The sequence below is a fragment of the Dermacentor variabilis genome, chromosome 1 (genome assembly GCF_050947875.1).
Source record: "Dermacentor variabilis isolate Ectoservices chromosome 1, ASM5094787v1, whole genome shotgun sequence".
In the NCBI taxonomy this organism is placed as follows: Eukaryota; Metazoa; Arthropoda; class Arachnida; order Ixodida; family Ixodidae; genus Dermacentor; species Dermacentor variabilis.
Window position 1 is genome coordinate 198976986 of NC_134568.1, and position 144179 is coordinate 199121164.

The 144179-nt window shown below is 43.2% G+C and overlaps 4 protein-coding genes across 6 annotated transcripts; 2 read left to right on the forward strand and 2 right to left on the reverse strand.

The window, feature by feature from the left end:
• Positions 1 to 335: 335 nt before the first annotated feature.
• On the reverse strand, positions 336 to 16513 carry LOC142590684 (peptidyl-prolyl cis-trans isomerase B-like). Its single transcript, XM_075703102.1, has 4 exons — positions 16326 to 16513; positions 5718 to 5925; positions 5178 to 5297; positions 336 to 1792 (listed from the first exon to the last, which is right to left on the reverse strand). Exons 1-4 carry the CDS (start codon positions 16383 to 16385, stop codon positions 1590 to 1592), a joined length of 591 nt encoding a protein of 196 aa, XP_075559217.1. The 5' UTR covers positions 16386 to 16513; the 3' UTR covers positions 336 to 1589.
• Positions 16514 to 16788: 275 nt separating this feature from the next.
• LOC142590691 (solute carrier family 35 member C2-like) lies at positions 16789 to 76370 on the forward strand. Of its 2 annotated transcripts, XM_075703117.1 has the most exons (9): positions 16789 to 17292; positions 25204 to 25418; positions 31883 to 31955; positions 33862 to 34030; positions 41004 to 41087; positions 42853 to 43032; positions 66886 to 67011; positions 67653 to 67732; positions 73848 to 76370. In XM_075703117.1, exons 1-9 carry the CDS (start codon positions 17065 to 17067, stop codon positions 73896 to 73898), a joined length of 1206 nt encoding a protein of 401 aa, XP_075559232.1. In that variant the 5' UTR covers positions 16789 to 17064; the 3' UTR covers positions 73899 to 76370. The 2 variants fall into 2 exon arrangements, with proteins under 2 accessions (XP_075559232.1, XP_075559228.1); XM_075703113.1 differs by lacking the exon at positions 67653 to 67732.
• Positions 76371 to 78124: 1754 nt separating this feature from the next.
• Positions 78125 to 103268, forward strand: LOC142590705 (uncharacterized). Of its 2 annotated transcripts, XM_075703126.1 has the most exons (5): positions 78125 to 78575; positions 86181 to 86384; positions 93312 to 93423; positions 95834 to 95974; positions 99424 to 103268. In XM_075703126.1, the coding sequence occupies exons 2-5, from the start codon at positions 86245 to 86247 to the stop codon at positions 99757 to 99759; spliced, it is 729 nt and encodes a 242-aa protein (XP_075559241.1). In that variant the 5' UTR covers positions 78125 to 78575; positions 86181 to 86244; the 3' UTR covers positions 99760 to 103268. The 2 variants fall into 2 exon arrangements, with proteins under 2 accessions (XP_075559241.1, XP_075559246.1); XM_075703131.1 differs by lacking the exon at positions 78125 to 78575 and having other exon boundaries at positions 85966 to 86384; positions 95834 to 95914.
• A 6117-nt stretch (positions 103269 to 109385) lies between these two features.
• CycE (cyclin E) lies at positions 109386 to 127848 on the reverse strand. Its single transcript, XM_075703145.1, has 8 exons — positions 127747 to 127848; positions 126418 to 126753; positions 125277 to 125423; positions 122750 to 122845; positions 120424 to 120573; positions 117353 to 117464; positions 113559 to 113704; positions 109386 to 111404 (listed from the first exon to the last, which is right to left on the reverse strand). Exons 1-8 carry the CDS (start codon positions 127846 to 127848, stop codon positions 111288 to 111290), a joined length of 1206 nt encoding a protein of 401 aa, XP_075559260.1. The 3' UTR covers positions 109386 to 111287.
• Positions 127849 to 144179: the final 16331 nt, after the last annotated feature.

The window sequence follows — 144179 nt, forward strand, 5'->3', positions numbered from 1 at the left end:
CCCCTGACATTGGAATCTTTACTCATGAAACTCCGTTATTTTTCAACTAACGAAATGTTTAGTCTCGTCCAAGTAATACGGGTGTCACACGGCGCACTTTTGATCGCGATCGAGCCCGATCCGGATCGAATCTCTCGGTCGCAATTGGCTCCTTCGCGTAAGCTGCAGGAGGGAGCCAATAGCGGCTGACAATTTTGATCCTGATTGGGCTCGATCGCGATCGAAAGTGGCCGAGGGGCACCGATATAAGGAAAGCTTACCTGTGGGAACCACGTCGCTGTTCGAAGTGCCGCAATGACGACCGCAACGTGACAAAAAGAAGCAGACGCCACGCGTGATTTTTTGCAACAATTTATTTTGAAGGTACAGAACATAGAGCCTTATATATAAAGGTTGTATAAGCAGACAGTGTATAAAATATGAAAAAATTTGGCAGGTTGAGGCTAGTGTAAACATTGACATATGTGGGCGTTTTGTTCGAAGCTTGTGCGGATCCAGTACTTCGTTCGTCATAATTTGAAGTGAGTATTTGTACTGGACAGAATCGATGACACAGGTTCACTGAAAAGGAGACGCTTGAAATTGCACATCCCCGTCGTAAATCTCTGCACCAGATATCCAAAAGTTTCATACAAAACGTTGGTCGAACGCGCTTACACTAAGCACATCTAAAGTGGTACAAACAGTGGTCCAGTAAAGAAAGTGCGCGCGCCATCGCGAAATGTCGCTCAGATTTTTCATCTGAGAAGTGTTTGCACGTGAAGTGTGCTGACTGCGTAGGCCGGTATAACGACACCTCTATACCCTGCAAATCTACCTTGTTCCAACAGACGACACAGCTGCCATGTTTTACAAAGTTACAGCGCGCGAAGCCTACTAGCTGCCATGTGCATTAGGCGAGCATAATACGTCGCTCACGTGGGGAAAGGGTGGCGCCCAAGAATGTTCACTCCTACCGTGTTAAAGGTGGTAGTACGTCCATCGTTTGGCGTTTTGCAGTTCTGTGGGCTTAATTTTAACATATTTATTTATATGATAAATAAATAAATATATGGTATTTGTACGATAAACTTGTGATGCTACAGTTGAAGACGAACTTGTCACTGCCGAACACTTAGGGGTGGCGTGCAGACCGAGCGCACCAACGGCTACTGCTAGATGATGCATGCGAGCACACACCGGTGAACGGAATGTCGCTTGCACTATAAACGCGGCACTTTCAATATTTCCGATGGGAAGAAGACAGAGCGTGAGAGGGCGCTCGCGAAGCAAACCTCGCTGACGGAAGGAATATAGTACTCGCGATCGCACACAAGGCAGCCGGGGAGCTCAGCAGGTCAGTAAGGCTATCGTGTTACTAAGCAGCTGCTTTCTTTCGTTTACCAGCACACTAAGGCAAATTTCCTTCCAGAGACCAAAAAAAGAGAGAAAAAAGTACGAGCCCAGAGCTGAGCGTCGAGCCAATTGGCCGCCGCGGTGACAAGTTTTGCGAACACGGGAAGTAACGTAGCCTTCTCGAACGCTCTTCGAACGCTGAAATGGACCTACTGCCAATCGGCCTGCAACGGACGGCACGCGGGCCCTGCAGCTCAGATGCCCACCAGGGTCTCCACCGAGGATCGCTTGATGAGGACCGGGTCGACGGGCGCGTCGTTACGCGTGGTCTTCGTGTTCTCCACCTTGCGAATCACGTCCAGGCCGTCGATCACCTTGCCAAAGACCACGTGGTGGCCGTCCAGCCACGGAGTGGCTACGGTCGTGATGAAGAACTGCGCGCCGTTCGTGTTCTTTCCTGCACACGGGAAAGAAACAACGCAGCAGAGTGGCCACCATCAGACGCTGAAGGCTCGCAACAGTTTCAAAGGAGAGAACTCTTGAAACAGCGCAAACAGGGGAAAAAAATAAGCCTACACTTACGCTGTCTTGTTGTCTGAACTATTTCTAAATACGACTAGGCAGGCTTCGCCCCGTTGTTCCTGTCACACCTTAATAACGCGTTTAACATCGTGTTTAACACATAGTACAGTTTGTAACACGATGCCCGGGGTCGTGGCTCCGGTAAATTTTACTCCGTTCTATGTTGCCTTTAGACCTTATTAAAAAGTAACAAAAACATCAAAACCAGCGTGGTCTTCGCAGTTAAAACAGGGTTGTTACCTTTAAGTGTGAAAAAGTGCACCTCTGCAAACGTCACTATAAGAGCGTAGACTGTCGCTCGCTCCTATATAGCGTAGAAAAGAAAAAAAAAAGAAAAAAAACATTCGGGTACGTAGCAGGTCAGGTAACAGCTTCCAGTATTTAACTTCTTTCTCTAAGTTACTGGTTTACGACTATCTCGCGCATCGTGGCACACGGATTGTACTACAGTTTCTTTTTTAATCTGATTGTATACCATTCTTAGCCCACTTTGCGGTTAGTATCTTGTTTCTAGTCTGTTTACTCCGGCGATATTTCCAATAAAGACTTTGAAACCAGTATAGGTCGGTACCGTGCATGAGTCCCGAGCACAACTGCTAGATGATGTATTCGCTTGGCAACGATCCCGGGCTGAGCAACAGGGGATTGATCCTCAGCGTTAGTATGCACCGGTGAGCCACCGGTGAAATCTCGGAGGCCATTGATTGATTGAAATCTTTATTCGAAATGATGACCTGTTGCCTAACTGGGGGTAGGGGATTCACTATAGATGGTATCGCGCCTCAGCACGCGTTCTTCACGGCGGCGAGTCGCAGAATACGAGCTAGGTACGTGGCAGGGGATTTCGAGGCAAGGGCAAAGTGCACTGTAAAAACAACACGCTCCCACGGTCCCGACACAGCATCAACGGTGACACCATTCCTGTCGAATACGGCAAGCCAGCGAAAGCGCGCGACCTCGACGTGCAGCCGAGACTCAACGCCACCGCATAGCGCTCGTTGGGACTTTGCTTCCTCGTGCCAAAGTGTCTTGATGAGCACACCGCGCATGTACCTTGCAAGCTGTTGGTCCGCTATGAGCACTGAATAATAATCGGAGTAAAATTGTGCACACAATTTGTTTTCAATTGTGACAATGAAAGTCGAAAACCTCGCGTGCCACGTCGGTGCTTCGAGGATATGTATCAACGTTCTTTGGGCATTGGTTCACGATTGAGCTTGCTTGTATTAGTACCATTCGCTCAGACATAACTACGAACTTATTCACATGCACAACGTTTAACAGTTTCCGGACAGCAAAAAATAAATAAATAAATAAATAAATAAATAAATAAAAAACTCGAATGCACCCGTAAGCGCCCGCGTGTTCCACTATGCGCAATACGCTGATGCACTCAGTGCCCTCCGCGTCTCATTTAACATTTCTGCCGAAAGTGAACCAGTCTCTGCTAAATCAGCTGTGTACATTAGTTCTTTCAGGATAGTTTTCGTTCTATCAAAGTTTCCTGCGGCTTGTTAAGACACACTGCAGGAGGCGCCGGCTTTTAGACATCATAAAAAGACATTCCTGAAGAATCCACGCATGTGTCCGATGGTGGTGGTCGCGGGGCAAAGGGAACTTTTTTCCCCGCTATAAATAACCGACACGAGGCAACCAATGAGCGCAGCGGCGCTACACACAGTGAACATGCTGCTGTGCATCTTGTCCTCTGCGAACGCGCACTCATTGCAGCATTGCTACACCTATAGTACATACGAGAGACTGAAAGTGTTCTCTCCTTGCTAGGCTCACCATCAGACACTCTGCTCCGTAGCTGTCGCGCCGGAAGAGTGTTCGAGCAATGAGCATCGTCTTCACTGAAACGTAGCAACCACAAGGCCGAACACTGGAAAGGTGAGTAGCCAGGTAAAGAAGTGTTACGCACAGCTAGTACACTCATCTACTGCGCCTGTCCATTGTGCTCGTAATGTTTCCACTGGTTAAAAACAAAAATAAATCAGCATTTTGTCCGAATCAAACTAAAGAAGGAACATGGCTACACCATATAGCATGACTCTGGTTCAGGCGCAGTTCTACGCCACCTAAAGTGCATCCCCGTCATCATCCTGCCCAAGAATGATGACGGGTTCTCTTACTCTTAATTTCAGCAATCATATAATCTATTTGTGATCGTTCTCAATTGCTAAATTTATTTCCACTTGCTCGCTACGAACTCCTCGTACTCCTCGAACACCATCACCTTTCTAACGACACTTAAACCTATATCCCATAGGTTAGTATGCGTTTCAAAGAATGCGCCATCATGTTACCAGTACTAGCGACTGCATTTTCACGGAAGAAAATTCGAAAACGCCATGCGTACTGACATTCTGGCATTCCTCCAAGTTAGTTGGACTCACATCAGGGCTTAATTTTTTTTTAATTTTACGTGGACTGAGCCATCGCGTGACTCATTTATCCCGTTTATCTGCATATTCCTCCACATAGGCCCAGCTTCCACGAGAGGGACGCCACTACACGGACTATCTCTGCGAACTCGCTCGCCCATTGGACACACTGCATCGCCGAAAATGCTCCTGTTTCGAGTCGCTCCTCATTATGCAGCAAGTAAAAAAAAAACTTGTGTCAGAAAGTCGAAAGCGTATATTCCCTACAATTGCCTGGAGTAAAATTGGCGCAACAAGTGGTAGAAAAGCAATGTTTAGACCTCGCTGCTCCACTCACCGGTATCGCACTAAGCCAACGCAATTCCACCGCTAAAGAGCGCGGAGGATTCCTATAGGTACTGTCGAATTCAGCTTTGTTTACTTCTTGAGACAATCCCAAAGAAGGGCAACGTCTACGCCAATTGCAGCACATCATCCTAACCGCGGGAATTAAAATACCATCCAGATAATGCAGTCTGCGGCAGAAAAAGAAAAAATCAAGGGGGGAATGAAGGGCACCACAAAGTGCTTGTTCAGCGTATTGTCCCGTTCCGTCACCTGCACTGCAATTAACGGCGTATCGTGCGTTGAGATGGATAATTCCACCTGATACCTAGTCTTTACATGCAGAGCTCACTTGTTCACCCGTGTGAATCGAGCTTGATACGGATTTCCGAAAGATCCACGGTGCTCACAGTAAACGTAAAAGTCTGCGTAACTGAGCAACTCGGTTACGACTGGATCGGAGTGAAAATTTTTAAATGCGCCAAGGGCACGGACATTGGAGATCGGCGTACAAGCGGTGTCGCCTTGAAGTTGGTCCGTATAGCTTACCGGCATTGGCCATGCTGAGCGTGCCAGGTCCGTCGTGCGTCAGGGCGAAAGTCTCGTCGTCGAAGTACCGGCCATAGAGACTGATAGAGCCACGGCCTTCCTGCTTCTGCACGTCACCGCCTACACAAAGCGTCGGCAGAGCACCGGATGAACCAAAGAACACAAAGCGTGGGCATAGAACCGGGTGAACAAAAAAAAATAATACTGGTGTGAGCCATTTGCTATTATACGGTGTCATAGCTCACGGCCCAAAAAGACAACGAACATTTTCAAGAATGAAGGTGGAGGATCGTGCCAGATAATTTCACTAAAAATTCAAGCGCTAACACCGTATTCGTGAAGGTACGAAGCACACAGAGCTTATCGAGTGAACTTTCGGCCGCATGAATTTCACCATCACCTTTCTAACGACACTTAAACCTATATCCGTTCACGTTGAGACACTCATCTCGCTTTTATTCTTTTGGCCATTAATCGAGACAGGAATTAAGCCACGGCAGGAAACTTCATTATTAGGCATCTTAACGCACATGCACGTACCTTGAATCATAAACTCCTTAATGACCCTGTGGAAGACGGTGCCCTCGTACTTCAAGCCCTCGTAGCCCTCTCCCGCGAAAGCGACGAAATTGCGGACAGTCTTTGGCGCCACTTTCCCGTATAGGCCGATGACAACGCGGCCGGCGTCTTTATCCCCGATGGCGATGTCAAAGTTCACCTTGTGGGTAATCGTCTTGTCCGGGTCCGCCTGGTCAGAAGAAAAGGTGCCGTTGGTCGGTAAACGAAACATTCATATTTTTTTTTTTTCTAACAATAGACGCTCTTGGGAATTCGTTTAACCCTTCTTGGGTGTCTTTTAAACATTTCCGCAATAGGCGAGACGTGCACATGAAGCAATAAGAGAAGGAAGCCAGAACAACTAAAACATTTCAAGTATGCCCTCCTTGACGTTGAATCAAAATCAGATGGAGTTAGGCTCACAGCCAGGGACGGGGTAGCATCAAAGGGAAGAGGAGGGAAGCTTGCCCTCATTGCATAAACGTCTGTAAAGAGTTGGTACAGCCGGGTCGGTCGGTCCACACTGATGGCTGGTCTTTTTTTTGCTTTCGATTAACTCAACTTTGTGTCTCCAAGCTACACCGAGAGTGTAAGAGACACCGTAGATGGGGGCTAGTTTTAATTATTAGAACCCGTGGTTGTTTAGTGTAGAGCGATGACTATACGCGTGCAGTCGTTTTTGCATTCGTGTTCCCTCTGAATGCGGCCGGGAATCAAACACGCGGCCTCGTGCACTATGGCTGCCAAAGGAGCTCACGGTGTCGTTATTCATTTCCCTCAATCTACACAATTGAGGGAAAATTTTACTCTTTACAGTTTGCGAATAGTTATTTTTCGGTTCTGAAAATTCGAAAATGAATGAAACCGTAACTAGGCTAGCTTCAGAAGCAGAAACTGAAGTGGGAGGTAAGGCACCAAGGCAACCAGTAGGTAACGTCTCCCAAGTAACAAAGGACCCAATAAAGAAAAAGAATGAAAATGTCCAACTGAAGAGATAAGATAGAATTCGCGGAACTGTCAAAACTAATCAAATAGGAGAAGATAAGGGATATTCGAAATTGTAACGTGAGGATGACTGAGGAAGCAGTAAAATATGTACGCAGCCTGAAAACAGTGAGAAGGAAACTATAGGCATCGGACAAACCAAGATGTATGCACTGAAAGATAGGCAGGGTAATATCATCAGCAATCTCGAAGATATAGTAAAAGCAGCGGAAAAATTCTATACTGACCTGTACAGAACCCAAAGCAGCCACGATACCTCCATTCCAAGTAGTAATGAACAGGTTACACAGGCTCCTTCTATAACTAGCGATGAAGTTAAAAGGGCCTTGCAAGACATGAAACGGGGAAAAGCGGCAGGAGAAGATGGCCTACCGATTTAATCAAAGATGGAGTAGACGTAATGCTTGAAAAACTAGTGACCCTTTATACGAACTGTCTATCGACTCCAAGGGTCCCAGAGAACTGGAAGAATGCCAACATTATACTAATCCACGAAAAGGAAGACGTTACAGAATTGAAAATTATAGGCCCATTAGCTTACTTCCAATATTATATAAAATATTCACCAAGATAATGTCCAATAGAATAAGGGCAACACTGGACTTTGGACTTTAGTCAACCAAGGGAACACGCAGGTTTCAGGAAGGGATACTCTACAATGAATCACATCCATGTGATCAATCAGGTAATCGAGAAATTTGCACAGTACAATCAGTCTCTATATATGGCTTTCAGATACGAAAAAGCTTTTGATTCAGTCGAGATACGAGCAGTCATAGAGGCATTACGTAATCAAGGAGTACAGGACGCTTGCGTAAATATCTTGGAAAGTATCTATATACAGAGATTCCACAGCTATACCTTAATTTCCCACAAGAAAAGCAGGAAGGTACCTATAAAGAAAGGGGTCAGACAAGAAGACAATCTCTCCAATGCTATTCACTGCGTGCTGGGAAGAAGTACTCAAGCTATTAAGAGGAAGCTTTAGCTCGGGGGCTCCTATCTAAATACAAGTAAAAGGAGAATTCGTTTTTCTCAGCAACCACCGCACCAAATTTGACGAGGTTTGTTGCATTTACAAGAAAAACTCAAAATCTAGTGACTGTTGGTTTCGAATTTTTGAGTTAGGTCGTCAATCTTTTATTAAAAATTGGCGAAAATCAAAAATTTTCAAAAAACGAAACTATCACGTTTACAGCTCTGTAACTCAACCACTAAGAATGATAATACAATTCTGTGAATTGAATCTAAAAGTACATCCATAGCGGACAAAATTGATATGTTACACATGAATATAAAAAAAATTAATCATAGGGAAATACAACTTTTGTAAAACCGTTGTAACCAACGTAACAAATTCATGTAAGATGTAATATGACATATTGAATTTGTCCGTTTTGAATGATCTAATGGATGCCGTTTACAGAACCGCGATATCAGTTCTTGATGCATAGCTATCAACTTGTAAACTTCGTGCTTCTATTTTTTTCAAACGGTCAAATATTTGAAAATCGTTTTAAGAAAATTCAAGCCCTAAATCGAAATTCCGCTTCCAACAGTCACTAGAATTTAACTTTCTCTTTCAAATGCAACAAATTTCATCAAAATCGGTCCTGGGGTTATCTCATAAAAACATTTTTTGCGTTTTACATGTATTTGAATAGGCCGCGTTGGAGTTGGGCCCGAGCTAAAGCTTCCTCTTAAACTAGGAAGGCTTAGAAGTAGGGATTAACGGCGAATATCTCAGCAACCTTCGATTTGCAGACGACATTGTCCTGTTCAGCAACACTGGGGACGAGTTACAACAAATGATTGAGGACCTTAAATGGGAGTGTAGGAGTGGGGTTGAAGATTTATATGCAGAAGACAAAGATAATGATCAATAGTCGGGCAAGAGAACAAGAGTTCAGGATCGCCAGTCAGCCTCTAGAGTCTGTGACTGAGTACGTTAATTTTACCTAGGTCACTTACTCACAGGGGACCCTGATCATGAGAAGTAAATTTACAGAACAATAAAAATGGGTTGGATTGCATATGGCTGACATTGCCAGCTCTTGACTAGAAGCTTACCATTATCATTGAAAAGGAAGGTGTACAATCAGTGCATTTTACCGGTGCTGACATATTTGGCAGAGACTTGGATTCTGACAAAGAAGCTTGAGAACAAGTTAAGGGCCGCGCAAAGAGTGATGGAATGAAGAATGTTACGCATCACGTTAAGAGACAGGAAGAGAGCGGTGTGGATCAGAGAGTAAACAGGGATAGCCGATATTTTAATTGACATTAAGATAAAGAAATGGAGCTGGGCAGGTCACGTATTGCGTAGGTTAGATAACCGGTGGACCATTAAGGTTACAGAATGGGTGCCAAGAGAAGGGAAGCGCAGTTGAGGACGGCAGAAGACTAGGTGGAGTTATGAAACTCGAAAATTCGCAGGCGCCAGCTGTAATCGGTTGGCGCAGGACAGGGGTAATTGGAGGTCACAGGGAGAGGCCTTCGTCCTGCAGTGGACATAAAATAGGCTGATGATGATTATGATGATGATTAAAATTTAGGCCAAGAAACGGCTCCCTTTTTGTTTCGTCGGCTTAACCCTGCCCCGAGGCCGACACAGGTAGAGGGCTATGCGCTATTTTGTTCCTAGATTATTTAAGGCCCAGCGCAATGACAAAGATTCAGAAATGCCGTGGGCGACGCTCGCCAGAAATGTGTTGAACCATGGTTGAACGCCACATTACGTGCTCCACTGCAAGCGGGAAATGGGGACCCGCTTGAACTCACGTCCGAGCTGTCGCTGTCGGAAGTGTCGTCATCACCATATTCCATAGGACGCAACGCCGCGGTTGCGCAAAACTCCGCGAGTCACATTACTCTCGCAAACGATAGTGCACTTGGCAGAATTGGGTGCGAGCGGGCCAAAGCGCCTGGGGCCGGTGCTGACTAGCCGCAACTTGAAAAGCAACCGTAAGCAAGTTGCTATTTTTAACTTGGGACTGATGTAAGCATGCCCGCGAGGCGCGAAGAACGTGCTCCCGGGTCAGTTTCTTTATCTTTCATCACCTCGAGAAAATAACCAAACCCCTCTTGATGACGCGAGATAATGGAGGCCCGAGTAACACGCGCTGTTCTAGCGGACCGGTCACGGCTTGGTACAGCGGATGAGTTAACTGGAAGCCCTCCTCCTCTAAATAAAGACGGTAAAGAACGCATCCTGCGCAGACGCCACGTGGCCATTGCCTACTCGTTGTTTTGCAGCGAGAGCTGCATGAGGTGCCGTATGAATGTGTTCTGTGTGCGCGCACGCAAACATGTCCAGGAATTTTTGGCATTGCCCCTTCGACTATCAGTCCAACTTCGCCGCAGTGCCTCAGCGAAACTCAATGGGCAGCATTTTCAAACAATGATAGTTCAGAAGGCCGCCCGAATTTCAAACGCTTTCATTTAGCAACGTCGAGAGGGTACGCCCTTTCATTGACATGCGTATTTACAGCACTTATTCTTAACGTGTTTGCTGCGTTGTTGAATAATTTTGGTCATGATTAAAACACTGCTATAGCGCAGCAGGAAAGTTACGCATAGGAGTCGTAATTACATGCGCATCCTATTAGAAGGGCGTACCATCGACGTTGCTAGCTGAAATAACTGAAAGTTGCTGACATTCTGGCGGCCTTCTGAAATATCTTAAATGCTGCCCATGGCTGCCCCACGAGTGTATCTTGTGCTCCCTTTATTTGCCCCAGTCTTCTAGCGCAAAAAAAAAGAAGAAGTAATTTTGCCCATTGAAGTTACGCTGGTGCATTGTGGTGAAGTTCGACGGATGGCCGCAGAGGCAATGTCCGAAATTCCTGAGTATGCATGCGCGCTTGCATACATATCGTATTTTGCGATTTGCAATGCTTGTAATGTTACACACAGTTCTACTCATAAAGTAGATGACTCGAAGAGGCGAACGCTACGCACGAGAAATCGAAATTCATATTAAACTAATCGATAAATTTTACTAACAAACTGTTATCACTGCAGGGCGCATAATGCAATCTGCGAAATTGACGTGCCTTGGGAACCCACCGACATAAATTTATCAGTTGCAAATATCAGTTGCCTAAACTGTTTAGTTAAAAAGAACAGTATTTTATTTTATGATTATTGAATCGGGTGCATTTCGATTGTTCGTGCAACTAAGTAGACCCTTCATGCTTACATCTGCGCTCGATTACCGGAGAGCCAGCATTTCTTGATGTTGAAAAGTTGGACAGAGGCTGGTCAACAAACTGTCGCAGCACTAAAATAACTTAATACCCGCCGGTCCCAGTAATCCATATCAGGGAGTAAAGTGGTGCCATCTGCCGCAGGCGTGTTTTTTAAATTCTGTCATGATTTTAAATAGAAAAAAAAAACAACTTGTGGTATAATGGTTTTGTACGTGCGCACGAATTACCTCCCTGGCGTTTTGTACAGTATAGCAGACCGCCACTCTCACTCTAGTCCTCATGAGTGCGGCTCAGACCTCGCACTGCAGGGTACTTTTATTATTTTCTTCCTTTTTTATTTCAAGCAGGCAATTTGATGATCAACGTTATTCCCGGTCAATATCGTAGCACCGTGAATCCCGCACAATGTCTTTCATAAAGCTATATATCGTTTCACTAGTGGATTCCAACAGAGCCGTGTGGATTGAAAGGTGATCGCCTCGAACCCTTGACCACACCACCAACATGCGCAACAATACGAGTACCAGGTATTTGCATTCTGTACAACGGAACTATAGAGGCGGTACGTCGCTTTATGAAATTTTAAAATCTTGACAAAAAAAGAGAAGGAAAACATTTTTGTGAGGTGATGTGACAAGACTATTTTGGATGACTACTTAGGTAGGGGACAACGGAGGAGGAGTAATAAGACCGCAGCGGCGGGTGATGGCACCCTTTATAAAGGGGGGAGCCTTAATCCGGCACCACCAGCGCCTCTCGAATGTGTTCTCGAAGGGCGATGTGTTACCACAGCGTCGAAAAAGAAAAGTAAAAAGTTTCGTTCCCTATTTGGGAACGAAACTGAACGCTAACACGGAGGTTCTATCCGTTCGCTCAAATGCTCAACAAACTGCCACAGCAAAGGCGACTATATAGCCGCACTGCACAGATCGTAACAGTGTGCTTCTACCGACGGCCGTAGGTTGTGTACAAGGAGGCTTAAATGAAAAATTGCTGGAATTTAGATAATGTCAAAAGTGAAGCCGGACCGCCATCATCTTAACATAGGCCCGAAAAAACGTTAGCGAATATATGGGAGAACATACAACGCATTCTCTTCCTCCCTCTGCGCAGGTTTAAGGGGGGGAATTTTTTCGCTTAGATATTCATATCTCTGTCACTGGCTTGAGATTGAAGCCTAAATGTCATGTGAAATTTTATAAACGAGAAGAAAGGGCGTTAACCGAGGGGCCCGATTTTTATTATTCATATCATGAGAAGCCAACAAACACTGACACCAAGGACAGCGCAGGGGAAATTACTTGTGCTGAATAAAGGAAATAAAGAAACGATCAATTAGTCGAAATTAAAGTGGATGAAAAAACTTGCCGCAGGTGGGAGCCGAACCCACAACCTTCGCATTTCGCGTGCGATGCTCTACCAATTGAGCTACCGCGGCGGCGTTTCCCCATCCACTTTCTTGGGTATTTATGTGTACTAGTAGAACCCTGTTGGATAGGCTAGCCGACGGCGCTCTTTCGACTCTCTGGTAATGGGAGGAGTCTGAAACTGCTGCGTAGAGCTGAGCGGAAATGCGATATATATAAGAGATGGCTAACCAGCGTTGCTCCTTAGATAACAGAGCTCAAAGCGGGAAAGGCGATCGGACGTTGAAATCTTCACAAAACGAAAAAGCGCGAAGGACTTGAGAAAGGAAATTGACCTGCATGTCCTCGCAAAACGTCACTAAACGACAGAAAAAAAAAAGGCTGATACTGTGGAGGCTCGTTTTCCAAGATAAGCATGCGCACTGGCATGCTAGTGGCGAGTTCCGTTCACGATGGAAAGGCGCGCTATGTTAAGCGAATAAGGGCATATGCGAAATTCTGTAAGCAGGCTTCGGCACGCATGTCAGCGGACGACCCACGCAATATGGCCGACGTCTCGCTCGCAGCCCTGCACGGAGTAAGCGCTGTTAAAGCAGAGGGTCGCGTGCAAGGGATAGCAGAGATGGCAGCAACAAATAGCGTGGCTCTTCTATTGCAAGGTCCACCGTCTTATGTTGGACAAACGAGACGTGTGGAAAAGCACACTTGTGGGATTTCGTATATCCCAGAGGCTTACGCCAGCCTATTGGTGGCGCTGCGCTGCTTTTTCATCCACTTTAATTTCCACAAATTGATCGTTTCTTTATTTCCTTTATTCAGCACAAGTAATTTCCCCTATGTTGTCCTTGGCGTCAGTGTTTGTTGGCTTCTCATGATATGTGAAATTTTATGGCACATCATGATATCAGTACCCAGCGAAAGGCAATATTTTAGCAAGAAACCACGAGCTTTTATTCACCAATAGGCCTAGCATTTACAATAAGTCACTAAATGCAATTCAGCTGTGAGCGGACTTCAGCTGTCGCGGCCGTCTTTCAGAGGTGAAGGATGGACAAGCTCTGGCTTCACCTCTGATGACAAGAAACTGCGGGCGCTGCCACTCCAGCAAATTAAAACGAAAAACATCCTTGGTTATGCAGATGCCGCGTTGATCTTCTCGCTCAGAGTTTCGAAATGCCGTAGGTAACGTCATCAACACTACGCGATTTTTTTTTAATTCTTGGATTCTACGGCGCCAAAACTTGGATCTGATTATGGGGCACGCCGTAGTGGAGGTCACGGAATTATATTTGACTGCCTCGGGTTCTTTAACATGCACCAAATCCAAGTACGCAAGCATTTTTTGCATTCCGCCCCCATCGACCGGGATTGGGGCGGAATGCTGTAGTGAAGGGCCGCGGCCAGGATCGAACCCGCGACCACGAACTGAGCAGCGCAGCGCCACCAATAAGCTGGCGTAAGCCTCTGGGATATACGAAATCCCGCAAGTGTGCTTTTCCACACGTCTCGTTTGTCCAACATAAGACGGTGGACCTTGCAATAGAAGAGCCACGCTATCTGTTGCTGCCATCTCTGCTATCCCTTGCACGCGACCCTCTGCTTTAACAGCGCTTACTCCATGCAGGGCTGCGAGCGAGACGTCGGCCATATTGCGTGGGTCGTCCGCTGACATGCGTGCCGAAGCCTGCTTACAGAATTTCGCATATGCCCTTATTCGCTTAACATAGCGCGCCTTTCCATCGTGAATGGAACTCGCCACTAGCCCGCCAGTGCGCATGCTTATCTTGGAAAACGAGCCTCCACAGTATCAGCCTTTTTTTTTTTTCTGTCGTTTAGTGACGTTTTGCGAGGGCATGCAGGTCAATTTCCTTTCTCAAGTCCTTCGCGCTTTTTCGTTTTCTGACGATTTCAACGTCCGATCGCCTTTCCCGCTTTGAGCTCTGTTATCTAAGGAGCAACGCTGGTTAGCCATCTCTTATATATATCGCATTTCCGCTCAGCTCTACGCAGCAGTTTCAGACTCCTCCCATTACCAGAGAGTCGAAAGAGCGCCGTCGGCTAGCCTATCCAACATCATCCGGGGCCAAGGCGCTCCAAGACGAAACATACGACAAGGTGGTTTCGCCACACCTATGCTCAGCGCAAACTGCAGTCCCCTTGCGAAGTCCTCGCCGCGGTGGCGTAGTGGCTTTGGCATTGCGCTGCGCCGCCCGAGGTCGCGGGATTGAATCCAAGCCGCGGCGGCCGTGTGTCGATAGGGGCGAAATGCAAAAGCGCCCGTGTACCGGGCGTTGGGGGCACGTTGAAGAACCGCAGATGGCCAAAATTAATCCGGAGTCCCCCATACGGCGTGCTTCATAATAACATGGTTTTGGCGCGTAAAACCCCAGAATTTATTTATAATACTGAAAGTGACAAATACTAGGTCACACAGACCGATAAATTCGTCACACTCGAAGTGACTAAAACCGAAAACACTGACTAAATGCTCCAATGGGACAAAGAGAACCGGGAACTCAAGATCAACTACGGCGCACATGCAAGTGTGCATATATAGTCATGCAACCGGCAAGAATTTTTTCGACTACACTGTGTAAAAAGGACTTGACTATGCAATAGATTATTAATGCAGCGCATTTAAACCAATAATTTGAACATTAGCACGAGATAGGAGCTTGTGATTACAATTCACCAAGGGCGGCCAAACCCTCCAAAATTTCCTTCTGCCCCCCGATCTTTGTGCACTTTCTTCAGTGTGCGAATTAACAGTTGAATGAAGTGGCAACCACTGCTGCGGCGGATCAGTGGCGTTCTGCTGCTGGGCACGAGGTCGCGGGTTCAATTCCCGGCCACAGCGGCAACTATCCAATGGGAGGCGGAATGCAAAAAAAAAAAAAAAAACGCCCCTGTACGTGCTTTGGGTGCACGTTAAAGAATCCCAGCTGGTCGATCTACTGTGGTGTGTGTCATAACCTGCGACTTGCTTCGGGACTTCAAACGCAATTAATTTAAATGGTAGTCATTCTGGGCAAGGACGTTCATCATACTGCGCCTGTAGAAAGGTTTCTTTTTTTTTTTTTTTTTTTCCCTATCGCGGATGGATGGATTCGCAGTTACGAGCGTGGATGCCACGCCGACTCTGAGAAAGTGGCAGAGTGGTGGTGCCGGGAGGAGAAGGAAGAGCGGCCGAGGCGAGGGAGGCGGCCACGCGCGAACCCACCCTCGACAACGGGGCGAAGATCCGCCCGCGCTTCCGTCTTCGGGGCGGCGCTCGGCCTTGGGCTCGCTGTCTGAAAACGGAGCCGATGAGCAAGGCTGGTGCGAGCAGAGGCCGTGCAACATGGCGGGACAGCACTGCTCGAAGCCTCCGGGCGAAGGGAGAGGAGGAAAGGGGTGCAAGCTGCCTTTCGCTCAGGCGGCCATTGGTGGACGAAAGAAGTGAAATGCCACGTCTTGCAGTCAAATAACAAGCTTAGACTCTACGAACAAACCTCGTAATTCCCATATTGGCCTTAATAATTACACGTGTTCTTGCTGCGTTGTTACAAGCATGTATAATGTACTTGTCTTATCATTACTCCGCGAGTGCGAATAAAGAAAAAACGAACGCACGGGGTTGCGGCTGCGCGCCCGCCCTAGCGAAGCACTGGAGACATATATAATCTGGCAAGACGATCCTAGCAATCGGGACAATTGAGACATCCTGTTTTCTGTCCCCAAAACCTAAGAGCCTATTTGCAAAAACCGGTTCGTAGATCGAGGGCTGCGCTTATTGCGGCGAACCGATTGTACGAGCCACACACATCTTACTATACATTCAACGCGTTGCTTCAAAAAGAAAGAAAGAAACAAGAATTAACAATTAAACTAGAAATAAAAGCATTAAATGAATATAGAAGGTCAACGCTACGAGTCAGTTTAGCTTAAGGACGGTGTTTCTCGTTAATTAACAGATAGTGAACGCTGCTAGCAGGCCTTGATGAAGAAAAAGTGAAATGAATACTCACGCATGCTGCATTTCCCAGTAGTGCCACCAGCACGACAATAACGCAAATGGTTCCAGACATGACTGTTAAGAGCTATGGCACTGTCGAAAAACTTTTGTTAATTCTGATTTGAACCGCAACACTCTATACGTCAGGACAGCACGCTTGTCACCCTTCAACTCCTGAAGCAGACGCCCAGACCAGACGCTATGATGGCGAGCGCGATGAACTAACCGGATCCTCTTTTTGTGTTTTGTTGCTCGTAGTTTTCAAAAACTTAAGACAAGATTAACTGAAACAAGTAAATCAGTTTTATACCAACATATAAAAATAATTTATTAAGTAAATTAAAAATAATATACTATAAAACGTCTTTGGAAAGAAAACGTTTTTCTTATGCAGCAAGCAACAAACGTTCGCTGGCAACCATGCGCGTTTTTGTTTTGTTTTTGTTTTGCTTTCAAAAAAGAGAGCGAGAGAAAGAGAAAGAGAGCGTGCAGCAAAGAGAGAAATGCGTGTGCGTCTGCCGAATTCTGTGTGTATTCCGTTGATCAGTGTCCAGCCTGTTTCCAGAGGAATTGGTCTCGTTATCTCGCGTAGCAGTTTTAAAGTAGCGGCCGCGTCGCAGTGGGGACAACATCGTCGACACATAGCCTAATGTTACGCTTGTGTGGCGCATTACTCTCAGGATCGTGCCGTCGTGTCTCAAGTCCGCGGTGTCGGAGCGCAGGGACCGAACGAGCAGTGCTATTCACGTGAGATGTCAGCGCCCGCCAGCAATGTGCAGTCCAACGACGGATCGAAGAACTACATCCATTTCAGCGGCTACCAACGTTTGCATGGTGCCGCGAACCATTCCTTACAGCCTGCCAGGTACAGGATGCACGCTCTGCGCTACAGTGCTACTGCCTTGCGGACTGTTGGCCTCGTGTTACTGTACTACTGCTTCTCCATCGGTATAACTTTCTACCAGAAATGGTTTATCAAGGTAATTTATTTTCAAAGTCCTCGTTGTTCCACACAGTAAAGTCGTGTATGTCTGCTTTCACATGGTAAAGCCTTGCGGCAATGTTGGTGGTTTGGTGGTATGCTACAACAGCTGACGCCGTTGCAACGTCTGGTCAGAATTTTTTCTTGACAGTTATTGCGACAAAACACAGACGGCAGAGTTGCGAGCTAAATTTTATTTACAAAATTTGTTCGCGATGTTGGTTAAAAGAACGCATGCGCGTGTCATGCGACGTGTGCACTGGAACATTGCGGACATAAATAACTGTGAGAGAAGCAATCTGTTCGTGAAATTATCGAAGCTGCCATGCATGGCCGATCTCCGAGGTGACCCTGGTCTTTCTTTATAGAAGGATAAATAGTAATGTTGTACCAATCCAAATGTTTAGTACGATATTGAAAGTGGCGAGCAATTAGTGCCGGCTTCACTCTACTGCGGAAGTAGAGGCGCCCGATGGTGCGGAGATCGTTCGCTGGCGTGGCACAGCGTGTGAACGCCAGGCACAGGACGCCAGCACCCTTTATAAAAGCCTTGTTGCCCGTGGGGATAATCAAATCAAAGCAGTTTGATGCAGACGTTGAAATAGGCGAACAAGGTTACCTCGGTGTTTCATTTTCACACAAGCACTTCGTGTCAGTGATCGTACTACGTATCGACGCCTTTCGTTGACCGCTTGTGTTATTTCTCTCTTGTTTTCATTTGTACTCGTGAAATTGCAGTTATGCTATTTATCACAGGATTGCGGCCTGTGCGTTGTCAGAAAGGCGAAGTACCGGGTCACGAAAATCTCGTCACTATTAAAACCAAGAAAGCAAAGGAAGGAGAAAAAAAAAAAAAAACATGGTATCAATGCGCTCTTGTTGCTGTCCGAAAAAAAGAAGTAAATTTCTTTTTCTTCCATTCCCATGTCCCAGCCATATGGCTATATTGAAAGCTCCTCGGCGCGGAGACGTAACATTTGAAAAGAAAAAAAAAAGAGAAACGAAAGCCTTCACAACTGCATTGAACCCTTTAGTTCTCAAGCTTGAGCTTCACTCATCCTGCAAATCTGACCCATATTGTCGAATAAAAGTCCTTTTTGTGTAGGTTGTAGCTTCTGTAGTGCCCCCTGATCAAACCTGGTTTGTCAAAACTTATTTCAGTCCGTACAGTTTGGTAATGATACTAAAACATTTCTTAAAATTAATTTACATTCCTTTCATTGTCATTTGTTCAGAGGTTTATATTTGTCTTCTAGAACAGTTGGACAGATGTCCCACTTTTCCACACTAACATACTTAAATGCAGATGCAAAACTGATGCTCGAATGGCTGCCAACCTGCTTATAAAACTGCGGAACATTAGGATTAACCTAGTGTGTTTTTCTTTACCGCCTTACACAAACTGCTAGGACATGTCAATATCTTGGGAGAAAAGCGTTGTCCATTTTTGTATTGTGGTTTGTTTACTGTGAGTAAATTCTGATGCACGTTCAAGCAGTAATGACTCTCAGTGGTTATTTCTTGCACAGCAGTCTTTAAAGATGTATGATGTTGCATCATTTTACATCTAGCTTATGCTCTTTCCTGGGAAAATTGTACATTGGGTAATACAGGATGGCACAGTTATATTTCTCAAAGAACTGTTGCACCTAAAGGCCTAAAGTTAAGCTCCAGGGGGATCCGTAAGAGCATGAAAGGAAGTCTATGTGAAAAAAAAAAAATCCATCATGTATGTTCGACTTTTACCAAAGCCGCAGTTAAGAGCTCAGGACTATGTTTGCAATGTGTGTCCATTCACCTTTTTCTCTACATTGCCGCTGCATAACCTTCAAGCTTGACAGTGTATGCGGGGCTCTTTAGCACCATGTAGAAGACCCCGCAGTGGTGGCATATGCATGTGTTTTAGAGGCCACCACAGCCATTACTGCAACAGACAAAGCTGACAATGTGCACATTGCAAAGAAATTGATCGTGGCATTTGCTCTGCAAGCCTGCTGCTGCAGTGAATAAGTTTCGAGCTGGAGGAAGGAAGTCTACTGGCTTTTTCTACTGTGTGTGTAACCGGTATATTAGACAAAGTGGTGGTACGCATCAAAACAACAACCCTGGCACCCGCCGTGGTTGCTCAGTGGCTATGGTGTTGGGCTGCTGAGCACGAGGTCGCGGGATCGAATCCCGGCCACGGCGGTCGCATTTCGATGGGGGCGAAATGCGAAAACACCCGTGTGCTTAGATTTAGGTGCACGTTAAAGAACCCCAGGTGGTCAAAATTTCCAGAGTCCTCCACTACGGCGTGCCTCATAATCAGAAAGTGGTTTTGGCACGTAAAACCCCAAATATTAAAAAAACAACCCTGGCAAGTATGATGGGAGTTTTGCGTGAGAAAAAATATATAAATTCTGCAGCAGGTGGGATTCCTTGCAGTTCAAGATGACATGTATGTCCTACTTTTCTTACTTAGTGTGCATATAGAGTGTTCAAATTTCCTACTTTACATATGGATGCAATTGACATCAAGTGGATATCAGTTAAATGCGTGGGACCTTTATTGTAACATTATGTCCTGCTTCAGGTTAAAACTTTCATGTGTGTTGAAGGAATGGTGCTTCTTTTTTCTTTTTTTAGAACAAGTGTCTTATTCTTCTGTGGGGGATAAGAGTTAAGTTGTGATTAGTGTTATGAATCGTATTGTGTTACAACTATATGAAGAAAACGGTCAATGAAGCCATGGAAAGCACAGATGACATTGGTTCTTCTTTTAAATAGAAATGTAGAAATATTTAAGGAAAAGGGAAATGAAGGTGGACATGAAAGAGCGTAGGTTAGGGCGTGTTGGTATTCCATAACTGAGGTTTTTTAGCGCACGAGAAGGGACGAAAGACAGTGGCGAGACGAGGACACAGCGCTAACTTCCAACAATGGTTTTATTCCACAAAGCGGTACACACATATATATAGGTAACACACACAACAGTACGCATGCGCATATGTACTGATTTCTAGTCAAATGAGACTGCAACGAGACATGTGTTATGAAAAGCGCTGTGTCCTCGTCTCGCCACTGTCTTTCGTCCCTTCTCGTGCGCTAAAAAACCTCAGTGAAGGTGGACAGAAAGACAACTTGCCCCAGGTGGGAGCTGAACCCATATCCTGAGCATTATGCATGCAAGGCTTTACCATTAAGCTTCTGGGAGCAGCCATCCTTATGTGAACTTTCTTGGGTATTTGTGAATATATATGTAAGATGAGCCCTGCGAGCCCTAATGTCCATAGTGGCAAATGTGGAGCATCATTTTAACAACAGGTGTTGTGTAGTTTGCGAACTTAGGCCTTGTATTTATTTTTTTAATTTTATTGTATGTACTTGGTATTTTTTTAATTGGCATACAATATAAAAATTAATATAGTGGAAATTCGGGCTTGTTGGTTCATGATCATCGGGTTGTTTAATGCAGAGGGAACGACCACAAAAAGGACAAGAGGACATACAGAGTGCAATCTGTGTGTCTTCTTGTCCTTATTTTTATGGTCATTCCCTCTACACTATACAACCTGATGATAAAAATTAAGTTGGCACAAACAATAAACTGTTGGTAAATTTTGTTATTTATTCCAAAAGAAATAGGTAGATAAAGGGTATAAGGCAAAGTATTATATTTTGGGCTTCTATAGTCTCACAGCAGTAATTTGTCTACTAAGTTCCTATGAGATCAGATTAGATTGTGGGGTTTCTCGTGTGAAAGCTGATGAACAGTGGGCTATGAGAGATGCTGTAGTGGAGGGCTCTTAGTTAATTTTGACCGCATGGACTTTTTTACCCATACACACAAAACACAGTCAATGAGCATTTTTGCATTCCTCCCCCGGCAGAATGTGGCCGGGAATCAAACCCGTGACTTTAGCCACTGCAGCAGGCATTTCTAGTGAACCTTGGAACATCAATTTTTTTTATTACTATTGTGTGTCCATGTGTGTGTGTGGGGGGGGGGGGGGAGGCTGGCCTATAATTTTTATGTTAGTACAAGTCATTCATGGTGTCCTGGTTTTGCTTTTGTGTTCCTATACTTCATGCAGACTGACTTTGGAAGTTCTTGCTCAAATAACTTGTGCAATAACCATCCATGGCATGTGGATAATGCATGTTTTATGTGTTTCTTGCATTTTAAAAATTTCCGAAGATCTCTTCTTCTAAACTTGAGGTGTATGGTTCTTGGTAAAAAAAACACCTTATATAGTGTTAGCCTTGTTATATTGTGATTGTCACATTTCATTACATTTAGTTTGACCATATTTACAGGGCTTGAGCTTTGTGCCACTGATTTGAGTCCGTATGAGAGATGGAGTTTTGATCTGCCAGACAGGCAGCTGTGGCCTGCTTGAAAATGTTTTCGGTATTGTTTCAGAGCTTGGTTTCATTAGTGCGTCAGACCAGTGACAAAAGAAAAATTACCTTTGCATCATGGGGCACTGCTGAAGCCAGCATGAACTTGGTTGATTATTTTATGCCATACATTCACAGTGACCTTGATTTAGGCCACTTGTTTTTATTTCCAATAATTTAAAGCATTTTCTGTGCAACGAAAACTACGTTTTCTATACCTGCAATGACCAGCAAAAGCCTCTCTTGCACTGTTGTTTAGGCAACACACTAGCGCTTCCTCTTCGTTGGTTTTATTACTAACAGCTGTGTACTGATGCTCCTCACTCCAATCTGTCTCTCAGTTCAATGCTGCTAACCTGCTTTCTCCATCTCTGGCGAGCCACAGCTTGTGCTTTTTCTTCCTTTTCCTTTGCTTTGCATCATGTCCTCAGCATTGCTTCCTTGTCCACTGTGCTTGTCTATGGATTGCTTCCACGTTGCAGTGCCCACAGCAACAGTTGCTTCTCAAGAGTTTGATTCTCTTGACACATGATTTTTGCCAACATCCTAATATGGTAGTTCATTGAAGCATCAATTTACCGAATTATAGGCCCCAGCTTTCAAACTGGCTGAAGTGCCTTTTTTTTAGATAAATTATTTGTTGTATTTATTTATTACAATACATTAATGCCATAACAACACGATGATGATAATACTTTCGTGTTAAACCGGTGGCTTTCAACAGCATAGGGAGCCATGAGTGTACGACATGTTGCTGGCTTTCAGCGATACAATTTCATCATAGACAACATTCGAAAGATCCCACCCACCCTCATCTATGCAAGCCTCTGTTGGATTGCATCCAGTAATTGAGCCAGGTTGGACTGATCAAATTTCGTAGACCAGTGTTTGAAATGCAGAGACGTCTTGACTGTGTTTGATTACATTATTTCAGAGAAAAGCAGATGAGATACCATCACCATGACGAAACCACTGAACTCAGTAGAGAGCAACATGTTGATATTTTGCATGAAATGTTTAAAGTCCTACTGCAAGTCTGCAACCATTGTAACAGGACATTTCCTTTGTTCTCTTCTTTTAAAACAGTCTAGACACACACAGACAAAAATTATACTCATTTCTGAAGCCTTAAAATGTTTTTCTCAATTTGCTGAACTTTAGGCACATATTGCTTAAGCTACAGTTGACTGCAGTAAGAATGTGATAATCTCTCCTCGGAGTTCTAGGTCATGTAATTCAGGCATCATTTCATTGTCACATATATTGAAAAAAGAAAAACACTAATTTCTTGTGTATGCTTGAAAAATTGCAAAAGTGCAGTTGTCACATGAACCTTCCATCCTTGAAACTTCTATTTGTTTAATGCGTTCAATGTAACAAGAATATTTCACATTAGTAGCAGGGATTACCAAAAGGTGCAATTTTTGTGGCTGTGTAACAAAAACATGGGGAAAATTTTTCGCTTTACTGTACAAAACACAACCGCTTTGGAACAGCCAAGCCAAACTAACATTGTGCTATTTTCCTACTGCATGGGTGTATGTAGAGAGATTTTCTTCTGTAGGATGAATCCAGAAATATTTGTTTTTGAGGGTCTTTTTTTGTTATTTATTTCACTGATTCAGAAGAATGTAAATCAAATTTCCTTCTTTGACATAGCAAATTTTGAAGAACTGCTTGAACTCCAAGAATCTGATGAATATAAATCTACTTATGGCAATGTTCACAAAATTGTAAAACCCATTTGTTGTAATTGGTTATTATTTTATCTAGGCTAGCATGAAAGCTGCCACAAGGTAATATTTGCATGTTCAGAATTGTGGGAAGTTTTTTTCCCTAGCCATTATCAGTTACAGTGTCAGAAAAGTGCACCTTTAGTTTAATACAGCTTAATCATGTGGCTACTTGGTCAGGCCTTTACTTCAGGTTTAATAATGCATTATGTATAAGTTAATGTGTGTGAAAAAAAGGAGGTATTTTAGCTTATAATTAAAGAGAAAGGTTTCTTTAATGTGTTGGGTTATCAAAGCATCTTAAGTCTCAAAATGTGTGCTAGTTCCTTTGACAAATAGAGCGTGGCAATTGTGTTGTGTCACATCCAGCTGCTTTATGTATCCTGATGGCAGTTGTTTGCACTGCATCAAATATTCAGCTAACAGGCAAATTGTGAAGCATATTTAGGAGTCTAAACATGGTTACCACTGCTTTATTGTGTTTGTATGCTTTTCCTTATTATTATTATTAGGAAACTGCTATTTGAAAGCTCAGATTGGACATACCAGAAGGTTTTGCCTAAGCAGTACTTTTTTAATACTATTATATTTAGTTCCCGTCCATGTTTGCTTGTGGCTATGCGGCTAGGCGGACATTACCAGCAGGAAAATGTTCCACAATAATTTTGCTAATTATCTAAAATTGACTGATTAAGTTCTTAATTGCTCACTTTAGGGCACATGTTACAGTTTAAAAATTCAAGCAGAGCACTAGTGAAGTCATGTCTGCTTAGCAGAAAGCTAATACTATAGCACCACTTCTCAGACATGCAAACTTAAGGTGTGCCTTAAAATATGTTGATGTTGCTGCAGAGCTACCAAAAACCATGCCCCTAACTGTTTGGGGCGGTCTTAACTGGAATGCCAAGGCATTTTAAGTAGATTTTAGGGGAGGGATATCTCGAAAGTAGTGCTACTATTCGGATTTCTGTAAGCAGACATGACTTTGCTACTTGTCAGCATCAATTTCATAATTACATTTGCCATAAAGTGAGCAATTAAAAACTGAATTAGCCCATTTTAGGCAATTAGTGAAATTTGCATTGATGATTTTCTTACTGCTAATGTCATGCCTATCCCTGTAGCCTATGTGTGAAAATGGCTGAGGCCTAGATATTATGATTTTCTTTTTAATTTAGTGTTGCACACAAGAAAGAACATGTATGTATTCAGTACATGATAGATGGTTTATTATGGATTGTTTTATTTCTATATATAGCCAATGGGAGAGATCGTAGTTCTAAAGGGATTAGTATAATAAACCAACATATTATGTGGCATCATTAAGGGTGTGTTTCACTGCACTTGAGCGTTTTCAGAGAAGTTTGTAATGTTCACCTGTATTGTATTTTCTTGTTTGATATGTAGCTGCCATAATGTAATTTTGAAGGCTCTCTTTGTTTCTTTGTTCATATAGCTTGGGTGGTATATTACACTGGTTTCTTGCACAGACTTATAGGCTGGACTTCACTCTTATTTTGCATGAATAGTATATTGAATCATACTAGCTACAGTTAGCTGCTGCTGTTATGATTGCAGCTGCTGATAGAAATGTAATGTGCTAATTGGAATAGTTTTCGCTGGCTGCTCTTCAAGAGCTTCTTCTACATTTGCAATACAACGGCCTCTTATCTATTCTTTGTCTCATTAACAGGGTGTGTGTTTCACTATACTGTGTTCAGGTATGATTGAGGAGTCATGGCCTCATTTCCTGTAAGCATGGTTCATTATTCACTTTCCCTTGCTGTGCTCTGCAGGAGTTCCGGTTCCCCCTGACTGTGGTCATCTGCCACCTGGTGGTGAAGTTTGTGCTGTCAGGGTTGTTACGGTTGGCATACCAGGTTTTCACTGGGCAGCCACGCATTCTGCTCAGCTGGGTAGTCTATATCAAGCAGCTGGCCATTACAGGAGTGGCCAGTGCACTGGACATTGGCTTCTCTAACTGGAGCTTCGAATTTATCACTGTGTCACTGTAAGTGTCCATCCATGTCATAGCTATGTTACTCACTTCACTACAGCTGTTGATGATGGTTGCTTTGTGAAGCAGGCTTCTCATTTTTATAGATAACTTGGTTCTTTTGCCTGTGACTTATCATGCACTCTTTGTCTTGATCACTTTTCTAAATGTTTTTTGGAACATTAAACCACTAGTGAAATATTGAGAAGTTGGGAAATTAACCACAAGAATGAACAATTCTGTGTCTGACAGAAGAAAGTGTGGCATCATTCAATGAAAGCAAACTAGAGCAATGTATGTTACAGAAGACAGTGACTTGTTCACAAAATATGAGAGTGGTCCTTGCAAAAGAAGTCAAGGCCCACTTATTTTATGAGTACCTGCTTCTGTGGCCTAATGTATGGTGTTCTGCAGCTGAGCACACAGTCATGACCAGAGACCAGATGCTTATGCACTAAAGCTGTCATTTAAGGCATATTTAGGCACTAAATACTGTCATTTAGGCATGTATAGGCACAAATAATAAGTACTTCCACTGTGCATCTGAAAATAATTTAATATTTTTCCAGGGACCTAACCCACCGAACCCCTGTTTTGTGAAATTCACTTTATTTTTTCGATAAAACAGAATGGAGGCAAGTTGCCTAGGCTGCAAGATTTATCTGAAATTTAGTGTGACTAGACACCACTGGAAAAGTTCTGAAAGCAGTGACAAACAAGCAACTTAATCCTCCAGATTTCTTAGTTTCATGTTGTGCCTTTTATCACCGAGTATACCCGCCGTGGTTGCTCAGTGGCTATGGTGTTGGGCTGCTGAGCACGAGGTCGCGGGATCGAATCCCGGCCACGGCGGCCGTATTTCGATGGGGGCGAAATGCGAAAACACCCGTGTGCTTAGATTTAGGTGCACGTTAAAAAACCCCAGGTGGTCAAAATTTCCGGAGTCCTCCACTACGGCATGCCTCATAATCAGAAAGTGGTTTTGGCACGTAAAACCCCAAATATTATTATTATCACCGAGTAGTTGTGTCTATGCAGAAAAGGAATGCTCAGCATCCACTGAAGTTAGGGGCACATATTTGTACTTCAGAACATTAGTGATCCAACACCCTCTGAAATTTCAGAATGTTTGCCAGTGAGCCCTTGACAGTTCTTTTAGTAGCGAGAACCCCGGATTTTTGTCTGACAGAGATTGAAGTTTCACATTATAGCCCCATCAGTAAGAGGTCCATTGGGGATGGGTGCCGAACCTTGCCTGAACATCCCAAGGGAGCCCCACATTCCAGATTAGAGTTGCACCCAAGTATTCTAGTTTCTTGATAATGTTGGATAAAAATACAAAGTGAGCGCACAGATACGCCAAGTCACCTTCAAGTGTATCGTTGCATAGAGCAGTTTGAGCCTTTCTTACAATGATGCTCTTGTCTGCTGAAAAGCTATTAATAACAGCCTTTATGCCAACAGAATGTTTGTGGTAGTAATCGGATGTCTTCAGCCAAGTTCCCCAGCATGTTATAGCATTATAAACAAAATGAGGATAGGACAAAACATGTAAAACAGCATATTTAGGCCCTGAAAATATCATATAGGCACAAAAATCGAAATAGGCATTTATACGCACAAGAAAAGTTCCACTAAAATGTTTCTAAACCCATAGTTCATGCTTGTACGTTAAGTAGGCACAATAAGGACATAAGAAAAAAGTAGGCATATTACCTAAAGTTTCAGTCTCTAGTCATGACAGTGGCCAGTCCTTATGGGGCCAGATATAGGTTTTAAAGAACACCAGTTGGTCGGAATTAAACCATAGCCCTCCAGTGCAGTGTTCCTCATGGACTACAGTGCAGTGGGTTGAACTTAAACCTCATCAATTATTTTCATGTGTAACATACAGTCACTACTTAGATTACGCAAATTCGTGTAATCACAAGCTTTTGATTCTACTTTGAGGCTGCACACTACACAAGCCTGTAACAGTTCATAAAAACACCATCCATTGTCGAGCACACTTGGAGCTGAGCTTTTAAAATGGTACTTTTTTCACACTACATCTCAGCAACTATACCAATTTTGCACTTGCATATTTAGGGCAACTAAATTAAGTTATATTCTACATTATTAGTTTCTATGTTTTCAGACATTCTAGCTTATTTGGTCTCCTAAAATAATGGCTTTCTCCTGAGATGGCCATGTACACTTAATATTCCGACCTGCGGTGGTGGCTCAGTGGCTATGACATTGCGCTGCTAAGCATGAGGTCGTGGGTTTGGTCCTGGCCATAGCAGCTGCATTGCAAGGAGGATGGAGTGTAAAATGTTCGTGAATAGTCAAGTGTTCTACGAAAGCTCGTCTGGCGAGAAAACATATTGTTGCTAAAAAACGTGCACTCGCCAAGAATAAAATAAAGATAAAGAACAGACGTTTCGGGGGCCGTACGGGTCCATTGATCACAATGAAGATGTAAGCATGGGCGCGCGGCTATTTATGGGTGAGGTGGCGCATCGTTCGGGTGTATATCTCGGGAAGATTATCCCACGTCCTGTTTATTGTGTGTATAGTTGATTGGATGTAAAATGATTCTAAAAGCAAACGGGCTGATAAGTGTATCTCTCTTGCGGTGATGGCTGCCGAGTCCCAGTCAATGATGTGTCTGGTTAGTTCGTGATGTTCTGCCAGGGCATTCGCGGCTGTGTGGCCCTTCGCGACGTCATTCATGTGTGGCGACGTCATTCATTTGGCGACGTCATTAATTTAAACGGTGCTTGAAACAACACATGCATGACGTCGCCAAGGGCCACACAGCCGCGAATGCCCTGGCGGAACATCACGAACTAACCGGACACATCATTGACTGGGACTCGGCAGCCATCACCGCAAAAGAGAAACACTTATCTGCCTGTTTGCTTTTAGAATCATTTTACATCCAATCAACTGTACACACAATAAAAAGGACGCGGGATAATCTTCCCGAGATATACACCCGAACGATGCGCCACCTCACCCATAAATAGCCGCGCGCCCATGCTTACATCTTCATTGTGATCAATGGACCCGTACGGCCCCCGAAACGTCTGTTCTTTATTTTTATTTTATTCTTGGCGAGTGCACGTTTTTTATCACCGAAATGCTCATGAAACATGCTTTGGGTGCAAGTTAAAGAACCCCAGGTGGTCAGTTAATCTGCAGCCTCCCACTACAGCATCCCTCATAAGCTACTGTTCAGTTTCAGGAAATTAAACCACACAATTTAATTAATTAGCCTAGTTTTTTTCTGCTTGAGAATTGCAATAACATTTTAATAATTTTTCAGACTAACTTCAGGTTACTTGACAGGATGTATAATCAAATTATTTATTGTCAGAAAGACATAATTCAGCACTTTAAAACAGACTTTTGCATTCTAAAAGAGCATGCTGTACTATGTTCACTGACATGACAAGAATGCAGGATAGGCTTCTCTCAATACAGTGTGTGGCACAACTGTTCTTTGTGTTTTCATACCTCAAAAAGTAGCCTTTTTGAGATGCCACTAGCACAAGAAAAGAGGTTCCCAGTTCTGCAATGAGCACACTTGTGCAGCACCCACACACACAAACAACCAAAATTGCTAGGTTTGGGGATGAAGAACGCAGCTCACGGCACAAACGGGTTGTGTGAAAGAAACTATGAGAGGGGCTTTTTGACCTCCCATTGAAAGTAACTCCCAGCACCTCTCCTTTCTGTGTGGGAGTGCATAATCTCCGATATGATGCACCATGATTAATGAAAAACTGAATGGCCTACTTATCAACTCTTCCAAGGCATGGGTACCATTCACACTTTGTGAAAAAAAGCTCCTCGACACTACCGGGTGGAGCTTTTCCACTTTCTTTCTTTCCTTTCTTTCTTTGTTAATTATAGACATGTAGATACAATGAAATAGATAATACCACTTAGATATAGCATCACGAATTGACAACAAGGACTCACCACTGGCTTGGTAGGCAATAGGTTAATTGCCACCAGTGGAACTTGTGGTGGCAGGGTTGACCTCCCTTGATTAAGGAGTAAGGTTCAGGGCACTGAACCACAGGCCACTGACTTGTTCACAACAATAAAGCATCTGAGCATAGCAAAGGCAGGCACGTAGCTTCAAAGAATAAGGAAGGAAAAGGTGTCTAAGACAAAGTAATTTGCATGTGTGCATGTTCCTTTTGAGGGGCACTTGCTGCATTATTCTTGATCCATAAATGGCTACAGGTATTTGCAGGGAAAGATGACTGGGAATGTTAGATTGTTTATTGGAGCAGTTTGCAGTTCTTTCATTTAGAAAAGACAAACTGCAGATCTCACTTATTCTGATAAAGGGTTTGTGCCAGAAACCATGCTGAACATAATTTGGCAAGGAATTTCCTGCAAAATAATAAATCTACTAGGAGAACAGTCACCACCTTCTGGCAGCCAGCCACAAATATGGTGACAATGGTTGTATGCATAAACCTGTTTAGGACGAGAATGGTCAGTGCTACCAGGTATCTAGTGAATCAGAAGCAAAACTGTACTCCTATAAAGGCATTTCCATTTGGGGAAAAAAAAGAAGACAGGAACAAGAACGGAAGTACATATTTTTATCACTTACCATCCAAAATAGACGTTTCTGGCTGCTATAAAATTGGTGCTAAACTGTTCGTCAGCCGTCACTTCATACTCGCATGCCTAAAAGGTATGGCCAAGATGCATAAAGAAGTATACACCTACCTAGAATCATGTCCATAGTAATTAGTAATAATAATGATGATGATGATCCAGTTGAGGTAACACAGAAACAGGAAAATGCCTTACTGTGTTAAAAAGCCTGGTTATTGTTATCATTTTATGAGAAATGAATTAAGTGTAACTGAGGCACTGTCTGATGGGTTTTCATCGACCAAGGAGGTTTAGGACAGTTGCATCTAATTGTAGTGCTATGATCTGTGTTGTGAAGTCTTCATGAAACATTGTTGCTAGGACTTGTCACATTCTTTTTAAATTGGCACATGTTACAGCAGGGCAATTGATCAGTTAACTTTAAAATAACCTAGCGCTTTAATTACTCACATTTCTTTTCTGTTCAATATAGCTCTATTCAATAAGCTATGCATGTGTACCTAAAATTTTAGTTGCAGTTGTCAGCAGATAGTTCCCCTGTTCAGGTAAACCTGGTCTTGTGTGATCAGGGATTTTCTGATGTTAGTCAGCATCAGTAGTTTGCATTTGCATTTCCATACCATGATGGTCTAGTAGCAGAGCATTCACCTCATATGCATGAGATATCACAACTGGAAGCCCACTAGTTTTTCCAACAGGTAGAAATTACCCTCAGTGTTGTCATTGGCTGCTTGGTAAGATTTGCATCTTGGAAGTGAGCCTTATAAAGATTTTCCTGTGTTGCTTTCTGCACATGCTTTTAACAACCAACCTGCCACTGTGGCTTAGTGGCTGTGGCATTGCACTGCTAAGCATGAGGTCGCTGGTTTGATTCCCGGCCATGGTAGCAGCATTCCAATGGGAGCAGAATGAAAAAAAACTCGTGTACCATGCACTGGGTGCTGGGCATGGTGGCAGCGTTCCAGTGGGAGCGGAATGAAAAAATACTCGTGTACCATGCACTGGGTGCACGTTAAAGAACACGAGTTGGTCAAGCTTCACCTGGAGTCCCCTGCTATGTCATTCATTATAATCAGATCATTGTTTTGGCACATAAAACCCAAGCATTTTTCTTTTCCTTTACAACCCCAGAGGGCCTTGTAGTAGAGCCTCTGTCATGAATGTTGGAGACAGCCTAGAGCTGCAGCTAGAAACATACCAGTAAAATTGCATATGTGCATGCCCCAAGCCAAATGCTTGGCTGAGATGTAACATGGAAACTTTCTGACATGTCTTTCGTGTTTTATCTGCCTATCATTACAGTGGTGTTTGGTATAAAAGCAGTACCTAGGGATATATGGCTAATGCATATTTCAAACAGCCTATTTCACAGAGTTGTCCAATTGTAATGGTTGTTCTCTATTAGTTGTTTGTGAAAATAAATATAATACATAATTCAATTGATTGATTAAAGGCTGGCAGATAATTTAGGATTTAATGATGCCCAGCCCTGGCATGTGTGATAGATGTACATCTGCACATTGTATATGCTAGGAGCAAGGCATATATGTATGTAGCTTCAAGTCACTGTCACAATATGAATGAATGTCACTGCTCATGTGCTAGTGTTGCTGGCACTCTTTTTTGCTTTTTCTCACCTGCCATATTGAGAACTATTAGCTATTCCTTGTGTCATAGAAATCTCAAGACCTAATTTTCTAAAATGTGAGTTGCATCCTAATTCTGCCTCTTACCTCTAGTATAAGCAGCCTTGTTTGCTAGTGGTTAACTTGTTACATAATGGTGTTCTGCCGTAAGATAACTATAAGCAGTCATGCAGCATGCTGCTGACTTGATGTCAATAAATCTTGCAGGTACACAATGACGAAATCTACCTGCATTATATTTATCTTAGGCTTCTCCCTGGTTTTTGGACTTGAGCGCAGGGTAAGTGGGACCTCGTTTTCCTTGTGAGCTTTTTTTATGTTATTTTTTTTCTATCAACAATAGTCTAGACAAGAGAAATTGTATCACCTCTGTAAATGAACAATGGCTTGTGAAATTGTGAAATGAGAAACTACATGCATTGGGTGGATACATTTGAATGCTAAACAAAAAGCTAAAGAGATGTTGCAGACAGCATCTACTCTACTCTACTGCATCTACTCTACTCTAGCAGCACTCTACTGCTGCTAGATACCAGAATTTTGGGGCGCTAACGACAAACCAACTTCATGGGCACGCGAGTGAACAATATTGTAACTGCATAACCACATGTTGGGTGTTTGTTATGTGAGCAGCTTTTAGGAAAAATTACCCGTTTTTCTTAAGACGAATCAATGTAGATAACTATGCACTTTTCAAAATTGTCATTAGGGGCATCAGACAATAGTAAGCGTATGATTATTACTAAGTATATTAACTAATTATATACACATTGGGGGGTCCACCAACTTTGTATTTAGTTCATTTGGGGTGCATATCATAATTGAAGAATTGAGGTTGTTCAATGGGCTATACTCATGGACAGCTTTCTGTGGCTGTGAAGGGAACGCTACGGGGACGGAGGTTCTGCACATGTGTTACCGTGCCAAGTAGTCTGCCAGCATGTGACAGTGTTTTTGGTTGCTTGGAACAGATGCTGAATCAACGCAGCTTCCGCATGTGACAGTTTCTCATTTGCCCAGACGCAGAAAAGAAAAGCCACAAAATAAGTAAACATTTGCATTCGGTGGTGTGTTTTGTCTTATTTGACTTGCTAATAAGGTGTTTGTTTTTTCTTCCCCAGCTTAAACTAACATGGATGAAAATACGGGACTCTCTTCAGAAGCGCTCTCACTTTCCATGCGTTGCCTCTGTAGCTTTCTCTTCATAGCCACAGAAAGTTGTCCACAAGTATAGGCATGTCCATCTATAGAGCTCCGTGAGAAAGTTGAAAGACAAAGTTCATCAAATTTTGCTATGATGCCTTCAGTCTTTGCTGCTTTGCCGCTATGGTTAGGCTCAAGGCAATATTGAGCATGGAGGTCAGGCACTGTGTTTTTTTCCAACAAGTTATTTTGATGGTAATCTAATACACCTACTATACACTTCAAAAGACAAGTTTTTTTGTGTTGCAAGGAACAGATAAGCAAAAGGAGACAGCTTCGGGTCTGTAGTACAACAAATTAATGAAAGAAAAAATTGTCGTACATCTGACTGTAGCACGAAACTACAAAGAAAACCCATATGGGTTCTCAAAAACAAAAGCTTTGCAGTTAAGGAAAAATCCATCCTGGCCTGGGGAATCTTTTCTCAAAGCTTTTATTTCTGAGAAACTCATGTGGGTTTCCTTTGTAGCTTCATGCTACAATCGGGTAGATGACAATTTTTGCTTTCGTGAACCTGTCTTATACTTACTGTTCTATGACGTGATTTGCCTATAAAGAAAGAAAGAGGCTCACTGCTCCCGACGATAGCTGCCATTCGCTACATTAAGAGCTATCAGCATCTTTTGCTGCTATGGTAGCATTTTTAAATTGTAGTGAGATGAGTCTATTTGTTTAGGCATAGGTATGCAGCCAGGTAAAAATCATTTCAGCTGCAACCACATGTTGCACATCATGTCATGTACAGACTGTATGCCTAGGATGTGAGTAGACATTCTTTTTTGCAGCACCTGTGGTCTGTAAACTTTTGTCTCTGAGTTTGCATGTGTTCAGCCAAATTCTTTAAAATGCAATGAGCCTGTAGCTGGGCCTCCCTCATAGTACTCAAGCTATGGTTTCAAATTCACCTTAGAAATTGTTGCACCTTGTTTTTACTACAACAGATTGAATACTGAAAGAGTGCCTTGGCTCTCTGTTTCTTGCAGCGATGTTCCCTTGTGTTCATTGTACTTCTAATAGCACTCGGACTTTTCATGTTCACCTACCAGTCAACACAGTTCAACACGGAAGGCTTCTTGCTTGTTCTTAGTGCCTCATTTCTTGCTGGGCTCCGTTGGACCCTTGCTCAACTTGTGATGCAACGCAAAGAAGTCGGTGAGTTGATAAAGGTTTTTATATCAGCACGGATGATCTGCTTAATGGTATGTGTTTGTCTACAATGTGCTAGGTGAGGTGGGTTACCAAGGATCCTGCACCTTGAAGGCTCCACAATGGTGACCAGCTCACTGGTAGTGATTTAGGTTTCAATAACAGATGGTGCACTGTTAAGTGATTTCAACCATTATAAAGCTCTTGTGTGGAGGATAATGCCTTTACCTGAACAATATAATTGTCAGAACATACTGCAGAGGGCGGCAGCACATAAAGGGCTAGGTAATGTGAGTCGGACTTTTTTTTAAATACTAGTGCAATTAAAAAATTTTTTAAATGTGGGAGTTTTTAACTCTTTGCTTCCGCCCTTTCGGCGCTTCACCGTGCCTGGTGTCCCCACGTTGTAAGAAAGTTGCTCTAAAATATGCTGCAGATTTAAATTTTTTTTAATAAAATGTCTGATTTATTTGATTCCCAAAAGGCCTCCGTGTCCGATGGGGTAAAAAACTAGAAAGTGAGCATAATAAAAGTTTGAAACGAGCAAGAATGCAGAGTGCACTTTTACTTGTTTTTACACACAGAACACCTTTTAAGCTTTTTAACGTGGCCCTAAAAAACTAAGCACAGCATCGAATGGTTCTGCTTTACAGTTTTCGGTGGTATATGCTGAAAAAAATGAGCCCACTTGGAAGCCTGTACGGTTTTTTCGTGTCTGGTACCCTGGTTGGCAATGGCTACAACAACAGAGCGGAATCTGATGAGCGGGAACCTTTCCATTGTTTTACAAGCAACTTATACTGAAAATGTAGACAAATATATCCATCTAGTGTCCGAAACCCAAAACAACTAGAAAATAGCCCGCAGTATGCTGCCATCTATGAAACATAGCCAGAAACGGCCGTTCGTTGAGCAGACAGCGACTCGCCAGCTGTGGAAGCGAATGGGTTAACTGTCACAACCATGATCTTATTATGAGGCATGCTGTAGTGGGGAACTCTGGATAATGACCACCTGGGGTTCTTTATCGTGCACCCAGTGCATGGTACATGAGTATTTTGGCATTTTGCCCCCCATCGGAATGTGACCGCCGCAGTCGGGGCCGAACTCGTGACCTAGTGCTCTGCAGCGCAACACCCTGGCCACTGGCCTACCGCGGTGGGTACTATAAGTGCATTCTATGACAAATCAATTCTGCTGAATCCCACAAAGTGGAGGAAGTTTCATGAAAGTGTAATTAGTCACCCACCCAAGAGTAACACAAACTTACCACGTACCCGAGCACACGAGGGTTGGACCCTCCCATGTGTAGCCGTGCGCGGCTTAGCCGTGTCTGGGGAAAAGGGGATCCTGGAGGTTGAGCCGATGCTGGGTGTTTGGACCTTTAAGACCCCCCGGCGGAGGCAACACCTCATTGGCCTCTGCTTCACATAGACGGCACCCCCGGACTGACTCACCCGGGGGAAATCGGTAGTTGCTTTTTCCTGTCTCTCTCTCCCTCCAGCCTTCGTCTTTCTCTCACTCTTCATCTTTCCTGTCTTCTCCTAGCTTCCGCTTACTTCCAATTTTTCCAGGCAGCAAGGGTTAACCTTGTGTGAATAGCCAACCTAGGTTATTTCATATTTGGTTATAGTGATAACGTACAGCTGGCGTTTGCAGGACCTGTTTCTACAGTTCCTGTAGCATCCCCTTGTAGGGCTCCACGGTGGATGACTGGCGTTATTGCTGAAAACTACACATTCCTCTATGGATAGTTCCTTCCCTCCACTCCCTGATCGCCCTCAGAAAAGAGGGCGCACCCATGAAGTTTTCCAGTTTTTTGGTAGGTATGAAGAATCCTTCCCACGTTTCCATGTCATTCATTCTGAAAAACCAGATAAACCAGTACGAACAATCTCGTCCATCCTTGTTTCCAAGTCATTGACTGAAGTCTTTGGTCCAGGTTATAAGGCGTCGAGGATGGCAAGCGGTGATCGCCTCTTGGAGCTCCGCTATCAGAAACAGTGTGAGAAATTGTCAAAACTAGTGTCATTTGGGGAAACCCAAATAGTTGTAACCCCGCACTGTACGATGAACACACCATGTGGGCGGCGGGGTATTTTCCATCGTCCTGGAAAGGAGCTATAGTCATTCCCATGCTTAAACAAGGGAAAGATCTGGCCTTGGCCAGCAGCTACAGGCCAATAGCGCTAACAAGCTGTCTGTGCAAAGCTTTTAAAAAAATGGTAAACCGGCGCTTAATCAGCTTCCTAGAAAGCAACAATAAACTAGACCCCCTTCGATGCGGTTTCCGAGAGGGAAGGTCGACAATAGACCACCTTGTCTGCATTGAGGCAAACATTAGAGATGCGTTCATTCATAAGCAGTTTTTACTTTCAGTGTTTCTGAACCTAGAGAAAGCGTACGACACCATGTGGCGATACGGGATCTTCCGCGATCTTTCCGCACTGGGCGTCTATGGGAACATGTTAAACACAATTGAAAGCTATCTGTCTAACCGCACTTTTCGTGTAAAGGTTGGTAATGTCTTATCTAAATCATTCACCCAAGAAACTGGTGTTCCGCAAGGGGGCGTACTTAGTTGCACACTGTTTATTGTAAAAATGAACAGCCTACGTACAGTCATTCCATGCACAATGTTTTATTCCGTTTATGTCGACGATGTACAAGTAAGTTTCAAATCTTGCAATATTGCTGTCTGCGAACGACAAGTGCAGCTTGGGATAAACAAATTGTCTTAATGGGCGGGTGAGAACGGCTTCAAAATAAACAGTACCTGCGTACTCTTCTCAAACAAGAGAGGGGTAGCACCACTGCCTAGTATTACGATCAAGGGAGACCACCTCTCTGTGAGCAGCCAACATAAATTCCTGGGAATCACTTTAGATTCAAAGCTCACGTTTATTCTCCATATTCAAAATCTGAAAATAACATGTTTGAACACAATGAACCTTCTCAAGCTTCTGTCACCCACTACATGAGGTAGTGATCGAAAGTGTCTTTTGAACTTATATAACAGTCTTGTCCACTCCCGCCTTGATTACGGAGCAATAATTTATAATTCTGCAGCACCAAGTGCAATAAAAATCCTAGACTCCGTCCACCATCTGGGTATCCATCTCGCGACCGGTGCTTTCAGGACAAGTCCAATCCAGAGCCTCTACGTATAGTTAAATCAGTGGTCACTTCATCTTCAACGGTCATATACCAGTGTCACATACTTTCTGAGAGTACAAGCGAACATCCTTGTTATTCAACCATAAACGATATTGCCGCTGCTACGCTCTTCCATAACCGGCCTGCAGTGAGGAAGCCGTTTACTTTGTGTGTGAGGAACCTAATTGAGGAAATGGGTGTTCCGCTTCTTGAACATTGTCCTACGACTCAAGCGAAACTGTTACCACCATGGCAGTGGCAGATCATAGACTGTGATATGTCGTTTGTAGATGTCAGGAAACATGCGCCAGAGGCACATATTAAAATGCATGTTTTAGAACTCCAGTATAAGTACTCTTGCACTGAGTTTTACACGGACGCTTCCAAGTCGGATGCAGGGGTTTCTTATGCAGCCGCCGGCCCATCTTTTTCAGAATCCGGTACACTGCACCCAGAAACTAGTGTATTTACGGCAGAAGCCCATGCATTATTGTCGACAGTGAAGCATATAATGAAATCAAAACTTCAAAAAACAGTCATATATATACAGACTCTCTAAGCGTTGTAAAAGCCCTGAATTCACTCTCTAAACACAAGAACCCTGTACTTGTTGAGCTCTACTCCGTTCTGTGTAGAGCATACATATCTAACCAGCATATCATTATATGCTGGGTGCCTGGCCATAGAGGCATTGAGGGAAATGTTCTAGCAGACCAAATGGCCAGATTTACATTGCAAGCTACTCTTACCGCTGCGGTCCCTGCTACTGATCTGAAGCCTCTCTTACGAAGAAAACTACGGAACCACCGGCAACGCCTGTGGGACGCGGAAACAAATAATAAGCTCCATGTGATAAAGCCACAGTTAGGATTCTGGCCCTCTGTAACAAAATCACGCCAAACAGATGTTCTATTCTGTCGTCTCAGAATAGGACACACATTTGGCACCCATAATTTTCTACTCACCGGAAATGACCCTCCAACCTGTGGTAGATGCGGGAAGAGGCTTACCGTCCTCCACGTCCTCCTGGAGTGCTGGAAAGCTGAAGCGGAGAGAAAGAAGCATTTTCCTCTTGCATACCGTTACTACATTCCTCTTCACCCGGCTATGTTTCTTGGCAGAGAACCGCTTTTTAACATCAAGGCAGTCCTCAATTTCTTAAATGATGTTGTCCTGCATGTTATAAGCCCATTAAACTCGTAGAGCATCCTCGTTCCAGAGGATGCCGTTGCGATAATTGTGTTGCATAGCACATGGCTCCAACCCTTGTGTTTCAAGGGCTCTAAGAGGGCAGTGGTGCTCTAGCCAATCTTATAACCTGATATATTTTTGCACATCGTATCGTTCTTTTTAAATGCATCTTAATGTTCATAGCGCACGTCAAACGCCATTGCCATAATCTTATTATACAGATTTTACGTACGTTAAAGCGACTATTTTTAAGGCCCCTTTACAGCCGCATCACTCCAACTTCATAGAACTCATTAAGTATACTGCGAACTCATTACCATGGACTTGGCACTCTTTGGCCATACTTGGCCTTTGCGCCATTAAAAATCAAACATTCATTCAGTAACACAAACTTACAAAGGAACTTTCTGAGAACTTGCAAAGTTTCACAGAAAGAAAGTGTTGCCATCGAAGAATTTGTCCTGATCCAGGGACCGAACTTAGGACCAATGCTTTTTTTGGGCAGTTGCTCTACCATCTGAGTTAACCAGGATGTTGGGAGATCAGGAAGTGAGGTTGAATTAATTGACAACTCGAAGCACTTAGTGCTATTCTTGGGTGAATGAAAATTGTCCCTTTCTTAGTGCAATCTATGCAGTTAAACTAGTGCAGTGTTCTTCACAATCTTGCTATCCAACTTGGAGTTTATTTTAACATTTTATCTAATTAGTTCTTTGCTAAATGAATTGGAAGGCTTCCTGTATGAAGATTTACAGTCCAGCCAACTGCACCAAAACATCATTGATAAAATGCATGTGCCAAAAGCAGCAGTGGCTCATGGGGCACCCATTGTGGTTTGGACCACGCTGCATGAAAATAAACGAACAGAGACTGCCCTAGTAGCTGGCAAGAAAAACAGGACTGAGCCCAGCACCAAATTCTCCCTCGTCTTTGGAGGCAGTTGGGAAATATGGTGTATGGGAGGCACAGTTCTCAGGTGTTGATGACGGTGCGAGTTCCCTTGACAAGGACTTGTCCCAGAGTAGATGCCAGGCACATCTCTACTGTTGCACGCCCAGGATGGAGCATCCTGTGTGTTGGGTTGCTTGACAGTGCAACCCTAAGTAGGCGTAAACTCCATCTTAATGCTAAATGCGACCAAGAGACCGATAATTTATTTTGCAGAGAGCAGCATTCCGGGCAAGTTGGTAATCCATTGCTTAAATGATATTGCGCGACATAAAAATGACACGGAAATGGAGCGTAGTCCTGGTTGCCATAGAAAAAGAAGTGCAGTGAAGTGTCAGTCTGAGAAACCTCACCTGTGGCATCTGGTGATAATAATGCTCGCTTGCAATGTTGTTGTTAGCCCAGAATGTTTCATTGTCACTGTAATAACCAAAGTATCATCACTATAGTGTGTAGCTATTCACTATCTATTACATGTCACTACTGAAAATTTTACAGGTCAGATTATTCAATAGAAAGTATGCAAAAGTGATTAATAGTGTGGTGGCTAGCTTGCGCACCCTCACCAGACTTCTCTGAAGAGTACTGCAGAACATGCTTCAGTCTGTGTCTTAGATAGTGGTCCCATCAGCAAAATAGCATCAATAATTGTAGCCACCACTACATTCATAGCAACTTTTCCAGCACAATGTTGCAAGTTGAAACAACTTGTGCTGTTTGCAATCAAATAGATGGGCTAAGGGAGCACAGCTGTCATGCACTGGCACCAACATGCAGAACCTCGTTGATTCACTGAGGCACTGCACCAGTTACAGAGTCGAGTTTGTTCATTTCTGCAGCATTTGAGTGCACTGTTGTCATGATGCACACAGTCACATTCACATTTTTCATTGACACTCTACAACTTTCTCAAACAAGCAGAGGCACGAGAACAATATTTTAGAGTATTAGAAAATATAAGAATATTTTAGAAACCTTACCTAATTAACCAATTTCATAAAGTACAAAAATATTCTCAGTTGCACAAGTATATTGCAGACAACATGTCTGTAGTATTAAGTGCAGCATAACGAAAATTCACACTTAGCACATTCAATAGCTGTTATTTTCAAATTTCTTCATTACTATTTCCTCGTTACTAAATACCTCATTACTGGTATTTCTCTCTATTGCTGTTGTCATTGTTGTCATCACTGTTGTTTTGCCTTATTCACTTTGTATTGTGCAATCTTTTGAAATAATACTTATACAGTTTTGTATATTGTGTTTTCTTTTACCCTTATTTATAGCATACTCCTTTTTGTTTTTTATTGCTGATTCTTATTTTTATTGTCGGTACTGAATAGGCCTGATGTTCAACTTACTGCCATGTTAATGTTGCCATTAGTGTTTGATCTATTATTGATGTTAATTGAAAAGAAATTCTGCCAAGTGTTATCTGTGAGACATCCTCTTTTATTATCTAATGTCCAAAAAAAATTTTTACCTTGTTTTATCTAGGTACCTTATTTATATCCCCTCCACAAAAATATACTAGAACCATATTATGCCTTTGTTCATTGTTTAACTTGTCAGCCTTCTAAATTTAATGTTGGAAGTGAATCTGTCCAATGGAAAGGCACAATATTACATTTCTGAGTATTAAAGATTGACTTCGTGGTTTTTATTTGCTCTGGAAATGCAGGTTTAGGTAATCCAATTGACATGATCTTCCATGTCCAGCCATGGATGATTCTTGGCCTTCTTCCACTGGCCATAGCATTTGAAGGTGAGTCCATTTATCCTGATAAAAGGGCAGTTCGGGGAAAATGCAGCAATGTGGGTTCGAAAAGTTCAATTTTTTAATAAAAATGTTGGTCTTGTCTGCAGTATTATACTTTCCATTTTACTCTTACGCATTAAAAAATTGAATCAGAATTTGAGCTAGAGAACAGGGAAAATTGCATCTAGTGCAGCCACAGTGTTTTGAGAAACTGCAAATTTAGTTTGTTTTGGTGCATGCCATTCAACACAGGTGCTTGCCACCACTGCAACTCAGTCGTGAAAGTATAGAATCCTGCATGCTATTAGAGGTGTATTCTGTACAGTTTGTATTCTAAGCAGAAAAATGGCAAAAGTGGCACATGGTAACCTACAAGCATTTTTTTGACTAGGTATTCTACTAACTTCTCATCGAAAGCTGAAACAGAACTTGCCTCATTGCTAGAGCATAGGCGATTCAGTTAGGAAGGTTAAAAAAAATTCACCATATCCCACGTTTATCTTGCAATTAGTATTAAGCAAAAATTTCCTTGGTGTTTGAACAAATGTTAAAACAAATTTTATAATGCAACACCAATGGCAAAAATATTTGTACTCTATGATGCAAATGGAATGTACTTTTATGCACTTCTTTGTAGCAGACTTTTCATTTTCTGTGGCCAACTCATTCTTCACTTCTCCATAGCTTCATGCTCCTGGCTCAGTGCATTCTCTGGTCCTAGTTTTGTTCACTTCGCTTCTTTCTTCACACTTTTTCACTTCTCTGTAGCTCAACGCTCCTCGCCAAGTACCCTCTCCAGTCCCATTTTGTTCTCTTCATTTTTTCCACACACGGCTGCTTTTGATGCTGACTTCCTCACTATTTGTCGCTTGTTCTGCTTGTCTATTCAGGCACATGCCCCATCTAAGGCATTGGCCAAGAATGGGCACATAACCAGTGGTGCAAGTTGTTGTCTACTTGGCAAGGCAGTAGCTGCAAAATGGGGGGAAGAGGCAGAGAAAGCTTTGCTTTCAGACAAACAATTCCTGATGGTGTTTTTGAGCTACATAAGAAAATCTCTACTTTTGCTTTAAGTAGAGCTCAGCAGTATTTTGCATGTTTTCTTGTATGTCTTCATCTTTGCTGCACTGATGTTCCATGTCTGGTAACCTGGTAATGTCACAGCTGGCATAGTGCTTTCTCATTTTCGTGTTGTTCGAATTACCATAAGGCGTATTTAAAATGCTCATCATAGTGCTTCTGTATTCACTCACTTTGGTTGCAAAATCAAATAATATTTCACTTGTTTCAAATGTCTTACGAGTATCTGTAAGTGACATTGAGTGCGTTTTTATCAAATTGCAATGTGGGCTGACTCTACACATTTTGTATGCACTCTTTTGGATACTTAAAAATATTTTATCTCTGAGCTAGTTTTTAATGGTAGCCTTCAGTGTGTGCAGAATGTCTGTGCTTGTATCAAATCTTTATGAAAAATGTAGCATTTCTAACAGAGGGCATCTGAAGTACAAACATTCAGGATATAGGTTTCTGATAACAACAGTTATAGTGACAGGACAATTCTGGTTTCTCATTGCACTGTACAAAGTATTAAGGAGCAAAATCTGCTGTTGTTTGGTATTCATTGCAGGTGCAGAAAATTTCTATATGAAACATTGTACATTGCCATTGTACATTGCCAACATTGCCATTGTACATTGCCAACATTGCCATTGTACATTGCCAACATTGCGAGTGTACATGGGCAAACCATTTTTGGCCTCATTCACAGGAATTCCAATCGCGACTTCAGAGAAAGTGTTCCGTTTTCGTGATGCTGAAGTCGTGCTGCGCACGTGCAAGTACGTCCTGGCAGGCTCCTTGCTCGCCTTTTTGATGGAGCTGAGCGAGTACCTGCTGCTCACATACACTTCCAGTCTGACACTCTCCATTGCTGGCATTATAAAGGCAAGTGGTGAAGGAAATTTTAAAGAAGGGTTGCTGTTTCTTTTTTGTCTTAGCAAATATAAATTTTACTTTTTGTGTGGTCGTATGATATTAGAATAGCTTAAGTAGCATAAAGACATAACTCAAATTACTAGTTACTGTCTGCATTTGTAGAGGAATAATGTGCAATAAGGCAATGCAGAACAATCCAAAAAACTTCACCAATGTTGAAAAGTGTAAGCATTTCATGCTTTTTAAAATGTGCACAGAAGAAAAAGCATTTCACACTGCTTTTGCCAAATAGGGGGAAATAAGGTGTACAATGGTGTACTAAAACTGGTAACACTGTCTTACGCTACCTGCAGTAAGTAAAAGTCTCCGAGGGCTCATATGGAAGCCTTCGGAAGGCTCATATGTGCCATTGCTTTACAGACAGTCAGATCCACAGATTTCGTCTTCAGTAAGAGAGGTTTTTATCACAACTATTAATTTGGGAGATTAATTTGTTTATCAACATCTAACAGTTATCTGTTCTCTTTTTCCAATTTTGTGCAAGAAGATAAAATAATGCAATAAAATATTTACTGACGAACGTGCAAGTTGTTTCACATTTTTGTGAATGGAGCAATATTTCTTCATAATTGTTTTTTCAGTATAGTTTTATTTATTCAATTGTCAAAAAATGTGCACTATAGCTGCAATGCTGTTTTTGCAAGGTCATCAGTACTTATAAGATTAATATCTTTATGACTTCCTGTAACATTCATGAGTAAATTTAACAAAATGAGATGGATGCTATACTGTAGCTCCATTCACAGCCTCCACATCGTGGTTGTAAATGAGCTGGAAATCTATATTAAGGTGCAGCTTTTCAGTATATTAGTGGCCCACTAAAACAAAAAGTCATATAAATTAGTTATTGCTCTGAACTGTACCAATAGTTTGTGAGTAGGACTTTTGAAAAACTTGTGTGAACAATCTGACCATTTCATATAGACTGTATACTAATGTTTTACCTATTTAGACACTCTGATGGATGCAGTTCGTAGAGTAGCTGCGGTGTTGGGCTGCTAAGCACGAGGTCCCGGGATCTAATGCATTTGGATGGGAGCGAAATGCGAAAACACCTGTGTACTTAGATGTAGGCGCACGTTAAGGAACCCCAAGTGGTCAAAATTAATTCCGGAGTCCCCCACTACAGCGTGCCTCATAATCAGATCATGGTTTTGGCATGTAAAACCCCATAATTGAAATAAATTGCAGTTTGTAGAATTGCAATAACTTTTTTTCTAGCAGAGTTGAGGTATTTGTAAACTTAGTGGTTCACCTTTTCTGAAAGTGCTAATTTTCAGCAGTCTTAAAATTTGGGAGCTTAAGTAAAATATGTGCACCCCAAGGTCACTAGAATTTTACTTTGAGATGCTACATATTTCATTATGATCGGTTCATTGCTTTCCTAATGAGAGAGAGAGAGAGAGAGAGTGTGTGTGTGTGTGTGTGTGTGTGTGTGTGTGTGTGTGTGTGTGTGTGTGTGTGTGTGTGTGTGTGTGTGTGTGTGTGTGTGTGTGTGTGTGTGTGTTTGTGTGTGTGTTTGTGTGTGTGTGTTTCACACATTTTTGAGAATAGTAGGGAAATTAGAATTGGCCTTGATGTATAACTACCTCTTAAATCTGCTGTCAGCCCTCCAGTATGTCTCCAGTGATTGTGGTGCCAGTGAAAAGATGATGTCTCAAAATGATAGAAAGGAGTGTCATATTTGTGCAAGGCCCGCCCTCATGTAATGCCTGCAGCCCCTCCCCACCTTAAAGTGCAAAAATTTGAAAAAAAGAAGTTTCACTAGGCATTGTGTGCATACCTGCGTGATGGGTTATTCCCCCTGCAAGCTGCTACAATATGGCACTAATCCGTGACTGAAAAATTGGTTGGCATCTGTTGATGCATTCATATTCAGCTGCCAGACGTTGAATTTATTTGCATAGCAGTCTGAGCACAGTTCGAGGCTTTTATGAATAGCCATAAACCTACCTTTTGTAAGGCCCACACCATGTAAAAAAAAAAATTGAAAGAAATAATGTGCAGGCCTTCCACGAGTAAATGTGGTATGTGTGATTATATCCCTTAAAGGGACACTAAAAAAAAATAAGTTGAGCTGTACAAGTAAATTACCCACAAAGACATGCCATCTTGAACTGCCTGCACATAGCTTGCAGTGACGTCATGAATTTTTGACGGTGTCTGCTTGGGCTGTTAATTTTTCATCAATAAAGATTGACTCCATCATATTTTAAAGGAGTCAAAGACAGAGTTTAGCAAGATTTGAGAATCTTTACTGTGACACAACTGGCAAAGTATGAGAAAATACATTGGCATCCATAACATAACACTAACGTACCGGCACTGGGCTTACGGCACGAAATTCAAAAAGTGGTTGTTAGGCCTTCATTTTTTCATCCAGTAACCACCTTCTTACTACAAAATAAAAAAAAACAGACTTTCGAAAGAACACATTAACAGTCTGAACTGGTTTAGTGCCTCTCTGTAGTGCCCCAATAAATAAGGAATTATGTTGTTACTTTGATGCAGGGAGCTGCTAAAGTTGATGCACAGGAATTAAACACTGCAATGAAATAAGTTTTCTTACTTAACATCAGATAAATATGTTTGTCTTAGCCTCTGTCAAGAGCAGCTCTGTGTTTCATCAAAATTTATTTCTATGCTACTACTGGGGCTTCTACACCTAATTTAACCCCTTCCATGCCTTGGACAGGCTGGGTTCACGCGCGCATTTCTGATAAAAACAACCAAGGGCGAGCTCAGCTCGTTAGTGGCACTTTGCATTTCCTAGCAATGCCATGGACAAGTGTAGTTTTGTCTTGGTGCTTACTCATGCTTATGGTAGATGGCAGCACACAATCCATGGATCAGTTCAAGCAGAAGCGAATTTGTTCTTTCTGAGGAAGGAAAACATGTTGGCAACTTCGGTATTTGAAAATAATTTGGCCATTTTTGGTCAGGATTCAGGATAATAGCGTCGCACGGAAGGGGTTAATTTTGTGCTTGCAGTTATTGATAAAAAGGAGCACAGCCTTCACGCAATGTCACATCACCTACAGTACACGTGCAGCATTGTGCTTATTATTGTCTGCTTCAGCTTGCACATCTTCTGTGCGCTTCTTCCCCACTTTTGGCTCCCTCAGGGAATGTCATGTGTCGTTTTCATCCTCTTGTGTTGTTGGTTTTCTCAGAATGTGTCTTGTGGGTGCTGCTATTCAACAAGTGCCTCACTTTCCCTCTGCCAGCGTCTGTTTGTAATGTCCAACAAAAATAGAAGAAAGAAAAACTTTGTATACATTTTTATAAAAACCTTTTCAATTGCATAGTTATCGAAACTCTCTTTTCTTGCTGCCATAATTTCACTTGTTTTGAGTTCATTTAATGTGGTGCACTATCGCTCTCAATTATCAGTGTTCCAAACATCCATGCACATTTAACAGAGATGGAGCAAGCTTGCAGATGTAAATACTACAGCTCAAAATTTTTGATTATTTGTCTGACAGCGTTGAACCGAAAAAAATATCTGTTCGGATTGCGTTCTGGTTGAGCATGTTGCAATTTTGTTCTGCTTTAGTTCCAGTACAGAGAAATAAAGATTTATAACAGTTCGCAGACTGGTTTGGAGAAATGCAAATTTATAATCGTTTGCAAACTGGTTAAGTACAGTAAATATTATCTTGCTCTGTGGCGAAATGCTGCAGAGTGCTATCGACTTGTCTGCATGGCACATATGCAGGCTTTGTCATGTGGTGGAATAAATGGGCTTTATGGCCCATGGGAGACAAAAATTGAATTTTTTTGCGTAAACATCAATGAAGTTTAATGTTGTACAGCTACAGCAGGCATACATAAAAAGACAAGTCATCTTAGGCAGTGTTATCGCAAGAGTGTGCCACACGTGGTGCATTGCCTCGATGCGCCCTTCCTCTTTCCTGCATTTCCTTTATTGTGACAGAAATTATATGGACACTCCAGGAGAATTTCCGCCTATGTCGGCGGAATCTCTTTGAGGTTCCGTATAAAGTCCAAGTGCGATAACATTGCAGCCGTGCACCATGTGCTCTAGGTGCGAAGGAAAGCATGTGAGGGTGAGCCGAGAAAGATGGTGGCTTGGTGTGGCAGCGTCTTCTCACATGCTCAAGGGAGGAAGGCAGGGAGGTTGCGCACGCAAGGGGTGGAGCTGGGAGATGTGCTTACACTAGAAGAATGTGTGTGCAAGGGGGTAGTGTGCATCTCCATTTCTACTCCGGCCTCTTGCATTCTATCTTGGAGGAAATCTGCAGTGGGTTCGAAGGCTAGCCTACCCAAGATAGCTGATGGTTTTGTGTGTGCTGTGTACTCTCTCGCCTAGTTCACGTTCAAGCGAGAGGCGATACAAAGGTGAATTCACTCGCCGCTGCTGCAGCTCTTCATCACGCCAGAGCATAGGCAGAAAGTTTTCATTTTTCCGGAGGGGGCTGGGGCCCGACCAGCTTTCCAAACCCCATATATATATATATAACATATATTATTTCTTGCACTTGAAGAAACTTCGTGTGACCTCGAAGAATTGTTCTCTGAAGAGACGGCCTTATATGAGAATTTTCTAGACTTCATATAAGAGACAGTTCAGTTTCACTGCCCGAGTCCTTTTGCACTACCAAGAATCTGGCGTCTCTCGGTGATGCAATCTCCCTTTGTGCAATTGTCATGTACTTCGCTATCACTAATACTACTTCGCCTTTCCGGCGAAACTGCAGCATCTCTCTATCTTTTTTTTTTCTTTTCCTGTGAGTCCGAGTATAAGCACTGCTGTGCATCACCGCTGTTGATTCTGATTTTGAGTGAATCGGGCTTGGCCTCATTTTGGTTGCTGAGTGAATTATACAGTGTTCCCCAACTATCATGCACCAAGACTTTAAAAAATAGCAGTTGCGTTACTCAAAGAAAACCTAGTGCATATTGTTTCCAGTACAGTGGAGTAGCCGCCAGTAATTCTTTCGTTACTGATATTTAATTCGGTAACTGCAATAAGTTATCTAACATGAGAAGTGCTGTCCTAATTATCAAAGTGTAATGAGGCATTTGTAGGCACCCCAGGCACACTCAAATGACATCTAACTGCTGTGTTTTCAGACTGGCAAACAAACCTAATAAAATATGAAAAATACCATGTGACTGCACTCCCACCCGCACCATAATGTAGCACCTTCAAATAAGCTCATTAAAAGCAACTGCATTGCCTGTCGCAAACCCGAAGAGACACCGCATCACCTTGATAATGGCACGGAAGGAGCACCAACAGCAGGTTTCACGGCTTCGCAGTTATTCCTCCCTCTCCTCTCATTTCTACGTCACATTTATTATCCGTCTCTCAAGGCCGACTGATCACATTGATAATGAAAACCCCTTGATAACGCGACTGAAGGGCTGCTCTGACCACACACGAAGCGCGAAAAGTGATGGAATAGGCAAAATCTTGGCTTTGCTCATGCCTCATCGAAAGAGTTCGTGCGCAGCTATATTTCGCGCCAGGAACTTGCTTTGGACCAAAGCCAAATTAAAGTAACGGTTTTATTTTTTTCATGAGAATGTATACGTGCTGCGAAAACAAGTTCGTGGCAAAAAATAAAAGCGAAATAAACAGACTAGGAAGCGACCCATGTGCAGAGAAAAGGCAAAACCAATGCGTTCAAGAAAGTAAATATACCACTTCTAAATGAGCCAAATTGGCAATCGGGATGTCTGCACAAAAAGAAAGCAACGTACAAACAAAAAAAGCATTTCAGTGTGCTCTCAACCATGAATTTGTAAGTGCCATTGAACTCCAGCTGCTGCCTAGAGGACGTATTCGAATAGGTCTCCTTCTGCAGCTACGTGGTACTGAGCCTGCTTTATCACATCTTCAGTGGCTTTCTCGATGACAGATGCTGGAATTCTACGGCACGCATCCGTTATCCTTGCCTTGAGCTAATCTGATGTCCGTCTCGATCGTGTAAGCACAATCTTTCGCATAACCACAAACAAAGAAATTGTGTGGAGAGAGGTCAGGTGACCTAGCCAGCCAATTTACAGCCCCGTGCCTTTCAGTTTATTGTGCATGAAAAGTCACATCCAGCCAGTTTTGTGCTTGGCTGCTGCTGTGTGCGGGTGCCCCGTTTTGCTGATACCACAGAAGTGGAAGACGTGACGGCGGGACTTTGCTGAGAACCTCATCCACCACTCCTTCAAGGATTTCGTCCATGTAATGCTGTCCAGTCAGTGTGCGATCGAAGAAGATGGGGCTGATTATAGCACCGGCATAAATTTCCCCCCACACATTGAACAACCACTGGTACTGGTGACAATGCGCTTTACCCAGTGTCAACTGGAGTCACTCAATAGTGTTCGTTATGCAAATTTACCTTGGCATTTCTGCAAAAATTGGTTTCATCTGTGCGCACGATGCTTTTCAAAAAGTACAATCACTCACTCGCTTTTGTGAGGACTCAATTCAACAAATCTACACGATTCTACAAGTCCGTATCTTCTAAGCATTGGTACTGGTAAAGATTGTACGCGTGAACGGCTGTCATTTAGAAGCCTCCAAACTGATGACTTGGAAATTGGTACCTGGGCGGCCACGTTCCGCACGATAGTATGATGGTCTAAGGCCATAAATGCTAGAACATCCATGCGTAGACTAGGACTCAAAGATGGAGTCCTCCACTGCTTTTTGTTGGAGCTGCCAGTTTGTCTCACGTTTTCATAATTTCTGATGATAGTCGATGCGTTTCGTTTACCGCCACACTTCCATGACGGATATATATATATTTGCGGCCTTCCTCTTGCTTCCATTTGCAGATCCCAAGGGAAGCATCATGTTTACTTTCTGTTCATTAGAAAAAGACATGGTGACTGGGACCAAACAGAATGCACCTTTAAACCTCTGCACTGATGTCGTGAATTCGCGTTTGTGGTGATAGGTTTCGTGGCAACAAAAAAAAAAAAAAAAGAAAGAAAGGAAGCATCGGTGCATTTTATCTATGCTAAGACAACAGCTATCACAGCTTGTTTCCAACTAACACCAGACGTGACGTGTTACTTCGGCCAGGGCACGGCAGATAAGGCACTAGCTCGATCACAAAGTTTTTCTTTATTTCTTTTATTTCGTTCTGGCTAGCTCAGAGGGAGCCTGTTTGAGGGCACTGCTTTATGATGCGGGTGGAAGCACAGTCACGTGGTATGCTCCATAATTCGTAGAGTTAACTTATCAGTCGGAAAAAATTAGTGCGCAATTAGTGCATCGCTGAAAATACCGTAGTTAGATGTCCCTTGGTTGTGCCTACAAAAGCCTCATGGACGCTTTAATGATTAGGATAGTAAGTCTCGAGTTAGATAATTAATTACCATTACCTCATTAAATCTCAGTAACGAAAAATTACTGGCAGCTACTTCACTGTACTGAAAACAATATGCACTAGGTTTTCTTCGATTAATGCATTGCTCTTTTTTTTTAAATCTTGGTGCATGGTAGTTAATTGGGACATCCTATATATATTTATAACCTCTGCATGCAAGTGACAATGTTTCCATCCCTAATAAATGTTGTAAATTACTAGAAATGCTTTTCTTCTTTTTGATGAGTCGTTAGCATTGCTCATTGGAAAGAGAAGCCATACTGAGGCGCATATCATTCACATGCATTTTACATGCCGTTGACAAAATACTCTGCCGGAGGGGTCACTGAAGTCTATAGTTTCTTTTTTTTTTCATGGTCAAAAAAGCACACAAAGCAATTGAAGCGAGGTGAATATACAGCAACATATTCATCCTCTAGGATTAGGCTATTCATACCTTTAGAACTAATTGTTAATTAGCTACCTCCTCCTCTTTTAAATATGTAATAAGATTTGACCTGTGTATATATATTTAAATAAATTGTGTATGTGCATGGTATTTACAGTGGAAATTTAAAACAATAACTTTGCACTCAAAGCGCGAAAGGCCCGACTCACTACAACCGCTATTGAGCTCTCGCATAAGCCACCGACATCTATTTTTGTCAACGATCATCTAACACCGGAAAATAAGCGACTTCTTGCACAGGCACTAGAACTTAAGAAATCTAAAGGTTGGAAATTTCTGTGGACCGACAACTGCGCTATCAAGGCCAGAAAGTCGGAAGACAGCCATGTGCACCGCATCTCCCGTGTGACTGATCTCTGTTCATGTAATCACATGTTGTTTTCTTAGCACGCTCTGATCTTTACAATTAATCATGTCTGAGTCTGTTTTTTCACTTGATCAAACTAATTCTCTGCTGAAAAAAAGCAGCCCAGGCTATCTTTAGTACATCTTAACATCCGCAGTATTCGTAGGCACCACGATGATCTTGTCACGTTTCTTTCCATTCTGGACCACGCTTTCTCTGTCATTTGCCTGTCTGAGACATGGTTGTCATCACATGATGGAAATCTATACAGTCTTCCCGGTTATACTTCTGAATACTGTCATCGCGAAGGACATCGTAGTGGCGGTTTGGCCATATTAGTAAATTCAAAACTGTCATATAAATGCCATCATGACCTCACTTTGTGCATCTCTCTCTGCAAATCCGTTCGGTTAGAAGTAGATCAAAGTAACTTTCAGTCAAGCAGTAACTTGTTTCCGACCAATCGTAATATTATAATTGCGTCCATCTATCGCTCACCTTCGTCTTCTTATATTGAGTTCTGCAGAGAATTCGAGCAGTTACTGAACAAGTTAATTGACGTGAACAATGATATTATAATTTGCGGCGACATTAATATCAATATAATTGACCCTAACAGTCAGTCATGCTCTGAGTATGTTAGCACTTTTCGTAGCTGGGGATTTTCTTCGCTAATTCATTCTCCAACTCAGTGTGAACAAGGCAGTTCTAGCACTCTAATAGATCATATCCTTCCCAGCTTGCCTACTGGTCATACCACGGCCGGTGTAGTAAACTATGATATAACAGACCATTATCTCATATTTTTTAGTGCAGGCTCCGAAACATCTAGTCTATCTAGAAAAAACATCAGGTCATTCTTTGATTCAAATAAATTAATTCACCTAATTCGTGTGACTGACTGGACTGACGTGTTTCAGGAGCAGTGTGCAGAAAAAGCTTTTGCATCTTTTTCAGCGAAGATATCAGAGTGCACTAACTTATGCATGACTAACTTCACCGTGTTGCACTGGTTCAGTACACCAAGAAAGCCTTGGATCGGCAGCAGTTGAATGCGGTCCATAGTAAAAAAAGACAACCTTTGCAAGAAGCTCAAAGCTCAGCCATTTAATAACACAGTGCGTTCACAATTCAAAGCATATTCAAATGTTCTTGCAGCCACCCTAAAATGTGCTAAGCGCAATTACTACGAAGACAAGATTAGACAAAATGGAAACAACACCAGACGAAACTGGCAATTTATTAAAGAATTTTTAAATACTAATACCAGTGATAATGGCATATCATGCATCAGCTACAATTCAGTTAACTTAACCGACCCTAAGAACGTCGCTAACACTTTCAGTGGCCATTTTAGTGCTATAGTTGTTCTACAGCATGAACCACCCTTACCTAGTTTACCACGCTGTTCCTATTCATTTTACTTATACCCTACAACTTCACAAGAAGTTTGTAGTATCATAACATCACTCAAAACAACTGGTCCTGGCCTTGATCTCATCCGACCGTCAAACATTAAGCTTGTGCATAAAGAAATTTCACCGGTACTTGCCGACGTAATAAATAAAATATTTAAATATAGTGTCTTTCCCAAAAGCCTCAAAATGGGTAAGGTAATCCCAATTTTTGAAAAAGGTAGTCGTGAGTGTTTGAATAATTATCGTCCTATTTAACAAGAAGAAAAGGGGTTAACCGAGGGGTCCGATTTTTTATTAGTCATATCATACGAAGCCAACAAACACTGTCCTTGGTGTCAGTGTTTGTTGGCTTCTTATGATATGACTAATAAAAAATCAGGCCCCTCGGTTAACCCCTTTTCTTCTCATTTATTACATAATGAGGGTCTCGAATCCAGCAACATTGATGCCTTCAGGTAGCATGTGTGGGTTTAATGACCGGCTGCCTTCACCCAAAAAGATGACGTTCTCGTGATGCCTGCGGCAGAAAGGATGTCCTGCATCCGCCGCCAAGGTCTGTGAGTAGTGGCGCTGGCTAACACTTCCAGGGTTCTACTAGGAAACAAATACCCAAGAAAGTGGATGGGGAAACGGCGCCGCGGTAGCTCAATTGTAGAGCATCGCATGCGAAATGCGAAGGTTGTGGGATCGTTCCTCACCTGTAGCAAGTTGTTTTTTCATCCACTTTCATTTCCATTAATTTATCGTTTCTTTATTTCATTTATTAAGCACAAGTAATTTCCCCTATGTTGACCTTGGTGTCAGTGTTTGTTGGCTTCTTGTGACATCGTCCTATTTGCATTTTGTCTCCTTAGCAAGGCAATTGAACAACTTATTCACAAGCATTTAACTAATTACTTATCCAAATTTAAGCTATTATCTCCTTATCAGTTTGGTTTTAGAGAGCATTTGTCAACAGAACTTGCTCTTAGTATGTTTACTGACAAAGTTAAATTAGCTATAGACGAAGGCCTAATAGTCAGTGCTCTTTATTGATTTCACTAAAGCATTCGATACAATTAACCACCTCATCCTCCTATACAAACTAGAATTTTATGGCATTTCTGGCCCACCTTTGCAGTTAATTCATGACTACCTAACAGACCAACCACAAATAGCCCAAGTGAATAGTTCCTTTTCTTCACCTAAAATTATTAATAGATGCGTCCCTCAGGGATCAATACTTGGGCCATTGTTATTTTCATTGTTCATTAATGATTTGCCACAAGTATTAACGCATGTCCACTGCCTTCTCTATGCTGATGACACAACCATTTTCATATCTGGCAAAAATTTCTTCACACTACTAACAAACTAAACAATGATCTCGCTAATGTTCATGCATGGTGCCTGAAAAACATGTTATATATCAATCCATCGAAGACAGCATTTATGGTATTTCATTGCCTTTAAACATTATTCATAGATTCTTTAGTTGTATTACTTAACAATCACATAATTACAAGATCTGGGTCAACCAAATTTCTAGGCATTATCTTAGATGAGCACTTAAAATTCAACCGCCATGCCCAATCTCTTGTTAAAAAAATTTCTTTTGGCATTCACGTCATTATCAAAGTGCGCTCCTTTTTTCAGCTAAGTTTTCTCTTGTCTTTGTATTACGTGTATATTCACAGTTGTCTTTCATATTGCCCCTCATCATCGGGTAATACATACTTCACTCATCTCCACCAACTAGAAGCTTTACAAAAGCAAGCGGTACGATTGGTGACATTTCAACCTTTTACGTCTTGCTCTGCTCCCATTTTTCATTCCCTAAACCTTCTCCCCTTGTGCATGTTATTTGATCATAAGCTGTTGCTCATAATGTTCCACCTCATAAATATGGAGCTAGGTATTGAAAGTTTTACCCGTACTGACCTCACTAATAATAATAACACAAGGTTTTCCACACCTCACAATTTGCTCCTTCCTAAAGTTTGAACTACAGGAAATTTACTGTCATGTTTTCAGGCATATCATTGTGGAATTTGATTCCGTCCGATATCAAATCATGTGCATTTGAAGCCTTTAAGCGCAAAGCTAAGGCGCATTATATTAACTCATTACCGAACTCCTAGTATTTTCATTGTGCGATGTAAACATTATTAAATATATTTGTATTGTACTGTTCCTAATTTTCATTCTATATTTCTTTGATATTTTTCTGTCCCTGTCAATACTTTACAGCATTGCTTGTTCTGATGCTACCACCACCTAGTTTTGTATTAAAATGCTCTATTAAACGCTGCTGACAAACACAACCTTTGTATGATGTAGCCTGCTACTGTTGCCACAACTGCACTAACCCCCATTTGTTTCCTGTTTAGGAGGTCCGCCTGACAGTTTTTACTTCGGGACCTCCAAGTGGGCAATTATACTTCACCTGATTTTTTTTTTTTGTACTACTGATGAAAAGTGAGGAAATACAGATGAGGCAGCCGCCACTGGTGTTTCTAATGCGCTTGTCCTCCTATTGTCAGGATTTGCAAAAATAAAGTGAAACAATATATATATGAATTAAAATCCATGCACGTCCGTGTCAGCAGTGATGCAGTAAGCTACTAGCCACAATAAAATTTTAAGTGAAAAGGTAGAGGCAAGTCAAATGAAACATCAAATGATGTGGATGATATAAATCTAATAGTGACACTTTAGGTATACGTTTGGGTGGTGGAGGTAGGCTGATACCGCCTCCCCCCTCCGTAGTCGGTGCCTGTGCGCCTGCATTCCATCAGCGAGTGTCCACAGTCATGAGTGAGATGTTTTCATGTTTCACTGTGCTTGTTAATTTAGCTAGTAAGCAAATGCTTACAGTGTTTTACACAGCTAATAAAATGAGAAGCCTTACTGCTTGTAGCTGTCTAATAATTTGCTAACACAATCAATGCTTTGCCTTTCAGGCAAAACTACAACTTTCTTATTGTCATCCATACTGAGTACAGTTTTCCCAGAAAACAGTAGAAATTTATGGCAGTGTTTGAATAACATCATTTTCTGATCAAATCGAATACGAGTATTTGACAGAAACAGCTGTCCATTATCGAATAGAATAGTGAATATTTCCAATTTCTAACAAAGTGAAATAAAATATTGTGCAGAGCCTGTTCAACAGCAGAAGGCTTGTTTACGTAATTTGATACATGTACACCGTGATGCAGTACAATAGCACCTGGTGCATGATGACACTGAAAGATTAAAAAAAAGGGAACAGGAGGTCCCAGATGCATGTAGTGCAGTGTATAGTGCTCATTGAAAGAGCCAGGGCAATACCAGCCCGGCGCATCGTTCTGAAAAAATACAATTAGGATGAAATTGGTCAAATAATATTACATAAATGACGTAAATATTAGTATTACATAAATTACTACTTAAACCTTCTAGTCCATAGCAAACAAAGAAGCCAGCAAGGGCCATTTTGCTCAGGTTTCTGCTCTTTTTGCTTAAATATAAGTAGGTGCTTGATGCTTCTGAACCATGAACAAGGACAGTCTGTGCTACACACTACGACGATATTGCATCTGCAGCTTAATGTGGAGCAAAGTCTTGCGCTGACTAAGCGCAGATAAAAAGTCGAAATCATGCATATTGTGCCCGAGGAATCATGTGCAGAAATGGAAGAAAGTTGTACTCTGCTTGGAGGTGCTAAACGTGCATTGTTCCATGGCACGCAACAAAAGCACATTCTTGTGCCGCTTATTGTCGTTGTTAGTGCACACTGAGATGGTGGCAGCATTCATTAGCAATCACAATGTTACTCTTACAAGAAGCCATGCTGATTAAACATAGTTGGTTTTCCCATTATCTCATTTTGAGGACACCATCTTTTTTGTGCTTCTTGCATCCTAGCGTGTGCATGTTATGGTGTGTCTGATAATATTAGTGAGCCGGCCTAATGGCCCAAGTGGGAACTTCACCTGAAGTGGTGATTCTGAGGTGCCCTTGTTTCGGCGCTGGAACACAACTGGCATGGCCGAGTTCATAAATGCAAGGGTCTCTGCCAAAGTGGCTGTTTAGTTGCCAGTACATAGCTATCTGCGGTCTATTGTCTATCCCTATTCTCGCACATAACACGACTCCTGAGTTTTAAACAATCTCTTGGGGTGCGCCGACTGAAAAGTAGCAGTTCTTTCCAGGAATTGATTATGTATTGAGCACCTGTTTGCATCTTATATGCTTGAACCGTTCCGTGCTGAACCGGTAACCATTATTATATTTTCACTTCAGGTTCAGTTTGGGTTCAGTTCCAGCTAGAATTCCAGTTCAGGTATGGTTTTCGGTTCAGGTTCAGTTCAACATCCTGATTTTTCTATGAAACTGTTGTGGGTATAGACACTTTCTGTGATTAGCTTTCAATCTTGCTTGTAAAATTCTTCACTCATCATGGCTTTTAGGGCATTTGGCATTAAACTTTAAATTTTTTTCATTTTTGTTGATGCTTTCATTGATACTCTTGCATTTATGGTCCTTTGAAGAGGGGAATGTCTAGGTATCCTGGACTGGACTATTCGTTTTTACTTGTCTTTCTAATTGGAAATGGAGGCAACCCAATTGTGATGTATTCAATATTGCTTAGCACCAGGCAGTATTGTAATGAGGACATTGAGTTTCTAATGTTTACATCTTCTCAAGGTTTTTATGAAATCAGACATCAATTGGAACATATATTAAAAAATTCAATATTCAAAATGTGCATTGACTTTTTAAATCGTGAGAGAGAGAGCCAAACCAAAAGGTTGAGCCAATGCTGGGAGTTTGGACCTTTATGGCCCCCCAGTGAAGGCAACACACTTCTTTGGTCTCTGCTTCATGTAGATGGCACCCCCGGATTGACCCACCTGGGGTAAATCTTCGGTAGTTGCCTTTTCCTATCCTCCTCTCCAATCTTCATCTTTCTCTTTCACTTGCAATCTTTCCTGTATTCCCCTCTTCCTTTCAATTCTGATTTTCCAGGCACCTAGGGTTAACCTTGTATGGGTAGCCAATCTTGGGTATACCATATATGCTTATAGCAGAACCGTACAGCTGGCGTTTATGGTACTTGCGTTTGCAGGCCCTACAGTGTCCCCTTGTTGGGGTCCACTGTAAGTGAGTGGCGTTCCTGCTGAAACATTAACATTCGTAAGGCTAGTTCTTTTCCCACATTTCCTGATCACCCCCTAAAAAAGCGAGTGCGCCGAAGAAGCATTTAAATTTCTTGGCCGACAGACTGAGAACATCCCATGCTACCACGTGATACATAGTGAGAAACTCTAAAAGGCCATGAGGGTGATCTCGCCTTTGATTCTTGCAAAGACCTTGACAGAGACCATAGAACCAGGTTACAATATGATGAAGATGGCTAGCAGTGACCTTCTTTTGGAACTCCACAATCAGAAGCAGCATGATAAACTACAGAATCTAGTGGCATTTGGAGACTGTCTTGTAACTGTGACCCCGCACCGCACCGCGAACACCACCTGCATTATTTCTGATGATGACCTGTTGGAGCTATCCGAAGATGAACTTTTGGAAGGATTGAAGGAACAAAATGTTTTGAATGTAAAACGAATCAAGATGAGGTGCGATGGTAAGGATATTCTTACAAAACACATATAATTCTTACTTTTGGTTCAAGTGTTCTACCCGAGACCATTGAGACTGGGTACATCAAAATGCGTGTCAGACCATACATGCCAAACCAGTTTCAGTGCTTTAAGTGCCAAAGATTGGGCCACAGTTCACAGAACTGTCAAGGCTGACTGATGTGTGCTCAGTGTAGTGCCCAGGAACACACATCTGAATCATGTGATAACTCTGTCCGCTGTGTGAACTGCGATGGGGAGCACACAATATACTCGCGGTCCTGTCCATCTTGGAAGAAAGAAAAGGAAATTGTAACTATCAAAGTGAAAGAGAATATTTCGTTTAAAGAGGCACAAAGGTGGGTGTAAAACCTGCCAGAGAAAAGTTTTGCCGAAGTGGTGCACCATGGGGCAGTGGCACAACGGCTTCCGGTGGCTGTCCGGTCCACACACAGTGAGCCGGTGGCGACGCAATCTGCCCCGCTGGTGGTTGCAGCCAGCGCAGCTCCGCTATCCCAGAAGCAGCCATCAACTTCCAGGTTGGTGGCTTCCAGGGTCCCGTCTCTTGTGGCAAGGCCTTCAGGCCTTCAAGGTGTACAAACCACTCGAAAGAGTGGGTGTCCAGCGCCCCAGAAGAGGTGATGGACACACTCTAGCCAGATGGTGCGGCAAGTGCCTAAGGAATAGCGGGAGTTCCTCAACCCCTCCAAGAAAGAGAGAAACCCAACATCATAGGGCCCGAAAAGGGCTCTGTAAGTTAAGTTAGCTTTTATATATTAGACACACAGCACCATCCTTCCTGCAATATGGACACACAAATATTGCAGTTGAATGTTAGGGGACTTCTTCGTAGACTAAGTCGAAAAGAGTGCTGTGTGTTCAAGAAACACACCTAAAATCCACACAGACAAACTTTCTAAGACACCATGCCGATTTTTGGAAAGACTGCAACAATACTTTCGCCTCATCTGGCGGTGTGGCTATAATTGTAGATAAAAGTGTTGCCTGCCAGCAATTACAACTCTGAACGTCCCTTGAAGCAGCTGCTGTTCAACAAGCTAGCCACAATCACTACCATCTACATTCCTCCCTGCTACCAACTGCACAGAACAGAATTTCAGAGCCCTATTGGTGTATTTCTGGAACTTATGTACTCATAGGAGACCTAAATGTGCACAGCACTCCATGAGGAGACTCGCATTATGGTGCGAGGGGTCGCCGAATAGAAAATTTCCTGTTTTCCACAGGCGCATGCCTACTTAATAAGAAAGAGCCAGCATTCTATAGCATTACACATAAATTCTCATCGATAGACATAAGCATAGCATCAGGTACACTCACACCATACCTCGAGTAGAACATCATAAAGAACCCTTATGGAAGTGATCCCTTTCCGGTTCTCCTAAAGTTAACAAAACCAGCTGAATGCTACCCACAAGTTCCTAGATAAAAAGTCGATTCAGGAGACTAGACACAGTTTCACGAACTTACACAGTTGACCTGAGATAACGTCTGTGCGCTTATTATTTATGATGCAGTAGCATACTTAGCAGCATTTTTAATTGATGCTGCATCAGAATGTATCCCTCAAACCAGAGGTTCGACTTCTAGACGCATTCCCTGGTGGAATGAGGGATTTAAGGAAACACAAAGGAGGCAGAAAAAGGCATGGTGAGCCTACGTGACTCTTCTATGGCAGAGAACCTCATAAGCTTTGAACACATCAAATCACAAGGCAGGCGAACACGACTTATTTCTAAAAGGGAGAGTTGGCAGAAGTACATCTCGGACATCAATTCATATATACAAGAAACAAAAGTATGGAATAGTGTAACATAAATATTAGGTCGGCCTTGTCACCATCTGCTGTTGGTTGATGGTCAAGGCCAGAGTATGGATGACCAGGCCAATGCCCTTGGAAAGCATTTCGAGCTTGTTTCTAGTTCAGAACATTACTCCGAAGCTTTCCTGAAGCACAAGAATGTAGCAGAAAGTAAAGGATTGAATCGAAAGGGCACTGGAAATGAACAATACAATTGTCCTTTTGTTGTAGTCGAGCTCAGAGTGGCTTTGAATACTTGTGAGGAATCTGCTCTGGGAACAGATCAGGTAATTTATGTAAGGATCAAACACCTTCACCCTGATACACAAATGGTTCTGTTGTCTCTTTTCAACACAGTCTGGGCAACGGGATACAATACAATACAAGAGGCTATTGTAGTCCCTATCTTGAAACGGGGTAAAGAGCCATCTTCTGTGACAAGTTACTGGCCTATAGGGCTAACTAGCTGTCTCTGTAAGCTATCTGAAAAATTATTAATCGCTGGCTGTTACACTTTCTTGAGTCCAACAAATTGCTTGACTCTTATCAGTGTGAATTTAGAGAGGGTCGATCCACAACTGACCACCTCATGTGAGTTGAGGCATACATTCGTGAAGTTTTTGTTCACAGACAGTACTTCCAGACAGTGTTCCTTGATATTGAAAAGGCTTATGATACCACCTGGTGTTGCAGAATTTTGCAGGACCTCTCTGAAATAGATATTCATGGCAAAATGCTTAACACAACAAAGCTACTTGTGGAACTGCACATTCCATGTTAGAGTTGGCAATGATCTGATTTTTCTGATGCCATTTATCCAGGAGACTGGGGAGCCACAGGGTGGAGTACTTAAGTGCACCCTTTCTATTGTAAAAATGAATTCGTTACGTACATATAGTATTCCGCAAATTATGTTATATTCCACTTATGTTGATTACATACAGATGGGAGTGAAATCCTGTAGCCTTGCAATTTGTGAACGACTGTTTCAACTTGGCCTGAACAAAGTGTCCAAATGGGCACAGGAGAATGGATTTAAGCTAAATCCTTTGAAAAGCTCCTGTGTCCCATTTTCGAGAAATAGAGGCCTGGTCCCCAACCCCCATCTTGACCTGCATGGTCAAAATTTACCTGTGAACAGGGAGCACAAATTTTTAGGCATTATTTTAGACATGAAATTAACCTTTATTCCACACCTGGACTACCTTAAAAACAAATGCTTAAAAACTGTGAATTTTCTAAATATTCTGTCACACACAACATATGGTAGCGACAGGACGGGCATCATGAGCCTTTACAAAAGCCTCATGTGAACATGCTTAGATTACGGGGCCATAGTGTATCAATCGGCTTCTCCTAGTGCCTTGAAGATGCTGGATCCTGTCTATCACCTAGGTATCTGCCTGGCAACCTGTGCCTGCAGGACAAGTCCTGTGGAGAATCTCTACATTGAAGCTGATGAGAGATCACTCAATCTTCAGAGGGCATACTCCAGTTTTATATACTTTCTGAAAGTTAATGTAAACTATGAACATCCCTCTTACATAGCCGTTAATGGCACCTAAGTAAATGGCTTGACATCTGCAACACTGTTTAATAATCGAACTGCAGCTAGAGAACCATTCTCTCTCTGCGTAAAAACTTTGTGAGAAAAAATGTGAGCTCCAATGTTCGAGCATAACTTGATGGTCCCAGTGAAGGCATTTCTTCCATAGCAGTGGCAACTCATAGAATGCAATACCTCATTTGTAGGGATGACCAAACACATTCCAGAGGCACATATTAGAATGTGCTTCCTAGAACTCCAGTCTAAGCACTCGTGCACAAAATTTTACACTAATGCTTCCTAGTCGAACGCCGGCATTTTGTATGCAGCCGTTGGCCCATCATTTTCGGAATCTAGCGTCCTACACCCGGAAACAAGCATCTTCAACGCAGAGACTTGTGCAATACTGTCCGCTGTTAAAAAAGCTGCACAAAGCCATGATATTCACGGACTTTCTAAACGTCATAAAAGCCTTAATGTCACTACATAATCACAGAAACTCTGTACGAACTGAGATTTATTCCATTCTTTGCACAACATCTATGTCTCAGCAGCATGTCATTATATGCTGGGTGCCTGGGCATAGGGACGTAGAGAGTAATATGCTGGCTGACCAAATTGCCACATCAATTGCATTGCAAGCTACCAATCCTACCACTGCTGTCCCTGCCCTAGATCTCAAGCCTTTTCTCCGAAAGAAACTGAGAAGCCATTGGCAGCTCTTGTGGGATGCTGAAACAAATAAGCTGCACGCAATTAAGCCACATTTGGCTTCCTGGCCCTCCACAGTGAGAACACGCCAAACTGATGTGCGGTTCTGTTGACTCAGGATAGGGCACACATATGGCACACACAGTTTTTTGCTGACTGCTAATGAACCTCCGACATGTGGTAGATGTGGTCCTCCATGTCCTCGTGAAGTCTCGGGAAGGAGAAGCTGACAGAAAGAAACGCTTTCCTCTAGCATACTGGCAGTACATCCCTCTTCACCTGATAATCTTTCTTGACCCAGAACCGTTTTTTGACACCAATGCAGTCCTAGATTCCTTGAATGATGTCTTACATGTTACCAGCCCAGTAAATTCGTTACGCATACTCTCTCCTGAGGATGCCACTAGGATAGTAGTTTTGTATAGCACATGCCTCCAGGTCCTTGCATTTTAAGGGCTTTGTTTAGGCAGTAGTGCTTCTTGCAAATGCTTGCCTCTGACATATTTTAGTATGTCATCATTCTTTTGCAATGTATTTTTCGTGTCCATAGTACACCTCATTAGCCATGGTCATTATTTTATTTCATAGAGATTTTACACACTTTACAGTGACCTTTTTTTTTTTGTCTCTTTACAGCCACGTAACATGCACCTCTCGTAGTTCATCGCTCCACTGCAAACTCTTTAAAGCTGGCTTGGCACTCTGGCCATACTTGGCCCTTGCACCACTAAACAACATACATTCATTCATTCAGAGAGAGTCAAAACCATTCACCCTGCATTTAAGTCTCTTGGGGAATGAGGTCTTACATTAATTCACAAGTGAGAAAGGTGTCATTTTTCTTTCTTGCTTTGGCTGGATAGATGTGTTATTCATCACTTGCCAAAGTAACCTTGCACTTGATTTCAGTTGTTATTGTAAGTGTGAAAGTACAGTGCGCATAGTACATTAATGCCAAAAAGGAAGTCTCAAAGTCAGAAGAAAAGTGCTGCTATTGTACATCAGAGAAGTATCACTACACTTGTTGACTGATCTTTAGGGTGCTTGATTTTTCTGTCCTACTCGATTATTCAGACATTCTGTGGCATTGCCATTTTCTGCATAGAACAAACTTGTAATAGCAACTGAAGTTTTAGGACACCATACGGTGTCTTGCTCAATTTTTCAGGCATGATTCGTGCATTGCATTGCGAAAATAATGGCCATGAACAATGCCAGTGCTATTTGGGTTACCTTTGTTTTCGTTTCGTGACAGTTTCTCAGCTTTCTATGTGCTGCGGCCGCTGAACTCGGCACCAAGCTATAATCTCATTTGCTGACACCACTGAAACATGAATTGATTAGGCCTAACTACCTGAACAGTGTTGCAACGAAAATTTTTGCTCACCAGCATGACAGTGGTTAGTGAGCTGATGTGGGAAGCTTGCCGCTAATGTGTTTGTATGAGTGGCTCCTTACTGATTGGGCCTTGCATGCATGAGCTAGACTGACAGCTGTAGACGTGTTGTTCAGGTTGCCAGAAGTTACTGCAAGCACACCTGCCATGTTTGTGTGCTTACTGGACAAAACAAGTTAAGCTGGGTGTAGGCAGACAGCTCCGAAGTTAGTTTGTGCAACACAGCCTAAACTGCTGGCACTGTATATTCAATGTTGCATGCTACAGCTGCAATTTGCTGCATCGTGCAGCATGCAACGCTCCACGGGCTACATAATTGGAAGATTTAAAATGCTTCTTTGGCCTCAGGCATCAAGAAAACTACAAGTATATATCATTTCACTGAAGTACAATGCTGACCAAAGTCTGTGTGTGAACTTTCTCTACTACTGTTACTGTAATAAAGTAAGAAAATAATCTGATTTTATCTTACAATAGCATTAATTCAAGGAGACAACATGAATGCAATGCACTACCCTCCTTAATTTTGCCTTTGATTTGAAACTTTTACAATTACATTAAAGCCAGATGCATGTAAAACCATCAGTCATTGGCATAATTATATTGTTGCCTAAATTTTTCAAGAAAATGTACGCTAATTTGTGCAATGCCATTGTGTCATCCCGGGCAACAAAACAGAGCACTTGAGATTTATTTTTCAAGTGCTGCAAGATGACATCATATCCAAGATTCATCATCAACATACCAGACACCAGAAGATGTTACATTTCAACTTATGTGTCCGGTTAGGTTAAAATAGTTTTTACGTGAAAAAACTAAAGGGGATGGTCACTTTGTACATATGCATAGAGATGCCGCTTTGTGCGTTTCACTATGGCACATAAAAAATAACATTTTCACGTTTGTAAAATACCAGTCAGTAATAAGAACTAACATAGACAGCCATTTCATCTTTGGGCTTTCTACGTGTCTTAGGAGGATTAAGGAGCTGGATTTTCGAATAGGTTCTTGTGAATTGTTTACTTCTTTCGGGCAGGCTGTGCTGCTTCTTCTTTTCTGCATGTGTGTGCATGTGCATGCATGCGTGTGTGTGTCCAGCGGTATGAGCAGCGTACTGTGCTTGTAATAGGAGCGGGGCTAGAAATTTATTTGAAGCTGTCCAACTTTCCACTTCTGAATTAAATCAGGATCAGTGTCTTTCTCTTCATTCTTTATTGCCTGTAACTTTGAATTTTGAAGCTGCAACTTGTCATGTTTCTGACTCAGTAAAATGTTCCTAAATGCGGTCACTATCTGACTGTTTATTTACTGCCTGAAGCTTAAACCCCACGGGAGTGATTTTGTTTGCGACATCGAAGAGTGACGTCTTCGAGCGATAAAATGAGCTGTTACGTGAATGGATCATTCGTTCTTGTTGCTCATTCGCTCAGTTCTGGAAATCTAGAATTTGTCGCTCATCACCCGGAAGTGCTATGAGCAACTAGCCAATAATGTGAAGTTGGAACAGGATACTACTGGTTGTCGTACGGAACAAGCAAACAACTGAATTTTGATATCTGCAAGTGTAAAAAGCCTACTGAAAGACCTTCAGAAATACTTAATGCTGCCCTATGCAGCAAAAGAAATAAACTCAAATTATTAGAGCATATGTCGCGCTAGTTTTTGTGTGTATTTGCTGCCCTCATACCAGCAACACCGAGGAGTCGTTGCTCATGTCGTCGTTCACTTGGGGTTCGACTTGCAGATGACGAGTGGGCGTGACAGCCAGCTCCATCGCATCGCTTGTCATCCTCACGAACCAGATTGCTTGCATGGGGTTTATTCTTTCTTAATTGCTTGCCAATGTGTTCAGTTGCAGTAGATTTGTTCTTGTCACACACAAAGCTTGGAAAGCAGATATTCTGTACTTTGTAATAGCTTGTAGCAAAGGCTTATCATCGCTAGTCACTCACTTACTCTCTCAACCATCACAAAACAGTTTTGAACATTTGTGTGCTTTTAGTATAGTCCATCATCCATGCTTTGGCACATTAATTCAAGAGTGGGCATAAGTTTGAGTGTCAGCTGCAGTCAATGTGTGTAGGTAACTTGCAAGAAACCTACTATGCCAGGAAGTAGTGCTACTCCTTTTGTCATTGTCTAATGAGTGGTACTCACTATTGCCAAAATGCTGGGGCTCGAGTCCTTTCTTTGGAGATTATCAAAAAACTGCATGCACGTGAGTGAATTTGTTTTTATCCTCGACAAAAGCTGGGCATTGCGAAGGGCTGGCAACACAGGCATACCTTATGTAGCAGTGTTCCGTGAACTTGGCCATACGGATCCATTCCACTATTTTCCAGTCACTATTTCTGTAGCCAGCTGCTGGAGACGTCTTCCTTCTGCCATTCCACGTTTTGCAAAAATGGATGGAGCAGACTGCATTAGCGATTCCGCAGATGCATTTCCGACAGCTGATTGCACAGTAGCAGGGCAGAAGCGGTAATGGTTTCACATTCGTGGGCATTTGAGGCAACGTGCTGCGTGCTGCCGAAAGTGCTCTCTCGTTCCTGTAGCGCAAACTACTGCGTGAAAAGGGTCTATAGAAATTGCCATTGCAAAGGGGTTTGATCAACCAAGCATTAGATTGACTTTATTTTATGTCATAATTTACTGTATGTTTCACTGTTTTACTGTTTATTCATTGTAAGGATTTTCCTCTGTGCACATAAGGGAAAGCTAAGCTGTGCTTCAAACTTATTTGCAGCACCTGGATGCTATTTTGTTATTTTTCATAAGTGTGTAAATGGCGCAACGTTTTTCTTGTGTTTACTGTGTTTTCTAACATGGTGATGATCTGTTACTCACATAGAGGTCTATGAAGAAGTGGTCTTCCAGTTTGGGGTCAGAAACCACTTGGTTAGGATCATCACTCAACCTGTATGAGTTCATCTGATGTCTGTGACGACATCAATGTCAGCATGAACATGCAAGGCCAGGTGGCATGAACATTTCACGAACAGGAAAACAAACATAAGCAGAGAGAGATAAAGAAAAGCATAACACTAACAATTGGGTAGGGGAACATGGTATGATAAGACAAGGTAGCTAAATAATCAAACAGCATATTATTTCTGGTGATCTTATGTGATCTTATGGTGGTCTCTTACAGGAAGTTTGCACACTGTACCTGGCTGTCAAATACAGTGGAGATGAGATGAGCTCAATGAATGTACTGGGCTTAACCATCTGCCTTTTGGGCATTGCACTGCACATTGTTGTCAAGTCACTCAACACTAATGGTAAGAGGTCGCAATAATCTTTATTTTCTTTGTGACAGTGGCTTGTTCAAGCCGGTTTAGGCAAGTGTTCATATCTGCTGTTGCACTTGCTCTCAGTCTTTCGAATGTATGTGCTGCTTCTGCGTAATGTGGGCTTGCACTACCCTTTAATATGCTTTCCTCCACTTATTCACTTTCATAACCACGCATTACTCTTTCTGTGCACCAAAACCAAAAAAATTATACAGCAACCACCCCTTTTATGCGAGCCAGCTTCATTTACAAAATTTGAAGCTTATGCCATTTTCCATGCAGCGATGTGCAGTTGCACTTGGTTACTTGTAGGGATATATACGAAGGGCAAATTAGTAGCAGCATGTTGCCTTGTCTTTTGTTTTGTATATGTCAGCATAACATCAGTTACTGTGTCTGTTTTGCTGCAAGCAAACCATAAGGACATGCAAACTCAGCTGGCAGAATGGCATATGGAAGCCATTTTCTTGTCTGGCCTAACAAATGAGGCAACCTCTGCAATTGTGTGTGCATCTTCTTAACTTGCTTACTGTGCTTCCAGGGCAGTAACAATGCATGTGCTCTTGTTGCTTCTCTGTCACTTGGCTTAGCAGCACCCTTGTAGGCAATGACTTGCCGTGCTATTTCAGGGCTGGGGCTCGATTCCATCATGCGAGTCACGTGCATGCTTCTTCCTGGATCGCTTCTTCCGCTTTTAACATGCAGAAAGGTATGTGGTGCCTGACACTGCTATTCTAGCTTGCATCCTGTGCTTCTCAATGTCCTCTTGTCAGATTGTCTTGTCAGCCCTAGCAACAATGACAGAAAAGATAGCAACAAAGTTCCTTATGATCAATACGACCAAGGGACAAAAAGATACATGACCTGAAGTTCTCACAGCTGCGATTTGATACAGATAAAACGAACACCTGTGCAATTTTTTTATCATGCGTAGATAGTGCACTAGCCATAGAAATTAGCTGTGCAGAGGTTAAGTATGAAGCACAGTACAAAAAACACACCAAAACATACTGCACACAAAACAGACTAGAGGTTGTTACTTCCACCTGACACCATAGCTCAGTGGCTGAGATGTCTCCTGACCACAAGCTTGCAGCTTTAATCTCCAGCCATGGCAGCTACATTCCAGTTGGGCAGAATGCAAACACACTTGTGTATTCAAGGTTTAGATGCATATTGAACAACCCGAAGTGGTCAAAATTAATTCATAGCACTCGCTACAACATCTCCTATAGCCCACTGTGTAGCTTTGGGGCATTCAATTTTTGTTAAACGTTAATGAAAGTCTTTTTCTGAAGAAGCTGCATTACAGAAAGCTTGCTGGTGTACTTCAATCCTCCCATAGCTTTGCAAGTTGTTTGCACATCTGAAGCAAGATGTCCCCATCCTGCGTGATGGAGTTTTGCTCTGTGATCAGCTGGGCAAATACTGTGATCAGCTAGGCAAATAGGCTGTTTTCTGGCTTTCTTACCCTCAGCTATAGTAAATGTATGGCTAATGAGGGAAAGTCTCTTTAGCAACCGATATGTTGAGAAATCATCATCGTCATCAGACTGTTTTATGTCCACTGCAGGACGAAAGCCTCACCCTGCGATCTCCAATTACCCCTGTCCTGCGCCAACCGATTCCAACTAGCGCCCGCAAATTTCCTAATTTTGTTGCTCCACCTAGCCTTCTGTCGTCCTTGATTGCATTTCTCTTATTTATTTATTTATTTTCAATACCCTAAGGGCCCCGAGAGGCATTGCATAGGGGGGATACAATCCACACATGATATTTCAGCGTAATAAAAATGACTGAAGGCAACAATCAAGCACAGATTTCTGTAAAAGATACACTCTGTAAAAAAAAAAAAGATAATACCATTTACCATTACCAGGTACCATTTCTCTTGGTACCCATTCTGTAATCCTAATGGTCCAACGGTTATCTAACCTGCGCATTACATGACCTGCCCAGCTCCATTTTTTTCTCTTGATGTCAATTAGAATATCGTCTATACCTGTTTGCTCTCTGATCCAAACCGCTCTCTTTCTGTCTCTTAACGTTATGCCTAGCAATCTTCGTTCCATCGCTCTTTGTGTGCTCCTTAACTTAGTCTCAAGCTTCTTTTTCAGTCTCCAAGTCTCTGCCCCATATGTCAGCACTGGTAAAATGCACTGATTGTACACCTTCCTTTTCAATGATAATGGTAAGCTTCCAGTCAGGAGCTGACAATGTCTGTCGTATGCGATCCAGCCCATTCTTATTCTTCTATGAATTGCCTTCTCATGATCAAGGTTCACTGTGATTAATTGACCTAGGTAAACGTACTCCTTCACAGGCTCTAGAGGCTGACTGGCGATCTTGAACTCTTGTTCCTTTGCCCGGCTATTCATCATTATCTTTGCCTTCTGCATAGTAATCTTCAATCCCACTCTTACACTCTCTCTGTTAAGGTTCTCAATCATTTGTTGTAACTCGTCTGCATTGTTGCTGAATTGAACAATGTCATTGGCAAACCGAAGGTTGCTGAGATATTCGCCTTCGATCTTTACTCCTAAGCCTTCCCAGTTTAATAGCTTGGAATACTTCTTCCAAGCACGCAGTGAATGGCATAGGAGAGATTGTGTCTGCCTGTCTGACCCCTTTTTTTATAAGTATCTTCCTGCTTTTCTTGTGTAGAATTAAGGTAGCTGTGGAACCTCTGTAGGGAACCTCTGTAGATATTTTCCAAGGTATATACATAAGCAGTCTGTACTCCTTGATCACGTAATGCCTCTACGACTGCTGGTATCTCTACTAAATCAAATGCCTTTTCATAATCTATGAAAGCCATATAGAGAGGCTTATTATACTCTGCGGATTTTTCAATAACCTGATTAATGACATTGATGCGATCCATTGTAGAGTATCCCTTCCTGAAGCCAGCCTGTTCCCTTGGTTGGCTAAAGTCCAGTGTTGCCCTTATTCTATTGGACATTATTTTGGTAAATATTTTATATACAGAAATACAATTAGGTGCTGTTGATTTGTGCTTTTGATCATTCAGAGCACTAAGGTGTTCTGAAATGGCACCTGACCTCTTGTCGAAATGGTGATTGAAGAGCGGCACATACCCAGTCTATTCATAGCCCTGCTGGCTATATTGTTGGAGTGAAAGACATTCATTGAAAAACTGCGCATACCCAGCGCATTTGTGGCACAGCCTGCTGTAATGACTCATTGCTGTCCTTGAGGCACTGAGGCATGGGTTCGGCACTGCCGAGCTACGAAGAAATTTAGGATATCTTTCTTTTCTTTTTTTCATTATAGAGCGGCACATTCCCAGTGGCAGTTACCTAGTTACCCAAGTTGGCATTAAAGAGGTGGCTTTTTGGTATAGTAGAGTTGAATAAAAATAGTGTTGCTGACATTGCTCACTTGAGGGTGATGGTGATGTCACACTGAAATACTTCAAGTACACTATTTGCTAAAGTAAGCAAAAGTTCAGGTCCCTCAACCATTTGGTATAACATGGCATGACCCTAAGCATCACATAATTGTTTATTCTTTGACATATTTCCGTAAGGTGTGCTGCTGGCTCAGGTGGGTGTCCAAGTATGAGAGGCACACAATATATAAAGAAGCCAATAAGTAGACCAGATAAAATGAAGTCAGATAACTAGGCGCATATAAATTCAAACTCATCCATGACCAAGTTAAATATAAGTACGTATACAGGAGTTGCCAAAAATGAAAGACTTCCAAAGACTGCATGAAATACAAGTTAATAAAAAAAAAAGAAATATGGGAGGCAAATAAGATGCAATACGGAAATGGGATGTGCCAAGAGATTATCGAAAAAACATTAAAAAAGTGGTTGGAAAGATGAGATGCTGCACCAAGGGGCAGTATACAAGTATTACAGACATGTAAATCTGTGTTCACATCAATGCGCCAATGCATCAGATGCACCATGCAAAGTCACTATGATCATGAAGCATTTAGCATATTGTCAGTGACTAAAGAATTTGTTAACTACTCAAGGCATGATAGTCCTAAGGAATGATTGGCCCATGAAATTGACTTTAGATTATTCACTTGCGATTGACCCACCCAGTGATTGTCAGACTACTATAATGCTGCACCATTGTTAGCACATTTATGACCATGTTTCACAGCCATTTTTCCAAGACTTTTAAACCAACTAAGTATGTTGAGTCAAGTACCAGTTAGCTGCTGCTACTAGGGTGGCCCCAGCAGGCATCAAGCTAATAGTAGTATACTAAGAGGCACACAACTCTATAGACATGCTAGAAAGGTTTAGACTGACAGTGCACACTCGTGAGCATCATCGTTTTGCAAAACTGTGGCCCTTGATTACTTGTAGTGTTCATGGGAAAGTACTGGAGGCTCATGCTCCGAAATGTGGCCTGCGGCCCATCACCATGCTCTTGGCCTGGTTTGCCACGTTGACAGTCGGCTTTAAAGCTTTTAAACTGAAAAACATGCCAGCGCCTCATTTTACTAGATACCTAGAACATGGCTTGCTCTCCCATTGCAGCCATCCAACTGTGCATTGCAAGCTAATTACAAGAGATGGCTGTGGCCACGGACATTGTTTAAGAGGAGTTGTAATATTATTTCCAGCATGAACACACCCACTGGCTGTCCTCTGCATGAATGCTCAGTGAACATACCCATCATCTCCTCATGACTTTTGTTGGGAGCTCTCTTGTGGTGCCGGTGTTCTGTAAATGGCACTAGTGTGGACAGTATTATAAATTATGAAGCAGGAAATGGAACAGCAGCATGATTTTCAGATCACATTCCAGGTTCCTTTGACATGAGGTGCTGTACAAGCCAATAACTATATCTAGGCCTGCATTTTCAAGCATGCTACATTAGCTTCCTGTCAATGATACTACATCATTGCACTTGGCACCTCAGCAATCATAAGTATGCCAGAAAGAAATATGTGGTTCTATTCTGGTCTTCTATGTACTATGCACTCAAGGCCAAGACGCACAGAAAGAATGCTACAAGCACACAGCGTTCACTCACAACTAAAAAATTTATTGGCATTGTATGTGATGCAAATACCTGTGCATTTTGATATTTGAAGGAAATAGCAAAGAAGGCAAATGAGAATTGATATTGGTAGCCAGGAGTAACCTACAAGTCATATTGTTTAACGGTGGCAATGCTGAATGATGAAACCAAAGGGTGAGGGGAGGGAAGGGTGTTCTATTCTGCACAGGCAGTTTTCTTCTTTCTCCTCTGGTTTTTTTTTTTTTTTTTTTTTTTTTCAAAGTGGAACTTAATCCTGGCACTGTAGTGAGTTAGCACATGCGCACTCATCCTCTCCCACACAGCTTGATAGGAATTTGATGTGCAACATAATAAAAACCATGAAACATCTTTGCTTACTCTGTTAATAGATTGTTCTAATCTTCACTGGGAAACTACTAATAGTGCACAACATAGCCTTCTGAAAATTGATAATGATGTGTGGCCTTCCACATAATATATTTTGTGGCATCTTTTTGGGAATGAATATCCCAAAACTGGTGCTTGTCTTAGTATTTCTGGCAATGTACATGGATTGAGCAGTGACACATTTCAATTAAAAAATACCAACAGTGTACTGAGGTAACTAAGTTTCAAAAATTAATTCGTATATTTCATTTATTTGGAAAAAAAGAAATGCCTGGTATTTGATTTCAAATGCTCATTTCCATTGCTTCAGCCACTATGTTCATGCTGAACATGATAGTGTAGATTAATTTTTTGTTAATGCAGCTCCACAATGGTTACCCAGAGATTTAAGATTCAGTATAGTGGACAATAATGATTTGTAAACACTGATTAATAAACTGCTGGTTCTGGACAGAAAGAATGAATACTGGAGTTCTAGATCCAGCGTAGTATTTCTGAGGCTGTTGTTGCACTTTATGCAGTCTCGACTACATCAAGTGACGTAGAAATGAAAAGTTCAGGATACCAATAATGGTTTGCAAACACATGGCAGCTTGTAAACTGTACCTGCAGTTAGCAGGAATGCTCTGGTCAGTGACTTCATGTATGTTTTTCATGTATGAGTGTAAAGAAGGGCTGCACATGCCCAGTGTGCCACCCCCTGACTGCACCGCTGTTGACAATGATCGGAAGTCCAGACATTCTTCGTTATGGCATTTTAATTTGGTATTTTCATTGAGTCACAAAATCATATAGAAGAAAGCATGCAACCACGCAGGTAAATAAACAAGTTTTTATGTGGCTTCTGATGTTTCAAAAAGCAAGTATTTCAATTACTTTTCCTCCCTCTAGTGGTTAGAAGTAACACTGAAATAATGGCTTCGCAAGATTTCGCAATAATGGCTAAGTCAAAGGTGCCTGGATTCTTATGCCTGCATATTACCAGAAACATAAATATTGAATGCCAAAGATATGCTTATGTTGTGACTGAGACTTGTCTGTCGTGAACTGAGAATGCCTGTCGTGAACTCACCAAAGGAAACACAATGAGCATCTTAGACATGTTCACACGAGGCGTCATTTATATCAAGTCAAGCATGGGCTTCTAGTTAAGATGCATTCTGAATACGAGGGTAAGAATTTAATTGCTATTCTGTGAACTCCTGCGTCAGTAAATGTGAAACTGAACAGTTGTATGGGTAGGCACATACATGTGAATGGGCTGTTTGCTGGATGAACTATTCATGAAAATTGCGACAGGTCAATTTTCAACCCAAAGAAATCGCAGTAAACACATCCTTTGTGTTATCAAGCCATTATCAAAGCTGAAACATGCACATGTTTCCAAAAGTGTTCACATTCTGTCATTGTAATGTATATTTCAGCGGAAGAAGATACCGTTTACGAGCGTATGGGGTCAGAGCAAAATCTGCTGAATGCAGGCAATGAAGTTGGTGAAAACAGCGATGAAGAAGTTTGTCACTTTGAAATGCAGCCCCTGACAAGAAGACAGCAGGCTCAGCGAATGGGCTTATGATCAGCCAGATGCTGCAAGCCTGCATTGAAACATTGTGTGTCCAACTGCTGAAGCTCTGTAGTGGCCTGCATTTTGCAGGTGCACTGAACACTGGAATATTCTGCCAGCAGCCAATGGGATCAACACATGTAGGGAGGGAAACAAGACTGTTTATATTTTAAGATTTCGCAAATATTGTATGTCTTGCCTGTTCTTGTGCTTGCATTTTTTTTTCTGTAGTCCTTAAACTTGTGTGTTTGTCTTCATTAGTATGGGAACACAATTCGTGAGCACACTGGGCACAACTAATGTATAAAAAAGCATCCAATGACTCTATGACATTACTACCATACATGGCATGCCATGTAGCAAAAGCTGAGCTTTATAAAAATGTCCATTATGTGTTTGTCCTGACACCGTCTTTGTTTTGACAGATGTGTGAATTCAGAACTGGTAATCAAATTGGTGATTAGTGTTTCTGCTGAGGTTCAGCAAGGGCCTCGATATCTTTTTAATTTTTTTTTTTTGCTCTCCCTGCATTTTTTTCCTACACTGTAAAGAGAATGCATAAGTTGTAAACAAAGCTGAAAAATCTTTCTTTAATCTTTTTTTTTTCTTTTTTCATACTTCATAATAACAGCAGCAGCAACATGGACATAGCCGCATCTAAACATGTGATGTTCATATCTGGTGCTCATGCTACTGACATCTTGAATCTTTCTCTATTGGTGCCTTGTCAAGACTTCTGTGACTATCGTGTAGTTGATGCGGCCTGTGTGTCAACATCTGTGTGCTTCTGGCTGAAAAGGATTTTGCTCTTTCAACTGACTGAGATGTTGATTAGTGAAGTTACCATGAACTAATGCTATAATTAATGTAGTCTTATACACCACTACCATATGTGTCAGAAATGCCCAATGTCAGCAGCAAAAGTCCTGGGCATTTGTTCACTTCAGCTGAATGGCTTGATTTTTAAAATTATGTTAAGGTTTCATGTGACAGGCTATGTGCTAATGCCATGTACTGTTCTTCATTACAAGAAGAGGTTCTCTTGTCTCGAAGGAAATAGCTTCGCTGTGTAATGTAGACCTGTCTTGGGCACAGGTGTTGGTGGCGGAAATGTCATGCTACACAGCATTTTGTTTAGTGCATTGTACAGAAAGTATGGTATGATAAATATTCGTGGCAGGCTGCTATTGGTGTTTGTGCTGCCTCAGAGATGCGCTGTAATAGTCATTATTTTAATTTTTTTTTCTGAAAACCTAGAACTAGTACATATTGGACCATTAAACATGATGCACATTGCTTCTAGCAGTGTGTGTCAATTTTTCTTTCTAAAACTGAAAGCAATATTTGTTGAGAGGTAAATATGCACAAATCTATGCTAGTCCTTGTAAACACTAGTCTTATAGGGCTGACGAGACATGAGTGTTAAAAATTTGTACAGATGCATGCTATTCCTGTTAATATGTCTTTAGTTGTACATACTGCCAGTTTTTCAGGCTGCCAAATATGTGCGAGTATGAGCTCGCCTGTATGGCACCTGTAAGGCAAGATTCACCTCCACTCCCCTTTTAAATCCCGGCCACGGCGGCCGCATTTCGATGGGGGCGAAATGCGAAAACACCCGTGTGCTTAGATTTAGGTGCACGTTAAAGAACCCCAGGTGGTCAAAATTTCCGGAGTCCTCCACTACGGCGTGCCTCATAATCAGAAAGTGGTTTTGGCACGTAAAACACCAAATATTATTATTATTACTCCCCTTTTAATCTTTCTTGTTAATAAATAAGGACATATGGCAAGGTTCCTTACCCCATTTTATCCTTTTACTAAGTTGTACTATAATGCAACTTTACTGCATCTCAAAACTTGTCAGCAACCAGACAGGCTTCTTTGCAGATGCAGCCATTACTTGACATCTTGGGAACTGCTCAAAGAACAATGCTAGCCATGGCATACATAAGCTGTGCTCGTGTTTGTTGTGCCTAGTATTATGTTTTTTTGCAGTTACCAAGGTGTTGTGTATTATGTACCAACAAAGTCAGTTTAAAACCCTTCTGCAACCATTACTCTTCGATAAGGCAGGTCACAGACTGCAGGCAACTGTGCTGCAGTGTTTATATAGCAAGATAATTTAATTAAATTTATGCATGTTTATTTCCTATGAGAACGAAAGGAATCAAGTCAGCATTTCTATTTTGCTTTATAAATATTCTATTTTTTGTTCTAGTGTGGTGTTTGGAAAATGTGATACATGCTGCATTCCGCTGATGTTTTTCTTTATGTGTGTGTGTCCTGAAATACTTTATTTTTTCTAGCAATAAAGCAATGAATGGTGGGAGAAATTGCAGTGGGTGTTGTGCATCTAAATAAATTGTGTTCAACAAGACTGTCAAGCAAATATTGTGGCCCAATAAAAAAATACTGTTGCTTAGATAAACACAATAAGCAAGTTCTGTATAGGGCCATCTACTGTTAGGGAGAACAGTTCACTAGTATTCAGCTCAATATAACACCAACATTTCTTCTACATTATGGGGAAATTTTGGCATTATAATACGCAGATATTCATTGACGGTAAATTATCATGTTGGCCTTCGTTCCAAACTGAAACCATTACGAGTGCTTGAACACTACTGAACGGACTCCTCCAAGAGTGGATGGCCCTTTACAAGGTATGCGCACAAAGTTTATGTATCACACTGATCAATACGTGGAGGTCCACTGGCTCTGTGCACTGATTTGTCATCTTCACTGCAGTGACCTCCCTCTATAGTTGAGTTTTACATAGAATCTCATTAATTCGAACATGCTTAATTTGAACCGACGCTGTGGTCCCGTCAAAGTTTAGGCTAAACCCCATGAGCGCGATTTTGTGCGCGACAGCGACGAGCGACGGATCGGGCCGTCGCGTGAACAGATCGCTTGGTCTTGTCGCGCTATCGCTTGGTTCTGCAAATCTAGAATTTGTCGCTCGTCGCCCGGAAGTGCTATGAGCGACTAGCCAATAGCACAAAGCCGGAACTGGATGTACATAACTCCAGCACTTCCGATTGTCGCACGGAACGAGCAAACAATTGAATTTTTATATGTGCAAGGATAAGAACCTACTGCAAGACTTTCAGAAATATTTTATGCTGCTTTTTACAGTAAAATACATCAACTTAAGTTAATAAAGCACACGTCGCGCTAGTTTCGGCGCCTATATTGCTGCCCTCATACCGGCAACACTGGGGAGACGTCGCTTGAAGTCGTCGCTCGCATGGGGTGCAACTTGTAGGCGACGAGCGAACGCGACAGCCATCTCCATCGCGTCACTTGTCGCTGTCGCGTGCAAGATCGCTTGCATGGGGTTTAAATACTTTATGTGTATTCCCATGGGCGAAAACTCCCGGTAATCCAAACGCGCAAGCATTTGCGACGGTTAATTCGAACATACCGCGCACCGACAATGCTTTCAGCATCGCGCCCGATCACCTGCGACCACCTGCGACCAGCATTGCGCTGACCCCGCCATAGAGGAAAACCTTTGGAGAGACCCCTGGGAACTCCGCGTGCGAAGAAAAAGAAAACCGTAGCTGAAATTTCATCATCTCTCAAATGGCAAGGTCGCCATTTCTGCGTCGCGCCGTAATGCCCCAGCCACACTATCGGCAAAACGTGCGCGCCACGGAAGGGATCGGTCCTGGGCCGATTTTTCGCGGCTCGCCACGGCGGCATGCGAGCCACGAGTGAAGACCAATGAGAGCGGCTCCTACAGTGGCTGGCTCTGGCAACCCGCGGGTAGCCAGAAGTGGAAAATCGAAGAAGCCCAGTGACGTACGCATGGGAAACTGGTGCCATACGGACCCGCCCCGCGTCTCGTTCAGCCGGGCCGCTTGTTTCGCCCTATCGTCTGCTCGCGTCAGCTCTCGCTAGCGCTTGTTTTGGTTGACTTGGTTTGGTCTCGTTAGCGCTTTTTTTTTTTTATACAGTGACGAGTCGAAACCGAGACGTCCTGATGGGAAGGCTGTTGGATACAGTGCGCCATATCCAATTCTGTGCGACTAGACACTCTGAATACAAAGACGCGAACGCGACACCCAGTACTTTATTCCCCTTGTCTTTTGAACGCAACGACGCCGCAACAGAACCCGCCGTGGTTGCTCAGTGGCTATGGTGTTGGGCTGCTGAGCACGAGGTCGCGGGATCGAATCCCGGCCACGGCGGCCGCATTTCGATGGGGGCGAAATGCGAAAACACCCGTGTGCTTAGATTTAGGTGCACGTTAAAGAACCCCAGGTGGTCGAAATTTCCGGAGTCCTCCACTACGGCGTGCCTCATAATCAGAAAGTGGTTTTGGCACGTAAAACCCCAAATATTATTATTATTATTACGCCGCAACAGAAGGGAGCACAGCAACATGATTATTATCAGCGGCAGCGACTTCGTCGTCTTGATGAAACATGACTCGCGTTAAGAACGCAGGACGAAGAACATAAACACAGCGCCGATCTGTCAGCAGACGAAGGAAAAAGCACGCAGTGGGAAGCAGCGGCGAAGGCCCAGTCCAGCCTCGGCAACTCCGCAGCTTCAGAGGCTAGGCTAGGTGGCAGAGGTAATTAGCCCCATCCATCAAGCTGCAGGGAAAGCAAATCCACTTCCCTCCCACCCTTCCTCGCAGCTACGCTCTCCTTGCCATCCCTCCCCCATCGTAACTACCTCACCTTCTGTGGACCCCGCGCGCGCGCGCCTACGCGCTGGCGCCGTTAGCTTAGCCTGCTCCCGGAAGTTTTGTTTTTTGCCGTTACCGGGAGAAGCGAGCGTTGGTAGGCGTGGGCAGTTTCGCCTCGCTCGCTGTGTCCTTGCGCTCCGCGATATTTCACGAATCGCACCGTTCGTGCATCGTGCTATGATGCACGAATACTTCAAGAACAAGCCCTTCTTTTGATTCGAACTTATTTAAATCCGAAAAAATTTCCAAACCGAGTTCTAATTATCGTGATTCGATTTGTATTGTATTTTCATATATCGGTATTCCTACCACTTGTAGAAAAAAGCTTTTAAAATTGCATTGTCAAAGCGAACACCTTTAACTGGCAGGGTGGAGTTACCAGGTGAAGTATGCCCATTAAACAAACTTAAAGCAACAATTTTATAGAATTATCCCACCTTGTGTCTTGATCTGAGTGAATAGTTGCTGAATATTAATAGCAGTGAAGTTGACTTGTATTTTTTTCCTCTTTTTTAGCAGGGCAAATGTACCACTCAATAATTAATTGCCACCACTAGTTGGTAATCTGTCCCCTTAATACCGGGTGTTTCACGTAACTTAAGCCTAGGATTTAAACTAACCGGTAAACTGCAGCTGGGTGACACTAACGAGATATTATTTGTGGTCATGAGGTGCTCCTCATAGCTTTTTTTTTTTTGCATTCTGCTTAGTTATTTAACGAAGATGAATTATGAAAATTTTATTACTCACTTTAGGGCCAAGTGCGTTCTGTTACGTTGTAGAGAGAGTTCCTAAACACCCAATTCAGTTTCTTGTGGGCAGATGCCTTCCTGCATGGCGCATTTTTCCGGCATTTAAAGAAAGCCCACGAAATGTGGAAAGGGAAAAAATGTATCTGAGCGAGAACAGGCGAATTTTCGTCGACAAATATCTGAACAATGGATGGCATTTTTAAAATCGCGCAAATTGCTTTTGCCTCCTGTAGCGTTCTCAATTACTATCATTGCTATGCTGGCACTAAAACGAGTAATTGTAAAGTTAATTAACATTTAATTAGGGAATGGACAGCAAGTGCTACTCGACTATCCAGTGCCCACCATGCTGATATAAAGAACGAATAGCGAAGGAAGCTTCATTACATCGGTGAAATGCTGTTTCTTTAAATCTGTTTCCATAAGAAATGGCATGACATATTGCAAAGTATAAAGACAACTTATTCCTCTATGGTTTAATACCCATCTTCTACGGTCGTTTACTATTCCTCGGTGAAGAGCGCCGGCCTCGAGGAGCGATCGACTCGGGTAGCCTCCCACTACAACACGTATCCGACACTTGAGAGGCCTCGCGGGAAGACAGCGCACGTGAAACCATCAGACATCTCAGATCGCCTATGTTTGCGCCCGCCGCAGATTACCTCCAATTATATTGCGCGGAGCACGTGTATGCGCTCAGCATGCGCAGCCACGGTCGTGGTAAAGGAGACACGCTCTCACCTGTCACCCGCCCGAGCGCTGATTTGATCACGTGACCTCCTACATTGGGCTTGCGGGAATACGGCACACATCGAGCCACCATCCTTCTTAGCTCACCCTTGCACGTTTTCCTCGCGTGCCGTCTCCCACAGGAGACGGCTACGCGAGACGGGATTTTCACTGACATGCTGTTTATATTAATAGTAGCTGCTGCGCTATGCGCAATCATGTTTCGCAATGCAAATTTTTTATGTTCATTTAGGTTAGTTTGATCGGAGTACTTTAGTTCAACGCACTTTTACACGACCACGAAAACGTGTTCAAGGCAGCCGTGGTGCGTAGAACACCTAAATGCGTCTGTGTGCGTCCCCTTCTCTGTCCTCTCTCGCCATTCAAATATTATTAATAAAGATGTTTTACTCTCTCTCTCTCTCATCTGTTAAGCGCTCCGGATACTTATTTCGTCAAGTGTCAGCAAAGCCAAACAACCATTCCTTGTCTTAGCTTCAAATACACATGACACGCTTAAAGAGCAAAATGTATTCGAAATAATTATCTCCTTGTCGCTTGTTTTCGCACTAATTCCATCATTGGATGAATCTCGCCTGCGAACTGTGCTTGCATCCATCACAGCTAGCAGCGACGAAACGAGAGTCGGCTTACGCTGAGCAGAGTAATGTGAAGCAGCCGAGCTGAGTCATGATAGAATTTTAATTTTCTTGTACAGGTCAGCATTACAGCACAAAACGACGTAAATTTGTCTGGTTTGCCCACTAGATTTGACTACCCTTCTACCAGATGTTCCAGACATTTCATAACCTCCGCAAACCTGTGGATAAGCGGCCGTGGCAGTAAATGTAAACCACAGCGCTTCGACGCGAGTTTGGTCGATTTTCTGGCAATAAAACCAGCCCTCTACGTGCGGTCAATTGATAGTACAGCCGCATACATCAGTTCTTTTCTTTTTTTCTCTTGCGAAAAGCGGAGACGCAAAAATGTCAGGCAAATGTAGGATCTGTCATCTGACACTCAACCGCACATTTTATTGCGATAAAAATTATAGGAACACTCCAGGCTAACGCCGTCACCGTAAGGGTTAGTATAAAGTCCAAGTGCACAAGATCATATCGCGGACCACGCGCCATATGCTGCAGGTGCAAGAGGGAGCCGAGAAGGACGGCTGCTTGATACGCGCTGCCTTTCCGCGCGCCAATCTTGGAGGTCGCGCAAGGGGGGGGGGGGGGGGGGGGCAGTGGGCTGCGTCTCCTCTTTTAGCCCGGCCGTGGCTGCGCATGGCACGGCTGAGCGCATATGCGGAGATAATCTGCGGTGAGTACAAATGATGGGTGAGCCGAGAGGGCCTCATGTGCGCTGTCTTCTCCCGCGCCTAGTGTTGGAGGTCGTGTAACCTAAAGTTTCAGAGATGCGTTCAAGCGAGAGGTAGCACGAAGCAGGCTCTGGCTTCCATCTGGCTGCGTTGTGACAGCGAGTGTTTGCAGTCATCGATCTGGGTCGGGATTCTCGGGCGGCCACTTTCGGTGATAGTATCACTTTGGCGAGATGAGAGCCAATGAGCTTCATTCTCGCGTTTGCGCGACCATTGTGCGCATGCGTCCAGTGCCGAAAGGACTTCTGCTTGGGCAAGTTCGTGCTTAGATTTCCTAGGTGCCACAAAATATACCTAGGAAATCCAGTGCCGATTCTCGCGAAATATCGCGAAACTACGAGGGCGAATCAGAAAGTATTTGCCGCTGCTCTGAAGGTTCGAAAGTGTATTACAAGCTACAGTGCCGCCAACGTGCGTGCCTGCCAATCTAAGCGCGCGCAAAGGCTCAGAGATGGGCGCTGGTGCTATTATGTTTCTCGTGTCTCAACGTCGACATAAATACCGCGGCCGATCATCGATCGAATCGAAACTCTACGTACATAAGAAAATAAAATAAGTGTTTAGTATTTGTGCGCGAAGCGGGAGCGCGATAACAATGCTTAACTCAATCTCAAACAAGACCATAGTGGGCTTGAGTAATTTTTTTCAGGTTAGTGACTTATCACGAACAACACTTCATTGTGCGTTGGTTCATCCGTTCACTAAGTGACGTACTTGTATCGAACCGAGTTGCACTGGAGTGCATGTATTGAGGATGGTTGCGCTCCCTCCGAAGTAACATTTGCGAGACATGATTTTATATAGTGAAGTCATGATCGCGCAAAGAATTTCCCCGCCATGACGCAGCCGAAATTGTGGCAAGTGAAATGATGTTTTATATATAGGTCAAAATGATATGAAATGGCATTCGAGTTGCAAGTTAACGGTTTATTTTCAGCATAGGTGCATTACAGATTTGTCTTTGCAGTCACAAGTTCGTGTGCACCATTTATTAGCATAGAACAGTTTACACCCTTTGGAGTGCCCCTTCTGATAACGCGCGTGCCGTTCGTCACAGGAAAGTTCCGGGCTTGCAGCGATAAAGAAAGGAAATGCATTAAGGCAGATGACGATTATCTTTGTGTGGCAGAAGGGGCAAGCCAAAGGGTGTAAACTGTTCTTAGAGTGTAAGCCAGCCACGGAACGGGCGGCCGACCGCACGTTTTCTTTGCGAGTGCTCCACCGCCGCATCTTAAGCTTCGCACACTTTAAAGCTCACGCGAATTAGCACATACTACGTCTCAATTACCTATATATGAGGCTGTCGCTCGGCGGCGAACGCACCGCGTACCACGGTTTCGGGAGAGCACGCACGCTTTTCATCGATGCCTCTGTATCGCAACTCCATGTGCACGGGCGACCGCCAACGAGGAACGCTAACAAATGAGGCAGACAAAGCTATTCTATCTAAAGAAGGCTAGTAAGTAACCATAAAAGGCAGAGTTGCTCTCCTAAGAGGAGCTTTCATGATCGAGATTGAAATTTTGTCAAAAGGACTGCACTGAATCTTAAAAAATTCGTAATCATGTTATCGCACGCAGCCTCGTGTGCCCGCAAACTCAAGCCGGTTGGCGCACAAAACGATTAAGCGCACCAAATACCACTAACACGACCACGTAGTGCGTATATAAACAAAGCAGACGTTGCGTTAAAATCGTGTTAAAGCGTGCAGACAAATGACAACATGCACAGTGAACTGTGCAATATCTACTACGTTATTGCCCGCAACAAAATACACAAACCTGGCACATATTATACTATGAGAGACTCACAACTTACCTCGCATAGTCGTGTGGAGGATGTTCGTCGGCAGTTCTCTCCCGATTCGGTGAAGCCGTTCGATCTGTCGTACGGCGCATCGTATGCGACTTGCCGCATGCGGCGATTCGGGACACATGGTATGAATGTGCGAGCGGCGGGTAGCTCCGCCCAGAACCGGCGCCCTTGCGTGGAAGTTCGGAATGCTGCGTAACTTCGAACAGAAAGTGAAAGCGACTGTATTTGCACAGCTATCTTGTTTGAAACAAACGATGACAATATAAGCACGTCTATGCGAACACTGTAGAAGTGTTTCCGCAAGGCCGCGTTAGCAGTATTGGATCCAATGACAGCCGCCGATGGCCAGGAGCCGGCAGGCATAGCTAGCTGGGCCATCGAATCCGACGCCGGTGGCGCTTGCAGCTCGTATAACATGTACACAGGCTCAACATGTACACAGTTATGTCACGCTTAAATTGCAGCACATTTAATTTCATTGGCGCCGACAGAAGCGAACGAGCATGCCAGGCGAGCTTGCGATCGCTGGGAGACGATGTAGGCCTAGCTCGCCGGCCGCATATCCGGGGCCGAGGGTCCTTGCGATGCGTCCGCAGCTCGTAATAAAGCGCCTAAATTCGTCAGCACAATCAATGCCTGACCATTTATGTTTCGCTTAAGTGAAAATACGGTTAGTTTTCCCGGTGCCGTTAGCAGCGATGAGTAAGCACTCCAGTCAGGCGAGCCGCTTCGTATACAGACGATTGCTGGCGCGTCTGCGCTGACCGCGTCCGAGTAGAAATCTACGCCAAGGATTTACTATTTCGCACAACGTTTTATAACACCCACTATTTCGAGGTCACTTTATTCTAGAAGTTATTTCGTGTCAGAAACAGACTGTAGCCGATTTATGTGCCGCCGTCAGCGGCGAAAGAGGCCCGCGTTTCGACCAGGCAGAGAAAAAAAAAAGAAGACATGGAGCGGCGAGGCGCCCGATCGCCGGCCCCGCCCCGCCGGGTCTACCACGTGGCCATGACGTTCACGCTACCGGCGCTGTCATTGGCTGTGGTCGTCCGACCGATGCGGCGGTCGCACGACAATACAGCAAGTTGGTCGCATATATGCGCGGCGTGCGATTCGGCGCCGCGTGCGGCGGATTTGGTTGAGGACTTGTTGAGTGCGGCTGCCGATGCGAATGGTCGTACGACCGATCGCACCCAAAACCACACCATGTGTCTCGCGCTTAACCCGTCGCGCTTACTGGACGGTATCGCGAATAGTTTCTTGCTTTTGCTAAAACTATATTGGCATCCGAAGGCCCAGCAGGTCATGGTCACAGAAAATGGCGTGAAGCGGCGTCGCACTTGCCACAAAACTTCCTTCAAGGTGTTCACAAAATCAAAACAACACAGAATAGGAATCGAAGGAACAGCGCCAACAACCGGCGCTTCTCGAGCAGAAATGGCACTGAAGCGTGACTGTAAACAAACGAAGCCGGCGCAAGGGGCCACGTGATGCCATTAGGGCAATAGCGACGCGGCGACGGCTTTGGCCAGAGCGCTCGAGGAGGAGGCGGCGTTCTTCAAAGCGTGGCACTACTTTACGAAGTTTAAGGGGCTTTACGCTAACCTGGCCCCCTCCCCTCCTACTCCTAGCACGCGCACATCTCCCTGCTCCCTCAACCTCTGCCTCCCCCCCTGCACGCCCAAGAAAACGGGACGCATCTTCGCCCCCCTCCTCGCTTGTGCGAGCCGTCTCACCGCACACTGCAGCTCGCATGTTTTCCCTCGCACCTACAACATACGGCGCATCGTATCGCACTTGGACTTTATGCGGAACCTCACGGCGACGCCGACGGTAGAAATTCCTCTGGATTGTCCATATAATTACTATTTCAATGCAATCTAGAGTAATTGGCAGAAATGATTGCGCAAATAAATGTACAGTAAATGATTCTGAAAATTATGCCCCTTGTGTATTTTAGGTTCGGTGGTTCACAATTGACAACTTAAAAGCGATTTATGGAAAACACTGTTCTTGCTCACAAAAGAAACATTGTCTCCTAAGCTAACAACCTTTTTTGCTGCCAGAGCTTGCTCAATTGTTTTAATGTACGTACGTGTCTAATGCATCTACTGAACCACATAAGTTTTCTCTAGAAGATTTCTGTTAATAACCAATTTCCCTTCGAAAATTACCTTATTGGGATGTCAGTGTATAAAATTTCATTTTGAACTGCTGGAATGCTATCGTTTTAGATCAGTCAAAAACCCGCATTGCGAACAAATAATATTTGACAGAAGTTTCAACGGTCTAATGCATTATAGTTATTTTGTTAATGTTCCTTGACCGGAGTACACAAAAATATATATAAAAGCTTACAATATTCCAAAACTACTCAATATTTTAAAAATATAACTCGGCATGGAAAATAAGGTATGCCATTGCCTTAAGCACCTGCAAATTTTAGGAATTTTCGATCGAGAGAAAGTTTAGGAAAAGCACAAAAGAATAAGTTCAGAAGAACCAGGCTAACAGCGATGCCAGACGTTTTATAGAACGACGCGGACGAAAATGAAGTGTAAATGCTAATTAACTTTGAGCAAGAAAACCACGCAGCACGTAAGTGCGAAACCCTCTTTTAAAGTTAGAATAAAAATACAGATGGCTGTACATCCGTAAACACTTGTAAGGTTGAAACGTTAAAAAAGATTGTTGCAGTATTGAGTTGAGAGAGTGCACTCTCGGTCCTAACCTGTCCGTCTGCGCGCGTCTACGTGAGTGAAGTGGAACGACCGAGGTACGTCTCGGGTTTTCCCGCTCTTTGTCTCGAAGGACCATTGCGTGAGCGGTGCCAAGACTTCCTTCTAAGTTCGACCAGCACTTCAAGAACAAGATCATGTCACGATCAAGCAGCCTGTCAAGACAGAGACCAGAGACGTCCGTTAGCTCGACGGCGGCGGATGATTCTGATCACGATGCTGACTCGTGGAGTCATACTGAGTCGTCACTGCGTCGACGACGACTTTCTCCAAGAACGTGAGTATACTTGTGCTAATTGAATTTCCTATGTAAATCTGCAACTCAGCACTTAATGTTTTGCTACAGTTTTCAAGATTAGTACCCAATTTAAATGTGCCATTTTAAAAGTCAACCTACTTTAGCTCTCTCTCTTTCTCATTTTGGAGCGTCTATTCATGGGGCATAGGTTTAATAATTCAGTTTATTTAGGTATATACCTGAAAATTTCGGCAAGGGCAGCGCAATGGTGAGCACTAAAATATTGTAGTTTTGTTTGATTTCTTTTAAATGCGATAGAATTCCGTCGCGTACACTTTGCTGAATCTGGCTACTGGCCTCAAATTGGAACCAACGTAACATTCGTATAGTAGGCCTGTTGTCAGAAACTCCCTATAAATGAACGGAAATATATCTTAAATGCGATCATTTCTTTGCATGCATCCACCCACTTGATTGCCTATCTCGTCCGCCGCTGTACCAATTAACGTAAAATGAGAAAGAAAACTGCTCGTCATTGACTGAATTCGAAGCAAGAATTCATGCTACTGGAAATAATTGCCGATCTAAATAACGCGCAGCTTTTCGCCGTGCTGGCTGTACAATATGGTATATGTTATGCTGTGGCTGCTTTTTTGCCTTAATTGCCTCAATTTATTTGCTTTATACTTAACTCTGAAAGAGTTAGGCTATTGGGACAGGCTTTTTTACGCCCATACTTTGAGGCTCACAGTGCCTTTTGTGAAAGGCAGAGGAAGAAAGAGTAAAGTATAGAAACAGTATAGAGGGTGGTGGTGGCAGATGCAATTAAAAAATTAGGTTTCACAGGCATGATATATGTTCCTGTCTGAGAGAGCACGTAAGGAGCATTAAAATTATAAGTTCCGCAGGTGAAATGTCAGATTTTCAGTGACAGCCCATAGGGAAACTGTGTCATCCAGGTAGCAAAAACCCATCTAGAACACGTCTGTACTTGGGCTTGTTCAAGACAAAAGGTTGTCTACAATCCAGCTTGTACAAGTTAAGCAAAAGCCCCTAGAACTTCACAATTGCTCCTGTGAATCCAAGCTAATGCATCCTCCGTATTCGTCTTGGGAAAGTCTTGGCAAGCTGTTAGAGTATGTGTAGACCTCGCGTATGACGGGCACAGAAAATGGCATTAACTTCCTAATGCCGTATCATTTAATGTCATTTGCGTGGTGCCACACGAGCAAATCAAATGGCATTCGCCTTAATGCCATTCGTTATTTAATGCGTTCACCAGAACTCATTCGACTGAAAAACGCGTACTCTCGACGCCGTAGCTTCGCAAGCCACGGCGTCGAGAGTACGCATTTCTCAGTGTAAGTAAAGTATTTGAAACGTTTAAACCTGTAAGAAAACATTTATACATAACTTTGAAGTGCAATCGGCACTTTTTGAGAAGAAACCTTTTGATTTATATTAAACAATCTTTGAGAACACAAGGATTGTTGCAGCTAGCGAAACTGCGCAAAAGGTTGGCAACCTGTGAAGCAGACGAAAGTCACTTGCGGATGGGTTGTATTTGTTGCGCGGTAGTCTTTCGTCGCGCGCAGGCCGTTCACGTGCAGTATTTGTGTTTATAGGCTCCGCGTGATAAGACGAACTTCCTCAGGTCGGCGCTGCGACCACGTAGCTGCGACGGTCTCGCTGCGGCAGGCGCCATTTTGTTTCTGGGCTTCGGATTTGACATACATTGGCCACAGTTGCTATGGTCGATTCTAAAAGAAGGCAAGAAAATCAAGCTAACCGTGCCAAAGTATGCTTAGTTTTACATTTCACTGTTTATTACGACAGGTTAAACTTGTAAATGCATAGTTATTTTTTAATTCATACCCTAACATTGCTCACTTCCGAAGACGCTGTCATCGACATCATCGGGTCAAATGCCATTAAATTTGGACCGTGTGGCAGCTCCGCCGAAAAAAATAATTCGTGAACTTAAGGCCTTAACTACTGAATGCTGTTTTCTGTGCCCGTGTGGCACGGGTATTATTTTGCTTGCCCGAAAAAATATGCTATCCGCACTGTAAAAAAGAAAAGTTAACTAATGCATGTGTTAATCATGTACTAATGTAAATCACTGGTACTAGTATGCTTTTCTTTGAACCAGTTTGAATCTTGAACCAGATTCAGGATTTCTAGTAAATGCACATGTATTGAATACGACTAGTTTTAAGTTCAAAATTAAAACACGCCAAAATCTATTAATCTGAAAAACATTCAGTATTATGGTCTAAATGCGTGCATTTGCAAAGGCATACATTATTGCAAGCACCTGCATAGATTCCACAGTTTGGAATAAAATCTGTAAATGTATAACATTGCGAGTCTATGTATGACACTCAAACATGTGCACAGCCATGCCATTTCTGCACCAAAATGACATTCTTCATGAATGAATTGCCTCACAAAACATAACACTTTGGAAGTGAACAGCATTTTAGACATCTTGGTGTACTGCTAACACTAGAAAAATACATGCAGCATGTAAGGGTATTGAATAAGGCACATTGAAAAGGCATCTTGTAAAGATACTGTAAAATGTTTTTCCATAGCCAGCATTTCATAACAATGTTTAGAAAGCAGGAGAATCAGCAAAACAAAATTTTATTCTTGTAAATTATGTACATCTGCTTTCCTTGCATCGACTGTGACTAAATGTATATATAGGTAATGAATGACATGCCATGCTTTGCACTCGTTGACCATAATACATATATTATGAATGGCATATCTAGAAAAAGTGACCACACAGCCATGTCCCAACAAGACTAAGGCACAGGACTAAGGAGGACAAAGAAAGGCATGTCAGCTGGTAGCAGGCCTAGTGGCTGTTGAAGAATCTGTGCCAGTCAAAAAAGGGAAATAAAATGCACTCATTTAGAGTAGAACCAGCAAATAAGAGTTGAACGCTTAGCATAAGCATGATTAAGAAATAATCTCTACTTATTCAAAAAATTAGCAAAGACACTATCTAAAAATATACTCTAGCATGCTTGTTCATTAACCTCTAATACCATTTCTGTTAATTAACCTTTAAGGGCTGGCTCGGGAAGGTCACGCCCTCTTATTGTATTGCTCAACTACGTCTTCTTGTAAACTACAATATTAACAAGTGTATAAATTTGTCATTCATATTTTGATGCAATGTATTTTCCCATGTCCTGCAACAGCCTCCAAATGGAGGCTAGCAGTATGTATGAAATAATATATATATATATATATATATATATATATATATATATATATATATATATATATATATATATATATATATATATATATATATATATATATATATATATATATATATATATATATATATATATATATATATATATATATATATACGTGTCTGGCGATCTCAAAAGGAAAGAAAAGCTATTTCATATTTGCACTGCCGGTCTAGACACGACAGTTGCACATTGCTGCATCTTGCGCGTGGCCTTTGAGATGAAAAGCGTAGCATAGATATTGTGGCCGCCACGAGCTGTGTCGCGTTAAGGTACCTGAATAAAAAACTCGTTTTGTCTAGGGGCCTTCAGGGCATCGCTCCCTTGTGTCCCGTTGCCGTCTCCCCTGTGTAGCTTCCAGCACGCTAGTGGACATGAAAGGGGGAAGAAAGCTGCTGATAGGTCCAATAACTACGTCTAACTTTGCTTGTGCCTGAAGGATTCTATTTTTTTTTTGTAGTGAGGCGTTGGTGTTGTCCACGTACTTCTCTTCTCTTGTGTCCTGTCTGCACGCCTCACCCTTTTTTGCATAATGACGTAATTTAACAGTGATGCCATTCTATGATTACATAGAAAAGTGTTTCAGTGTCCCCTAAAAGGTCCCTCACCGGCCCTCATAAGAAATTTTGGCTATGTGCTGGAAATTGTTACGCGCCATCAAGGAAGCGTTCTACCGCAAGAATTTTTCAGATAGGTTCATTTTAGCCCTCAGAGGACGTACGTTTGGAGAGACTGGCCCGGCTCATGGATTCTTACCGTAAAACACTGCGTCGTACTGCTGGCACAAGACAAGCGCTATATAAGTCAGTGCCACATGAACACTGAGGTAGACGTAAGCAGATGAAAGAGCATGATCGCAATTAGCGCACTAGAACACTGTAGAAAATTACATAGTTTCGTTCTCTGAGCGCGCGACTTCACGCTGCGCAATGTGGGAACAGGCAGATTAAGCGGACATACATCTACCTGTAGCTACGGTACAAGGTAGACAATGACACGCAGACATTTGATCGGTTTATAGATTTTATTGTTTCTCTAAACTTTAATTCATCTTTTGAAACAGCAGATCAAACAAATAACTGTTGTTCCCTTGAATTAGTCTCAGTTCCATGTCACTGTGAGTGACATCACAGCACTGGGAATTACATACGTTGGCGCACTGTGTGAATGACATCGACTCTCCAGCTGGGAACGTGGTGCCCACGAGGAGAAGGGCGCACCGCATTTGGTGTGAAATTTCAGCTGTTTTCGCGGTGCGCAGCGGTGTAATACTTTGCAGACACAATCGTTAGCACGCATTGTATGCACTGCACTTGTCAGCTCAAAATGGCAAGACGTAGTGAGGGGCCCTTGTATTAAGGACCAGCGATAAACGTTGTCGACATCGGCTTGGAGGCTAACATAGTCAGAGGAGGATGTAGCTGTGCGAATGAGGGCGAGATCGTCAGCATAAAGCAGTGGGGTTGAGTGTAACACTAATGTGGCGCCGTTGACGAAAATCCTGAAAAGAGTAGAGCCAGGAACGCTGCCTAAGGGCACGCCTTGATGCAGGTGGCTAATAGAATAGAGGATGTTCTGAAAAGTGGCATACTGTGTACAACGGGTGATGAAGTTTCGAAACTAGGATAAAAGGGGTCTAGATATTCCCATGAGCAGAAGCTCATATGGCGGCCTCAGTGAAGTCGGTGAATTCCCCATGTACGTACTGTCAATAATGTTGTGCGTAGGATGAATGTTATTCACGTAACAGTTGCATAACACACACAAACAACAAGCTGAACAAAAAAAAATTAAAAGTCGGGCAAACAAACACAGTTAAGTGTCTAGCAGCGGGTAAAAAATTCTGGAATAACCGATCTCACGGTTAGCGTCGATATTAATGCGATTAGCAATATAGCTACACATCGTATTGCCAATGCCGAAACGCATCATGAGGTGCGTACTGCAGCCGGGTTCAAGCACTTTCCTCTGGACACGCGCCATCTAGCGGTACCTCCGCGAAGTCCGCTCGTGAACTGTGAGATGTGTGGCGCTCCGGTGCGTATGATCGAGCCGTCTGCTGCAGCCGAGAATCTTTCTCTCGCTTCCCTCTGGACACGCTGCGCCATCTAGCGGCACCGCCGCGAAGTCCGCTCGTGAACTGCGAGATGTGTGGTGTTCCGGTGCGTATGATCGAGCCGTCTACTGCGGCCGAGATTCTTTCTCTCGCTTCCCTCTGGACACACTGCACGATCTAGCGGCGCCGTCTCAAAGTCCGCGCATGGCCTCTGAGTTGCGTGGCACGCCGGTGCGTGCTAGCAATGAAAATTTTCCCTCCCTGCCCGTGCGCATTCATCGCACCGCGTGCTAAAGCATCGAGCTGCTGTATTCGAGGAACCCATGTGACACCGGTGCGATCCCCCTGAGCACCAGATGATTTTTTTAATTGTGGCACAAACCATCAAAGATTATTGCCAGTGTCAGCAATAGCTTTCTTGTGTGGCCTGCTGCATAGTCCCATGTCATATGTGAATCACGAAACTAATTGGCACATATCAGCAGAAACACAATATGGTAATCTCACTGCTAACCAGTGACAGCACCCCACTTGAAACTCCGTTCTAATTCCTAATATTCTGGCTGCAACTTCATTGCAATCACTAAATCACTATCTATCAAGTGACTGCACTCAACGCAAAGGTGTCTGTTGCAGAAATGTGCCCGCAACAGATGCGTACCTGGCGTACACCTGGCTTAGCTATACATCCCTAGGTAATGTGCTGGCCATCCAATCGCATTACCGAAGCTATAATGGAGTAGCTCTAGCATGTCCAGTATTCCAGTATATGCAATGGTGTTTGCATAATACTGGGTTACCGAACACTTGATGGTAGCAATATCTTGTGAAGCTTCGTTTACCCATTATGCCTTAATTATAGATGCATTTTTACATTTAAAAAGGCAACGTGTTCATGATTACGCCGCTGTCGAAAATTTACATCAGCAGCAAAGTAGCTAGAATACACTTCGTTACTATACGTTTGTCTGGTTGGGCTCTATGCCATGTGGTTGTCACCTGGTGTATGCTCGTGTTTACACCTCCGGTAACCAGTAATCTGCAAACGATAAGAAGTTTGCGAACTAAAACTCGCCAGTAATTTGACCTTTGGGCTTGGTCAGCTTTCAGGAGGGAGAACTGTACCAGCATGGGGTTGCCGAGCGACCATTTCAGGCTCTACTTTTTATCTATTTATGCTGTAGTCTATTTTAATTCTTGTCCCTACATTTGAGCATACCCCGCACCTCCACCAAAATGTCACAGGGATAAAACTATTTACACGGTGTATTTACAGGTTGTATATAGACAGCAGCCGAGGATCCCAAGAGGCTGTTGCCACTTCGTCGTCTTCAACGTCGACGACCTTGTCTTTTGCCACCGTAACAATATAATTTCAAAGTTTTGTGTACTTCTGTTAATGCAACAAACCAGAACTACTCTGATGGTAGGCTAGCCTGCAACAGAGAGAAAACCAAAGTTTTTGCATTGTCGCATTTGCTTGCTCGTGCAGTTGCAACAACAGAGTTGCATAAATTGTGGCAGGTATGTGTAGGCTAAAAATAGTAAGCCATTAATCTTATGCATTGCACGGCTCTGATCTATAGCTGCTATTTGTTGTATTGAGGGACTGTGCATAAACCTTTGGTCATGCAGGTGTGCCTCAAGACATCCAAGTGGCCACAAGAAATCTAGGCGACAGCAACGAAACACAGAGAAGAATCAACTGTGTAAAACACGCTCACCTCGAAGGACGTCAACAAGAAAGGTACTGCCTGAGCAGGCAGTGGGGGGGGGACTACAACGCATTGCCACTTGTTACGCCAGTTGCTGATCCAATCACCGCAAGCATGTCATTCTGGCATTTTTTCATTAAAGAGAGGATTCAAATTTGTTGAAGCATAGTAGGGACTATAGCAGGAGAGCTGTACCAGAAATGAGCTCAGCAATTAGGTATAACAGAGCAAGGCAGGGAGAAGCTACTATAGACTTGCAGTGTTCTACTGGAACCAAACAAAAGTAGGTGAGTTACCTGTTGATTAGGAGAAGAAAGCATCACTGGGGCTAAAAGGGCCCCTAGCCAGGCTCCTTCAGTAATTTGATTATACACAGGAAGTTAAAAAGCACTATCTAGTGGGCATTTTGCTGAAATACTTTTTAGAAAGGGTTTAGTAATACTAGTGGAGATAGAAACAAATAAAGTGTGAGTCAGTGGTGCAAGGCAGTAAGCCACCCTCCCGGCAGCAGAGGCTCTCTCCTATTGCCTCTACCAGTGCGTGCAAGCAACATAATCCTCCCCTACCTTTTGCTATAACAGAACCAAGAATCCACATGAGGCTTACATATCACAATCCCCGTCTCCTTTTTTTCATTAATTTCTTTTGTTGCTGTACGGCACATTTCTCCTGGTTAGAATGCCTGTGCTGTTGCTGCTATTTGTGTGCTGTAGGTGGTACTTGTGATGCAAAGGTGACTGTGATGTCATATCACTTGCTGCCACAGACAGTGGCTGCTCCAAGAAGAATGGTGCAGAGGCTTTCATTTAAATTCTCAGCTGTTTTCCTGGCATAAAATGCTGTAATACTTTGCAGGCGGGATCATCACCACATGATAAATGCACAGCACTTGTCTGCTTACAGTGCCCACACCTAGTGACACCCATTAAGGGGCGGGGGGGGGGGGCTAATATCTTGATTTTTTCCAGAATATGCATTTTTCAATTTTGTTTATTTTGGATTCCTAGATGTATAAAGAAGCTCCTCACCATGTTTGGTTTCAATCTGCACCATAGAAAATAAGAAAATGAATTCTCTTCTCGTGATGGTGCTGCACGCTCGCCGTCGAGAGCACTCATGAACACTGTGGCCGCAGAGTGCACAAGAAATTGAACACGAAGTGAGTGCTTCGCATTACAAAGTTATTTTTTCATGTGCTTGAATCACGGGAGACCTTCCATCGAGAGAACAGCAGACCACATAGCAAAAACTAAATATAAAGGCATAATTCTGCCTGTGGCGACCTTGTCTGCGAGCGCAGGCAAAGACGCAGGACTGATCTAAAGCTGAAAAAAAAAAGCTAAGACAACTTGAAGTAATTGCCGTAGAGCAGGTTCAAGTTGAAGAGGAGGGTCCGACCTATGGAGCAGGGCACTTTAAATAATTATTTTTGGTCTTAAAGTAAAATAGCATGTTCTGAAATCTTTGAGCTTATTTTTCTCAATTTTCAGTTTTGGGCTGAACAAAACCTTTAGGAAAACTATCATTTTCAATATACTTCGCCAAAACCTGCTTTAAAGGTAGCTTTAGGCTGAAATTTTGTCAGGAACAAGATGAGGTGAATTTTATATTTCTAAATCTTTATTAACACAAAAGAATTATTACATGCCTGACATATAATGACAATGAAAAAAAATTGAACGTATCCTCAAAGTGATGACATTGTAACAAAAAAGAAATAAAAAACATTCAACTGGCCTTATCCTGCACTATAACTCCCCCCCCCCCCCCTAAAGGTACCTAACAAAAACAATCAGTGCGTCTTCATCATTTCTGAAATGGTAGTTTTCCTGAGGTGGCATGTCTAATTGGTCCGTATGACAGCCATAAATTACTTTCTATTTAATCTGTATTAATGAAGTTTAGAATATGTATATCAAACAAGAAAATACATAAACCTATAATTTTTTATATATATCCATGGAATGGTTAAAAACATAATTTTGAGCCCCACATCCTCCCCTTAAGATGGTGCGTAATTATTAGATGCAAAAAAATGTGCATCTGGCTGCTGTAAAAGGTTTTTGAGCAGCCAAAGGAACGCTCTGCATCATTTCCAGTGTGACTGAACTGTATTGTCTGCACACAACCTTCATGCAAAGAATGAAAGCTGTTTCTTTGTGGTCAAGATCTTCTATTAAATTTTGTGGCTGCCACAATGGCTGCCACTGCACAGCATCATGGGCTGTGATTTGTTAACTTGTTACGGGGCATGCTACAAATCATGGTGCGCATGTGTTATGATCAGAAGGCAACCGTTTTCACCTTTTCACATTGCCTTCTCCAAGATTTTACTTTCATGTGTTTTGTGATTTGTGGATCCTTAAAGTACCATTGTTAACCTAAACTAATAGCTAGGCCATGCCACATTGTGTGCAGTTAAATACCTACGAGTACTTTCAGGCTCGTCCAGATGAACCCTCCCACCATGAAGAGCATAAGGAGGAGAGTCCTGCTTCATCCACATCAGGTGTCCGAGTGATGGTGCGTAGATCTGCAGGACCTTCTAATTTGCAGTCATCAAAGCAGGGCAAACAAGCGAGTGTAGGTATTTCTTTTAAAACGACACTAAAGAAAAATATTAAAACAAATACTAGGTAAGTCGTATCTTTAAAATATAAAACGAGATTGGAATAGTTTTACATTATATGGGCCATAGTGTGGTAAACACACTCTCAATGCCATGGCAAACATTCACAATGTAGAGCCACATCAGTGCTGTGCCAATTCGCTTCAAAGAACATTGCTGCGCCATTTCCATGTCATGCCACATGCTGGAAAATGTGGCTACGGAAAAAGCAACAAGCTTTTGTTTACTCACCTCCGGCCGGCAGGCACTGAATATATATTTCTATATATACCAGTTTTCACTTTAGTGTTAAGCAAGAATGACTAATATACCATATTATATTAATAACGTTAATATGATTTACCTGCACCACTTGTTTACAAGAAGTGGGCAACGGTCATTAGTTGTGTAACATCTTCGTTTATTATTTCCCTTTACAAAAGGGGGCAAACATCGCGGGATATCAAGTTTAACCCAATTTTCATCAATTTTATTCGTCATGCAGACATTGGGCATTATTGGGTTTTACCAGGAAACAAAGTACCCTAATTATATGTTGTATATCCTCTTAACACTCATAGATATATTAAGCATAAAGAACTGAATGTAGCAGCCAGTTTGTTCAGTGGTTTGTCTAGGACATGGTCGACAACTTCTGAATTGGCTAGGCTTTTCTATTTTCAGTTTTGAGGATGCGCCGTTGACACATAAAAACAAAAACATAGCTCTTACTGCTCCATTTGGCAAACCAGGAACAGATGGTTGTGCAGAGGGAGTCCAAATTATCGAAGGGCATGCTGCAAGGCATCCAGAATTTTGGTTGTCCTTATTTTGGCTGTTTATAGTGGTGGTGCCATGAAGTTTTTCACATCAGTACATGCTATGCATTGAAAATCTATCAAAATTTTGTCTGCTTGAGCCTCAGACACAACTTTTTATGCATGGCTTTCTGGATAGAAGACAGCTGTTACAAAAGAATATATTTTAGATCAGATGGGTCTAAAAATTAATCTGCAGAAAACTAAAGTAATGTTTAACAGTCTCGGAAGAGAAGAGCAATTTACAATAGGTAGCGAGGCACTGGAAGTGGTAAGGGAATACATCTACTTAGGGCAGGTAGTGACAGCGGATCCGGATCATGAGACGGAAATAATCAGAAGAATATAAGAATGGGCTGGGGTGCGTTTGGCAGACATTCTCAGATCATGAGCAGCAGGTTGCCAATATCCCTCAAGAGAAAAGTGTATAATAGCTGTGTCTTACCAGTACTCACCTATGGGGCAGAAACCTGGAGACTTACGAAAAGGGTTTTACTTAAATTGAGGATGATGCAACGAGCTATGGAAAGAAGAATGATGGGTATAACGTTAAGGGATAAGAAAAGAGCAGATTGGGTGAGGGAACAAACGCGAGTTAATGACGTCTTAGTTGAAATCAAGAAAAAGAAATGGGCATGGGCAGGACATGTAATGAGGAGGGAAGATAACCGATGGTCATTAAGGGTTACAGACTGGATTCTAAGGGAAGGGAAGCGTAGCAGGGGGCGGCAGAAAATTAGGTGGGCGGAGGAGATTAAGAAGTTTGCAGGTACGACATGGCCACAATTAGTACATGACTGGGGTTGTTGGAGAAGTATGGGAGAGGCCTTTGCCCTGCAGTGGGCGTAACCAGGCTGATGATGATGATATTTCAGATCCTGCCTTTTTCTGAAAAAAAAGATATGATTTAGAGCTTGCTTCTGTGGTTCTGTTTATACAGAGTTGCAAAAGTTTTGGCTCTGAATTTCAGGGGGGGGCACCTTCCCTTGTGCTGCCCCTTGTTGCCAGTCCTGCTTCACTGAAATTTGGCCAGCACTTGGGTTATTTTGATGCACATGGAGAAATATATATGCAAGGCCATGTGTCTTTCAGACTACTCAATCATGGCCCACTCATAGGCATTTTGAACAGAGCCATTTTATTGGAAAGTGTCGTACTCATTTCATTGGTGCTCTCACAGTTTCAAGTGACTTCATTTCATATGTATTATTCTATATTGAATGTTAATGCCAATTTTCATTTTCAATATTGATGATTCCACATTTTATACAATAATTTGTTAGCCAGTTCTATCTCAGTTTATCATTCCTCTCTTGCTGATAGGAATGATAAATGGTCCTTGTATACGCCACTTACAGACAGTCATGTTGTGTTGTTACGTACATTACTATGCCAATGTACAAAGAGCATATTCACTCCCATGAAGTGCTTTCATCTTGTTTTATGTAAAACATATTGCTGCCATGAGCATACTAATGTGTGCATTCTTGATGTCAGATATAGTACAGCATTTGGATGTACTACACCTGAGACCATGCAGGGCCGGGATAATTCAATGATTATATTCCAATTCCTTTCATTTCTGCCCTTCATCAGTGGTACGAGTTGAACGAGCTATATTTCACTCACCTTGGAAGATCGGCCGGTTACGAATGGCGGGTGATAAGAAAGCAGCAGAATTGGGCTGAAGGAATTTTTACATTATACTGGCCCAATTCTACTTATCCGTTGTAAAATTTTCCACCTGCCATTTGTAAAATTATTGACATTCCCCACCACATCACACACACAAAAAAAAGGCAATTTGATGTACTATGTGCTTGCCTCATGGATAAATTTGCATGGTCAGATTCCTAGGTGGCCTAGACTATAGGATGCTTACTTGTACATCTAACTTTAATTGGAAGCAAGATTTAGCACCGCACACTTAGTACTGTCAGCGGTAAAGTGCCAGCATTCTCAGGAGGAGCCAGGCCTCCTCTGAATCCACCAATGCCTTCCACCTATTTTCTGAGCTTTATGACACTCTTTTCTGCACAAAACAATGTACCATATTGCTCTGGAGAACCTTTCTCACATCTCTTGCTATAAAAAAATTGATAGGTCCACTCTGCTCTGGCATAAAGTACCAAGGTTATTGAGATGGCCACTGGCATAGGAAGTGCAGTCCTCTGACTTCTGTCATTTCTCTGCAAAGCCATTTCAATGAAAAAGCCTAAACACATTCCACTAAGACTTTAGCTTTTAATGTGTGATGAAAACGGTAATGGTATTATGATGTAACTAGAGTTGAGAATTGCAAAATATAAAGGAAAGCTTGTCTGACGTACATAAACTGATCACATTATACCCACTGTGGCTGTAGTTCAGTGGCATTCTGTTGCCGAGGTTGTAGATTTATTTACAGGCTAGAGCAACTGCACTTTGACATGGGCAGAATGGAAAAACGCTGTAGCTTTGAGTACACCATAGGTGGTCAAAACCTAGAACCCCCAAATATTGTGTACACAATACCCAGATTGTGGCTATGGGATGTTAAATCATCAATATATTTTTAAATTTAGCTTCTGAATGACTGTGCAGCTTAGTTACTTCCTTTCTTGCAGGCCAAACCCAAGGAAGGTTTGAGGCGGGCTGCAAACAACAAGGTGCGACAAAAGATCCGCCGTCATCAAGCATCCACTGCCACAGCCATCCCAAGACGTCTATTTACAATGTTGGCACATGAAGTACTTGCACGGGTTGCTGGCAAGAACTTCAAAATGCAAAAACTGGCAGTTGAAATTCTACAAAAGGAGACCGAAGCAGTAATTGTTGAAGTTATGGAAGCAAGTAACCTTATTGCTAAGAACTCAAAGCGCAAAACTCTCATGCAAAAGGACTTCATCGGTTTCCTTTCCATCTTGAAATGCTGTGGGGGCATGCAAGAAACCCTGTCGTAGAGGCATTGTTTTGTTCTTATGTTTAGGTGCAAATTGCACATTATAAAGGATTTTTGTCAAGCTAAAACATCAAAGGCTTAACAGTGTAACTTAGCTGCAAAGCACACCACTTAAAAAATGGGCAGCCTTTTTGTAGCCAAATGCCTTTGTGCCTAAGCCTCAAGGCAGAAGCATAGCATTGTGCTATTAAGCACATGATTGCAGGTTCAAGTTCCGACTACAGCAGCTGCATTCTGATGAGAGCAGAATGCAATGCTCCAGTGATGTGCTGTGGGTGCACATTAAAGAACCCTAAGTGGTGGAAATCGCAATTTCTCCCAAAAAATACATAGTTAGATTTGTAGGATTCCTCAACTAACCAAAAAGCTCCTCAGCAAGTTTGGTTGCTATCTGCATGGTATAAAACAAGAAAAGGATATTTTTTCACATGATGGTGGCGCTCGCTTGTCGTTGAAAGCACTTGCGAATGCTGTTCTCAAAACATGGCCTCAGAGCATGAGAGAAACTAGATGCAGAATGGATGCCCTCTTTTGAACAGCTCTTTGCACTTTTTATCCATAACAGACCTATCAAGGCTGCAGCATAACACACAGAAAAAGTGCCAGAGAAAAGTAATATTTTTGGCTGTGGCGAGCTGTGATTGAGTGTCAAAGTGTAACTGACTCAGATTGGTAGATTACGATCGAATTACAATCAGTGGTTACTCGGAGTACAATCAGCACAAAGCCCTGCTTGATGCCAGCAAGCCATCGGAGCCATGAACCCACCTTCCAGCCTTTAGTAGCAATACTGCGAAAAAAAAGCTAGTGTGTCTCTGTACAATAGGCTCAGTAAGCCAGAGCTCTTCGACCGATGTTCAAGGACATGGACATGGAATGCGAATGAATTATTGAATGCATTACTATGGAAGAGGTGCCCAAGGACGGAGTTCACATCCCTAAGAACAGGGGAGACTGCAGAAACTTTGGCTGTGCTAGAGTTCAATTAGGGTGCATGCGCCATCAAGAGAGTGCTCGAGAAGCTGGAGCTGTACTATTGAGCCCAGGCACAGAAGCACTTTCAGCAAGCAAACAAGGATTTCACGAGCACAGACAAGGGAACTGGACAGCTCTAAAGCTGAAAAAAAAAAAGAAAACTAAGTGATTGCCACCAGGCAGCGTCTTAATGAAGAAGAGGGCTTAAGTAATGTAGCAAGCGCCCTTGATTAATCACTATTCACCATAAAGTAATGTAGCATGTTCTGCAACCTTTGAACTGATTTTTCTCTGTTTGCATTTGTTGGCAGAACACTTTTACGAAAATACAAATTACGTTGCCAAAACCTGATTTAAAAATAGTTTCTAGACTGAAATTTTATCAAGTACAAGATGAGGTACCTTTTACGTTTTACAACACACATGAAAATATCAGATATTTGACATGTGGTAACACAAAGACAAACTTGGTTTTCAAGTGATGAGGTTTTTACAGAAATTGCATAAATAAAAAGTGGCTGCCCTTGTCCAGCACTGAAGACAACCTAGAAAGTATATATTCAAAGATTATCTCTATTATTTTTGAAATTAGTTTTTCTGAGCTGACACATTGAACTGCTCAATATGGTGACCATAATTTTTTTTTTTGTTTCCGCTAAGGTGATGAAATTTAAAATGTTTCCTAATGACAAGAATACATTTAACATAAATCACTCCACAATAATATTTCATTAAAATCAGTTAATCAGTTCAAAAGTTGACCCTTCAGCCCTTATATAGGCCCTTATATGGAATAGGGCCTTATATTCAACGGCTTTGAATTTCTGTAGCTTTTTCATCTAGTGGACTCCATTCTATGGCCACTGGTATTGCGGCCATTCTTGGCCAATTGCCAAAAATTGGTATGTGCTACTATAAGACAAGGGGTATAGAAGCTTGAAATGTATTTACATATGTGTTGCACTTCTCACTGCATACAATTCACCTCATCATTCTTCGCTCAACAAGTATCGTACATTGCCTTCATCCTCATGGCATCACTGTGCTGACGTCTCACATTGTGCATCTGTCTGCTTTTGTCTTTGCATTTCGTCAGCCACGCAAGTGACGCAAGTGATCAGCACCTAAGCACAAAAGGAGTGGCAACATCTACTTCAGAAAAAATGGCTTGTTATTGCTGTTAAACAAATTTTACAATTATGGCCTAGCCCCATCATACTGTCACACTGTTAAATATAATAATTTCCATCTTGAGACATTGGCAGCACGCATTACGATGCATGCTTTCCTATTAAAGGGTGCATACCAACTCTTTGAAATAATTACATGCTAACGGTCGGTAAAATACACCATACCTTAATCATAGTTTGATAATCAGTCGATTGGGCCCCGAAAATGTTTTTACACTTAATTTTTTTTTACACCATTGTTGCTTCAATGACTCTTTTGTTTCAAACATGCATAAAATGTTTCTGTGTGTGCTGCTTTCATGTGATAAAACTGAATATGCCTGTATATGAAAGTTGTTTCTCTGGATTAGACAGGGTGTTTCACGTAACTTGAAACAAGGATTTAAAGGAAGTCGTTAACCCCAGCTCGGTGACACCAACAAGATATGGTTTGCCGTCATGTAGCACTCCTCAATATATTTGCATTCTGCTTAGTTAGTTAATTAACTGAAATCAATTATACAAAATTTTTATATTCACTTTAGGGCCAAGTGCGTTTCGTTACGTTGTATAGGGGGTGCAGGAATGACAGATTCTTTTCAGCATTTAAAGAAAACTCACGAAATATGAAATAAAACCATGTGACTGTGCTCATGCGCTATCGTATTGCAGCGCTATCGTATTACAGCGCTCTCAACCGTGCTTCGAGCCTATCACTTATCGGTGACGATGGCGCTTCCTTTCAGTGTGGCACCATCAAAGATGTTGACATACTGTTAAGCTAATGCCTAGAGCCACGGCCGCTTTGCCACGGTCTGCACGCACGGTTCTTTCGCTCGCAGCACTGTTAAGAGCGTTGCAATACGATAGCACATAACTGCAGTTACATGGTTTGATTTTATATTTCGCAGGCTTTCTTTAAATGCAGAAAAAAAAAAATCGCCATACAGCATGTACTTTGCCACAAAAAAATTCGATTAGTCGTTTCTGAATCCCCTCTACAACGTAACGAAATGCACTTGACCCTAAAGTGAATATTCAATATTTTGCATTAATGATCTTAGGAAATACTGTAAGGAGTGCCACATGACAGCATGCCATGTCATTGGTTTCATTCAGCTGCAGTTAACCACTTTGTTTAAATCCTTGGTTCAAGTTACGTGGAACACCCAGTATTAGTATGCATAGTGTGCAATGAATTTACGGAAATAATTTTTCCATCTGTTAACATTTTGTTTAGTAGTGTTTCTCCGTGATGCTGCCCACTATAGGGGCTATTGTCTTGTCAAGCTACTGTCTGATGCAGCTTTTTGCAACCGCCCTTTTCTTGTATTTCAAGGATAAATAAATGAGAGTTGATTTGATACATCCCTTTATTTGGAATTTCTCTGTTAAAATGAAGTAACAAATGCATTATTTTTATGAGCTTTCAAATTATAAAATCAATATTTAATGCTTTGCTCCCACTGTTCATTCAACATGGCTAGAAATGCTCTGCATGACGTCACCTGACGTCATGCAGAGGATCTTCTTTCAGGCAATATGAGGTAACTTATGTTAAGTGTCCATGGGATGTTCCTGATATGTCCACATTCACTCAACATTAAAAAACATCTGAATGCGTATAGCTTTGAATGTACATAGGACGTCTTTGGTGCAGTCAGCGCCAAAATGTATAGACTGCAGCATCCGAGATAAAGATTGTTACAACTTAGTATTCCGATTTCCAGTCTGTACTACTATATGCAAACAGTACATAGTGTAATTTTACCAACTAGTCACCAACTACTTGGAAATTTGTTTTCTGTCCCCAAGGTCAGTAAAGTTTTGATGCTTATGACACATTTAGATACCATCTAAAACCAATGAATCCTGGGCATTCAGATAAAATCAAACTTTAAAAAGAAATACTCATTCAGATTTTTCAGTGCTCCACACACTTTGAACGTAGACAGACATTTGCTAGCCATGATCAGTGACATATTTCACCTGTACTCAGATAGCCTCAAGTCCCAAAATTTCATTCTAGAATCTGCTAATTAATGTAAATTCTGTATTTTTTCCAACCCAAGGTACTTTACTTTCTCTGCTGCTGCTTTTCTTTCCCTCAAAAAATTTCACTCATATTTGCATCAATTAGTACAATTCAATCGGTTAACATTAGTTTGTTAAGATTTATGAAAACTAATGGAGGAACGTGAAAGGATGGATATAGTAAAAGTATTGAACCAGAAGATCACATACCATAAATCGCAACTTGTGCCCCCATTTATTTGTCCAAACGTGGTACGACCGGTCTAAGCATAGCATCCTACAATTTACATCCATGTCTTCAACTGGTCTGCGTCCCAATTCAGGGTGTCTATTAAGTTGACATTTCCAAATTTCCTGACTTTTCCAGGTTTTCTCTGAGTGCGTTTGCAAAATTCCCTGGGTGACGCAGAACTATATGTTTTATGCCAAGACGGGCTGAAACCAAGTCACCTGATGCTGTCACTCTCTAGTAAGCATATGAAAAAAAAAAATGTAAAGAAACCTGACTTAATCCGTTGTGAATACTAAGGAGTAGTGTTTATTTTATTCAATAAGAGAATAGAAGGGAGGTCTGGTTAGTAAAATGCACAGCAAATGAACTGTCTTCAAAAAAAAAAAAAAAATACAAATCGAGTCGGACATTCTCAAATAAGAATAAAAAGGAGATTCATACAGAAGAAAATATTTTCATATATGCGCTATTTATATCAACTGATAGCAGGCTCAGTGGTATGAGGCCCGAACTTTGTCACAATTGAGATTCTCTCTCAATAGCTCATAAGTCAACCTCAGTTGTCCTGACATACTCTCAGCCCGCGCACGACACCTCACTGTTGTGTTTCACTGCTTTAAAGAGTATTTTTGTTTGGATGAGGAACACCTGCATCTCGGCATCAGCCAACACTTAGTTTCTTGAGCTCAAGCTCCTTCAAAATGGCAGCAGCACGCTTCCTTTCCCCTTCATTCCTCAGTGCGTAGGTTCTTTCTGTTCTCGTCCTCCTTCTGCCGCTCGTTCGCCCCACGGACCATTTGAAGCATCCTCTTGGTCAGTTGTACAGTCAACGTCCGATTTTTCGAGCTGCCTAGGGGCTGCAACGACATACGAAAAATCGGCCAGTTGTAAAAAATTAATGCATGTCTTCTTTTACTGCCCTCAATGGCTCAAACCACCACAGGCACATTCAAAAAAGCTCTGAAGGCCTGTTGTACACGTATTAGGCATATCGGTGCTCATACTGCGACAGGAGATACCGGGTGCACGCGAGTATAATTAAGGAATACATACTGTGTCTTGTGGCAATAGCCCCTTCCCACACTTGCTTTGCTTCACCGCAATACTTTTGCATATGCTTCACCAAGATTTCTGTACAGAATCAAAGCTGACTTTCGGGAACCGGCATTATGCAACGCATTGTGCTTTCCGCGCTTCGAAGCCAATCGCGAGGACTTCTGACAGCGGCGAATTCTTTCAATGAAAAACACAGCACCCAACGGCAAGATTAAGCTTAAAGGGAAGCTGAAAGGTTTTCCAGAACAAATGAGTGAACATGTGTACATAATGGTTTTCAACCCTCCGAATTCGAATATCGCATCGAAATTGAGCTAAAGAAAGCGCAAATATATTTTATTTCGACAAAAAGTGCAGCAGCGGACACGCAGCTCGCGCGTCTCGTTTCCGCCTGTGATTGGTCGGGCGCCTCGTGACGTCAGCTCTAGTGACCGACCGCTGCCGCTACACATGAAGCGCGGAGCTAGGTAGTTTGGTGCTGTAATGGAAAATTAAGAGAGACTGCGTTTTTCCGAGGAGTTTGGCGTTACTCCCTACATGTACGAGCCGATTGCGAAGAGCCGGCCTCTCGAAGAAGCAAACGATGCTGGTGCGAGCAGTGCTTTCGACGCGAACGAAAGTGAAGTCTTGGGATCTCCTCGTGTTGGAAATGCTCTTTGGCGAGTATGTTTTTTGCAAAGCGATCTAGTGATCTCACCGATCTAGTGAGCTCGTTTCCGGTCAAACAACTGTAGTGTTGTGTTCCTGCATGCCTCCTCGTGGAACGCAAGCGGGGATGCGATTGTCGGCATTTGTACGCTGTCCAAAGCTGTCGGCAATCTACAAAGACTGTTTAAACGCGTGAAAAGCTTCCCGGTTCATGCAGTACGTGTAGTGACCTTCATCTGTGCGCCATCCGCACACTACTCGTAACCGAAGTCTTAAAGGCGGCGAATTCCGTCGGCTACGTGAGACGGTCGGTTTCTTGCTTTGCGCGAGAGAAGGGGGGAGCGTAGCGTCCTGGCGTGCGCCGGCTTTCCAGCACATGCTAACTCTACATTTGCACTGCGTTATGGGAGCTGCATGCAGGCTCACGAAACCTGCGTCAAGGGCGGGAGATAAACATGCACCTTCCGTTCAGCGTGCTAACACGAAGGAGCTCGCAGTAAATCAAAATCCAGGTTTGGGCGAGTTCGTGTGTACGCTCCTTGTGTACGCGAACACTGACGGCACTGCGCCGGGCCTTAGACGAGCCAACTTGACTGGCAAACCCAACGCACATTTTAATGATAAATTCTCGTGATAATCGTCGTCACGGAAGTGGTTGGAGCACAGCACTGTTGTTCTTGAGGGCTTGAAATTCTTTCGCTTCACAGCAGCCTCCCACTTCGTTAAAAGCTTCTTGTCTTGTGGGAAGCAATGGAAGACAACATCGTCGCGGCCGCTGGTGCTTGTGCAACCGTAGGCTGCACAGAAAGCCGGCATGATCGGCCCACCACTTCAGTTGATGCTGCGCACGTTGACTACCACTCTACATACACGCAGACGCACCAACAAAGGAATGCAGGGTCGATCGAAGCAGATTACGATGGCACGCACGCAGAAACAAGCACGGTCAGGCACGGTCGCGCAGGCTGCGAAGGAACAAAACACTAGAGTTGACGTCACAACACCGCGGTTTCCGGTCTCCGCTCGCATCGTCAGCGTCAGCAGCAGCGCGCGGGATTCGACGGGGGGCAGAGCTACAGTGCAATTTTAACCAACGATTACGTCGCTCCTAATTGAAAAAAAAAACCCAAATTTTACCTACATGGTTTATAAGGTTCCCGCATCCGTATATGAGCGTCTTATTGAATTCGACACTCTTCAGCTTCTCTTTAAGAGGAAGCTTTAGCTCGGGTGCTCCTATCTAAATACATGTAAAAGGAGAATTCATTTTTCTTGGCAACCACTCCACCAAATTTGACGAGGTCTGTTGCATTTAAAAGAAAAACTTAAAATCTAGTGAGCGTTGGTTTCGAACTTTAGAGTTAGGTTGTCAATTTTTTATTAAAAATTGGCAAAAATCAAAAATTTTCAAAAAACAAAACTGAAGTTTACAACTCTAACTCAGCAACGAAAAATTATAGTACAATTGTGTGAAATGCATTTAATAGTACACCTAAAGCGGACAAAATTGATATCTTACACACAAATATAAAAAATTTGTAATATGGAAATACAGCTTTTGCAGAACCCTTGTAATCAACGTAACAAATTCATATAAGATGTAAAATGACATATCGAATTTGTCCGCTTTGAATGATCTAATGGATGCCGTTTACAAAACTGCGATATCTGTTCTTGATGCAGAACTATGAATTTGTAAACTTCGTGCTTCTATTTTTTTTTAAACGGTTGGATATTTGAAAATCTTTTTAACAAAGTTCAAGCCTTAAATAGAAATTCCGCTTCCAACAGTCACGAGAACTTAACTTTTTCTCTCAAGTGCAACAAATTTCATTAAAATCGGTTGTCTCGAGAGAAGTGTCTATGTGTTTTACATGTATTTGAATAGGCCGCGTCGGAGTTGGGTCCGAGCTAAAGCTTCCGAGGCCTAGCGTTGCTGCAGTGGTGGCTACGGCTGCCAGCGGATCTGCGTGCGAGAGCACCAGTTCGAGGTAACCAAACGGTAGTGATGATGGCTTTGATTAATGCCATTTCGAAGCTGCGGTCACGGCAAAGTCCGGAAAATCAGACGGCGAAAGGTTCTTGCGTGCGAGATTTCAGACGTTCTGATACATTGACTCTACACTCTTAGGCAAAGTTACACCCTTTGGCTTGCCCCTTCTGCCACACAACAATAATCGCTATCTGCCTTGCGTTTCCTTTCTTTAACGCTGCGAGCCCGGAACTTTCCAGTAACGAACGGCACGTGCGTTATCAGAAGGGGCACTCCAAAGGGTGTAAACTGTTCTATGCCGATAACGCGCGTGCCGTTCTTTACTAGAAAGTTCCGGGCTCGCAGCGTTAAGGAAAAGAAACGCATCAAGGCAGATAATGATTATTGTTGTGTGGCAGAAGAGGCAAGCCAAAGGGTGTAACTTTGCCTAAGAGTGTATGGGGTACGTGATGGTGCCGCGAAGCCGTCCGAATTATCGGGCATCCGGAAAGCCGGTCGTTGACTGTACACTGGCAACTCCTCCAGCCGACAAGGCGTCACAGACGATTCATTACGATTCCTGTCTGTTACTCGAGCCAGCATCACTGCGATGTTCGTTCCCCTTCAATATAATTACAGCTAATTTTCCCTGATAGCACAAATTCCCTGAGAATTCCTGGTTTTTCCGGTTGGTAGACACCCTGCAATTATTGCAAAATTTTCAGTACAACTGACAATGTACAATGATCTGAAAGTGTCTCACTCCTGCAACGAATGCAGCCATTTTGAAACTTTCCTGGTTGTCTACATTATGGTTGCATCACTGTAAATCCTAGTGTCCTTATACAACTATCGCTCTAACATCAAAGAACTGGCTATTAATGTGTCCTTTAGGGACACACATTTGCTGTGCACTGAACGTCAATTAGGAGGAGCCTATTTAATTTATGAAAAAATGTCTTGTTCAGGCAGACATTCCAATGCAGCCTACCTATGTGGTGGCTTTTCACTCGCTGCTCATTTATAATGCATCACATCTACTTGATATAAATTAACTTTTACATTTGTGCCTTTTTGAAGAAAAAGAAAGTCAAATATTCAGTTCAATCTATGAAGCCAGTTTTCTTCAAATGCTAAGGTTGAACCAACTTTTTTTTTTGTTCGCACATTCACTTTTTAATCTTGTACAGACTGGATGACAATGAAAAATGTGTCATCAATTGTACTAACGGGCCTCATCTGACGATAAATAATGCCTCACAAATGGTACTTATGTCAACAGTGCTTGTATAGACCTTTCCACAAATAGTGGTGCCTGGCACTATGTTTGGCAATGAACCATTGGTGGCATGTACTTGCAGATTTGAGTTGTAGCACAAGGTATCCATCCGCCTGCACTGCCACAGTACCAGCTGGCACTTGTGATTATGCAGCATGCTGATCCACTAGTTTTTAAGCATCAAAACTCAAATGTATGCTGCCCATAGATAGCTATATTCCAATCATTTATCAGTACAATTCATAGGAAAGCAATATCCAGATATTTTGTAAAGGTCATTACTTTATTTCAAATGCATAAAAAATAGTATCACCTCCATAAATCCTGCTTACAAATCCATTCAATGCCATAGGATGGGTATTGGTACAGTAAATGACTCCAATAGATGTGCTTGAAATGCCAAACCAGAAAACCCAGAAAGTATACATAACTGACAAAACAGGCAAAATACTGCAGGCACTAAGTTTCCATGTGGAGCTGACATCCAGTGCACAGTTGTACGATATGGGACAGTGGGAGTTCATAAAATTGACAACAAAGGCTTTACAACTATATGTAGCACACAGAAAATGTTTAAATACTCACACAGCACTGAAATACCAGCAGCAATAAGTCAGTTATTGCACATTACTGTCATAAGAGTCTGTATCAAGTGCTCTTTGTACCATACTTCTCCCCATCTGCACTTAAAATCTACTTTGAACAAAAATGCCTTTTTTACATGTTAACAGCCTCACAATTACTCACTACATGGAAAATACACTTTAATCAAAGCTCAAAAGTGTCTTAAATACAGTCTAAAGAAAGTTCAAATACCTGAAACATGAAATTCATTTTAACAAAGGCTCACAATAACCTTAGATACAAAACTAACTAGATAAAAAGAAAAAAAAAGTTCACAGATCCACTTCTTCCACTCCAAGCTCAAACATAAAACTTGCAGGGAAATGTGCTACTTAGCTTTCTCATGCACAAAATACAGTGCAACAACTTGCATGGGGCCTATGTTGCTGACAAAACAGTCTTGACGCTTGAGCAAATTATAATATAAATATCTGAACCATTGTTCTGGAGTTAGCAGGCACGATAATATGTCAGGCATGGATTGGAAGACAACTGATGACATCATCATGATGACACTAGAACTACCAAACAGCAGGCTTCTAAGCTCTCAGTGTACATACAGAGAGCACTGAAGCCAGAAAAAAAAAAAAAAAGACTTTGCAGCATAAGCATGACTGAGCACTGACATTGGCTAGGAAAATATGGGTAATAACATTCACAGTCCAAATGGCACTATATTTGAGATCTTGGAGGGATCAGCCATCCCCAAACAATGGAGCAAAAAACACCAATGTGAAGCAGAACACTATGGCATTGGACAACTGGTGAGCTTCTCAAAACAATCATTCCCACGCACATTTTAGTGTATAAAAATTGGTTCCCTGGCATGGCGACACCCCAAGGTTGAGCATGCAGTAACCTGTAACGTAACTCAAAAACTGGCAGTGAAACGGTACCACATGGGCACACCCTGACAAAGACACACACAAAACTGCTGGCAACACATGTGAGACTGTCTTGATGACTTTGCCATGCAGATGACATGTTTTGATTGCAAGCCTCTCCCTGTCTTGCCAAAGCTTGGCTGTTAACAAAATAGCTCACCAGGGAACCACTTGCAAAACTATACAAACACAAATGATTGAACAGGTGATACACAATGTATCTATATACATGGTTACACAAGAGGCATGGAATGAGTTATCAGCGAATGCCCAGCATTCCACAGACTTGCCAAAGCAGTATTTCTTTTTAGAAACAAACAAGCCCTGCAGAAAACTAGGAACCCTGTGGTGACAACAGGGACAGGTAGATCAACTACACATTATTTACCTCAAGCATGTGTACACCCTTGAGCCCAACTCTACACTTAAAGAAGAAACCCTAATGATACAGCTGTAACAGCCATGCAACAAAGTCAGCTGGGACAATTGAGACTAGACATGCAGGTGCATCTACACTCCGGTTACATTTCCTTGCTCTTGAAGATTGTGTGCTCTATGTCCACAGCGTGAGATCTTACACTGGTGTGCTGTCAACAAACAGCAGAAGCAGTATGGGGCAACACATAACCACTTGCAATGAACCGTTCCTATGAAAACTACTGGACAGCAGGAGGTGTGAGTAGTCCCAATAATGTGCTGTTGCCACTGGCCACCTTGTCACGTTTAGCTTCTGAAGAGGCACTGGCTTCCTTCTTCAGGCAAAACGCCCTCTCCTAGTAGGGAAAAAAATATATATAATAATTCACGCTCTTAAACAGTGCATCCACCCACAGTCTCAAGAATTGGAGGTGCACGCTACCACAATGAACACTAATGAAGTGATGCAATGTATGTGGCGTTTGCTACAATAGAGAATGAGTCCACAGTTTATGCTTGCAACTTTGCTGCACAAATATCTGCTAAAGGCCAAACGTGGATTATTGAACATATGCCTAAAGGATAACTTCAGCTATTTTTTTTTCACAAAACTGATTAGTCTACATCTCTTGTAATGTTATATAAATCAATTTGTACAGGAAAAAAAGAAAAAAAGCTTAAAGAAGCAAAAATCGCTATGCTAAATGTGAAATTGAAGCTGGCAGCCTAGATACAAAACTGTTGTGACAATGACCTCTAAATGTTCTCACATGACTATTCTTCATGGTGGTGAGGAAACTAAGAAATGCTTAAGAATGATTACATTCTTGTTACTCATCTTTCACAAGATGCTGTTGATTTTCATGGGTAGCATTTTTGTAGAAATCGTACACTTAGACATGAAAGGGGAACACGCACAGCAATATTTGAAGTTATTGCCAGAGCAGCCCCTTGACTAATTCCGAATTCATACTGCAAAGTAAGCCAATAAGATAAACTTGATCTTCATTATCACTGAGTTCTGTTAAGCATTTTTCTACTGCACCTACCACACCATGCACTACCAATGCAACTCAAGAAAGAATGTAAAATACACAATATTTCTATAACTGCACGAAATATCAAGACTCATTGTTAAGAGGAAGCTTAATTTTGGGAGCTCTTATATGCATGAGAAGGGAGAAATAGTTTTTCTCAGCAACCAATGCACCAATTTTGACCAGGTTTGATGCATTTAAAAGAAAAAGTAGATCTTTTATTTGGGCCATTTTCTTTCTTTTTTTCAAAACTGGATGAAATTTCAAAAATTGAAAGCACCTAATAATGCATTAAAAGCGGACAAACCATGTATTGTACATCACTCTGAAATGTACAACTAAATTGCGAATAGGACTGTCAGTAGGGATGGCAAGCATATTTTTTAAATGTTTTCCCTGAGCACACAGCTTTGTGGGATACACATGCACTTTATTAATGATTGTTTACCTATAGATGCAGCACAAGCAGCAAACTTATAACAGTAGACAGACAAGCAACACACTGTTTTCAGATCACAGTGCCTTTTCAGCAACTTTGCTGTTGATGCGTGCTTCAGGAACTCTTCTGAATAAACTTGCTCAAAGCAAGTACTCATTGGTTTATGTGGCTTCTTGCGCTGTCACAAGAGCCCAGGTCTTGTGCTGTTCCATCTTTCTAGAGCTTAGAACATATTCACGAAGAGAATTTATATTTCGTAAAACTTCACACAACCTTCACCAAATCGTACAATGAGCCAAAATCCATAGCCTTAATGCACTAATCAAGAGAGTTGGCAGGTATGGTACATAGCCTTCAATCAGTATGAGGTGCTGTTCATTACTTTCTGTCCGTAAAGTTTCACATATTCACTAGGGTTTGTTGAGCGTAAAACAGGCAAAGGCAAATTCATGTGACAGATGAAATAAAGTACACTAGAACCACACTATAACAAAGTTGAACGGGAAGCCGAAATTCGTTACATCTGAAGTACACTACAAGTTTGTATGAGAAACCCTTATGCACAGCCCAATTCAATGCTGATGAGCCCTGTCTTAGTCCCAGCAGAATCATCTAGTATTTGGAGAATTTCGATCTGCTTAATTGGGGGTACTGTGTGAACTACCACACTTAGCAGTAGTAACCACACTTTGTTCAAAATCAGCCAAGATACACCAACAGCTGCTGCAAGAGGCATGCTGAAACAGAACTTGTCACTTATATATGTACTAATGCCATATGCTGGCAGGGAACAATACTGCTGAACAGATACAGAGAGCGCAGCATGATGATTTAGAGGGAACCACAGCTTTCATCATGCAAGGAAAGAGGGTGACAGAAGGCTGTGAATGTGTGGCAGGGGCATAACATGATTGCATGTCATGCAACTCCAATCGCAGAAGACGCACTAAAAAATTGTTGAAGAACAGCTTCAAAGAAATGTCCTTTCTTGAAAGCTGTTACTGGGCCCATTCAAGGTAGATTAGTCTACTTACCACAAGCTGAAGATTAACATGATGAACTTGTATTTCGTGTCCAGATTTCCCACAGGTTCCAGATGTGTCTTTTGATCCTTCTTTGATGACCGTGGCAAAAGGTGCCATCCACTCAATGCAGTCAGCTAGATCAGCAGCCTTGTAGCCTGTAGAGGAGAGCATTACAATAAATGTGTTTGGCCCACCAGTGGTTTTGAAACCATTAAACTTCACTTTCAGCCTGCTTAAAGGTTATACAACTTTGAGTACTTGAATTTGAACAAAGACTTGTGCAGAAAGACCGATTTCAGGCTAACATAACTGGAACCAAGAGCACGTCATGCAAGAGCAGCAGCAAGATATGTGCTTTAGGTGCTTATATGTCACTCACAGTTTAGTCTATGAACATCTCTTCAGCTTAATGCATGGTGTTTTCGGAGCTTGCAATAGTGGTGTGATGTTTATACAAACAGCTATCATTGATAGACACTACACAATAAACAATGCAAAATCAGAGAAAAGATAAAGGGCAACATGCACGCTAGTACAATGTCCTTTATCTTGATCACAGTTCGAGGAAGTGACGCAAGGGTGAAGATCGCCCACCGGACCGGGTGCACTGTTGGGTTCGGACCCAAGCCACTGTGGCTTTGAAACCAGGGCCTTATTTTTATGCTGTCCACGAGAACTAAACACTACAACCACATTGCAACTCCCGATTTTGCACACTACCCCTACAATAAGGCCTACTGCAACTTTTCAGTCGACAAGGTTAACACTTTTAAATTTGATACGATACTACATTATAGCCCAAGCCTAGGCACGAGAGAATATACAGTCCGCATCAAAAGTTTACCAACTAAGAAATCTGGAAAAAAAAAATGAATTTCCAAGGCATCTGTGACAATTGCCAGTAAAACCATACAATGTCATGTTATTTGCATATACATACACTAGCACAGAACTGCAGTCCAAATACCAAGCTGTGGATACTTCAGTCCACAAAATTTTAACTGTACATTCATGCCAAACAAATACAGTTAAGGGACACTTTAAATACACAAGTGATCAATACAATAAAGTAAAACCAACACCTCGAAAATGACCTATACAAATATAAGAAAAATAAGACAACTGGAGCTTAAACGGGCCCTGAAGCACTCTTTGCCGAAGTCGAGAAATGCACCTGAAGTTAAATTAGACTATTTCAGAAATGCTTTGCCGGAAAGAGTTCTTCAATCTGTTCAGTAGAAGCAGAGTTATTGGCAATCAAACACACCGTTCGCGGTGCTTCTGCTCCTTCTTCGATGATTTGACCTGCGAAGGCTACGGAGGGAGCGGAGTGTGCCCACAACACTCCACCTACTGAATGTCACCTTGGTGCGCAGTTGAAGTTTGATTTTGTATATTCCCGTAGATACCACTATTTCCTATTTTGGCACCTATGACACGCCAAACGATTGTTATCCTTAGTGAGCCACAGCGAGCCCAGCCAGTGGATTCATTGTGGCATCCCGCGGTGGCTGCGGTATCTACGCTATGTAGGAGACTGCGCTACATGCAACTGCAGCATTTGCTTTGTGCACAACAGGGCCAGAGTGCGCGCTCATGTTCACATGCTCCTCTTTCGCTGTGCTAAGTGGCGTGAACCCTTTGTCCTGCACCAGCTTAACAGATGAATTGTAGCCACATCCAACTTGTGCATTTTGAAGCACTACCAATAGAGTTCATAACAAAGAGAAGTCTGCCAAGGCATCTAACCAGGAGTAGCCAGGAGTGAGCACGCGCTGGCAACCGTGCATGTGGGCTGACCTTAAGTTTCGCATGGTTCGCGGCTAAGTGAGTGTTCAAAACTAGTCGAGATTAAAAATACCACACAGCTAGGACAATGATAAGCAGGGCGGCCAGAGTTTAATTTATACACAGACAGCCACGGCCGAGCGCGAGCAGACGATAGTCTGCTTCTTCCAGAAGTTTGTAATTATTATCGGAATTTGAAAGCAGATTTTCACATACTTCAGTCTGTTTATTAAACTGCGTCAATAAATATTTACACTAACAGTTGAAGAAGTGCACTGAGCCAAGCACCCTTCTTGATTGATGTCAGCTACTGGCCGTTCGATCGTTGTCCCCTTGCTCCGTCCACCTCAACAGACGTCTGCTTGCGAGCTGCGCTATCTTTTAGATTATTTTCTCAGCTTTATTTCCCCGCTAGTTCTTTGCTGCAAGCGATGCCGGCAATGAAGCCCAAGACAGTGCAGATGTTCAGTGCGCGGAAGTGCAATATGCAACTTGTACGAGCATCGAACTTCAGACTTTTCGCAGTGAGTGCCGACTGCGTAGGCACTTGCAGTGGCGGAACTGTGCTGTCGGCTGTCACCAGTCAAGAACCCAACACGAGTGTGCCCGGAGCCGCAAGAACCTGCAGTCGCCACTCTCGCACCACCCATTAAGAAAGATCAAACTTGCTGCCCGCTGCGCAGTTATTTGTTTCTTCAGCGTAAAGGATGGCAGCCCTCTTGAACACTGCTGTGAACGAGCGCCGAATGTTTAGTGGACTCGGCACACTCATGACGACTGAGGAAGCACGGAAGTAGCACGTGGCTGGCAGTCAAATCGAATACATGAAACTAAAGAGCTACAGGAAAAGAGAAACATGTAAGCGGTGTCTGCTCTTCCATGAACTATCGATACTCCCCGCAAGCGCCGCTGTTCTGAGGGTGCCGCCGCAAATGAAACAGCGGCACTTCCATGAACTATTGACCCCCCCCCATGATTGCTGTGTGCGCTGTAAAACTCTCAAAAATGTTGAAAACCCTTCCAAAAAAAGCTAACAAACGCATAGAATGGCGGAAAGCTACGGGTGGGGCCGTAGAGCAAAAATAAAATTGTAACTACATTGTAGCTCCCTTGATATCTCGTTGGTCTTGCTTTTTTTGTGGTACCATGTTTTGGTTACTATTGTAAGTTAAAATGTTAAAATATAGGTAATCTTACAATCGTGTAAATACAGTACTGTTCTCGATTACACGTGCCTCGCACCTTTCCTTATTCACTTGGGATCCAGCAGCCGGAAAACATATACGATCACAGTCTGCAGCAGGGAACGGTGGCACATTTCGGTTATTGCCTATTTAAAATGTGCGCTACGCTTCTGACGGCACCACGTTCTGTGAAACCGTAAATATGCTTATCACAATAGGAACGGCGGTAATAGCAGTGAATGCCACATGCGACGATCCCGGAGAAAATTTGCTGGTACCGAAATGAGAAACTGAGTACCCGCCGGTGTTTCCACAAGAGATGGGCGGGCAAATATTGCGGTGAAGCTGCCGCAGCAGGCAGCTATATACTGTTCTCGATCGCGCATTTTCTTGTTTACATGGTATCTAGCAGCCGGAAAACTAATCATAAAATCGTAGTTTGGCGACATACTGAACGTTGGTGCCAAAAATCTTGGTTTACGAGAACGTATGAACTGGTAAAAAATAAGCATAACTCTACTGGGTCATTTTTTGTGTTCTCGACTGCAAGCGCTGGTGCAGTGAAAGTGTAACAGGAACATATCAACAAGGTTCTACTGTATTTTACGAGTTATCAAAAGTTCCCCATAGTTTGGTTGTTATATTTGCAAATACAGTACTTTTATGACAAAGAAGAGCAGCTTTTGAGACCACTTATCCTAGCTGTTTATGCAGCCTGCTTTAATGTTGTGGATTGTATGTTTCATGCTCCCTACATTTGCGTCAGCCCCTGCAGGTGCTGCAGTATGCAGAAACATTTGAACTTATTGCATGATAATGAAGGAAGCTCACCAGAAACGGATGATGCCAGGGTTGGAGACATCATGTGATGAATTGCTGAAGCAGCAACAGCACTGTATGCAAATTGTAGGCAGTCTACGTCCAGCATGCATAGATCCACCAACTGAAACAACAGAATACACATTAAACAATGTAAGCTGTGGTTATGCCTAAGGAAATCCAGGAAGCAGCATTCACACATTCATACATAAATCAACTGACACTGACCCTAAATTTTTGGGTTTTACATGCCAAAATCACAATGTGACTTATGAGGCATGTCGTAGTGTGGGACTGCGGATACATTTTGTCCACCGAGGTTCTTTTAACGTACACCTAAATCCAAGTCCACGAAGATTTTTGCATTTCGCCTTCAACGAAATGTGGCCACCGTGGCCAAGATCGAACTTGCAACCTCTAGCACAGCAACCCAACGTCACAGCTACGAGTGTGAACTGCCACTCACTCACAGCTTCAGAATTTAAATTAATTAAATTGTGGGGTTTAGTGTCCCAAAACTGCACAGTGTGTTATGAGGGAGACATTAGTGAAGGGCCCCGGGTTAACTTTGTCTACCTGGGTTTTTTTAAAACATAGCTTCAGAATAACATGAGCACTCATGAACGTCGATTTACTTCTACAAGGTGCATTCAAAGTTGCTATTTCAATACTTTTGAAAGGACTGGCTGGGGCCACATTAACTGGATTAGTGAACTTGCATTATTTCACCACTCTACTAAACAACAAGTGTATATATGCAAGGAGAATTAACTCTAAATTTTAATGCCCAATATTACTAATATTGTATTACAGTCGAACCCACTTATACCGATACCGGTTTTAACAATGAAAAGCCGCTGCACCATCACATTTTGTATTTTTTTTTATGGAGAAATAGCCCGCTTACTACAATGGAAAATTTTAGTGTGTCCGGTATTCCAGCAAATACAGGCAGTTTGCCGATTGAGTGTGGGCGTAAACGTGAGCGGCCAGATTGATGGTGCCTGCTGGTGGCGCAAAGCTCCACCACACAAACACAAAGCTAATTACTATATTCTGTTTAGCTTCTGGCGTAAATTTTCGACAGCGGCATAATCGCGTTTACAATTACACCGCTGCCGAAAATTTGCACCAGCAGCAAACCAGGATATAGTGGGTCACCGAAATTTTAGCTCTGTGTTTGGTTGAACTCTATGCCACCAGGCGGCTGCACTGCTCTGGCTGCTCACGTTTACGCCCCCGCAAATCCGCCAATCCACCTAAACCGTCCCCATTTACCAGAATAGCGGACAGGCTAAATGTCTGTATTGTCCCCATGCTGCATTAATTGCTTATAACAATGAAGTCAGGGTGCTGGGTGTCCGTGCCAAAAGGTAATGGGCTGCGTAATCCTTGAAAAGAAAAAAAAAAAGCGAGCTGCTGCATGATCGCCCACCACCCCAACTGGCCCCATGCACTTCTCTGCCCTCCTCTTCCCACCCCTCCAAAACACAAATGGACCGCCCCAACTGCGCTGACAACGCCTTGCTCATTGGGCCCTCATTCTGCGCAATTAGCTAACGGATTAAGTTTCTCGTGCTTGCCTTTATTCGTTGCATCGAAGTTGTTCATGGCCATGTGGTTTCTCAGCCTTGTTTGACTCGCCGCCGAAACGGAGCATGGCTGAACTGCCCGCTGATCATCGGCAATGCATGACATTGCCGGTAAAAAGAAAGCGCACTGCTGTAGATTTGGAAACGAAGTGCCTCTAACCGATTGACGCGAACATGCTTGCATCGGATAGTGACAGTGACTGCCACGAAAGCAGCGCTGACGCGGTAGGGCAGGCTGCCTCAACATTGTCCCCGCGGGAGGTCCTGCAGATGATTCAAGCTGAGATGCTGCTGCGGCAACCTTCCCACATTTTTTAAAAAGTGCCTATTCGGGCCACGAAAGCGATGCCTCGGCGGAGTTCGCATGTCACTTGTCGCCCGTGACCGCTGTTTGCAGTTGTTATAGCAGTGCCATTCTTGAGTGCCGACAGCTGTGGCTCGTTCACAATACGCGATTCGCAGCGCACAGGAAGCAGAGTTAAATAGTTAAACACAATCTGAAGCCAGATGGTAGAAGGTGGTGGGGAGGAGAACTGGCCTCCCTGCCATTATAGTTTTCTCGAAACAGCTATGCTGTTGATTTCTTTTTTTCATGGAACCCAGTTATAACAATTATCTGTTATAACAATAGAATTTTCGTGGTACTTGAATTTTGTTATAAGTGGGTTCGACTGTAGTTAAAATTTAAAAAAGAGGAATGCCCGTGACGACTATTTTTAGCTTTGTACTACATATACAACTAATAAAGCCAGCCATTAAATAGATTTTGCACATATTTTCTTTCTTAACTATGTTTTTTTAATCAACAGATACAACCAGGGTTGCCAACTCTTGAGTGGATGAAGTCAGGACAAGGGGGAAAGGTGGGGGGGGGGGGCGACCTGACGACTACAGGAGCCGCCAGCCTGTACGAGCAAGGAACTTAAAGAAATTTGTTTAGTTCTATCGTGTCACGATTTACATGACATGAAAGGTGCAGCATAGCTGCCCGACTAACACGGCTACTAATATGAATATAGGTGCTGTGAACAGTTAGTGTCTGCAACAGAACTAGAACCACAACAAAACCACCTTTATGTTTATGACAATGCAGCAGAACATAAAAAAAGAAGAATGTGCAAATGGAAATCTGGTCCATTGATTGTTATCCACTATAAAAAAAAAAGCAAAAGTCGGAACATTCGCCCGTCCTGACTTACGGGACATATATTGATAATCAGGACTGACCTACTAAATTCGGGATGGTTGGTAATCCATGATGAAACCAATGAAACTGCCAATAAGCAATCATGAATCAAAACTTGCAAAGATCAATATAAATTATAACCCAACTAGCCCAGCTTCAAATATTGTTGCTCTTGAAGGCTGTCTTTCTCCAGATGTATACAGCTACACTAACGCAAATTTTTGTAGCTTCTGTAGGTCTCATTTACAAAAATTTCTGACAGGCTGAGTTCACACACAAGTAAAATGTTTAAACATATTACACACCTGTGCAACTTGTACAAAAGAGCAAGCAGAAAATCCTGGGTGTAAGAAGTTCATATCTTCTTTGTCCCTCTTCTCCTTTTTTGCAGCAATCTGAAGGTAGGTGTTAAGCCACCCATTAACAGTTACTGGAGTCAGGTCCCAGTTGAGAGCCTGCACAGAAGACAAAAACTATTTAGTTTCAGCATTCAGTTACACTGAAGCAGAGGAAAATAATCATGAGCCATTCTACTCTGTGAAGGTGAATGACCAGCGAAGCTTTTTAAAAAAGCACAAGACATAGAGGTGACACAGAATTTTGAACAAAGGTACGAACCCATATATTGTCTTGATGGGTGGTCATCATGACGAAAGGCATGCACACACATTTATTGTCTTGATCGGTGGGTCATCATTTTTTGGTTGCGATCATGGCCTTGTGGTGGCTATGGTACAGACTGATCAGCTCGAGTACAACATTGGACACATTGTTAGAGTCAAATCTATGCCCGACCAATGGCTCGTGCTCAATGAAATGCACCGCTCGGCAGCTGCTTGTTTTATTATTCTGCTTCAGCGTGGACGACTACCGCGATGTTGGGGAGCCGGAAGAAACCTGGCCACGCACGTGATTAGAGCGCTGCTGCCCCGAGGAGCCGGCGGAAAGGAGACGTGCATGACATTTCGACAGGACAGCCCAGCAGCACAAAGCAAACATGCGCAATGTATCTGCCACCCTGGGAGAGTGGAAGGAAACTAGGCACACACAAGCTTGGAACGACGACAAAGAGCTGGCACTGAGTTTTTGCTCATGCACATAAAAAATTTCCCGGCAGGCTAGCCATGAACAGCTGCTCTGTAAAAAATGAAGCACCCATAATATTCAGTGATACCATGTTTGTCTTGATTCAGTAAAGCTGAAGGCGTTAGAAAGACCTTGCGACACAAGTATGCATTTTTTATTCCTTCAGCGTGACCATGCCTAAACTGCCATGAGAGCACTGACACCAAAGTATTTAGTATTTTAATCTGGCCAGAAATGCGTACTTCTCGCCAACCATAACAGCATACAGCGGTGATATTTGGTAGAAGATATGATGAGATGTGCAGTTTATTGTGAGTGGTAATGTTTACCTATGTCAATTACTCATAGGGGACCCTGATCACGAGAAGGAAATTTATAGAAGAATTAAAATGTGTTGGAGCGCATACGGCAGACATTATCAGATCCTGACTGGAAGCTTACCATTATCACTAAAAAGAAAGGTGTACAATCAGTGCATTCTACCGGTGCTAACATATGAGGCAGAAACGTAGAGACTGACAAAGAAGCTCGAAAACAAGTTAAGGACCACACAAAGAGAGATGGAACTAAGAATGATAGCGTAACGTTAAGAGACAGGAAGAGAGCAAACGGGGATAGCTGATATTCTAATTGACACTAAGAGAAAGAAATGGAGCTGGGCAGGTCGCGTAATGCGTAGGTTAGATAACCGGTATACCATTAGGGTTACAGAATGGGTGCCAAGAGAAGGGAAATGCAGACGAGGACGGCAGAAACCTAGGTGGGGTGATGAAATTAGGAAATTCACAGGCGCAAGTTGGCGCAGGACAGGGGTAATTGGAGATCGCAGGAAGAGGCCTTTGTCCTGCAGTGGACATAAAATATGCTGATGATGATGGTTGGGCAAGCGTTGTGCACATCTTTTTCCTGTGCTCTCACAAATGAAAAAATGTTATGCAATAAAATTTAGCAGCCTTCTCATCTAGGAAGCAAGCACGAAAATAACACTGAAATATCCAAAGAGTGTAATTGTAACTTGACCGTTTCAAATTACGTCTTGTGTTTACTAGTTGAACGTCTCCTGTTGCTCTTAAAAAAAAAAAGAAGAAACCTGCCCAACCCTACCCAACCCAACCTTCTTTTGCTATGAACTAAAGGTGACGCAACCCAGCTTGGTTTTAGTCAGCTGGTCACCCTCTCTTCGTCAGAAATAGGTCAAGTGAAAATCAAGATCAACAAATCCTCAGCTCTTGGCAGACCCATATAGTTTCCTACACTAACTAGAGACCTTTGGCCCTTTGGCATTGCAATCGTTCAGCCACCATGGGAATGATGGTTAGTAGATGGCTTTGTCTGATCTTCGTACTTTTGGCTTCAGACATTCGTTTGACGCAAAATTCGTAAAATTGTAAAATGAGGCCAAATTTTTTATACATTAAAAAAAAATATGTGAAAGTTGGCAGGCATGCAGTCATGAAATAAGTCAAAACAGACCCACAACCACTGCAAAGCAAAATTCATGAACATTTGTAGAAAAGGCCATAAAAAAATGAGAACAGCACTTGCCACAAGAATTGACAGCTCCTTATCAAGAATTTCACTCTCTTGGCAAGCACCATCAGTCACATAGGCAAACTCTGCCAGCTTGGGTGGATAAATTTCCTGAAAAGAAATTCAGAAGACCAGTCAGACAGGAGGGTTGTTGCAAATAAATCACATTGTAGTTTGATTATTTGAATACTTGTGCTACACAGGCAAATATATAATGCCATTAAATGTGGCAGCTTAACTCTGTGCCACACACTACAAAAGGGGGGCAAATTATGAATATTCAGGAAGGCCATGTGGGCTACGCCCAAAAGCTTCACAATCTGCATGCTGCCCATGGTCCACTGCTCACTGATGCTAAAGATGTTTTAATGCAATTTTGTGCTGTGGCAGTTGTGTGCAAAGATTCCCATGAGCGCTACCAACAGATACCTTTATATGGTCAGTTTCAACACAGTACTGGCTTTCAAGATTTTTGTTTCTTAAAACTAGGCCCTGGTCAACATGAAGTGCTTAAATGTTCTTAGGAAAAACTAAATGTGCCCAAAAATACTAAGTGATACCTGCCATGCAAGGACCAATTACTAATCTACTACAGCAGATATGTCAAACAATTTGCATACATACTCGCTGAAGACTTTAGATGAGCATATCCATTGCATTTATCTACACACTGTTCTTGTCTATGCAACCTAAATCAAGCCCCACAGTGTCAGCGTTGCTTTAGCCTATGTGCCCCAAGTCACATTACCACTTTTGCTCTGCCTATCTAGTAAGTGTATCCAGCACTAGATATTGCAGGTTGGTTAAACAATAACTGTCATTTAATTTGTACATTGCACATATTATACAGAAGCACAGAAATGACAAACAAAGCTGATGTCAAACTAACAGGAGTGCATATATTCGCATGTTGCATGTGTGTGTTTGGTAAGGAAAGTGTTACTGCGACTGTGCGATTGCCAATGTTAGTCACTCGCAGAACAGTTATCTATGGCACAAAACAGAATATTCAATGGAGCACAAACCTCTTTATGCTGATAAGCTGCTGTCTATTTGATATCTTAATGCCTAATAAACAATAAAAGTATGGGTACTGTTAACAGTCCCAAAATATGAAAGCAGTTGTGAAGCACCAAAAACTAGCAGAAAAACACTAAAGCAGGCTTGACTGGCAGATTACGCACTTGGAACACTTGGCATCATTAAAAAATTGCAGCATATCATAGAGGGAAACAAGAAAACTGAACCACAGTGAAATTTACACTTGCAAAGCAACATTTCTTTTTAACAAAAGTGCAAAAATTTCCACAGTTATAAAAAAGCTGACTATCAACCTGTCACAATTGCAAACGTCACAGGGACCTTCTGAATATGACTTTGAAACTTGTGTTTCATATTAAATGTTTCTTTGTATCCCTTTTATATTTTCCTTTAGTGTAAGTCTACATGTAAATAAACCTTAAGTTCAAACACATTGCATGTCACCCAAACAACAAAACACTGGAGTCTCGCATAAAACAAAGAGCCTGAAATAAAGCAAGACAGGGAGGACTTAACCAACACTTCACTCGCGTGCAGTCAAAATGGAATTGGTCATGGTTTCACATCTTGAAGGAAAACTTTAGCTTGGCAGCTCCCACGTAAATACATGGGAATGGAATTTTTTTTTCAGCAACCACTACATTAATTTTGAATAGGTTTGACACACTTAAAAGTATATTGCACTGCGCTGTAGCCTTCGCAGTGCAGGGCATTGAAGAAGGAATGGGAGCACAGTGGAGGCCGTTGTTTGATTTCCAATAACTCCGCTTCTGCTGAATGCATTGAAGTACTTCTTGCAGTAAAGTATTTCTAAAACAGCCTATTTTCACTTCAAATGCCTTTCTACACTTCAATAAAAGGTGGTTCAGGGCCCCTTCAAGGCAGTCAATTTTTATTTTTTACAAAAATTGTTGAAAATTGGAAGAAAAAAAATTTAAGTGTCATATTTGTGCTAATTCAAGTGCCACTCAGCAATAAAAATGATATCCCATTTAGGGAAACTACGCCTAATATTTCATCTAAAGCAGACAAATTTTATTCTTCACACAGCTCTCGAATATACCACTAATTTGTTAGTAGGACTATTGCAATACCCTCATAAGCCTAAAAATTTCATGTAATCTGTTAATTCAAAAAATCACATTAGACTGCTTGAGATGATCTTACAGATGCAGTTTACAGAACTGCAACATCTGCTTTTGGCCCAAAGTTATGGATTCATAAACTTTGCGCTATCTTTTTCAAACTTGATAATTTCTGTGAAATATATGAGGTTCTAAATTAAAATTCTACTTCCAGAGTTGCTAGAATTTGTCTTTTTCTCCCAACTGCAACAAATTTTATTCAAACTCGTCCAGCAGTTGTCTCAGGTTAATTAAACCCACAATCTAATGCATTTCCTTAGCCATTGTGGCAGGTATCAAAATAAAGCAGCTAAACAATGCACATGATTATGCATTAAGTTCCATTATGCAAGCACTTCTTATGGACAAAACAGTACCTCCATTTTGGCCGCAAGAAATAGGGCTGTGATGCCTAGTAGTTGAAGCTGATTCTTTGGAAGGTTGGAAGACTCGGCCAGGTAGCGATCAAGGATGTCTTGGGCCAAGTAGTAGGTGTCTCTGTGCAACCTGTAAACTTCACAGACCTGAAACATAGGTCAGATATGGCCAGCTTTATGCTTGCACGGTTCAGCATTATGTACATTCACAAGCAAAAGTTTGGAGAGCATTAGCCGAAAATTAAAGGTTCTCGCAGCACAGAACCACAATATGGAATTGCTTCAATACACTACATTAGTTATGTGTGCACGTGTAGACTGTACACTTGATTTCCGCAGGCCTGCCCAAACTGAAGCACCATTGGGCTTCAAACTGTTGCTCGCAAGTGTACAAAGGAAAAGGGGGGAGATAAAAAAAAAAAAGTGAGAGAAAAGGAGAAGCTAATTTTATGGAGATGCTTTGCAAGATTAAAATGTATCTATCTTCAAAAACCTTCCACTACCACAGAGTTTTCATCATGACACCCTGTACAGATACAACTAAAGACAAACTCACTTAATTTTAAGAGAGCTTTATGACTCAATGTTACAGCTAGGCTGTAGGAAAGGCAGTAGGGCTAGAGTAATTCTGGCTTTTGCGTTTCACCTCCACCCTGCTGTCATGCCAGGGTCTCGAACCAGGAACTTAACTTTGTTCAGAAGCATAATGCCATAGCCATTGTGGCAGATATATATCTCATGGAGATGCCACCAAAGGAGTCTCATCGGCTTGTTTCTAGCTAAAAATAGTGCCACAAGATGGCAGTGTTCCATTGGCTAGTCGTTTGTTGTTGGCTTCTGTTTGCTCCTCGTTTGTAATGCTAAAGGCATTTCAGAAAAGGTGCTGGTATGGTAACAACAGAAACGGAGGGGATAACAATAATTCATGGTAGAGTTGAGAAAGATTGTCAACTGTTGATCTTAGCTGACAAGTTCACCGTAAACATGACTGTATATGTTACACACACACACACACACACACACACACACACACACACACGCACACACACACACACACACACACACACACACACACACACACAAAGTAATGTGCCTGTTTGATTTCATTCATAAGCAGTACACAAAATAAACTAAATCGCACCTCAATCAGCCAGTCAAGAAGAATTGCACGCATCCGTGGCTGCAAAGCAGGATGCCGCTCAAGCACAGATGCGCTGTGGACATAGATGAGGTCTTTGCGAACCATCTGACTCCATACATTCTCCTGGTCAGCCCAAGAAAACTGAGGAAGTGGAGAATTGCGGCATGCCCGTGGTTCAGGTGTTGGGAGGCCATGAATGCCTCGAAATTGACTATAGCTTTTTGGTGTGCCTCCGCTGCTGAAGCACGATGTGCTGCTGTTATTTGGGCTCCCAAAGCAAGTCTCCATGGTTGGTGCTTCTTCAAAGCTTTCACTGACATCTGATGCGGGTGTTTCCTGCAACGTTAAAAGCATTTCACATTTTTGAAACTCAGCTACTTGAGAAACATGTTGCACAGATGCTGCAACTCCCTTACAGAAAAGTAGCAAGCTGGGAAACTAAGGTTCAGGCTACATTCTAAACAATTTCTAATTTTGCAAACTAGAAATTTAACACACCACACAATTACAAACGTCTCGTTTCTGCGTATGCTTGACGGTCATGAACTGCATGCGAGGCTTCAGCGGTGCCGAATTTCAGTGCCTGACCGCCGTCAAAATGATAGCACTAAGCAAAACATGCAATTAAAACTGTAGTTCTACGATGTGATAAAAATCGACGAAACTTTCTATCGTGTAATCACTAGCGGAGCGAAGTGCAGTGACGCATCTCGCACATACCGGTGATGTGGCCATCAGTACCATCGCTTTATGGGCGACTAGCGTATATTTATTGCGCTATTTATTGCAGCCCATATCACCTTTAGCAAGTGCAGGAAGCCTAACATGCAAGTCAATTAACGGCAGCAAGGCATAAACGCGAATAATCGCACGGAATGCCCAGTGGTCATGACGCCACACAAAGGACACCTTCGAGCGTGCAAAGAATCGGTTGTGTTCAATTTAAATAAAACGAATACCGAAAAAACGCAAACATGCTTCAAACAGTTCAAAATTTGCTAGAGAGAACTAGGCAGGGCAGGTGACAAACGGGGGAAAATTAACGACAAACCTCGACGAAAGGCTTGGAGGCCTATTGTAATGCCGGTGAAATATGGTAGGGCGACAACGCCGATTTTAAGCACAAATTTGAACAGCATATCAGCAACAAAAATAGCATTAACTGTACTTTCTTAAAACTTAATCCTAAGTAAAGCGCTCACTACATCACATACAAAAATGTGCCGAACATCAAGGCCCGTTGAGCGCCAAAATGTAGCACCGCCCCGCAATTTTTTTTCCCCCGCGAAGTAGGCCTTAAGTGGACAAAGTGGAGTAAAATTTACTAACCTCGGCAGTGACCGGTGCTCGTCGTCTCTTCCGAAGCATAACGTGATCAACAGACCCGCGAGACCGCTTCGATCGGGTAGCTTTTGTGCTGAAAAGGTGCATTGCAGGGTAAGAAAAGGAAGCCCAGGAAGCCAGTTGCCGCCAAACCCACCGGTGCATACGGCAGTCATTACCGCTTTCCTCGCTCAAAAAAACGAGAAGACTTTAACAGTTTTCCAACACTTACTATCTTTTAGACATGTCTCCAGGGGTAGCTTGGTCAGTATTCCATCCGGAAAAGCTGCGAGGGCGGGAAAAGCCGGGTAAGTGGCAGCTTGCCGCCAAGATTTTGGCGCGGTTACGCGCGGCCAGTCAGCACTCAATGTAATCGCGCCAAATCGAACAGCCAAAATCAGGCCCAATGAAAAGACTAGATGACGATAAATTTAGCCCACTATTCTCCGGAAACAAAACACGTCGCTCGTGCGCAATGAATACCGGCGGACACCGGTGAATACCAGAATACGCATGCCGCTGCTGAAGCCGGGTACGCGGGAAAGCCTGTGTATCTCGCAAAACAATATTCCCCGCGTAAATACAAATGTTCGTTGAACAGGAGAAGCAGAATACAACGCTTACGATTTCGGTGGAGTGAGAAGCCGCCAAGTAAGCCTCCGCGAGTCTAGCTGAAGCGAAGCAGAAAGGCGGGCATCCCCCAGGTAGGTAAACGATCTCTGCTGGGAGCAAGGAGCACGGTCCACTGCCGGGTTTCCCTCTGCCGCCAATCGCGCGCAGCCCAAAAGTGCGCCGGCGGAACAGCTGAGTGGGAAGGGGGTGACTCCCTTCTCTCCCGAGTCCTCTCTCGGCTCCTCTGGTTGTCTCCGTGCTCTCCCTTTCTCGCTCTTTCCGGAATGCTGCGGTTGCCGGACTGGGCCGCTCTCCCACGAAGTAGCTCTGCTTCTCTGCCCAAAATTTCTTGCTAACTTCGCTTTCGCGAAACCGCTCACCCGTGTTTGTTACTATTACTTCAGTTATTACTGGTTAACTGAGGAGTCCTAAATTTTCAATTTAGATGGTGCGTAATAATCTGTAATGCCTCATGGCACTTCCTACGTAATGCGAGCCGCAAGATTATAGCGCTGGTCGTTGCTTAGGGGCTTTGGCGTTGCGCTGGTAAGCACGAGGCCGCGGGATCAAATTCCGGCCGCGGAGGCCACATCTGGGCGAAATGTGAAAACACCCCCGCATTGGGTGCGCGTTAAATAACCGTAGTTGGTCAAAATTAATCCGGATTCCCGCCCCCGCCGCCCCCCAATCCGCGTGGCTCATAATCAAATCGTGGTTTTGGAACATAAAAGTCCAGAATTTATGTTCTTATTTAATTATTTATTTTTTAAAAGATTAATGGCTGTAAACTTTCTAAACTCTGGGAAAGTTCCACAAAGACAACTCTGGACGAGCGTATTCGGCTGCACCGAGCGTGGCTAGGAATATCCTCTCCGAAAATTTGCGGGTCATCTGTCGCATTAAGTAAAAAGCGAGAAAGAAGAGCAGCACCAGAGTTGTTGTGTGCTCAGTTACGTACAGCACAACGTTCACTTGTTCTTAGTTCTCTTAGATGATGTAGGGTAAATGCTTCGGCCTCTCACTGCCCGCAATAGATGCAGGGAGATGAAATTTCTCCCCCGCATACCACTCCCAGCTTATCAGATAAAAATAATAATAATAAAAAAGACGACCGCGTCCTCTTCGCGGAATGTTTGTTTAAAAGGCAGGCAAAACAACCGAAGGCATTATTGGCATTTAGTTAACTTTTCTTCTTTCCTTTTTTTTTTTTTTAATCGCACGCTTCAGCTAACTGTGATTCATGTCGCTCTCTTATCAGAAACATAGTAGAACCTTCTGCAATTGTTTAGGATCAGCCAGAATACGCACACATCCCATTTTCTACCCCAGTGTAAGTTTTGCGGAGAGAAAATGTCCTGCTGCCACTCGGAGTGGATTTTGGTGCTAAAATTGTTGTAAACGTTGAATATCGCGCTTAGTGACGTAAATGGACACGTACCGTCTGGGCCAATAATAATTTTTGAAAAACGAGAAAGTAATGTTTCCTGGGACAATGTAACAATTTAAGTAGTTTGCAGATCTTTGTGAAAACAGAAGGCGGAGTTCCATGGCAGCTTTCCGCGGAATCAGTAAGTGAATTGCAGCTTGCAGTGTATCAACTCCTACATTTACGGCTAAAATTACTTTGTGCATAATGTTTCCTTTAGTCCTTCATATTGTGATAACTCAGCCGTCCGAGACATCACATTGAACAATGTTGCGTATAGTTAGTGGATATATCTCGTAAGACGCGCAGCAAATAGCGAGCACAAGCTAGATAGAGCACTGGGGCGATTACTAGCAGGCAAAACAAGAATTTTAGGTGATATATAGGGAAAGAACCTATGCCGCCGCGGCGGTACAGTGTCGTTATGCCTGCTGCGCACGACGTCGAGGGTTCGATTACCCTATGGGGGCAGAATGCAAGAACGCTCATGCATCGGGTGCTTTGTGTGCCCGTTAAAGAGCCACAGGTAACCGAAATTAATCCTGAGCCCCCCACCCAACCCGCTACGGTGTCCGTCGTAGCGCATGTGTTGCTTCGGGACAAACATCCCCCGGTTTATTTTTATTATTTTTTTAACGTGATTCGCTCGCGTATAATGTCCCGCCCCGCTGTCGCCAGGATCGGCCATGGGCGCTAGGGATGATGAAAAGAAATCGATAAAATCGGAGGAAATTAATCTTTTTAAAGATAGGCCTCAGAAAAGGTCTTCAAGATTCCAATGTGGGATACCAGCATTAAGCAGCTGCGAAAGCGTTGCTGGAGATTTCTTTCGTCGCACTCTCGATGTTTCTCGAGGCGCCTACAAAGGACAGGAAGCCTGCACGTCCCTGCTGGGAGGAAAGCAGATACATTGTGAACATTAATTATCAGCGGAAATGAGTAAATAGTGCACAGTTAACGTAATCTGAACAAGTTCTAGGTTTCTTTGGCGTCTTTCGTTTCATTTCTTTCTTTTTCTTCCTTCCAAACTTCCATGCTTCTTTTTATAGCAGCTGATAAAGTATTCGTCACCGGAAACGACGCGACTGCCGAAAAAAATGACATGAGTACGTAGGAAGCCCACAACTGAATATCACTGTTCAGTGCCCGGCACCGTTTAGGCGCGGCAAGACCCCGCCACAAGGATCAGTAACATGGCGGGGCCATGCCTCAACGATCCGTTCAGACGCGCTACAAGGCCGCTTGAGAGATGGGTTCGCTGTTTCGCGGTTAACCTATCAGTTAACTTCCAGCGGTTCGATCCTCGAAAGCGCAAGGTCAGTCATGGTACTTCAATTCCAAAAAGACCAACAATGTACGTGGTATCAACCCACAGGGCGTCGGAATTTTGGGCACCAATTGGACTTTCTGGAATTTAGCCAGCCCCAAGCTTCTGCGCCAATGATATTCGCACGCAGTTTTCTTGATAGAATGGACCTATCAGGGCGTCATGAAGGAAATATGGGTCACATAAGTTTGCCTTTATTTAATAGCAAGGTGACACGTGCCATCGTCTCCCCTCCCCCGCAATAAGAACGGACGGCCTCAAAATATCTGCACATCAAAAGAGAAATCAGCCGCAGAGCTTTAGCCATGCCGTATTACCTCACGGGAAAGCACATCGGTGCATCGTCCGTGCAGGGAATGCGCGCTCTTGCCTGTAGATGAGCGACGGCGTCGGGAATGCACGCCGTGTCCTATGATTGCTTCCTCCGCCCAGCGTTTTCTTTCCACCATCCCTTTTTTCTTGCGAGAAAAAAAAAAAGAAAAGAAAAGGAGGAGCGGGGAGTCAGTTCATGCAGGTGGTGGTTCATTAGCGCAATTCAATGGACCATTTGCGGAACCTCGAACTTGGCGTTTCTGCGATGCGAAACTTGCTTTAAGAAGAAAATCAAGCTGGCGTAGCGATGGCTAGTTCAAACGCGAGGCGGATCGATGTTCATTCTTCCCGAGTGCAAGCACGCCGCGTTCGTGTTCCTTGGCTTCGTGCTGGTACTTTTTAGCAGTGGGCATGCTACTCTTACATTTACTAGCTTCCGAAAATTAGTAGAGTGGTTCCCACACGCGAAGCTGCGCCTGCTCGTACGGCGCCTGAGATGCGGTTAGTAAATAAATAATTATGAGACATTAATTAATAAATTAAAGTGCTAGCGTTAGCACTACGGACCTGCAAGGAAGACGCAACCCTATCCTAGTACTTCAGTGGAGCCACCGCGAGACAAGCTCTGCTCAGGGAGCATGTAAAGCGTGCCGAACGACACATTTTCTAGATGGAATTTGGGACCAATTGTTCCGTTTTTTTTTTTTTCCCGCCTACTGTAAAGCTCCAGACGCAAGTAAAATGATTACCGGGATTGCGTGAACCCGTCCCCACTTCTACGAACTTTCCAGCCGCAAACTTTTGTTAGTAGCAAGGAGCATGGAAATAAAAAAGGCGATTGATTGCTCGTCTGCGAAATATCTTGATCGGAGTTACCCTAATGCTACAAAATGGCATAAGCTCTCATGACCGATCAAACGTTTTCAAGATGTAGCAAGAAATACGAAACACAATCGTGATTTCATTCAACTCGAGTGTTCAGGAGCGAGGGATCTTGTTTTCATTGTGTCTTCAACCTGTCGACACAGGGGAGAACGGCGAGGTGGGAGTGGGGCTGGCACGTGGTGCTGGGTGCGCTAGCGAATGTGGGCAAAAATGCAGCGTGGCTTTTCTTCAGAGCACTACTTCTCAGTGCAGGGCTTCCTTTGCCCTGGCTTTCGAGCCGGGAAGGGCGACGTAGGGGGAGCTGGAGAATTCCGGGAGCTTTCAAGTGACGTCCCACCCGTGGCTTCACGGACGAGTTGGTTGCCCTCGAGTTCGCTCCGTCCTTCTGTCATCCCGTCAGGTGCTCTACCGGGAACGGAGGCGGCGCACTGTGCTCTCTCCACCGCTCTCCCCTACGGTCCCGTAAGAGAGCCATATACAGCAACACCTGTGTCATGTACACTCGAAAACTGCCTTCGCCGGTCAGCGATTACCAGCTTCACCAGAGTCAGAAGATTCTCGAGGCGCATTAAACATGGACACCTCAATTGTGCGTACATAGGGGAAGGGCTAGAATCCAGCTGGCGATACTAGATAGCTTGTTCTGCTCAATTGGACAAAAGTTGAGGGAAAAATTTTGTAGATCCCACGTACTGTAGGAATCGATATAAGCGAAGCTTTATGTGCTGTTTGCTTTAATTGACGATAATTAGCGGTGTGTTAACGGCGAATGTTTAATTTCTTGGACGTTCAGCCCACCACGAGAATGGTGAGTTGATGTTAAACGCTACCTTGCGTGAACCACTGCTGTTTGTCTGGTAGCACACAGAACATACCGGGAGAGGTCTTTGCGTGAGGCATTGTTGTGCGCCATATTTCATACCCTCTGAGAGGGTTTAGCATTGTCATTGCCTAACATGGAACATCGCATCGTGGCAGATGTATTAAAATAATTAAATTATGAGGCGGTACATGCCAAAACCACAATTGTATTGTGAGGCACGCCTTAGTGGCGGATTCCGGTTCGTGTCCCTAAATCTAAGTGTATGAGCGTTTCTTATTTCGCCCCCGTCGAAATGCGGCTGCCGCGGTCGGGATCACATCCGGCACCTCGAGCAATGCCATAGCCGCAAAGCTACCACGGGGGCGCAGAAGCGCTGATTTGACGTGCGACCGCTTCCGTAGTGTCGCCTAGACCCTGCGGTGCGCTGTAATTAATGCGGTTCTGCTTCCTCACGCCCTGCATAGGTTGTCCGCTTGACGAATTTGCATGGTGTTTATTTTTCAGAAATAGCAGAAACGTACCGCACCATACCTTGAACTTAAATTTATCTCGTTTCCCCTTAACCGCTGTCGTTTCTAGTAATAGGTTTTCCTTGCCTTCTCACGTCGCCTTTTCTTTAGTCCCCCTCCCCTTGTGTGGGAACTGCGAGCGAGGTGGCAAGGCTGTTAATCCCTCGTTTCGCGACTGCGTCGGTTCTACCCATTGTCTGCCTCCTCTCCCCCTCGTCCCAAGTGTTCTACCTAGCCTCCCTCTGGACCTGCACGTTGGCAGAAAGATAAGCGCTGCAATTTCTGCAATGCTTTTGAGGAGGTCACGGATAATTACAACTGTCAAAGAGGCTAATGTGGCGACGCCCAGGGAGCTCTAGAGGGTATAGTGCACGTTCGATGCGGTGCAGAGGTCAAATGAGCAGCAGTGGAAAAGTCGAAGGAAGAGGCAAAGAAAGCTTCCCTTCAGCGGCAAGCCTCACGTTTAAGCGGCGCTGGTTACCCGAGCCACGTGCTTGTGTCAGTTGCAGAAGGATTGTTTAAGAAGGCACATAAACACAGTTCGGAGCAGGTTAAAGGTACAAGCATTGACATAAACAAAAGAAAGGTTACTGTCATCCCCTACATACATAGGTTCTCCCACAGATTAAAAAAGATTGCTGGAAGGAGCGGCATCAACGTTGGTTTTTCGGCTCCTAATAAATTGGTGAGCCTGTGCAGAAACACGAGGCCAGAAAGAATCACAGGTCCCGCATGCGAAAAGGAACATAAAAATAAATTTATTGATTGCATCGCGGGTGTGGTATACCGCATTCCTCTCGCGTGTGGACGATCCTACATTGGTCAAACTGGTAGATGCATAAATGACAGGCTACGAGAACACAATAACAAAGTAAACAACGTGGCTGCTGGCAGATTTCTTGCCATCCATTGCAAAGATGCAAATGCAAACCCAGATTTAAAGAAACAGTCATAATGAGTAGAAGCAGGCGTGAGATGACGCACTCGATAATAGAAGCTAGACACATATCAACATCTGGTGACACATGCGTCAGTAAGCCTACCATTTCATTATCCACAAAGAGTTTGATTATCTTTGTTCGCGTTGAACGTGTACATTCTGCCAGTCTATGCGGTAAAAAAGTGCCTGCGCGTGGTCCCTGTTCTTTTGTGTATTAAATGTGCCTTTCTGTTGTCCTTGTCATTCAGCTTGCGCTACAGCAAAATAAGATCTCGAGGGGTTCCTTTCTCACTTACCCCGGTGCTTCTTTCCCGCTTTTGTTTCTGCTCTTGTTTTGTAGCAGAACCACCATCCTCGTTTCTAATTACCCGCGTTAAAGCCCTTGCCCAATGTCCTGCCTTTAGGAGCCGGGGTGTCGAATTCGCACGACACATTTGCTTCGTGTCAACGTTCCCTCCTAATTTGACCCTAGGCGAAAGCTGTGTTTTTAGCGGTACCCCGCCGGGGGTTTCGTTGTATTTTACTGTGAGCAGTAGTACGAGCCCACATATTAACGATCGCTTTAGGCTTTTACTCGGTCCGAATTTCGGTTTTAAGAATTATTCTAAGCAAAAAAAAAAAAAAAAGAAACTAATGAAGATGAAGGAACCGTAATATAATTCGTTTGCTTAATAACACGTCTTTTGTGTTCAGTGTCTTTTCTTCCCTTAGGTACAATGATAAAACTGAAATGTGTCAATAATTGTTCCACCATACATCACGCCCCCATCACGCATATCAGAACGCATCGGTCATCGACTCCAAGTTGGATGCCCACGTACCCGGATAAGTACATTCCAAGCATCGTGTCTTTCCACGTGCATCAAAATCTGGAACGACCTACCTCACGACATCGCCGCCATCACGTGCCCAGCCACATTTTCTGCAACCATTACCAATATTATGCGATCCCTTGTACGTATGTGTTTGTAGCTACCTCTATTACCACCCCTTATGTAATGCCCCGAAACGGGGTCTTTAAGGTAACAAAGTTAAGTGAGCTAAAGTGGTCACATGCGGTGCATGCGCCTATCTGAGCACTTTTGGTAGCTCGATCCGCATGCACACGACAAAGCCCCGACAGGATTGCTAGTTTCGTTCATTGTGCGAGGCTGTTCGCTTGTGATACTCCTCGAATCATCAGAATTCTCAAGTTGCGTTTCTTTTCTTCTGGGCAAGAAGGGGGGTGGGGGGCGCCCCTTGCTTACACATTTCATTCGTAAAAATGGTGTTCTAAAATAACTGCAAGCCTTGTGCTGCCTGTCCCATGAACACGACTTCAACACGTATACATTCTAACATATCCGTCTTGGGGGATGGTGGCGTTGGTATTGCGCTGCTGAGCCCGAGGTCGTGGGGTCAAATCCCGGCCACAGCGGCCGCATTTCGATGGGGGCGAATTGCGAAAAAACCCGTGTACCGCGCACTGGGTGCACGCTGAAGGACCCCGGGTGGTCTCAATTAATCCGGAGTCCTACCCCTATGGAATGCCCCATAATCAGATCGTGGTTTTGGCACATAAAACCTCAGAATTTATGCTTGTTTGTTTTTTATCATAGCCATATCGTGGTTCTGGCGCGTCGGAACCCACAATTTAATTCAATTAATTTAATAGATTCCAACGTGGGCATTGGAACTGCATAATTTTTCCTTGTTTTTCCATTCGTCCACAGTATCAATATATGTCACATACCGGTGATAGAGCAAAGCAGACAAGAAATTCGGGTAAAATAATGTGTTGGGCTAATAAATATATAGCTGAGCATTGCTTACGCCCAGTTGTGCTCACATTCTGCGCGCTCAGGCACTGCCCAGAACTCGGTTGTTGCAAAGTCGCGAGCGACGAGCGGCCAACTTATATGCCAAACGACAGAGAAGATGAGCGGACACACCACCGCGTATTCCTGCGAGCGGAGCGTGGGACGCGTTTCGCTTTCCGCTGCGACCATGAGCGCTGTTTGTTACCAAAACACATCGTAAGTTATGAGGGACGCCGTAGTGGAGGACTCGGAATCTGTTTTGACAACCTGGGTTTCTTTTCTATTTTAGCCACCTGTGGTCCAAAAGACGTTACACGAGCGTTTTTGCATTACGCCCTCGATTCGGGATAACACTTTCTGCGCGAGAGAGAGGGAGAGGCGGGCGTTCCTTTAGGGTGCTTCAAAACCACGTGTCCGGCGCTGGCGTCGAGACACTGGAGAGGCCCGTCGCGGTAGCTTAGTGGCTATGTCGTTGCGCTGCTCTTGAGGTAGCGGGTTCACGGCGCCCGCATTTCGATGGTGGTTGGGGGGGGGGGAGAGAAATGAAAAACGCTGACATACCCCGGGTGGCTAAATTTATTCCGGAGACCCTCACCACGGCGAGCGTGGTTTTGGTGCGTACACCTCCAGAATTTAATCTATTTCTGGGGAGGATTACGTGACGCCAGGCCTATAGCATGTTACTCCATAATATGATGAAAAATGAAATGATATACATAGTAGGAGGATGAAAATGAAGGAAGGAAAGGTAGGGAGGTCAACCAGACGCACGTCCCGTTTGCTACCCTGCACAGGGGACTGGGTTTAAGGGAGCAAAGGAGAGGAAGGGAAGAAGGCATTATCGGTATGAGTACATGCGGATGCCCATAACTTCACGCCTATAATCGGCCACGGCGGCCAGTCGCTTTCATGAAATGTAGCAGTGCCCGCGTCGCTTTGTAAGCATGCGACGCATGGAGCCATGGTCCGAGAATCTTAGTCTCTGAAAATGGTCTGTTATCTAATCAGTTTAACACCCTCTGAAGAACGTCGCGTTCTTTGTCACAGAGATCACAAAAACACAACACATGCTCAATCATCTCTTCACAGTTGCACGAGTCACAGATCGGTGTTTTGGACATTCCAATAAGGAATCAGTAGGCTTTCGTAAAAGCCACCCCTAACCAGAGGCGGTCCAATAAAGTTGCATCACGCCGGGAGAGGTTCGATGAAATCTGCAGCTCCAATGTAGGATCCAACAGGTGAAGACGGCAGTTGGAGAAAATCGGGGTGTTGCACAAAGCTTCAGTATTGGTTTGAGCAAGTAAACGAAGACCCCTCGCAGCATCTGTCTTTGATAAGGGTATAGGAAGTGTCAGGGCTTCTTTCACCCGTCGTGGTTGCTCAGTGGCTCTCGTGTTGGGCTGCTGAGCACGAGGTCGCGGGATCGAATTCCGGCCACGGCGGCCGCATTTCGGTGGGGGCGAAATGCGAAAACACCCGTGTACTTAGATTTATGTGCACGTTAAAGAACCCCAGGGGGTCGAAATTTAGGGAGTCCTCCACTACGGCGTGCCCCATAATCAGAAAATAGTTTTGGCACGTAAAACCCCATAATTTTTTTTAGGGTTTCTTTATGGGCTAAAAAAATAATGGGGTTTAACGTGCCAAAACCACTTTCTGATTATGAGGCACGCCGTAGTGGAGGACTCCGGAAATTTCGACCACCTGGGGTTCTTTAACATGCACCTAAATCTAAGTACACGGGTGTTTTCGCATTTCGCCCCCATCGAAATGCGGCCGCCGTAGCCGGGATTCGATCCCGCGACCTCGTGCTCAGCAGAGTACCAAGAGAAGGGAAGCACAGTAGAGGACGGCAGAAGACTAGGTGGCGCGATGAAATTAGGAAATTTGCGGGTGCTATAGTTGGACTCGGTTGGCGCAGGACAGGGGTAATAGGAGATCGCAGGGAGAGGCCTTCGTCCTGCAATGGACATAAATAGGCTGACGATGATGAGGATGATGATGATGACATCAAAAATGTAATTATTACTTTTTCTGCGTTATCTAATATTTTGTTTTCCCTAAGATAGCAATCAAGAAAAGACAGGGGATTGTTGAAAAAGTGTTTGTCAGTCAGGTTGAGCTCTATATATACAAGACGGCTATGAAATCTTTTTTGATTTCAAGGAGAGCGCTGTTTCGTTTTCTTTTCGAAGCTGTAGGCTATATAGCATCTTGAGAGCAACGTGCTACAGGCAAGTTTGCCAACTTAAACTATATTTGCCGCTGATGCATGCAATCCAGGGAAACACATATCGTGCAGTGGCCGAACCACTCAATAAGATATCTGGTTGGAAAACAGGGCTTATCTGCGCTGTTGTAACCTAGTGCTGCAGCAGGCCCATTTTCACGTTTTACCGCGTTTTACAGAGCCTTTTTTTCTCCTTACTTGTTGTTCTGCATCAAGTAATGATTAAAGAAGACGCCATCCACCATTTGCAAAAATCAGTAGGCTGCTTTGCATGGCTGTTTGCTAAAAAAAAAGGTCTCCAATCGACGCTGTGAAGGTGGTTGGGCAGGAAAGCTGCAAACGACTAGAACGACTACCCACTGCGACGTAGATTATTCACATGGCGACATTCATATATGCACTGTGCCTAATTATTAGCCCAAGACGTTTCAACGGCCTGCGACTTGGCTTGCGCCGCTACTTCGAGTACCTACAAAGAGTGGACGAGAGAGAAGAGAAATGCACTTAACCACACTTTCGCCGCCACGCGTATAGCATTTCGCAGTGTTTTTCCATAGCAGTCACAGTGACTGTTTCTCCACATAACGTCATGCGGCTTACAATTACCCCATTTAACTGTGTCCCTGCAAATATAAAAAATCTGCATCAGCGCACAAAAGGGAGCATTTGGTGATGACCGAGTATGCACACTGATTACTAAATTCACATCTGACTAAGACTCCGATTGCTATGCATTCGGGAGCATCTGGGGCCGAATTAACAAAATTTTTCGTTCGTATGTGCTCTTGGCAATTGGATGGCCATCTTCGCTAACTATATGTCCGGCATCAGGATTAGCTAGAATTTGCTCTTAGGAACAATTCTAGCGTAAGAGCTTTTTGTGAATACGGGCCCCCAAAGACGCCAATATTTTTTATTAAAGGCAGGTATTTACGCATACAGATCATTTGTTCTACTGAGACCATGGAGTAGATCTATGGGATGTGTGAGTACCACTTCGACAATTTCCACGTACCTCGGCTTCCGCTAAGCACAGCACAGGGAACGCGTGGCTGTGCACGCCGCTAGTTTCCAGAAATGTGCCCTCTTGAACCGCAGGCCGACAACGCCCCCTGGAAGTGCTGCCTGCAGGATGCGATCAGCATCTTCTGCCGCGGATTCAGCTAGCTTACACCTCATTAGAAACCTCACCCAGTTTTTAAAAAATTCTGCTATTCTCACAACTGATCGCGTGCTTACGACATGCAGAGCGCGCGTAAGAGACGTAGTATCAACGGAAAAGTGAGGCGCCCAATCCAGTCTGAGCTAAACGAAATTTATGCATCAGTAATGTAGTGGTTTCTGAAGAGCCCGAAAGGCAAATATGAGCGAGAAGACGGCACAGGCGCTGACTGGTGTGTGCAAGGAAACATGCAGCTGGAAGAAGCAGTCATCGTGGTCACTGAAATCAGCGCGGTGGCACGACACAAACCAACCCAAAGCAAATGTCATTAAATTATCATACTCGTGCCTGCAGCATTTAATGACATCTTCATCAAGCACCTTACCTTAAAGAGCAAAGCGCCCCCCTTGAGTTTACCAAAATACGTCGTTTATAAAATACTGAAAACCCTCACTGCCAATGTGGCAACACAGATGATGATGTAGAACACCTTTAAGAATGCCACCAACTGTTTGAACCAAGAAGCCGACTGGTGTCCAAACTGATGAGGCTTGCTGGAAGACCAATGATTGGAAGCTGATGGGACCGTGGACAAGGAATTTCTGAAGGCCACTGATATTGTGAATGAATACTAGGATAAGATGCACAAGCGTATTTTCGCCTAGTGCAAAAAAAAAAAACACACACACACACATTGCATGTATGGGCACATACGATGCATACACGCATGCATGACATTGTATGCGCCTTTCTCTCTTGTGATATTTTCTGTGTGTGTACTGTACCAGCAGCGTTTGTGACATATTTGACGTATAACATATGACATATAACATGACATATGACATATGACATATGACATATGACATATAACAACGTGCCGATTTGGAATCACTATCACGTCGACGCCAGTTTGCTCGCCTAACCTTATTTCATAAACTTTATCACCATTCCACGCTTCACGAAGACTTCTTTTCACCACCCCCTGCAGTTTTCCCGCGCCGTGACCACGCTAACAAAGTAAAACGCATAATGTGCCGCTCGTCGCTCTACGCAAAATCATTTATTCCTCGCACAATAATAGAATGGAATAACCTACCATCACGCATAGTTACTGAAGTTAGCCTACCATCTTTCCAAACTTTGTTGCAAGAAAACGGTTAGTGGTAGCAGATTAGATATTACTTATGCCTATATGCACATATTAACATATTATGTAAAATGTTCTTGTGTTTTCATGACTAAGTGCATTTACCCCTTGTTCATATCTATATATTTTATGTTCCTTGTGTGTATGTTTATTTTATGTAGTTTTATTTCTTGTGTATATATCATGTTTGTACCCCCCCCCCCTATGTAATACCCTCATGTGAGGGCCCTTAGGGGTAATGTAAATAAATAAATAAATAAATAAATATTAGGCTATATTTCTCTATTGGAGACGTTCGTGCTCTATGGAGCAATCGAAATGACATCTTATAATATGTCTCTCCATTGTGATGTGCGACTGTGATACGTTTTCATTATACTCCCGTGAAAAGGAATAGTCGGCACCATTTGATGGTACCAACACCTCCTTCTTATTCATGCCAATAAGAATCCACCGTGTTCGTTTCCTCTCTCGCTCTCTCGCCAACCCCCTTTCCTCCCCGCACACGTAAGTGACCACTTCAGCGATACAGCTATACCTAAAAATTGCAGCGCCGATTGCTGCGCCTCCATTTGCCTCAACCCTTTGTGGTAATGATAAATTCGCTCTTTGCCTCTGGCGTTTCAAGTACTGACCACCCCTACCCCTTTGGATTGCTTTATTTGTTATGCTGCCATCCGGCATAGAACGGAAGAGCCATCGCTATGCTCCTGCCGTTTGCATTAGTATGAAGGCAGGTGAGGGGCGGGCGCGCGCAAGCGGAACCGGTTTGAGCAGTTGTACGGGTCTACTAAGATCGAAGGAGCGTAGGTTGAGGGGCTTACTCAATCGATGTAAAAATGTTGTCAGCGGTCAAGCGTTTTTGGTAAGAAGCCGATTCTGGCCGGTGACGTGGAGTTTCGGAATTGTTTTCTTGTCAAACGTGTGGCTAACAACCACCCCTTGAGCTTGGCGAGTAAACACATTCTGCTGGTACGGAAGGGAGCTGCGAGCATTTCAGCCAAGTTTCATTAGAACGTCTTGGTGGGATAGTTGGTGTACATTCAATAACATAAATGTCTGCGCGTAAAAACACCCCACAAGGACGCATGCACAGGACGAGCGCGCTCATCCTGTGAATGTCTCCTTGCGTGGTTGTTTTTTTTAATCCAGAAACCTTAACTATGGCATCTCCCATAGGACCAGTGCTGCTTGCCCATAAATTAAGGCCAGAGTAACGACCGCGTAGTTAAACTTTTATAGGCTATATAAATTTCGCCCATTAACCAAGTATGTATCATCGTCATCGCCACGGTTATAGTTTTTCCTCTCCATTCTCATCTACCAAGTGTACCAAGACTGCAGAATGCGACAAAGTGACAGATCGCATCGCGCTTCTAAAGTGGGCCCCGCGGGGAACCCTTGCTTACGTTTAATGAGATCACTACGCACTACTATCTGTCAAGACGGGTCTTCCCCCTCCCGCACCCCTCCTTATGTAGGGCGCGGGCGGTTACCCTTCGACTTTTACAAGCCCGTGCGTACCCTAACCTCGCGGTTTTTCATGCCATATACCCCGAAAGATATCCCAGTGCGGACTGCCCTGCCTGTGGACTAAGGGCAACATTGGACCATGTGTTGTGGGAGTGTGAAGCCATCGGCTCCTCCTTCAGCGAGGATAGGTGGGCTGCGCTCTTGGGCAGCCCCGAACTCAACGACCAAACCCTGGCCGTCCAGAGTGCCCGCGATCGGGCCGTCAAGCTCGGCTTGGCGGTCCCTACGTGGGACTAGCCGGGTGGCGCGGGGTCTCCCCTGCGTCTTCTCTGGACCAAAATAAAGTTACTTCACTCACTCACTCACTCATTCATGTAAACGGCGGTTTATGCGCTGGGAAGGCGAACAGGAGACGGTAGTTCGAGTCGCGGTGCATGCAAACGCTGGCGTATCGCACTGAGGGAGAAACACAGCTGCCCCATTTATAGAACTAAGGTTCTACAAACGGTTCTCTGAGCGTTGGCTGCCGCAATGTGTTCACTCACCGGTGGAATGCAAATTGCCTGAAACAGGTTCCGGCTTTTTTTGGCCGTGGGCGGATGCGCCACATGAGAAGCGCATGCAAGAATATAGCAGTGTGTTCTTGTTGCGCTGAAACCCACTCCACGGATGACTGCAGGGCAAGTGTTCTTAAATGTTCGAATTATCATGGGTCCCATGAAGCTTCGCTAAAGGATTGCCCAAACATTAAAAAGGAGCTGGCTGTCTTAAAACAAATGGCCAGAGATCATAAGTTCATCGCGAAGCTGCCAAAACCATCAGAATGCGGCGATATCGTAGCTGACGATCGTTAAAGAAAGTCAATGCTTCTGCCTCGTCCGTTGCATGCTCTGCTATACTCCACCTCCCTTGCCGCCCAGACTAGTCGCGGCTGATAGGAACCAGAAGGCTGAACAAAGCAAGACTGCGACTGATGCAGCTTAGCCAAGCTTGTCGAAGCCACATCCACCTGCAAATTCACCGTGCGCATCGGCAACCTTGAATGCCGAACCTCTCGCCGACAAACTGCCTGAAGAGGACAAACAAGTGATCGTAATGCTTTGATCACTGATGAACGCCATTTGCGTGCTCCTCAACAAGCTAAAAACGCCATCAGTTCAGAGTGCACTTCAGGTACTGGGTGCTCAAAGTCCAATACTTGCAAGCTTTGAGTAGACGCCATGGCTCACTCAATACTGTCATTTCGCACTGAGGGCAGACAAGCTCTTCTCCACAACAGTGACATTCTTTCATGGCCTTAGCCCTACAACACTGCCAGATGTAACTTGAGGTGGCGAATGATATTTGGGCGCGGATCACTGGCGCGTGTGTCGCCCCTAACGCCGAAGACTTGAGTGTCGTCCCTGTGCCTCGCGTCCCAGAAATGGAAATTACATTTACTATGGAAGGACTGGACGCCTCTTTGGCTGTTACTCGACGTTCATCTTCGTGAGGGCCAGACGGTATCACATATGCAGCTCTTGCCTATCTTGGACAAGAGGCCAGGCAAGAGCTGTTGAATTACTGCAACCGCCCATGGCATGACGGCATTGTTCCTCAGCAATGGAAGATTACTACGAACGTACCGCTACTCAAAAGTCGCATTTCGAACTTACGTCATATCGCCCTATTGACCTGGCAAACTGCATAGGGAAATTAATAGAAAGAATTATATTTATACACCCAGAATGGTATCTTGAACGCCACCATGTGTGCCCTGACTCCTTGACAGGCTTTCGGCGAGGCAGGTGA

Coding starts and splice junctions, on each gene's coding strand:
- LOC142590684 (XM_075703102.1), bottom strand. CDS start 16,385: ATGTCTGGAACCATTTGCGTTATTGTCGTGCTGGTGGCACTACTGGGA. Junction 5,926..16,325: donor TACTGGGAAATGCAGCATGC/GTGAGTATTCAT, acceptor TCTTCTGACCAG/GCGGACCCGGACAAGACGAT. Junction 5,298..5,717: donor TAAGGAGTTTATGATTCAAG/GTACGTGCATGT, acceptor CGCTTTGTGTAG/GCGGTGACGTGCAGAAGCAG.
- LOC142590691 (XM_075703113.1), top strand. CDS start 17,065: ATGTCAGCGCCCGCCAGCAATGTGCAGTCCAACGACGGATCGAAGAAC. Junction 34,031..41,003: donor GATGCAACGCAAAGAAGTCG/GTGAGTTGATAA, acceptor CTGGAAATGCAG/GTTTAGGTAATCCAATTGAC. Junction 41,088..42,852: donor ACTGGCCATAGCATTTGAAG/GTGAGTCCATTT, acceptor CCTCATTCACAG/GAATTCCAATCGCGACTTCA.
- LOC142590705 (XM_075703126.1), top strand. CDS start 86,245: ATGTCACGATCAAGCAGCCTGTCAAGACAGAGACCAGAGACGTCCGTT. Junction 86,385..93,311: donor CGACGACTTTCTCCAAGAAC/GTGAGTATACTT, acceptor TTGGTCATGCAG/GTGTGCCTCAAGACATCCAA. Junction 95,975..99,423: donor AGCAGGGCAAACAAGCGAGT/GTAGGTATTTCT, acceptor CCTTTCTTGCAG/GCCAAACCCAAGGAAGGTTT.
- CycE (XM_075703145.1), bottom strand. CDS start 127,848: ATGCACCTTTTCAGCACAAAAGCTACCCGATCGAAGCGGTCTCGCGGG. Junction 125,424..126,417: donor TTCTTGACTGGCTGATTGAG/GTGCGATTTAGT, acceptor CCTATGTTTCAG/GTCTGTGAAGTTTACAGGTT. Junction 117,465..120,423: donor CTTTTGTACAAGTTGCACAG/GTGTGTAATATG, acceptor CTGTTGTTTCAG/TTGGTGGATCTATGCATGCT.